Source organism: Gymnogyps californianus, chromosome 1, assembly GCF_018139145.2.
Source record: "Gymnogyps californianus isolate 813 chromosome 1, ASM1813914v2, whole genome shotgun sequence".
Taxonomy (NCBI): Eukaryota; Metazoa; Chordata; class Aves; order Accipitriformes; family Cathartidae; genus Gymnogyps; species Gymnogyps californianus.
The window spans coordinates 72,633,214-72,773,579 of NC_059471.1; the positions used below are offsets into that span (position 1 = coordinate 72,633,214).

Here is a 140,366-nt window from a genome sequence, read left to right on the forward strand (position 1 = left end):
GCACCTTAAAGGGACCGATAAATCATATCTAAAAATAGTATAGTTCTTGTTCAGACCTATACAAGAACAGTGTTACAAAGGTATGGGCGTAGCATAAACAACAGCTACTATGCCTGATACTTGGAAACTTAACAGTGTAGACATTTTTCCAGCATTTTGCTATCCAGCAAATTTTCGAGTGGGTGGCACTGTGTAACCCTGAAAACAATTTCTAATTCTCCACTGCTATACAAAGCCATGCTGCTCAGAAGCCAGGTTTCATCTGCAGTGAAGTTTCTGTTAATATAGGCCCTATGCACAGTAGAGTTTGGCCTGAAGGCTACCACTGCCGAGTGGATTCATGCGCGCACAAGTTCAGAAAATACCAGAACAGAATTACAGCGGACAGATCTTGAAAAAAGCAGTATTTATTTTAAAGTACAACCCAAAGTTGTATCCATAAGAAATGCACAAGGTATCTTGTTTCTTCCACAAGTCTTGGCTGTGTGCATTTCCGTTCAACTTAAAAATGCATTCATCAGGTTTACAAATGTACAAACAGCACAGAAAGTGTATTACAGTCTCAATAGAATGCTCTTACATTCAGCCATTTTGCTCTTAAGGTTTTGTGTTGGTTTTGTTGGGGTTTTTTTGTTGATTTTTTTTTCTTTTTTACATTCTTAGAACCTGTGTTAACAAAGACAGCCTTGTTTTAAAAAAATACTCTGCATTTTAGCACAAAGTGCCTTTTGATTTTAAATTAGAACTTGGAGGATAATACTGGAAAAGATTTAAAAACCCAAACTGGTACTTTTCATGAAAGTAGTGCATGCCAGGACCATTTTATAGTTCAAATTGTTTCCTAAATAAAGATGGCAGATGGTAAAATATGAAACCAGTGAAATTGTTCAGATTTACAGGCTTCAGCTGTAGTTGGGATTTGTGACCACACCCAGACTTTTTCAAGCTTATCTGCAATCTCACACTACCATATTGCAGGACAGACTTTAAAAAGGAGCAAGTGATGAAAGCATGACTGGCGGGGGGGTGGGGGTGGGAAGCAATGACCAGCAACAGCCTGAAAATGATGTTTCAAAAATTTGCATTCAGAATTGTATCATGACCTGGATCAGAGTTCTTTCCTTTTGCTTAGCTTCAGTTTTCGTGAGGATAGTGTGAATTAGACCACGGATCTGAACTTCTTCTTCCAATTGTTGGGCTCCAAATTCTCCAAGGATTGTAGGTCTGTCCCATGTCTTCAGCAGGATTGGCAACGGTGGCAGCAGCGGGCGGAGGAGGAGCAGCGGAGGAGTTTTCACTACCCATGAGATCAATGCCTGACAACGCGTTTGTGGGAGTGGTGAAGGGAAGGCTGCTGTTGAGATTACTTGACCAAATGGAACTGCTGAATGGAGTGGTGGACCACAGGCCACTTGGGTTGCCAAGGATCGACTGCAGTAAAGACAGAGCCAGGTAAGTAGCGGTTCGGTAACCTCTATTTTCACCTTGTTTACAGCCCCCCTGAAAGAAAAGTATCTAAGCAGCAGCAAGCCTGCTGTGGGACCCCTTCCGTCTTCACTGCAACATGGGAGTTTTGAACTCCCTTTACTAGAGCTTGCACAGAGGAACCACAGTACTAACGGTCACCGAATGCATCTGGTAGCTGAATGGGCTGCAGACTGCAATTACATTACAGGCTTTTAAGCTATTTTCATTGGAGCTTATACATCCCCATACCATTACTAATTTAAGCACTACTAGTATTCAAGCTTTAACACACAAGGGCCAAAAAGCTCAAGCTTAATTAAACTAGTTAGAATGAGGTAGATAAACATGGTTCAAGTCTTGAAAAAACAACAAAATTCAAGTTGTAATGGAAGGTAGCAGCGAAGTCTATTCTTTGATCCTTTTTTGGCTGTTTGCAAACTTATCTCCTTGTATTCAGACATATCTGTTATAAATTGTACATTTGGATGAACCTACCTGTGTTCAGCCCCACTGTACCTCCCCATATTCCCAGTATATACTTTTTCCCCCCATCCAAAATTTCTCCAGATGAAGGGGGAGTGGACTGGAGAACTGGCCACTTGTCATGGAGTTCCAGTAAGTCTGTCCTGGCTCAAGACATCTGGAAGTCTCTGACAAATGGTCATGGTGCAGATGCAGGTGTGCTGCAAGACATGTCACAAATGCATTTGGGATGCATAGGACAGGTACAGCAAGCCTAGAGAACACATGCAGAAAGGAACAAGGCCCAGGTTTTGTCAAATGTTTTATTAAAGCCCAAACAGCAGCAAGCAACAAGCAGAGGAATCTAACCCATGGTGTGGTGGAAAGTGATACCCGGAAGCAGCCAAAGATGGAGATGAGAAAGGTTAGCATAACTTCCATGCTAATATTAGTACAGAACCTGCTACATGTAGGCTTAACGCACTACATACCTCAGCGCCAATAGATTTAATGTACATATGCTGTAAATTCAATTTGCAAATATACAGTAAACTTGATACATCCAAAAGGCAGTGGACTTGTTGAGTATGTGCTGTAAGGTACAAACATCCTTATGTTTGGATTTACTGGGTGGAGATAGGGCATCCCTTCCCAAGATCTCAGCCCTCAGATAGTGCACACTAAAGGTTAACCAGTATCAGTGTACTCTGCATCTGAAGATTAAAATAAAAATCCCTTTAGAAAAGTAAACAAGGTAAACTCTGAAAATGTCTTCATTTCAGGGTTTTATTTTCTGCCCTGGAATGAAGAAGATACGCTCAGTCTAATTATACCTGAAATTGGTTGGACACTAACACATTACCAAAGGGTCCTCAAAGAATTTGATACCGAGGGTTGGACAGGAGTTTTGAGCACACTCAGGGGTTAACCAGGCCAACGTCATTAGGACTCTCCAATGTCACTGAGAAGTTGAGCCAACTAGGGTCACAGTTTATAACTGTTATATAACTAAATGGTTATATTTAAGCTATACAAGCATTAGACTACTAAGCCTACAGCAGGAAACACTTTCTACTGGTCAGACACCAACCCTAATGCACCAAAAGTCCACTCTATTTCCTCCTGTGGGCAAGAGCCAGGATCTATTCCTACGTGTCCCAAAAGTGTTTGGGAGAGCCTGATAGAAAGGCAATTGCTGATAAAGTAGAAGCAACCAGGAAAGGAGTGGCAGAGAAGAGTACCTTAGATTAGACTGCTACTCCCTTTCAAGGCTGGTGGAGGGGGTACAAAGTGGTCGGCAGACAACTACACGCAGGGAAAATGGAGGAAAGAGGAGTAAGGGACCATGGTTAGAAAGAAACTTGGGAAGAAGTATACCAGCAGTGCAGCAAGGCCTGAGGGGAGACGGGACCCAGAAGTCAAATGCTATTTAGTACAGAAGCAGAGTTATGCATAATATGGGAAAGCAAGAGGAATAAGGAAGGAAGATGATGAAAATCAACTCCCCAGAAACCTTCCTAGAAAAGAGGGTAACACAGAAGCCACTATATAAGCACTGCTTGCAAGAATGGCTTTGGCTCTAGTGCCAGGAAGAAGAAAAGGACAGGGCCCTGGCCTGGTACCTGCTCTCTTATCTAGCACTTAGAGCAAGGAGGTTCAGTAACAGGAATAGCCAAGTTTTCCTGTTCTGGCTCACCATAAGCACCTGAAAAAAAATCAGTTTGCTGCTTCTTGTTTATTAAGTGATCTCCTCCTTGAATAAGCTCCTAAAATGCTTCTCCTCCCCCACCCCCCAAATCAAAGTATTTAAAGGGAGAGACTGACAATTCTTCTATACCATCTGTCTGGCTTCCATCTCGATGCTTCCTGAAGCACACTTCCAAATATTTTTCAGAAGCGGCCAGAAAACAGGTTAGGAGCTAGGAGCTAGAGAGACTTTTCTAGTTGTCCTCAATCCCTCCTTCTATCAAATGCTGAGAAATCTGCCCTCCATATGACCAAAAAGCAACAATCTCTCCTTACATAGTTTTAGTGAGGTTACAGTTACGGTTGTAACCACATGACAAGGGCGGGATCAGTGAGTGCATGTCTATAAGAAGCTGTGTGACCTTCTTCGGCTTCCCCTGCCCCCCACTTTCCCCCACTCCATCTGAACTGCTACCAGGTGAAGTAAACACTGCCTCTTACTCACTACAAAAACATTTTCAGAAGACAAGATGAAGAACGATTTCAGCTGGCACTGAAGACAGCTGTTGCGGTGTAAGTTTTATTCTGACAGACAGAGAGGCACAAGGATGAGAGCAGTGCTACAATCTGTGTAAAAGTTGGTTTTTTTTCTTCTTCTTTGGCTATACTCAAGATCTCCATCAAAATTAGTAGTCAGTTTAAAGGCTTCACCTTATGCTCAGTCCTTTAGTGTTTTTTCTAAGCTGAAAAGAATACATTTGAGGTCTTTTAGATAAGGTTTTTTTGACCTTTTGTTAATTTACAAGTAGGTGCAACACTGGATTCAGGAAGCAGAATCAAAGTCTGAAAGTTACCATATTGGCTATTTTGCAACTGTCCATCAAACAGGAAGTGACAGAGGCAGTGTCCAGCCATGGCACAGGAGCAGAACAGCTCTTTCCACAATCCTGAAGCACGTGGGAATGGAACACACGTTTGTAAGTGCTGCAAGATGCTCTCGTGAGCAGTATTTTTATGTGAAGCACTTTATGTGGATTCATCATCCGCAAGTGAGCGGGATTTGTCCAACAACCATGTCAACTTAACTACCCAGAAAGATGAATATGTCTAACTTCCCTTTTTCTTTATTCTTCAGTTGATTTTTTTCACCCAAATTTAAAAATCCTCTCAATGAAATTACATGGCAGATACAGAACAGGTTGGTAACAGTAATAAAACGCTGTATTTGGACTGAATACTTACTGCAGTTGTATGAGTCGGGGAACTCGAGCTTGTTGGCCAGGAGGGTACAGAATCTGTAGCTGAAGGATCCCAGATGGATGATGGAACATTACTGAATTCACTCCAGTTTCTCTGAACATCCTGCCCATAAGCAGATCGAGCTAAACCAAGTTTGCTAAAAACCTCTAAAAATAAAATGAAATAAAACTGAGTACATTACTCTTCCTCTTTTTCCAAGAGCCACAGCAGACTAATACTCTTGTTATTTCCCATATTTTTCTAGCAGGTCCTGCTGCAGTGCAAGAACTGAGATTAGAAAAGGTCACACAGTAATACAGATCTCATCTCACGTGCCCTACATCAGACAGTGGCTACAAAGTTAGAATCGGGGGGGAAGAGTTATACGCTTACTGTGTATATTTCAGTATCAGCCCATGGGATTTGTGGTTCCTGGTATTATTTACCCGAAAGCAGTCAGGGAAGCAGGCAGAAGCACAGCAATACGGAGAGTCCTGGCAGTTCCTCGTAACAAGTTAACTGCAGGTGGAGTAAGGGACCGGGCTGAAGGAGCCTCTTGTAATCGCAGCACTCATTTGCCTTGCAGCGCTCCCTTCCCAGGTAACTCCTGGTACAGGAGGCGGCACTGGCTGTGCCCCAGCCCAGACCCCATCTCTGCTATGAGAAGGGGAGGGCAGCACCAGCGCTCATGGTTCGCCTGGTCCCCACGCACAGAACTGATCCCAGGCATCTTACTGCCGTCCCTCAGGGTCGCCGGTGCCAAGTGTCACCGATGAAAGAACACCAGAGCAGCAGCTGCTATCGATTGCAGACCCCCGGCATTTTGCAGTAGACATACGAATTTTTCAGTAGACATACAATCCATTTTGCAAATGCCACATACAAAGTTTGCTCTCCTTATCATCTTTTGCAGACACCTTGAAAAATACCATGCATCCCCAAACACAGTATGCGAATCTACGTAAGTGCACAGAGCATCCATGCCCTACAATATAGCCTGCCTGCATCAAGGCCCATCTCAATAGTCACGTATGGGAAGTTTAGCTAAATATTTAAATACAGGAACTAATTGCTGGGTTTAGTATGCAACAGTTCATCATGCAGCTATACAAACACTAGAGGAAAACATAAGAGGAAAGCACACAAGGGATGTGCCATTGCCTCATTTATAGAGCAATGGTTTTATGCGGGCATAAAGTGCTCAGGAAACCACAGGCCTAGTGGCACACTTTTGAGACCTACAGTAAAGCTTCAGGGGGAGGGATGGAGGGGAGGAAGACTAAGGAAAAAACAAACATCAAGAAATTCTACTGAAACCGAGAAAATTAAAAAATAAGTATTTCCAGCCCAACAAGCACTCTAAGAGTTTCCACTAACTCTCTGTGGGCTGAAACACAGAATACACCACCAAATTTTTAACATGCTTTCCTACGTAGTCATCCTTTTTGGGGGCAGGGATGGGAACACTGTCTGTACTTAGACCAGTGGAATGGAGACATACCATTTCTTTACCTGTATTTGAATATGGAAAAATATTTGAAAACAAAAAAACTCACCTCCAGTTAAGTTAAAAGAATGTCCAAATGCAGAGAATGAGTTGAGAGGCGTGAAGTCGGGACTGCTGGGATTGCTGATAGGACTCCACAAACCCGAACTAAATATTATGGAGTAATGGGGAAGCAATACAGAACTTATTAACACAGTACTACCAACAATATTAACTTACTGATTTATATACAAATGTGTGTGTGTGTGTGTGTATATTTAACTATATATATATTTAATGGTGATCAGGAGTTAGGAAATCAGCTTATTTTTGTTTTAACAAAAGATTTCAGTGAAATACCATTTTCCTGTGTATATACCCACCTTGGAGCAACACACTGCTATAGACATAATGCTCTTCAATCTGGAGACTGAGCTCCAACACAAACCTGAGAGTAGCTCTTTTGATCAGTTTTTCACAAAACTTATAGGGTCTAAGACACAGCGCAGTTTTTTCAACAAGCAGATAAAATTTAGAGCCACTCAGAAGGGATACACATGCTCAGACTCTAGCTTGTGGGCAAGCCTCTTGAAAATACAGCTGAGTTAACTGGAACCAGTGATAAACATTTACAAAACCAAACCAAAACCCCACCCACAAACTTTGCTCAGAAAAGCAATTCCTTTGCGTATTGAAACTTGAATTCAAGTCTCTTTCCTATTCCAGAAAGGTTACCAGATGCTCACTGCTTTTTACAACTGAGACAGACGCGCACTGCCAAAACATGTCAGAAAAGACAGCGTGCCTTGGGGAACATGACTGAGCGCAGCTGCATTCTGCTCCTACCCATAATGCAAAGCCCAGTGATAGTTCTGGTCTCCGTGTTAAAACTGGGAGTGAAAGATATTGCTGTACAGCAAGATATTCTGCCTGTAAACTACTTCAAGTGACCTTGGTACACACTCCTCAGTACTGAAAGAGCCAAGCTGTTTTCTCATTGTTTGGACACCTGGGGAACACAAGATTGTTGAGTTACTTGGAATGAGAGGGGGGAAAGTCCCCATCACATCCAGAACATCCTTCTCTCTACTTTTGAGTAACTTGTAAGTTCTAAATTTTTTTGCAAGGTGAGAGATGCTGTGCCCAGACTTTTAAAAAGTCTTTAAAAAAAAAAAAAAAAAAGGCACCAGAATGAATTCTGTCACTACCTTTAAAATGCCATTAACAACTTAAAATCTTCTTTTCTAGGGGCCTAGGTATTTGCCTAGAGAATATAAAAATTACCTGTCAGAGCCATCACTGTCAACAACTGTGTGGGAAATGTTGATATTGCTATTGCTGGAAACATCCATCTTGCTTGGAGAAACCTTTGGTAAACCACTGCCACCTGCAAGAATATATATATATAAAATGAGTAAAATAAAAAATAACAAAATAACAGAATATTCAGGAAATAGTCAGAAATATTTAGAACTCCAAACTGGTTCTAGTACCTGGGCTCTTGTCATAACCTGCAGCTACAGCAGCAAAAGTGGGGTTACCATTCCTGCCTGGAAGAGAAGCTGCCTTTGCCAGCTTATGTTTGGTACCATTAGGCTGCTTGCTTTTCGTTTCACTTAAAGGAGAGGAAAAAAAAAAAAAAAAAAGGGAAAAAAAAAAAAAGAGTAAGGTTTTGGACTTCAGCAGTTTGATAAAAAAAGCAGCAATTTAAGCTAGCATTCATGAAAATGTTAACAACAGCTCAACAGTTCATGTAATTGCACATTTTTCCAATCTACCAAGTCGTAAAAAACCCCCGGAAAATATAAATAGCATGGTAAGATATGCACAGTAATATCTGCAAAAAAGCAGTTTCCATGGGAAGAGGAAATGGGTCTGAGAGAAGGGAGATGCACCGTATGAAGCACATGGGTTCCACAAGTGCCCTGCGCTTGGGAAATCAGTAGGAGGTGGAGATTTGGACTCACTTGCTGCAGCTGCTGTTCACAATGCTGCTGTAAGTGCCTCCTCGAGGCCCAAAAGCAAACGATGCGGGAGGAGGAGGAGGAGATGGAGAGGCGGGTGTCGGCGAGGGCTGTCGCTGTTTCAGGAAAGCATCTGCGTTCAGGGTTTGCAGAGAGAGTTTATAAAGGTTGTCCGTAGCTATAAAGAGAAATGCAAAACATCTTCTTGTAGTATTTACATTACAACAAAGGCTTCTCAAACTTCTGCTATCCTTTCTGTTCAAATTGAGGAATTATGACAAAGGCTGTTCCCAGTGATCGAAGAAGTAGCTCCTTCTCTATATTCACCTATCATTATTCAGGTTTACTACCTATTTTCAGAGAGATTTTATTGCAATAAAAGCACCAAGATAAGCTGATTTGTACGGAAGAAAGAACCTTTCTAAGCGAGCACTGTGGAGAGGGACGACTTTATGTTTGCATGCAACCAAGAGGAAGGTGATTCGGTTCCCACACAAGGGACTTAGAATGCAACCAAAAAGCTTATAATAGTGTCCCACGCTAACCACTGCATTAAGGCGTTTTCAGTGTTCCCTCTCAAGGACAAATCATTTAATTAGTTTCAACTTCGGCTGCAGCAGACTTGACCACGCAAAACCCCATCTGCTGTAGAAAATACATTTTGTTTTCAAGCGGTAATTCTCATTTCCTCAATTTCCCCAGCAGCTTCTGAATCCTGTCCATCACTGAAGAACTGCGGAATGGCCCATGTTCTGCCCACACAGTGTTCAAACTTCCCAAGTCATACCAGATACTATCAATATGAGGCCTACAGCAGAAAACGGGAGCACAACTATGCAGTGAAAAAAAAGACAGGAAGATCTATAAACAGACCAAGCCTACGGCTATTCATTGCAGAAGACGAATTCTGTCATCCTCTAGCGACTACTTACAGCTGCCAGCTTTGTGAAGAGGCACAGAGTCCCACTCTGGTGGTGGAGAATCCTTTTCCCCTTCTGAGCTGCTGGTGTTTCCTAGCTCCTGTCCAGAACCACTGGGGAGAAATTTTGCTAATACTGATGGCCTGCTCTCCATTAACTTACTGTTTGGACCTATTAAAACAAAAGAAGAAAAGCAAGTCCGCGGATAGTAAACTGAACAGCTTTCTTCGCACACCAGACTTAGAATGAAGCACTCAAGAGGGGTGACAAACAACCGAATAAAACTCCTGAGGTATTTATAAAAAATAGCCTCACACTACCTCTCGTTTTGGGGAGGTTTCTTGATTTAGACCCATTCGTCAAAAGGTGCTGTGTAGATATCTTGGATGGAAAGGTTTTGCGCTGCTTGTTTTCCAGTGGGGGAGTATAAGACAATTCCAAGGAACTAAATGAAAACAGAGATCCATTTATTTTTAAGCTCTCTGAAGTGCTGAAGAGGAGATTTTTTATATATATATATGTGTGTGTGTGTATATATATATATATGCATGCCATACGGTCTTACAAAAGCCTGGTCTCCTGTGGCTTTCTTACGTCAAACTTGTGCTCATCTTCAAAGCTATTCATAAGCAGAGTTTTGTATTTCTCCTACATGCAACTCCACCCTTCCTAGCCCTGGCTCATTTTCTACCCACACTGCTTCACACGTTTATTAGGGCTCACTCACCTTCCAGGAGAAGCTTTCATCCCGGAGCGCCAGGATTACAAAACCTGCTTGATTATACAGAGGCAACAAGAGAAGGCAACTGCCGTTTTTCTACTCTGCCCCCACACACTCTTGTTAGATCACATCCTCCTGACATGCTATTGCCCTGACTGTACAGGATCATCTTTTAGTCGACGACATAAAACTATTCAAAGCCACCACCAAATTCATTTCGCTATATATTGTTCTTTTTCTCCAGCTATTTATGTCTCTCAAACTTTCTATGGAGGAACTATTTTACCCACTTCTTGCAGAAGAATTCCAAACCAGCTCATTGTGGCCTTTGAATACTGTCACATGTAATGAACTTGTGATTTATATGATAAAGGAAAGTAGATCATGGTAAGAATAAATAAGGAGGAGACTTTACCAGGCAATGTTTTCAGAAATATTTTGAAGAAAATTAATTTATACTAACTACTAATCCCAGTTAGTCTAGTATTAATTACAGCAACAGAGAAAACACCAGCCAATATACCATGCCTCAGTTTGGTAAAGTTTACTTTTGTGGCACTTGGATACCGATCTGATTTCAGAATACTATTTCAGAATGAACTAGATATTGTAAGACTAAGGTTCTTCATTTTTCCCCTTTCTGTCATCTGCAATCAACCACCTGCCAGTAAGGGAAAGGGACTGGCGGCAGCAGCAGCCGCCTCCTTTAATAACATACCCAAGACTCTGATCTTACTCTAGGATACAAAAAAGGAAATTGCATGGCTGTAATTTCACCAAGGGCAACTAAAGGCACTCACGTTAGCGCCGGCTTACTGTGCTGCCACTAGAAGCTCCTGCAGAAACATTAACCCTATTTTGTGTATGTGATACCGGTTACAAAAACCTTAACATTGCTTGACCTGATTTTCTTCTCTGGATTTAGTTCTCATTTATGCACTGTATTCCCAGTAAATAATTTATTATTGACAAGCTTCAGATATTCCTTGATATCAGGAAGGAAGAGGAAGCTGCTTAAAGGTATCTGCTGCTGGCATTAGCCAGACTGGCAGCCACAACAGTCAAATACACAGACTTTTATCAATCCATCTTCCCTTCAAGCACGATGCCTTCCCTACTAGAAACCCTTTGTTATGCTTACCTGGTTTTCACATCTACCGGGATTTCTTTCTTGATACTTGTTAGCAGTTTTTTAGTTTTCTGTTTTACTTGGACTATTTCATTTTCAGGTTTTTCTGGTATAACTTTTCCCTTTTGTTTTTCAGGTTCCTATAAAAGATATTATAATAACATGTTAATATTCATGAAAAGTAAAGTCCCTCTTGCATCACAGCATACACAGTATAAATAGGGCTGAGGAAAGAATGCTATTTGAAAACATGAGCATTTTTGCAGCACAGAAGGTATCTTTTTACTACTTTGAGTATACCTATAAAACGTGGTATCTATTTTTTCCTATTTGGAGAAGTAAAAATTGAAATATCTAGGAAATGAATGTGCTTCAAGCAGATCTGATGTTTGCAAATACACAGCTCCTCAGGCCACGGCCTCTGAGTCTACTTAAAAAGATGCTAGCTCTGTACTGAGACCTATACTGCATCTGCTGTATGCAGTCCCAGCCGTCTAAAACAGACTCTTCGACAAAATAAAGAATATGAGCAACTTCACCATTCTATTTATTATTAACCACACTTCTAAGACTTTCTGGATACAAGTATACTGTCAAATAGCCATCCTGAAAAATCAAAGGTGATTTTCAAATGAAAACTTACTAAACCGTAACTTTTAAAATGTATTGGATGGATTTCTTTTCTTTTTTTTTCCCCCCAGCTAGAATCCCTATCTTTTCTAAAGTTCAAATTTAAGACACGTCAAAATTTAGGCTTGGTTTTCTTCTCTTTGCGATTACCTTTGCTTTGTTTGGTTCCCTAGCACATGCTTTAGGACAAAATATTTATGACAACCTGACCATTACACAAATTGTTAGAGCTTTTGTTTATTACCTAGAAGCATGTAAGCCAAATGAGTAAAATAAAGGTAGGGGTATTGTCAAAGGTAATTAAGTTAACTACCTGCTGACAAATTACCACCAGTGAACTGACCCTTTGTAACTGATGAAATGCATGGTTTTAGCATACACCTTAATTATCGAGTAAAATTAGTGTCCATACTTTGGTGTTTTATTCTGCAAACAGAATAGGCTAGGAGCGTGCAGAGAGGCAATTTCCACAACGCTGCCGATAACTGGTGGCTTATTCAAGCCACAGGCACTTTCAGTCCTGAGACTACATGATTCAAGCGTGTTCACACTCAGAGAGGAGCAAATTTTATAGAGAAGAAGTGAAGGCAAGGTTTGGGAAAGATGTTTTTTAATCAACATTCTTCCTTTGTTAGGTATTATAGTATATGAGAGCTGGGGGTGGGGTGAAGAGTGTATTCCTGCTCTAACAGGTGACCCACCAGCTACACAGCAGCCTCCTTTTATCAGCAGTGCCGTACCTCTTTGAGAAGTGGTTCTGTATCTGGGTTGGAGGTTTCAGTTGTGGTTGAAGAACTGTCATCATCTGCCAAGGAATCCTTCAGTTCATCCTCCTGTTGCTTTCCTTTCCCTCTTCTATCCTTTTCTTCCCGCTTCTTCTGTGGCTTAGCCTTGCGCTGAAGTGTTTTCCCTTTCCCTAGGGAGATAAGGACGCTTCAGATTCTCAGCGGTAGTACTCCGAGATGGGCTAGTTCACTTCATTTTAGAGGCTAACCCACATGATTAAGCCTCTGAAGTTTGCCATCTGTTATGATACACCAATCATTTACAGCCACTTCACACCAAATGTGAGCAATAGTGTCAAACCTGTGGAACCCTCATCTCCACCATCGCATTTATGCTCCTGAGCCCTACCTCCACTGCCTCTCTGCAGACGGTGGGCACCTGGATACCTATAGTTCTTCTCTGCTCTGTTCCTGTCATTCCTTTTAAACACCTTAGAACCCAGTTTCACAGTTTAAGCATGTAAGACTAGATTTAAACTTGAACTTCAGAAGTTGGTACAAGCTTTATCATCCGAACAAACGAAGAACAGAAATGATTAGCGTGCTTGTCAGTTAAAAAACAAACAAACCAAAAAAACCACAACTTGCACTAAGACTAGAATGGATGAGAAAAAAAATCACTAATAGTATTTGTCTAGCAAAGATGTAAAAAAACCCAACCCTCCCAAACCTGAAATCTCACACCCAAGTGTACTTTCTCCCCTTTACATATTTTATTCTTTCAGAGTGTACTATTCTAAGAGGTATGACTAAGCTGACTGTAAAATAGTTTGGCTTGACACATTAAAGTGTTACTGCATCTCAAAGTAGGGAAAACAATGTGTTAAACACTCCAGGGGGTGTTTAATCAATTTTCTTGAAGCAATCCACATACAAATAAATAATGCTACTCGAACAATTGATTACGCTTTCCTTGTAATTTCTACAGGCTAACTGAAATGTAGCATAGTATAAGTTCAAAACGTAGAGGTTTAAGAACCTTCAAAGTCAAGTCAGAGGTCCTGGCTTGCAAAATAGGCAGGATTAGGCTCCTGGGGAGCAAAAAATTATCAAAAAAAGCAACAATACAGAGAAACCGTGCGTGCGTGTGTGTGGAGTCATCATTATCTTACCATCGCCTCTTGTTACTCTCTTACAGGATGAGAGCATTCACAATATTCTTATGTCTTTCATTAGATGTAACACACGCCTTTACCAACAAGATCTTTCTTAGATACTGCCCTTCAGACTAAGCATTCTCATTTATAAGCTGCACAGTGCCTGCATACAGCTTCCAGGATGGAAGTAATTGTTCACTCAAGTAAAGACTCAATTAACCTGTGCTGAATCAGTGGATTCAGCCCCTACTGGGATTTGTACCAGCTCAAGTCAGAATTGAGTCTGGAAGCACAATGATAGCTGTCTCATTTCATTTGGCAAAACGTTCCTCAGGGAAAGTTTGTACCAAAACATGAATTTGCCTTCAGTGTTTTGGCAAATACCGGATACATATCAAAAGGCAGTGCCTTCAAACTTCAGGTTTTTTTCAGACTTACTGTTTTCAGTATCAAGAACAACAAAAATATTGGAGATAAAATATTCTTTTTAGTGTGAATGCATATAAAAGCGTAAATACAAGTAGATCTTTGGAAATTTTCTAAAAGTCGGCTTCCAGCTTATTGGGGTTATTCTGGTTTTGCCTCAGAAGGCCTCGTTCTAAGATTTGCTTCAAATTTAGTCTACATTCAGGATTGCTAAACAGTTTAATGTTCATCATTAGAAAATCTATTTAAAATGTTATCATGACATAAAAATACAATGTAAAGCAGCTGTTTAATAAAAATCTGACGTAGCCTCCACAGCAGTCTGCTAGGACCCAAGTATTAGGAAGCTGAAACAGAAGGCTATAAAGACAGGAATCCCGCACAGGATATTATGCCAGCCAGTTTTAGTCCAGAAGCTGCTGCTTCTGCAGAAGTTTGTGACTAGCTCTAGCTATTTATCTAAAGACAAATATCAGTGTGGGTATGTAGATCCAGATAGATAATGGAACTTCCCCTATGGTTTTACATTTTTAAAGAGGGCAAATGGAAACGGGCAAGTTTTATTTGATGCGCTGAGCTTTTGTGAGTCAAGTTACAGTTTACAGATAATGTTGGGTTTTGGTTTTTCTTAATAAAGCTTGTCAAAAAAGAAGTCTACATGCATAAATCTGATTTATTGATCTGAGACGATGAGGAGGTCAAGAAAACTATCTGGCTTGCAAAATATAACATTCGTAATATATTTTGCAATACAGAACATGTTTAAATATTCAGTATACCACCATGCCAAAGCACAAATGATGCAAAGCCTCTGTAGCAGGAGGAAAAACGTGAATTTATCTGAATGAATTTGTAATCAGGAGGAAGTTACAAAACAGGAAAGTAATGCCAAAAAATGGAACCCATGTAAATGATTAGGAACTAAGTATTTTATCACTGTTTAAACAGCTTTTGAAATTGATAGACAAATCAACACAAGCACCCGTCTCAAGAAAATGCATTTAAATACAGTTGAAAAAATGTAATCAAAGGTCTGTCAACACTTAGGAGCAGCTATTTGCTAAGACAAGCTCCCAATACCTAGACTGCTAGAAATTACTATTGGTACAAAAATGTTACCATAGGTACACCACATTATTTGGATCAGGAATATGCTTTTGAAACCAGACTCAATGGTCCCCACATGCTGTGTAGCAGCTGCACCGTACAGTCGGACTGGAGTGCAAGAGCTGGTTTCTTTTTAGGTTGAACTACAAATGGAAGATGCACTCCAGAAGCGCTCCCAGCCCTTTCAGGCATTCAGCACACGGACTGGATCAGTTCACTGTAAATCCACTCAGACACACCCCACGAGGACGTTGCACCCTCGCTACCGGCCATTTTGCTTTCCAGAGCTCCAATGCCGTAATATTTGCTAACATAGACGCTGCCTGTGTTACCTACCTACAGTCATGTCATTTGCTGGAGTACTATTTAGGCTTTATGAAATGAATAACTGACAAACTGGTCATAAATTCCCTTAAGATTAATTCCCCCAACCACACCCCCTTGTCTAAACTAAAAACAAAAAAGCCCAGAAATCAAGTAGCATATTTCAGCAGGATCCCAAAACCTCTTATCACTTTAGAGTTTCCACTTTGTAAGTCCAGATGCATCATCACATCCATTCTGAACTAATTAAGAACTTCCTGCTCATCGCTACTTAACAGAGTGAAGCTTTCCTCTTTGGTGGCGCGTGTTCATACAGATGTTTCAGGGTTTGTTTGTCTTCCCACCATTCATTTTCTTAACTTTATCTCTAATAAGCAACACAGTATCAGTACTGTTTATGTACAACAGTGTTGTTAGAAAAAAGTGAAAAATCATTTAGAAATCAACACATTAAGATTAAATTTATAACCACATAACTCTGGGACACAACTGAAATGGCTAATACAAAAAACATGATTAGAAGTTCTAATCTAGCAAAGATTTTATAAGAAGGAAAATAACTGACATGTAATTTCAAAAGCCTGAATGCATCTAATGTATGAAATCCAGTAAGTTATTTTAAGCATTAGACAATCGAAAAGATGCATAAACAATTCAAACTCAACTCTAACCTCATGCAAAGATGAATGCAACTTATAAACACAGGTGCCATATATTAATTTGCTGACCACCTGACATCAGGGATTTTCTACAACTGCAAGTCTGGGCATGAAGAATTCCATTCCCAAACAATACCACAGGGGTTTACCCATCTCTCTCTCTCTCCCCCTCCTCCCTTTCTCCCCGTCTCAGTTTTCATAATACACTAGCACAACTTCCTTTTCCTTTCCTCAGCCCCCAGCCCCAAGTACAAATGATGGAGGCGGGAGGGATGGATGCTAGCCCAGAGGCACAGGAGTAGCAACCAGAAGCATCTTTCTTCTTCAGAGGGTCAGATGTCTAAGTATTCACACCTGCTTTCATCAAAACGTTCCAAAAATTTTGCAGGAAGAATCACAACCTTGCATTACATGGAGAACCTCACTACCATAAAACGAATAAAGGAAGTGTTCAAGACACAGGCACATACAGCAGGGTAGGGAACAGCTGAGAAGCTATCGCTTTCCACGCTATGAAAACATGACCTTTACAGTTGATTAAATCTTGTTCTGTGGCTTACATAATGAATCATCCTGTTAAAAAAAGCAGAATTGTATTACCTTTGTTTTTTGCTAGTGGAGATGGGGGCTGCTCTGTAAACACATCTGGGGAAGGGGATTCTGGGTGGTCAAAGTCTTTCTCCATAGTTTCTATGAGCCCAGTGAGATCTGAATCCTCCGAGCTGTGCCTTCTGCTGCTGGCACATTCGCCATGAGGCGGGCTGAGAAGCGGTAGCTGTGGCAAAGCACTGTCAGTCTGTTGCTCTTGCTGCTGGGGCCCGGATGCTGGGGGTTGCTGGAGGGGCTGCTCTGCCAAAGCTGGTGCCTGCTGCTGCGTCGGCTGCTGGTTCTGCCTCGTCCCCTTGGCTCTTTTGCTCGCAGCATGAGTCTGAGCTGTGGCACCCGAATCCAAGGTGAAGGGGCCCGCTCTGTTCACCGACTGCACGGAAGCTGCTTGTGCTGAAGTCCTATTAGGTATGCTTGAACTGGTTTTGGATTTGATGTTTTCAACATCAGGTGCATTTCTATTGCTGTGAAGGTGTGCTGTTGCATTGCATTGTTTGTGATTCCCTGCACTGGATCGCGAAGATGAACTGCCTGTTCCATAGATCCCTCTGGATGAACTGTGATTAGAATCTGATCCAAGCACGTTCAAGCTGGAAGAACAAGTGTTTAAATATACTCTACAATGTTTCCATTCTTCCACATGAGAAAAGAATCACTATGTCCAAAAGAATCCTTGAACTACACTGTTCTTGGCATATAACCAACAAAAGTGCCTAAAACTTGTTTGACAAGTCAGTAGCCTTTACCATTTCCTGTTCACTTGCTTGCTGTACATATGAACAAAAACACAGTAAAGTGACAGTCAATATATATGTTGGAGGGAACACTGAAAGGAGAAGAGTTTTTTTAACTGAAGACACCAAAGGTAGGAACTTCTGGCCTGCAATTTTTCTGCAGTCTATACCTTTCATTTTTGAGAACGTTAACAGGAAACTTGACAGGCTTTGGTTTTGGTTGGGTTTTTTTTCTTTCTTTCTTTTTTTCCCAAAAGATGAATATTCCTCACAATCACAAAATCCATCCTTTTATCCAAGCCATCTTTTTATAAGTAACTGGGAGGATCTTTATTCATTAACCTGTTCTAAAGAGCACTATTACTTTCTTACTGGCCTTATAACTAAAGAGGAAAAAAAGGGGAAAACATCCCACAAAAACCCCAAACATATACTTACTTTCCGTCAGATGAAATTCCAACTATTCTCCTGAGATCAAGTGGCCTTCCCATATCAAAGGGAGGGTTTGAGGCCTCAAAGGACAAGCGTCTCCTAAATGGCTCCCAAATTCCTTGAGCTTCTAGATAGGCTGTTCCAATTACCAAGAGAAAGAGCACACTGCAGAGAAGAGAGGCAGTCATCTAAGTATTTCTTAGTTTTGAGCATTTTAAGGTTAATGAATCTAATCACACAAGACAAAAAGTTTGTATCTTCTACTGAAAAGCTGAAAATTGCATCCAAACCACAACTTTGTCTGATAGAAACATAAAATACACAAGTCTAGCATGATATACACATCACTAACACTGAGCATGGAAGCTAGATGCAAGTCTGACACGCAGTTGCCAAGAATATTAACCCAAAAGGAAAAAAAAGGAGATATAATTAAAATATTAAAATGGCATCCAAGTGGTCAGCAGCTCCCTCAGGTCGTTGGTGCAATTCCATTTTAAAAGCAGAGACCCTCTGCAGAGAATTGTACTGCTGCTCAGAGAAGTAAAATCTAAGAGCATTGTTTCAAGTTTTACAACTAACTGCATCTGCTGCAATACCGTGTTTAGGAGTTCTCCACTTACATAACGCACTGCAGTGAACTATATTTTTGAATGAAGCAATAAAACCACTGCAGAGACCTTCATCGCACTGCTATCGATTTCATCTTCTAACAGGTGGGAGTTTCGGGGGGAGGAGACACGATGACTAAAGCTTGCCTTGCCTATTACCCTAGAAAGTTTATGAGAAAAGAACTTTAAATTAGCAACTTCAGTTTCTGTTCTCCCCCCTGTTCCGACTGCCAGTTTTTCTAAGCCGAATGTATGAAAACCAGCATCAATTCACACAAAAGGATGAGATACCTCTTGCTTAATTTTAGCTAAAAGAATCTAGTCTAGTTATCTTTCAACTATCACCAAAAATACAAGCAACTCTGCAGGCCAAGTCAGCTGTTGATAGCTGGTTATCAGTGCTTTTTTCCCTGCCCCAGGGATTAAAAAGGATTCTAGATGCATAACCAGATGGCAGGAAAGATAATTTTCATCCAAGATGTTAACAAGCAACAGAAAAGTTAAAGAAATAGGGAAATTTTTCAGACAAGCTTACACAAACTGTTACGCAAAAGAGTAACACTTGCCTTGGGTGCCATGCCATCAAAAATCGAATTACCTTTGGGATGTAAGGAATAAAGTATAATCTCTTTCACCTGTTAATTGTAATCCATGATGCTATTTGAAAGTTTCACAAGACTGATACCAACAGGAGCATCACATCTCTACCACCATGGTGCTACACAAACTTGGGATGGAGTGCACTGGGTTTTGGTGGGCTGGGTGGCACTCTTCCCCCTCAACCCCACAGCACTCCCCGCACGGTATCAATGCTGGGCTCCGCAGAGGTTGTACAGGGGAGGCTGCAGCAAAAGGTCACCCTGAGGGCTTCTCCTCCTCTGCCACTCTCTGGGTAAGGACTGTGCTCCCTCTACGTAAGCCAACTTTGGTGTTTTCATAAACGAATACCAGCTTTGAAATGAAAAACAGAACAAATCTTGTTTTGTGGTCTTTTTAACTGCACTTTCTGGTTTTGGTGTGGTGGTGGTGGGAGCAGTGGTGGTTTGGGTTTTTCGCTTTTTAAAAAAATTATTATTTAAAAAAAGAGAAAAATATAACTAGCTTAAAGCAGTCATGTCATTTAAATTACAAAACAAGTTAGTGTGAGGAACACCACGCAGTGGGGAGTAACACGGTCTAGACACCCGAGAATGATCTTGGTACATCCCTCTTTCCCCTCACGGTTTTATCCTGGAGCACACATATGCCTAGTTGGTAAGTTCTTCATAAAAAGGCCTGGCTCCTTTGTCACATTGGTACATATCCTGTCAAGTTGGACTTCAAAAAACTTGGAGCCACAAGTATGGGAACAATCCAAACCAACAGTGATTTAGGGAAGGCAACAATAAACACCACCTTATCAAATTAAAAACATGAACTAGACAAACTCCTAGAGTTGTTCATTCCTAGAAATTAAGGATAGCTTTGCAACAATATGGAAGTATTGTTTTAGTGACAACTAGCAAATCCCTACGTGGTGGCATCCTAAAATTCAGAGGCTGTCTGTGCACAGGATCCTTGGAATATTATGAAATGGTTACATTAGGACTCTTCTTAGTTTGCTGCTAAGAAGGGTGTTTTGTACTTGTAGGAAAAAGACATAGTGAGGGAAAGGATTAGTATTCTGTATTCTTTTGTAAAGTCTAATTAACAAATACAGCACATATAGAATTATCCACGCAAACTACACTTATGAGCTGACAAGCATTATTCACTTTGTCAATAAACTAAAGAGAAACTAAGCTTATAAATTTCTAGCAAACATACAGAAGAAAACCACCTAAGTACTTACTCAGCACTTTCCTAAGTAATGCAGTATTTGGAAACAAAATTTCCTGAGTAACAGAAATTCTCCTGTTACTCAGGAAAATGCAGTTTCCTAAGTAACACTGCATTATTTAGGAAAGTGCTGAAGAGTCAAAAAAGAAAATGAAGCAGGCTCTAACTTTATCTTCTCTACTTCTTTTATCAATCCCTAGAAGGAAAGACAGCCTAACCGAATATTTATGCAATATAGTACAGCAAAATGGAAGAGCTAGTATCTTAATATGAAAAAAAAATGCAGGAATATTACATATCTGTGATAATGCTTTGGATTTGCAGCACACAGAAAGACCACTTTTTCATCACAGGCACCTACAGCAGCAATCCATCTCACACTAAGATGTAAGCTTAGCACTAATGAAAAAGGAAAACAGCAGTTGTTGTTACTGATAAGTAACAACCTATACTGATAAGTTTCTGTGCCAGGGTTTTCTCTGGATAAAGGCAGTGGGGGAGTGTCTCACATCCAAGAGATGAGCAGGGATACATTGTCTATAACCTCAGATTTCAAATAAATAAAGATAGGTAGAGGTTAGACTAGGAAAACGCAGTGGAATTTTCAACTCATATTTCAACCAGTCATAGCTAACACACATCTGTTTGCTGAGAAAAAAGCGCATTAATATGCTACTGCGTAACCTCTGAGTGTGCAGCGTTGCAAACAATGCCCTTCAGGTTCTCAGAAATCCCATTATTAGTATCACCAGTTGTCTGTCACATACAAGTGGCAGCAAAGTTAAATTCATCCAAGGCATCTGCTAAGCTCATTACAGTCACTGCCTCATATCTCTCTAAAGCACAATACTCCAGAAGGATGCCTACGGGAATTCAGGTATTAAAGCACTGCTAACCATAATTTGATTCAAGTTAGGCTTAATTATTTATCAAAAAACTACACATTACTAGGGTTAACAGGAGTATGTATCTCACTTAAGGAAATACACCCAAGCAAGAAGTATATTATTTTGTCCCCAGTTTGAGCAGAAAGTCAGTATTCCCCAGTCTTAAACTGTTCACACTCAATCCATAGTAGCATTTATTCATTTTTTCTCCTTTTTCACCGCACCCTATTTTATTTTACACCAATTACAGCATGTACTGAATACATATACACTTCTCTGTAACCTGTATTCAAGCAGTGGTAGTTCGTGCACATATACTGATAAGAACAAACATATACACTCTACCTCATTATTCCTGAGATGATTATGTACAGTGCCAATTCCCAGTTGGGCCTGGGTAGCGCTTCTGCACACGTTGCTAACATGTGATATGGAAGGGATGCATTCAAGATAAATATGAATTCAGAGCCTCCCGCAGTGATGAATTTTAATTCACGTATGACTCTGGAAGCAGTGAAATCAGGTGTAAACCTGAAAACAAAAGTTAAGCACGTTAGAACTTTTCATATGAACAGCACAAAAGTTTGAGATAATTTATATTATTCATAAATTTAAAAAAAAAAAACAAAACCAAAACCTCCACCAATTACTGCCATGACTGGCATCCCAATCAAACATTTATAACAAATAGCCCTAGTAGTACAACTAATAATCATCCATGCAATTAGCCTAAAAATACTCATGAGTATCTTTCAAATATCTCAAGATGTGTTTGACTAAGTTCATAAACACCTATGCTTAATAAATTCGATACTAGATTACCCCTGATACACCATATAAAGATATAATAACTGAAATTAAGTTTTGACCAAATCTGTTAAAAGAAAGCTACGAAGGCAGTAAAAAATTAACAGCAGCTGTAAGTAAGCAATGGAAGCGACCATTACATGAGCTATAAAGTTTTTAAACGCTTCACCTTTAAGTCACAACTGCACGCCTTTTCAAAAACATCACCACTATGTTCCCGTCTCATCACAAACTAAGATTGTTGCAGAAATACTAGTGAAGTTGCACTGCCTGCAATATCTCGTACACCCTCTTACAGAACAGAAACATCTTCTGAACTTTTTAGATACCATATTCTGAATAGTTAACTTTACATCCAAGCCGTGTTAAAAGATGAGGTTTTGGTGCAGAGATATTTTACAATAAAAATTGACAGAATTAAACAATCATTATCATTAAGGCAACAGACAAAATGTTCAAGACTAAAATGCTGTGCATCATGATAATAAACCTTAGTCTAAAGGCTGTTTTCTACATACTGCAATGCACCAAAAACATATGTAAATCTAGATCTCATGTGCATTCACAACCCAAATGAAGGAAGTGTATAAAAAACCATATAGTAACACTATTCCAACTCAGTAAGTTATACTTACTGGATAGTAATAAAAGTAATAATATAGTCAATCATGAAAACTTGAAGTTATTTCAAAATCAAATAGTGTTTGCAAGAAGAGCAAAAAATTTCATGTTTTAAGTTGTATTAAAAAAACCCCAACACACTCAAAGCTTAAGTAAAAAACATCAGAATTTAACCAACAGAGTTTTCCTCCGAAACAGAATTAGGTGTACAGAATTCCTAATGTAAGACTCCTTTTAGATGTAAGAAAAAACCACTTACAATATGACAATGTCTTTAGAGGCATTGGCACTTAGCGCAAACTCATGACAGTTAACTACTTTAAATCCATATCCTTCACACGTGTAGCCACTGATTTCCATAGTTTTCACATTAATCTGCAGCTGCCCTGTATTTTCCACTTTAAATGTTCTTCTCAGTGTGAAATTCGGTTCTTTGTATTTCATCTCTAGAAACAAACAGCAGAAAGCGGTTAGTGTTATGCTAAACAGCTATCCTTTGCTATATTCATATTCTACAGTAGAAGAGAGTTCTGTCAGTATTATAGCAGGAAAGGGGACTAGCGAGGCTCACTGAAATCTTTACGTAACCTGCAGAAACAGATCTCTGAAGCCAGATTCTCATCGCTGTCAAGGTAGGGCACTTGTACAATTCCAGAGCACTCTAACTCATCAGGGAAAAACCACAACCCCCCAAACCTCTGATAGCACTGCTGCCTCACAAAAAATCACCTAAGCTGTAAAGTTCTTTGACATGCTGCTTAGTGTTGTGGTATTCTGTGAAAAGTCCCAGCATGAGGACAATTAAAGATTACTTTTTGTGTCTTAAAAATAAAATCTGTGGCTGAGCTACACATATCTTATTAGCAAAAAAACCCCCTGAACGACAACATGTAAGAGGTAATGACTAAGCTTTACTTGAAGTTTTCTTACTCATCCCTCAAAAAAAGCAGAATAATCTCAGATAATAATTAACATGGCACCTTACAAATACGTCTGGAAATCTGCAAAGGTAACAAAGCAGATTTTAATACCAGATACAACTAAACCTCTTTTACCAGTTCCTTTGGTAATACAGGTACTCTTAGCTCTCCTCTCAGAAGCAAGCCTGGGGCCACAGAGCAGAAAACCTCTGACCCCAGAGCAGAATCTGGCTGGGATTTAATTTTCATCAAGGAACATACCCTACCTTTTTCCCTGTTGTCTATGTGCATACAGATTTTCCCCTCTGAAGGAGGTGAAGAAAAAAAAAAAAACCAAACCAAAAAAACCCAACAGAAAGTTTCATCTGTGATCCAATTTGACTTAAATATAGGAATTAGAGATTATCCTAGTAAATGTACTAGGATCTTCACCTCCTCTATCTTGAATTTTAGTGGATGAAGGGCTTTTGTTTCATCTTTCCTAATTTTCACATTAAAATGAAAAAGGTAAAATATTTCATTCTCTGCCTAAATGAAGAAGCAATTTTAATGCATTTAAAGGAATTAAACTTCTGGAGCACTAGAGTAGGGGAAAAAATATTTCCACACATTTCAAGTTGTACACGAAAAGATGTAATTTCTTTTCTGTTCAGCATAGTAACTCATGAAGTACTCACTTTCTGAACAGTCTTTTAATAATGCCTCTGTGATTTTAAAGCGTAAAGAACTTCCTTGACCAGGAGGTTTGCCTGCAACCTTCAAGTTCTCAGTCGTTCCTTGGCCTTGTACCATTATGGCATCTATTACAGTCAAATTATTTCTGTGTACAAAGAAAAAGGGGAAACATTCATAAAAGGGCTATGCAGTCTGTTGTTCCTGAAAGCTTCTCTAGAGACTATGAAGTTATATCCCAAATCTGGAGGACAGAAATATAAGCAGTTCCACAGATAACTCCCCACAATATGGAAGTAAATAGTGGGAGTCTCAAACATAGTGTTTGCAAGACAAAAACCTAAGAAATCACAACGTAGCGTACAAATAAAAACCCCAATGAGGTACTAGTTCAAGTTTATATTTTTTCATCATCATATTAATGTATCACACCTGATACAAAAGTGAAATAGTTATTCAAACAGAGCTCTTTACTAGAAAGATCGAATTTACATTGCAGCTTGATCTTGCAAATGGCATCTATAACTAGAGTCCCTACTTTCAAGATAGCGTAGTATGTATTTAAGAATTCAAGTCTCCACGTATAACAGTGGATTATGTATTTATATTAGAAGTATGTACTGAATACAGTTTAACTACTGTAAAACATACCACAACTACATTAAATTAAATCTTTCTCCAGAGACATACGATTCTACAATTATTCTTGTAAAAGCAATAGTTTCTTATTGGCAGCTGATCACAAGTATGGTATTATATATAAATAAAAAACGTCAGAAAAAACTCACACTCGTTTTGGAAATACATATCATACCTGATAACAATTAATGATGAGACAGTTTTATTAAGAACTGGAGTGAACTTTACTTTGACAGACTTTCTCTCACCAGGTTTTAATATTAGGCTTAAAACTGAATGACGAGCCAGGCCCTTTGTAAGTCCTACAGTGCTCTGTAGTGGCTGGACCTTAAGAGAGTGGGAAAACCAAAGTAACACTTTTAAAAATTGGAAATTTTTACATATTTGATAGAAATGATATTATTTTAGCTAGAAAATTGGTCTTGTCGTAAAGAAGTGTACTACCCAATGATATATACTGGTTTTTTAACCAGAAAGTCTGAAAGCACAAGAATTTCCCTACTTATTAGTAAACCATCTGTGTTTATTAAGAAGCAGAAAAACACAGCAAGACAGAACTAAGCTAAACTATACACATGTGGATTCATAAAGCTCTAGTAGAAGAAAGAGTTCAGAAGTTTTTTAAATGTATATTTTAAACACTAAATTAGCATTAAGCCATTATGTAACATTTTCTACCCTCAAAATGTTCCATTGTTAAAACATTTTTAGAATATCGTTTTTCCTAAGTAAAGGAAAAAAGGGGAAAAAGCAAACTTAAAATAGAAGAACTACTGAAAAAAGTGTATTTTGCTAAGTTTGCCTTTAGATACTGTGCAAGGATCAAATTGCTAATCTAAAACTAACTGCAAATGGAGAGGAAAAGGCATATATATTGGATGAGAAAAGGAAGTGTTCAGGATGTGGCATGCTCTATATGAAAAAGCACACACTTAAAGATGTCCACAAAACTCAAATCATTTAAAATAAAGAACAAAGCAATGGAAAACTCAATATTTTGCTAATTTTAGAACTACCAACCACTATACCGAAGGAAATAATCCTGTATCAGTAACAGAATGAATAAATGCAGTTTTCCTGTAACTTCCACAATCCTATTATATCATAAGCATACAGAAAAAGTGACATTTTAACTGTTACATTTGAAGAAATACTACTTTTCCCAATTCCCTGAAAATATCCAATAGAAGCATCGCATTTTTCACACATACTAATACCTAAACTTGAAGACATGTACAACTAAACTCCTAATAAAACATTAAAATATCTAAATTTAAAAATCTAAAGAACGTATTGAAATACTTACGCAATTTCTGAAGACCTGGAACTCGAGGGTCCTCAGATTGAAATTAGGTGGCTTACTCAAATTAAACCTGAAACAGACATGCAATTTTTTTTCCCCAGATCAGGGAAGACAATGACATACGGGCACTTAAGGATTTTAGCACAAATCAAGAACTCATGGTAGAACTCAAACAATATGCAGCTGAAAGGATCATTCGATTTTTCTTATTGCTCCCCCTTACACTTCAAGTTAAGGAAGAAATGTAAACATCATTTTAGCTTAGCAAAAAATACAGATGTGCGTTCAACGGCAATCAGCCTAGATTCAGTTCTCAACTGGCCTAATGATTCAAATTCTAGAAGTGGCCAAAACTGTAACTACCAACACAGCTGCCAAATACTGCATACATTTTTTGTAAAATGCATTTTGCTGTAGAGTGAGAATGGTATAACTACTCAAAAAAAATACTTACTGTTCTAACATTTTATCAACGAAGGTGGATGGGTTAGAATACAGAGCTACAGGAAGGAACTGAACATACACAGGAACGTCAGCTGGATTTTCTAGAAAAATTTCTTCTTCCTATTCAGAAACACAATTTTTGTAAAGTTTACATTGGGTTTAATGTAATTGGAAATAGTTATTAAAAATGCAGTCCCTACAAAATGATACTATCAACAAAATAACTTACTGATGAACTGTTTGTGTTGGTAAGAGGGAAGCTTAGATGGCGTGGTGAACTAAGTATGGAAGGCCAGGCCATTTCTGCTGTAATTTTCAACTGGACATCCTTCTGAAGATCTGTGTCTACTTCAAATACAGCATTCAGTCTGGAGAAATAGTTATAAAACTTACTTTACAGGAGTAAAATAGGAAAAGCCTGAAAAAAGCAGAGTGCTTAAAAGCTCCCTGAAAACAACATTAGTTTGAGAAATAGAACAGTACATTACATTTACATGCAATTAAAAAACCCCATTGAGGTCTGCCCATATGTACTGCTATTAAAAAGTGCAACAGAAACCACGAAAACATGCTATATGAGACCAACCCAAAGATTCTAAAGATGTTCTCTATTTAAGTATTGTTGCCAACATCCATCCATTCCAAGTTGTGTTATGGCCTATTTACGGATAAAGGTGAGCAGAAAATGTGGTAGGACTTATGCAATGCATCACAAATCTTTTAATACTTGCATTTCTCTTAAATCACTGCTCTCTGGACAGACACACACAAATTTTACCCTTCATTAGGAAGTGCCTAGCCCTTACTTTGCAGAAACAAATTTTGAGAGTATAACTGAGATCCAGATCAGTAAGAAAAATAACCCAAAATATATTTGATGATTTGCAAAGGTATAAACAGTAGAAAGGAAAAACAAGAGAGTCCTGCTACAGTCTGTTTCCAATACAACATTCAGACATCCACTATCCAGAAAACGTATTGTGCCTGCACATGTGTAATGTACAGTAAATCTGTATGTGTACTCGAGCTGCAATGGATACACAGAGTATGTGCCTATACTCGTGTCTAACAAATCTAAAGCAAATCTGAACTAGTCACACTTGAGGCCAGCTACTGTTGCCATCAGTGAATGAAGTTCTTCGCTATTAACCAACCTCTGCAACAGACTTGATTCCTGTTCTCCTACAAGCTCACCACCTGACCTAAGCTGAAACAAGACTAACAGTATTGAGTTCTCCAGTCAGCAAAACAGATGAAACGCTAGACTTCAAACCTAGAGAAGTATTTTGGAGAGACTCCAAATGCTCAAGTCAGAACCCCTCTGTACTCAGAAGGAGCAGTCTCTCCTTTGCTGAATGCTACCTTGGATAACTGGTTAATTTTAACTCTCTTTAAAAGCATTACATATTCTAGATTATATATTATATTAAATAATATTAAAGCATTGTATATTCTAGCTAGAACTGCTACTTATTCAGAAGTAGTTTTTAACAGAACTTTCCTTTGCTGTCCTCTTACTGTAGGTGATAGAACATTCTTGAAAGTTACCAGTGTGGCTAAATAGAGGATTCTGTTCAGATCAAATTTGTTCAAGAGTTATTAATCTATCAGCATTATAACAAAAAAGTGATAAAGGAGGTATGCTTTTGTTACTCTATTTAGCTACATACAGTCATTTTGTTTCTCCACAAATATGCATACCTTGTTTGAAATGGTAGTCTGGATGCTATCATCACACAAGACATATGCACTTGCTGTTAATGCTAACTTATGTCTCTTGGAGATTAAATCACTTTATGTATGAGAAGGCAGATGTTTAAAAGGTATATAGCAGCCTACAGAGTTCGACTTTTTCTAAAGATTAAATAGCAATCATTAATCACCTTCTATTTAGCAAATCTCAAGGAAAAATACCAGACAACTTGATATTTCAGTGAAATGCAATAATCTCAGAACAGTAGCACTATAAAACCTTATGAAATCTTAGAGGAATACTTGAGGTTACTACTTTAAAACAGATTAAGCAGGGAAACTGCACAAACAGTATAATCTATTTTCGGAAATTTCTGCAGAGTAGAGACTGCCTTGCTGTTGCCATCTTTTCAAGAACTGCAGCATACTCCAGTGAATACTAACTTTGAGTATTGTGTTTGACTTGGGGAAATTATTACTGGTTTTTAACTTTCAAAATGTTCTCTTTTAAGGTTTTGCAGAGAAGGCCAAGTAACTCCTCCCTGGCCCCCTCTCAAAGAGCACTGCAATATTAAGAAACCTTGTATTTTATAAGAGCACACATAACACAGAATTATCTAGTGATTTAAGGCCTGAGAAAGTAACAAGGATAAAATACTTACCTATGGCTTGAGTTCTCTTTTATTTCTGTCCATTCTTTGAATAAGTTCTCATGCAAATCCCAGTCAGAATCCCATGCATCTTCTTGCATTGCTATGCTGTGCTGAACTTTAGATTCCGCTTTAAGAAATAATGTGGTTTTTAAACTCTCCATGTAAAATCATTGCTTAAGGAGAAAATTTTTTTCTTTTAAAAAAGATTTTCATTATAAAGTTGAACGTTACTTACATTTAGATAGAAAAGGCAATCCTACATAACAATGATCTCCACATTGTAAACCAGGATCAAAATAAATATTTGCAATCTGCAAAACAGATAAGAGCAGATCAATTAAGAAACAATGTTGTAAATGTAATGACCAAAGAAAAAAAGAAATATTTCTGATGACCACAGAAACTTAACATATGCTATATATAAGAGAGAACTTGTAAACATGTAGAAATAAGGCATAAGCAAACCTTTGATTTTTTTCCTGGCTCTAAATCTTCTTTATTACTTCTTAGCCTCTTATAGTAAAACCTTACATCTTCCGACAGAGAGCGTATGTGTTGTATTTTCACTTTCTGAGAAAAGGAGTTCATAATGTTCAGGCTCTGGTGAACTACTTTCCCCTAAAGAAAAGAGAGGATGAAAAAAGTCTGCAGGATATGCATCTTCCCTAGCATATGTATTTATTTATGCAGGTTGACAAAGACCACAGCAGCGCTGAAATGTTAAATTGAGATTTTTAACTATGCTATCTTAAAAAATTGCCACTTGTAACACTTCAAGGTAAGTTTCTGTGAAGTTGTATTCCTTCCTCCATCTGCTTCCACAGTTCATCCCTCTTTCAAAATTAAGTACACCTTAAGTGTCTTGAAGAGCTAGGACAACAGTTCTGCTTAATCAAATCATGTTAAAAAAGTACTAGAGGTGGAAAGGCAAGAGAAAACTTCAGCTTTCTGAGCTTCCTATTACAAAAGGGAAACAAGCTTCTTGTAAGAGATCTAGTACATAGTTGCTAGTAATTAGAAATAACCTGAAAGGAACAGTAGAGTGAAGCTGCAGATTACAAACACTACAGGTGACAGAGGGCATTTAAAAACATAGGTATAACCCTCCTTCCCGCTCCCAATGAAATTAAGACACCAGGCACTAAAATTTCAACATTTATAAAGAAAACAGTGCAAGTTCTTTCCCCACACCTTTACACCCTGCCTCCTCTTCTGAGCCAAACATTATTTTACCTTTTAAGTATAGAACATGTAGTTTGTTTGTCACAATCGGAATCATTACAATGCTCAAGCTCTCCCCCTGCTCTCACTTGTAAATCAATGACTCCGTGGCCATGTTTTTCACCTTATCTCAAAACCCAACCCTGACAAGTATAGAGTAAATGATAAACAAACCCCAAAACAAACAAACAAAACCGCACAACTCGCGACCGGTGACAAGATTTCAGATTTATATTAAAAAAAAAAAAAAAAATACAAGCAAATTTAAATACCCAAGACTATCTTCTAATGAAGATGACTAGGATTTTTCATGTTCCCCTTAAATCAATACTTTCAGCTTTTTAAAAATTTCTGTAAGGTAAGGACCAAAGTGGAGAGATGGGAGAGATGCACTTTTGTAGGCTCAAAATTTGACTGTGGCCTCAAGGAAATTGTCACATACTATAACAGTCTCAATAGTAGCACCTGCAGAGGGAAAGAAACTACAAGAATAAATCTCTAAACAGTATAGTCCTGTTAAACTGCACAGGAGGTATGTCTGAGCTTCATCTACGGAACCCTATGAGTAACAAACTGTCATCAATTGGGCAAGATAAAGGTTTGTTAAACTCTGTAGAACAAATGAACAGTATTTTACTAAGACCCTTACATAGCATTTAGACATGAAACAGATAAGGGAAGAAGACTTTGCCTATCAGCAATAAGAAAAACAGAACAATGCTATTTAGCATACAGGTCCTCAAAGATGAGCTTTGATCAGGGAAGAGTTGAGAGGTGGCACTGTGAGCTAAAAATGCCATTATGAAGCAGAAGTCAACACAGCTGAGATCTGTTTATATCAAGACACTGATCTTTACAAGGCCTGTATACACTGTGAGTGTATTGCTGACAAACTTGGACAGAATACCAGAAATCAGACTTAGGTGGAAATACACTAAAACTATAAACAGAGACAGACAGCACTGGGAACCGGGCAGCTGCAGGAGAATTAGATCCTAGGTATGAACTGAAAAGCAAGTGTTACTAAAATTGTAGTGCCTAGTTATTCCTGGATGTTATAGCTGTCAAATTTCTCTACCAGACACTGAACCAAGAAGAACTGATGTTATTTTAGGCTTATTTTCATAAGTAATGGAGGCATTACAGAACAACTAGATGCAAGAGTATCATGAATTCAGTGATCACAAGTTTAGTTTGAAATGAATCCAAGAAAAAGGAAAAGTAAGTCTGCTGTCAATGTTCTCAAATATCAAGAGAGCTAAGTGATCGACTAACAGTAGTAGTAAGTGAAGCTGACTGCTCTGAAAAGCTTCAGGCTTGAACACAGAAAACAGTCTAGAATCTTGTCAAAGGTGATAATTCTATCTGAATCTATACTCTCAAACAAAATGCAGGAGTCCAAAGGTCCCTGAATGAATAATTATGTGAAAACATTACTAGAAAAGAGCATGAAGTCAATAAAAATCACAGCAGTCTGGGGATGAGAAAGAATGATGACAGCAAAGAAGTCAGCCTTAGAGGCTGAGAAACACAGGTGCTACAAGAAGTAGTACCTGCCAAAACAAAACAAAAGCAAACAAGGAAAAAAAAAGAAAAAAAAATATCAAGCTGACCAAGACCTTGGGCGAATACTAAGATACATCGAGAAGCTCTTTAGCCATTCCAGTTAGAAAAAAATAAAGGGAGATTAAAAAAATTTACTTCTTTATGGCCCAAAACGGAACAAAATATTTTAATGTGGCATTCAAGAGGGACAATGATCTTGCCAGGAATTAGGATATATAAATTAGGATACAGAATATAGAAATTGCTTTATCTTTGGTGAAAGAAAGGGAAACGGACCTTTAAGTTATTTCAGTTTATCAAAGGCTTATGGAGCAGTTCATAGATGAAGTTACAGATACAGTAGTCAGTGTAATAAATACCCATATAATGGTGAGGCCATATAGTCAAATAGGAAATATAGATCCTAAAGATAAAAAATAACAAGTGATCTTTGCAACTGTAGGCATGACCGTTTGACCTCAAGAGTAGCAAAAGACTTCAGAACACTTTGTGAAGTAGGAGATCAGAAGGGAGACAATGGGGCAAATGTAGCAATGACTTACTGAAGTCCTGCTGACTTCCTATCTTCCTCCAATGAGACTTATTGCATTACTTTTTCAGAAAAATTATCATTTATCTACTAGACATGAGGTAAAACATTTGATAAAGTGCCAGTGAAAAATTACTACTTAAGAGCACACAAATTGTAAGATAAGCAGGAGATACTAAGTAGCTATTGGAAGAGGAGGTGAGAACAGGCAGTGCTTTATGACAGATTGAGACTATGCAGGACAGACAAGGAAATAAAAACCATTTCCACCAACATGCATGGAGTTAGTTTTATCATTTCAGAAAACTGCCATCTCTATCTTGTTTTGCTACTTTTTTCCCCCAGTTTTCAATCTCTCTCCCTGTGATTTTCCATCATATTACATTCCTCGCTCATCAGAAAGTCACATTAAGTTCAGACTTCAGTGAAATACCAATATGCATTGACTGCCCATGCTTCTATGGTTATGCTGAATGCCCATTGAGAAGAAAGTATTATCTGGTTAATAGCTTGCTGCTTGAGTCTGTAGCCCTGAGCAAAGAAGCTGCTTTCAGCACTCACTGCATAAACACTACTGCAGGAGCAAGGATGAAAACAGCCATTACATACTTTTGTAGAGAGTTGTAGACCCACACAGCTTTCTTGCTTTTTACGCACTCCACCACGTACCCTCAAGAAGATCTACTTTCAGTATGGAAACAGTACAATAATGCTTCTACAGAGATCAAGACGTTCTTATACTAAAACGTCAGTGTATTAGCTGACTTTGTTGTTTTTCATATTACACTTCAGGAATTTGAAAAATGCATTTGTGTAATTTCGTGTCTCTCACTCTTGGTGCTAACACATGAATTGGTAGTAACCAAGTGACCACAGCTACGTTAGAATGAAGCTGCAAAGAATCATGTTTGGGATCATATCAGTATTCCAAGATCCCATTCAAGCGGGCAGTAGGGGAGATGTAGGGATAACTCATGCTTGGGACATGTCAGGGAAAAAAAAACCCAAAACAGCGACAAAGCGAATCATAACAGTTCAGTAGCACAATCTCTCCAGGGATTTGACATGCCACAATTCAAGACAGTGGTTTCTCTTGAAAAGGACAGATAAATAAAAAACACAGCAAGAAAACATTTAATGCTATGACTCAACTCTCTTACCGGAAAAGAAGGCGGAAGGAAAACATGTTTTGGGGAGCAGGTCAGCGAGCCTACAGCAATCACTGCCTTCACTGGTACCGTTAAAATCTGGAAAAAAAGGACAAGAAAAGTTTAGGAAAAAATACTTAAATTTCAGCCTTTAAATATCTCTTCCACTTTTAAATTGCATAGAACAACACCACCCTGAAATTCTACAATTAATGTAGTCTAGGTTTATATACACATTTAAGACATGGAGACATGAATTAAGATTTCAACACCATCATATTCAGAACAGTCACTCCATATTGTCAGGAAGCACACCTTTGCTCAGTCATACTTAGCACCATTCTACATGGAACACAAAAGCACAGTTAAAATACAAGCTCTCCAATGGGGCATTATATAGGTCTCACTTGAATGGGGCTTACTTTGTTGGAAAACAGGAGGATAACATCTTTAAAGTAAATGAGTATGAGGGAAGAGGATATACTGAACTTCTCAAAAAACATTACAAGTCATGGTAAGACCTCGAGATAGACATAGACTTAGAAAAAGGAGTGTGGAAGGGATGGCAATGAGGTCCTTTCTGTGTATTATTAAGGCTACCAATACAAGTAGAGTAACTTGTAAGAACAAGCAAGAAAATAAAACGCTTCAGAGTCTATAACTGAAGGGTCATGTACATGTACGGATGTATTAAAAAAAGCTTAAAATCTCAGATAACTAGCAGAAATTAGGAATTTCCCATTTTCTGTAGCTTCATCAGAGCCACCCAATAAGCGATATAATTTCCCGACTTCATATGCACAGTATGTCACATTGATTTTTTTTTCCCCTACATATATCACCCAAAGATATTAAATACAGATTCCATTATGTATTAGAATCTCTTCTGCAAAATAATTTATTAACAGGACAGGCATATGAAGTTGAGAATTAACTGCTTGTTCTTCTCTCCCTTACTAATCTTACTGTAAGAACTCTGTTTCTTCAACTGTCAACAAACTGCAATTTCTCCAAAACAACTTTCACACTGGGTTTTGACAAAAAACCCTCTGAAATTATAGCTCAATTTCAGTAACTGATAATGTATCAAAAAGCACATTGTCAGCGTGCGTTATGCCAAAAGATCCATGCATTGATGCTTTGAGGATATGTCAAGTCATTGAAGAACCCATACCTCAAAGCATTAGGTCAGATTTAAATGGATATTTCTGAAAGCCAGACGAAAATCATAATGAAAGTCATTCTTCATTCCTTCAGAGAAGACACAGCGTAAGTAGCATTACTGTTGTTTGATGCAGGGTTAACTTGCAGAGACAACTTGACCTCCAGAGGTCCCTTCCAACCTCAACTTCTCCCTGATCTTGCAATCTGTCCACTAATACAACTCTTAAAACTTCACGCTTAAAAATTTAACGTATTGTTTGGGCAACACCCATGAATATAGAATAAATATACCTCATAATCTGTCGTGATTTGTACAGCTCCATCATGAATTCCTTCAAGTTCTTTCGCTATTAGTTTTACTCTAAACACAGCATAATAACCTGATGCTAGTATCACCTGTAAATGGTTGAAAAAGAGTCATCCATTGTATTCCATTAAATGGAAAGAAATTTCACTAAAAACATACCCAACATCCTCTTATTTCTTTAAACTGAATCAAAATCCATTTGAAACAACTGTCAGTGGTAAAAAGAAAATTTCAAATGCAGAAGTTACTAACACAAGAATTATCTATTCCTTGAGGTGATAAATTCCACTTTTCCCAGATAAATGATGAGCATCATCTGAGGGCATGGAAGTTACTGTTTCTGAAGTTTCCCCTTTCAAAATCTAACCAATCTGAACATAATACTGCTTCTTAAAATAAATTTTAAAAATTCTACATGCTTTATCATATTCAAATTCAGACAAAAATTAAGAATTCTTATCTTCCCTCCCCCCTGCTAAAATGAAACTGCAAGAAGTTGCACAGATTTGTCTCTTTTTCCCCTCCTAAATCTAGCTTTAAGAATGGATTCAAAGGATTACTTACTGAAGACTGATCGGATGCACTAGCATTTTGTAGTTCGTGGTGGTTTGCAATTATCGTTGTTCTGTTTCCCTTTTCAGTCGTTAGAAGTTCTATGGCCAAACCATCCCCTATAATATGCCAACTTTTTATAGCCAGCTTAAAAAGAACAAAAGGTACTGTTTTCAGTAACAACACTGACGTAAATTTTTTAAAAGGCAAACTAAAAATAAATCCATCCTTACCTCTATCGGATTGCTGTTGATGACTGCAAATAAAATGCTGGTAGCTTCTGTTGCACTCAATATGCCAAAATCTATAAATCGTTCCTCAGTTTTTGGAGGCAGTACAAAGTACTAGAAAGAATGATAAAGGTATTTTAGCATAAGTTAAATATAAAACATGCTCAAACTCTAAGCTCATTAACAAATGCATTAATAAGTCTAATACAGCAGTACCGTGACAATCTCAAAATTCTATGCATTTTCTATGTAAAACTAAAGGGAACAAAAATTTTGCACAGTAACCAAAGCTGTTTAAGGAAAGAACTGGTAAAATAATTTTGAAATTAAAAAAGCCATCCTCCCATAGAAGTAGAATAAAGAATTAAAAACAGTCCTATGAAGTCTGCCTCTAATTAGACTGAAGTAGCTAAAAAAAAGGAAAATACTTACATCTAAAAATCCTGTGTATGCTCGGACAGGTAGGTGAAATTTAGAAGCATTGGTGATAAGTAAAATATTATTATCTATATGAACAGATGACGTGGAAGGAATAAAATGAAGTGTAAAAATATATCTGGATTCATTAGGCGGAATTAAGACTGGTTTACTGAAGTTCTGGACCTAGATCAGTGAACAATGAAGATCAATGTTACAATTTAACGAAGTGCAGCACATTTAAACATTTACTATTAGGTAAAAACGTTCACTGAAATGGTGCTTACTTTAAACATTGGTTTTGCTTCTTCTGGTAACACAACATCATGTATAAGGACTGCAAAACTGAATGTGTTTGTTAGATAGATCAGTCTTTCCACAGAATCAGCAGCACTGTCACGGATGTGAAACAGTGTGGCAGCATGATCAAATCCTAAATATCTATTAGAAGAAAAAAGTATGAGAAAAATAAAGACTTTCCTCAAACATAAAGTGTTTTTCTTATACAAAAGACTAGAATTCATTCAATCCAACAGCAAAAAAATGTACATATCCCGTTGTATGCTGAAACTATATTATTAGCACCACAGGGACACTGATAATTAAGTAATTCAAACGAGATAAGAAAATATGTGAATCAGCATATCAGGAGGACTAAAAGGAAGTGTTCAAGTATTAAGATAGTTTGCAAATCATGCATATTCCTTCTTAACCAAATCAGGCATCTGCAGCACAAAAGTTCTGACAGGTAAGGTATAGTTTGTTTGCCTTTAAAATACTCTGTCAGTTCTGTTGATAAAGTAGCATCTCATTTCAACAATAATTTTAAAGTCAACTTAGCCATACTTTGTAAATAAATAACAACAAATAAGGAAGCACTGACAGTTCTTCCAAAATTTTGCTTAAAACCAAAAATATTTTCTCTACCCTTACTTCATGTAGTGATAGAACAGCAAACGCAAAACCGGAAAAATTTCCAGTACTGCCTTTTTTAAAATGTCTCACCTGCAGCCTTCAACTGCTCTGAAAAACAACTCACTAAGGTCACTTTGAATCCAAGCCTTGAAACCAGCTTATGCATTACTAAGACTACCTCATCTACTAGTGTAAAAACAGAAAAATTCACACGGTATCACCTCTTTATATCCCCTCTCCCCCTAAAAAGGCTAAATTCCCTGCTACATCAGCTAATTTACAGAATTTAGTTTTTGAACTATGTTCAATTACTGTAAGCTTACCCATCCAACACTTCCGCTTGATAAGGTATTTCAAGTTTGGAGTAGCTCTTCTCTTTCGCTTTAACAGTTATTTTCCCAGAAGATTGTGACGCTTTTTTTGCTTTTGATGCTGGACACACAAGAATATAAGAAGTTTGTTAAAGCGGACAAAAAAAATGGTCCATTAGGTTAGACTAGCATGAGTGGAAGAATAAAAGCATAGAGCTAGCCCAGAAATGAAGTATCACAGAAGAGAAAAATGGATCTTAAGGAAATTTCAATAAGCAACTGACATGGACAAGTCTAGGAAGTAAGAGATCTGAGTTCTGAATTCCTCCTCCTTAACACCAGTTAGTTGACCTGCCTGAGTTAGTAAGCTTATCTACGATAGGGAAGCCTGGTTGTTCTTGTCAAATAAGTAACTTGGACATGTCCAGAGGATAATTCAAATCCCAGGTGAGCTGAATTCCCCACTTAAGAGTACGGAATACACCTGTCGCTCCACTAACAGTACAGAAACTTGAGACGGCTGGGCTCCTCACTTAGAACTACCGGTCAAGCAGGACTTTGGGCCAGGAATGCAGCAACATTTTAATAATGAAGAAATCAAAGACATGCTAAACTTCACAGAAATAGAGTCAGAATCCATGTAAGAACCCAAACTACACAAGCACCAAGAATGATGCTCACAGTCTGCTCCAAGATGACAGAACAAGCAATGTTAGCCTGGTAGCAATATCGCCAGAAAAGTCAAGGGATTCAAATACTAGTTAGGAGAAACCACCAGCTGCTAAAGCCCCTACATGTATTAGGACAGCTGAAATAGCAAATACTTAGGGCTGGCTGCTTCACTGAAAAGAATTCACCAAGTCAATCCCTTAAACACATTAAGCAGTTTGAGCGGCTGTTTTTCCCCAACTACTATTCCTTCCAAGATCTACCGCATGTTAGTCACTAGGTCCTCATATAACAATTCCCTCCAGCTTCAAAATCTGAACATATTACCACCTCAGGTCGACAGAGTTCAGCTATTTCAGAATTTATTCATAGGCTAAAAACATACTTCGCTCATCCTACAAACCGTAAGCTATTAAATATCTAAAGTGCTAATCAATAAATAACAATAATAAAAATCAATCCTCTCCTCTCTATCCATGCAACTTCTAAAATTACATCTACCCGAAATAAAAAACATTGCATCTATAAACTTCTATTTTTAAGCAATCCAGGCAGAAAGACTTACAGCACCAACTAGTATCTTAAAGCAGTAACATCTGAGTAGGTCAACAGCATTCTGACAGTTGATTAAAATCTCAGTAAAAATGGAGGTGCCTTTCTACAAAATGTCAGCATAGTATTTACAGTCACACTATGTAGGAGGAAAATGACCCAACACTCCTTTCATAAAGATATAAATGAAAGTCAGTATCAGCATACGTAACATATCTTTGTAGGAAAGGTACCAGTAAAAGGTGTTTCCACCTTCACCTCCCTTTTCCTTTAATATGAATTCAAGATAGCAAAATAAAATAAGCCAACTTTCATAGTAAGGTTCTCAAGAGCATGACAGAGCCCTATTTCCATGGGCATTCGAACAAAAAAAAAAAAAGTAACTTTTTTAGAAAAAGATTTTGGATTCTTTTTTAAACTTTGGAAGGATCAAAGGGCAATCCAAGGGATGTACTCTCCTCTGATATACATTACTGTGAGGAACACGTCCTGGTTTGTTAGGATTTCTCAAAAACAAACACCTACTTAGACTTACATTTTAAATAATCAGTGTCTTAACATAAGAATAATGCTTATGTTTAATAGAAGAATTAAGAATTCCTTCTCTTCTCACCAGTATTTACCAGTCTAAGTTACTTGCTGATTATCATCAGAGACAATCCGTTCAGAAACAATCCCTTCAGAAATAACTGAAGTTAGAAGAACTGTAAGCCTTTTCCAGTTAGGAAATTTCCATTTCCTTCTCAAAATTACAAATACCATTTTGTTAAGAGAGTGAAAATAATTCATGAAGTTTCAGAAAAGTTTTAAGAAGCACTTGACAAGTTCTAAGAAGAGAGGAGCAGTACTTACCATCAAAGCTAATACTTGCAACTTTGGTATATTTACTTTCAGAGGCTTTTAACGTAACTGGCTTGAAATGTACTGTTATAGCTTCATTCTGTGGTGTAGGTCTAACACTCTGCAAACAATCAAAATATGAAGCACCTGTAAATTTATCTTTGTTAACACACTGTGCAGCCTTCACGTATCCTTCAAAGTGATACAACTGCAACTAGTTTTGGCTGAGTTCTTACAGGTCTGTCTTTCCTATAACAAAGCAGCATTATAAGAGGCTTTAGAATTTTTTTCAGGTCCTGCAAATTACTCAGTCAGTATATGCAGGAAAGTGGGCAACAGACAGTTCTCCTTGGGAATGTTGGATAAAGTCACAGTATGGCCAGAAACATGTTAATAAAATAGAAAACAAGCTTTATTTAAATTAAGATTTATTTTTTATTCTTAATGCTGCAGGGTTACAATAGCTAGACTATTTGTTTCTGGTGCACTCATTAACAAAGCTGTTAACTGACTTGTGTAATTACTGGTGATGATACAGTCATCTACCTTGTCTCTGACCCCATGCTAAGTCTGCAGAGCTACCACAGGAAAAAAAAAATTAACTGTATAGAGAACGGTTTTGTAAATCTGAGATGACACTCATTCTATACCAACATTTTACAAGATCACCTTTTGTATCTGAGGATTACTGTTCTAAACTAAATGGAAAAGGTAAATTGGGCATTACTGGAATAGCAATTGTGTCAGTTATTAGCCAGAGCTGATTTGTAGAGATACTCATTGCTATGCAGCAGGATTATGGATTCCATGTCATCATCTGAAGACTCTATAAAGATTGCTAGCAAACCCTTTATCTAGATTCCATGGAGAGAAACCGGGCGTGGAGCATTTAAATGCTCTTATTCTTGTTTTGCTTAAAATTAGGATGGCTGCCATGATTCCTCCTCCCCAGCTGTCTTCTCCTGCTGTAAGAACGGCTCAGCTGCTCATGTAGCAGCTGTTAAGCTACTGCAAATTACAGGACACTGTATTAAGGAAACTGAAATGAGTGCTGGTTTACCTTATGCTGGGCTGCAGAGGTTTAGCACCTGCTTCATAAGCAGCTGAGCCTTTCTTGGTCATAGAGGAGCAAGGCAGACAGCTAATGGTACAAACCAATTACAGTTCTTCCAAGCTAAGCTGTCCTTGATTGTAAATTAAAGCCATAAAATCGCGTATGCATAACTAAGTTCTGCAGACCACGTGAACCTTAGAGGAAACAAGCAGCACTGCTCCTGCAGCTAATGAATAATCTCTGTTAACTCAACTAGAAGTTTTGTATTTTGGATTTATAGTACTGACCTTTGTCAACTATCTGAATACATGTGCTGCAGATATTTGCTATTTCTCTTCAGGAGTCAATTCATAATGATCACAATTTTCTTCTAATGAAATCCATATTACAAAACTGAGATCCTGAGGTGTCTTTAAAAAAGAACCTCTTAAAGCAGACAAAACCAAAGCTGTAATCAAGTTCACAACTTTTGCATGGCAGAAAGGATAACCACTTCTAGTAGCTCTTTTCATGCAAAAGGCTGGTTTTTAATTATTGAAGTTTGAAATTATGCTGATTTCATTTAGTAGATCAAATCGGAAATATTTAAAAGGACAGTCTGTTACCAGAAAAATGGCACGTTTCAGAAGCGCATCTCTTAAACCACAAGTGTAACAAACCTAGATGTATTTAAGCAAAATGTCTACAGCTAATGAATTTAGTTAAGGAAGGAATTTACACTGTTTTGTTGAAAATTTCTTAACTACATCATGCACATTTCTCGTTTGTTGCTTGATTACATGCTATAGAAAGAAATACAGAATTAAGACAACTAAAGGAAAAACAAACATCCTTCAGAATCCTTTCAACTTCACTTTCCTTAAATTTTAACCTATTTCAAATAAAGCCCAAGCAGAACTTGTCTTGAGATGTGCCTTAAGAATCATCAAATATGGACAGGTCATGAGAATACATGCAAAACAAGTTCCATCAAGAATCTAATACCACCAATTTTCTCAGAAAATCTCCTAACAGCAAATTCTGTGGGGAAGAAGAATTTAAAATAGACATACTTCAGTAACACACGGCTCTCCCATGGAGTGCCCCAGTCAAGATTCTTGACCCTGCTGTATGAAGATACATTCAATATTTAGCATAAGAGCAGAAGCGTAAGAGCAGAAAATGAGGACCTTAAATGTTCTAGAGAACACAGAGAAGGGAGAAAGCTTTGTGCTATTGCAGCAGTTATTGGGAAAGACTTCGAAGGCTTAAGGACTTTTAGACTACACCTATTCTAATAAACTAAAGAGGAGAAGAGTATGGGTTGAAACACTGACACACGTTCATCCACACTGCTTACCTGTCAGCAGGCTCCCAAACATAGTTTTGTCTTGTCCACCTAGCGTATTGCTCTAAAGACTGAGCAGGCTGTAGACTTTTGCTTACAGATAATAAAGACACGGCTACCCTGCTGCAAGAGGAAAAAGCCCTGTGGCTACAGGCAGCAGTCTAAGGCTGGTTCCATTAGTGTTAGAACCACCTCTGTACTGTTTTATTCACTTTTACAGATAGAATTATTTTGTCAGTAATAACTTGGCCTTCAGTTTAAAGAGGGACACACCTAACTAACTAAAGTTCACTTTCACCATAAAGCACCATCCAGAAGAGCCATGGAATAAACTACTGCTAGATTTTAATCCTTTAAGGTAACTTTCCCTTGGTAACTTTGACATGCGTGCACTCAAATGTGCAGACTGAAAACATAACGCAGAAGTAAACTACTTCTCGCAGGTTGATAAGAGAAAAAAAAATCTACTCTAAAGTATGTGAATTGTGACAGAAGTAAGTAAATACTTCCTTATACAAACACTTTTATTTTCTAACTGATAGAACTCAGCTTCAATATACGGCTGTCCTGAAGTTCCTGGTTCTTTATGCATCAAACATGATCAGGAGCTCAAATTTTAAAGTGTGCCTTTGCTTTTAGCACTCAAATGGGCTTAAACCGCCTTAAGGAAACACAAAATTTTCATTCTAGAGAAGGGATAAAAGAAAGTGTTCAACAATCTACATTTACTAGATTTTTAACAGCATGGCTTAATTGTTGCAGCATGACAACAGTTCATCCAGTCACGAAATAAACATAATTCTCCCTAATAATGGAGAAAACCCTACACAATGTAATTAAGGAAGTTTTTATAAAGAGTTTTAGAACTCAAAAAGAAAGTCAAGTGACTCGCTCTTACTTTCCTCAACCAATTTGTTGGACCACAGCATGACTAAGTACTTAAAGGCAGAACAACTACAACTCTGGCAACAGTAATAACGGTCTCTCATACACAGATGACCTGAAGATATTTAGTTCCTCCAGCACCCGGCTTAAATATATGCTAAATATAGCCTTGGCCTTTTCTTCTGACATTAAGATGAAATTTGTCACAGAGCTCTGTCTCACTGCTTTTAAACCCTAGCTCTAAAGGGTCAGAAATCCATTTCTCAAGCTTTCCTAGAAGTAAGCTATTCACCAGGTTCCTTCCAAAAAGTCTTTACTCTTGCTTACCACTTTGAAATTCCTTGATTGGCACAGCAGCAGAAATTCACACAGTGCTTCAAATGCTAGAAAGGTTACAAACTTCACAACAAAGCTGTGCCTTAATGAGAAGAACAATTGACTTGATGTGCCATACGTGACACACTGAAAAATACATCATATCTGGACTTGTGGTAACTTTATCATTGCGAAAGCGAGTCCTAAAAGCTTTAAGACCACCAAATTTACTGCTTTGATACACTGTAAAAGAATAATTCATCTGGAAAAGTTCTGTCATGACATGTATAATGGTTATCAAATGATAGCCTTCCATTAGACTGCAGTCTACAGTCCATAGTCTATGGTCCAAAGACCATAGCTTAAAAAAAAAAAAAAAAAAAGGGTAGCTTTTTTTTTTTTTTTTTAAATGGAGGAGTATGAATGAGGTACTACATTACCAGATATTAGAAGGGATACTGATGGTTTGAATATATGGTTATTTGCATTGTACTCAGGAAGTATATTACACACTTAAAAAAAAAACCAAAACAAAACACAAAAAACTGTCCCTATGCCAAAAACCTGGCAAATCTAAGATGGACATGATATAAGACAGCAGACATAGCTGGAAAAATAATTTAATAAATTTACCAACCTTCTGATTGTAAAAATCATATACAGGTATTTTTTTAAATAAAAACCCTCCATGGAAGCTCGTTCATAGCTTACAAGGCCAGGAGAGACCTTACAGGATCAGCTGACCTCATTAATGCAATAAGCATCAGGACTTTGATGAATTAAATTCTGTTTGCACTATACTGCTAGTTTCTCTCAACTTGAAAATTATTAGTGAACAACTTAGCAAGCATTGCAATGGACTATTATCACAGCGGAAAGTTATCCTCGTTACTAAAAATGTGTCCTGTTTCTAGTTTAAATTCATCTAGCTTTAGTTTCCAGTATCTTAAGTTTTTGTTAGACCTCTACTATTAAAATACTATTTCCTACAGTTACAGCTATAAGCTTTAAAAACAGAAATTTTCTCGAAGAGCCTAGTAAGAAACCTTTGCCAGTCCTGCAGTCATTCTTCTGGCTCCTCTGGTTTCTTTTCAACACTTCAACACTTTTTGAAGTGCACTGGGACAAGGTATAGCTAGCTATACAACTAAATCTGGAAAACAAGGAAGACAGGAAGGGGAGAAGGAAGAAGTGAGAAAAATAGTGGGCAATGAGAAAAATTACACAGGGAAAAAGTATGAATGAACAAAGGCAGACTACCAGACTAGAGCCAACATTCTGTAATAAAAATAGAAAGTAGAAAATCCAAAACCTAGAATTCTGAAGCTGGCTGCACTTTACGTGCAGCTGCAGTGATCTCACTGGAAAGGGCTCTCGAGTGTTTGCAGGCTTTTTTCTTATTTCAAGCTACAAAGCAGATAACCTCAAGAAAACAAGGGTCATTTTACAGTCTGCTCTTGAAAGCTACTCTTTGCTCATCTTAAAAGATTATGTTGGGCAACCACTTTATACACTCTCATGGAGTGTGTGATGAGGACAAAGAATCCCACAGACTGCATTAATCTCTTGTTCATCGAACAGCAGTTACTGTTCTCAAGTATAAAAGCTTCCAGAGGCTCAGATATTGCAGGCGCAGCCTATAAATGCTGAAACAGCCATTCAAAGGCGGCTATGAAGCAAATGAATTTTACCATGCATATAGATTATTTGTCTTACTATTAAGTTACGTTTTCAGTCACACATCACCTAGCTTCCAATTCTGAACACTACATGGTGAACCTGTGAATGATCAATTTTTATGAGAGAAAGTAAATCCAAGTAGAAAGTTTCAAATTGAAAGAAAATAAAACTTACTGTAATTGGCACATCTTTTGTTCCTGAATTTAATAAATGCAGATTTAAAATTTTTGGCAGATCTGTTAAAGAACAAAAAACACACCTGGCTATTAGGCTATTTTAACATAAGAACCTTATACAAAGTCATCTGCACTAGCTGGTTTCTCATATAAATCCACTGTTGTTCAGTGTTAAAAAGTTAGACTAACATGACAGTACAGCCAATCAAAATAGCTAGTCCCTAGAATGTGATATACTTAAAAGCTGCATTTTTGTGTATTAGTAGGTATTACATGCTTCAGCTAACCACTTGTATTGCTAACACATTAAGAAATGAACAGGCTAAAAATACTACAATGAATGATTTTGCCAGATGCACCAATATTCAGCAGAAACTAATCTTATTTTAAAATCTTTAAATATTAAGTAAGTTGCAAGGAAAAGTACTTCAGAAGCTACCTTCTTTTAGGTGAAAGAAGATATATACTGTTTTTCTTCAGTAATGAGTCCCTTTTACAGTTTCAAAAGATACCTTCAGTTTTACTACTTTCTGCCATATATATATTTTTTTTATTTCACTAAACAATATTCATTTACAATGTAAAGTGTTAGGCATAAATGTGTAAGTGGCACTTTAAAAAAAAAAGATCTTATCATAAGTAACAAATTTGAGTTTGCACACTTTCATTATTCCCTGTGTCCAAAAATTATTAAAACTTACGCAGATGTAAAGCAATCTTTCAAAACAAGTTCACAAATTAAGTAAACTCACAATGGTTTTTCAGACTAAGCCATGTGCAACTGTGTAAGACTAATGTTATTACTAGACTTATAACTGGATGTGCAAACTACTGTTTGCTTGTACACATCTCAAGTATACTTGCAGGTGAATACATTTGTGCACTGTTGTAACACATTGTTATCCTGCTTTTGAAACTCTGGCTTTTAAAAAGCATCATTCCACAAGCAACCCTGAAGAGTACAAAGATAACTGGGCTTTCCCCTCCCCACCCTACTCCCCATAAATACTTTGAGATGTGAAATATAGTTTACCTTGCGTTCGTAGTGTACCAAAATCTAGCATTTCTGTTGATGAATAGATTCCTGGCGCTTTAAGAAAAATAAAAAGAAAAGTTACCATTTTCTTATTATACTAGAAGTTAATTAAGCTGAATAACTAAAAAAAAAAAAAAAACAACAAACCAAAACCAACCAACCACTTTTCTACAAACCTGTTGTAACTTCTACTTCAACAGGGAGAATGATAAATTCTGTGTTGTCTGAGGCATTTGTTTTTATTCTAATGAAGGCTGTATGATTATCTGCTTCTCTTGAAGAAAAGCTGGCTCTCATCACTCCTTTTGTTTCATAGGGAGGTATTTCCTGATAAATAATCAAAGCACATCTATAAGAGTGCAGTAATTACAAAAAAGGTGCCACACCAAAAAATTACAATAGAAGCATTGAGTATAATTGTAGTAAGAGAAGAAGCTGCAATAGCAGTAAGAGATAGGCTGCATGTTATTAAAATTGCCATTACATTTAGTAAGGATAGTTGTAATCATCTGATATGACACTGATTAAAAATAGGTATATGCAAGAGGACTTTCACATCCCATTTGATTAAGTTTTATGTATTAAAATTGTGGTAAAAAGACAGTAGACTAAATTGACAGAATCTAACAATAAACAAAATCTATTCATAAAAATGTTAGAATGCAGTAACATCAAATATTGGTTTTGCATATTCTAATTGTTTTTTCTCCAAAGCAGACACAAGGCATACAGTTTCAATGCTAAACACAAATTGAAATAGTGCAGAACTGCAAGTAGCCAGAAGCTTGTGGAGCTGCACATTTATTAGTCACCAAGCAATTTACAGCAACTCAAAATGTGTTTTAGTTTCTGTACCAAGCCTATTCCATCAGTTCCAATCTGCACTCAGGGTTTGAAAGACAACTCTTTCTGTATTTGCTGGACACAGCTGCAGCATCACAGCTGAATTACTAACATCGCATTGCATATTCCTCCCCATCACATTACAGAGGGGCTGGGGAACTGGATCTTTTTCTTTTTTCTTTTTTTTTTTTTTTTTAGATAGAAGATGAAAACCTTGATTTGAAATTTGGAGCTTCTTCCACTTTAAATGCAAATAAATACAGGAGAAAATAGGAATTTTTGATGAGCAGTCCTTGCATCAACTGATGTTGTTTCAGTTGACAGCTTCTTTCTTTCGTGTTTTTGATGAAGGAAACGGGACAGGACATAATCCATATAGGTGCTGATTGTCTTACACATCTTCTGTGCTTTCTGTAGTACAACCTCATACCAATCCATTCTGGAGGTCAAGCCATATCTTCCATGGCACAATGACTGTAGATGTATTCTTTGAAAACTGTTGAATATCAAAGTAACTCGTTTCAACTGCTACTACTTGGTGAGTCCCTAAATCAGGAAGCCTTCAAGTTCTGTTTTCGCACTTATTCACAGACCTATCATAATGCAGCCATTCATTAATGTTTCAAAGGATGTGATTTGACTTTTCCATATGTGTAACCAGGAATCCAAGGTTTGTCAGATCCCTGAAGTAACTCTGAGCAGTGATTACAAAAATACTCCTGCATATGCAGACTGCTTCAATCATCCAAACATTTGGCATCAAAACAAATTTAGACAACGATGTACATCCATATGTCGAAGTATCATCACCATAGTTCAAATAGTATCTTCTACTTTGCAGCTTTTTCTAACTGCAGTGCAGCTCTTGATGTAGCCAATACAGTGATATATCCGAGTGTTTCCTCCTACTGGTTTAATTTCTTCTAGTTGCCTTATTGTTTTGAAATACCAATGGTTGATACGAAGATCAAGAGGATTAGTGCTGACTAGTATTAACCAAACTGCCTTTCCATGCAATACACTGGAAGCTTTCACATGCACGTCATCATTGCTTTAACTGGCAATCTGGCCTAGAGAAGGTGAAAAGCTACATGCTCTGAAAAGCTACATGCTCAAGAAACAGAACTAGCAATAAACTAGACATTTAAAAATCTTCTATTCTTTTGTTTGTGGCTCTAACATGTTTATTACATACCTACTAATGGCTACAGAATTCAACAATCCCCTTGAGTTCCTCCAACAACAAGGAAGGGGCTATCTTTAGAAGCAATGCCATTTCACTAAAACGGTGTGTCCTGGTTTCGGCTAGGATAAAGTTAATTTTCTTCTTAGTAGCTGGTACACTGCTGTGTTTTTTAGCATGAGAATAATGTTGATAACATGCTGATGTTTTAGTTGTTGCTAAGTAGCGCTTATCTTAAGCCAAGGACTTTTCAGTTTCCCATGCTCTGCCAGCAAGCAGGTGTGCAAGAAGCTGGGAGGGAGCACAGCTGGGGCAGCTGACCTGAACTAGCCAAAGGGGTATTCCATACCATGGAACGTCATGCCCAGTATATAAATGGGGGGCAGTTGGCTGGGAGGGGCAGATCACTGCTCAGACATCGGACGGTGAGCAACTGCATTGTGCATCACTTGTCTTTTTTTGGGTATTATTTCTCTCTCTTTTTTAAATTATATTCCTTTTCATTACAATTATTATTATTATATTTTTATTATTATTAGTTAGTATTATATTTTATTTTACTGTAGTTATTAAACTGTTCTTATCTCAACCACGAGTTTTACTTTTTTTTTCCCGATCCTCCTCCCCATCCCACTGGGAGGAGGGAGGGGGGGCAGCTGCGTGGTGCTTAGTTGCTGGCTAGGGTCAAACCACGACACGGTATCAAAACATTAGGACCTTCATTTTTTAAAAATCCATTTTAATGTTTACATCTAACCCTCAGCATTTGTTTATTCTTTCCTCTGCATTTTTTAAAATGCTTGTGATCTGTATTCATACTCACTTGTTTGCAACTTTTGGATCTAAAACTAAGATACTGCCATTCTCATGGACTTTCTCCAGAAAAGCCAGGAACTAAGTTTTATGATCATCCTTCTTAGCTCACTTGGAAATATCCTGGATTTACTCATTACAACAGATGTAACAGTCAGTGACAGTAATGATACACTTGAGCAAGAGACAAGTTTTGGAGCCCAGCGACTTTAAAGTCTCTCCCAGACAAAAAACAGTCATCAAAAAAAGGAATAATTCTAATTAAAGAGGAAAATAGGTTTTGTATCTAGATGGACATTACCAACAGTGTGATATACAACACAGAGCCAATACTTTGCCTTCAGGACACTTCTAAAATTTATTTCACTTAAAGATATCAGTATGTTTTACTTCAAAACTACATTAAGGGAAGAACACAACAAAACAGATTTAATGGGCCAAGACTGCGAGTCCATCCAACGCACTACCCCGTCTCCAGCAGCAGACATGAAGAGTAAAGAGTAACTGCAGGGCATGCATGTAGGAATATTTTCCAGAACAGTTTCCAGCTACTCTCAACTCACGATCTAGGGATTTATTGCAGCTAGACACACTGCTGTTTAATTTAGAAGTCCTTAATAGATTCTTCTACCCTGAGTTTGTTCAGCTGCTTTTTCAACCCAGCTATGCATTCACAGTGATTTGCAGGAAGGACTTTCTCAGTTAAAAAAAGAAAAAAAGAAAAAAAAAAAAAGGTAAAAAACATTCTGTATATTTTTCCTGTGGGTTAGATCCAGCTCACAGGTCATCAGAAGGACTACAGTGTCCTGAATGCTTAGGTAGGTATAATTCATTCTACTGGGAATCATCTTATTCGTCCCATTTCAAAAAAGCACAGCTCAATACAGATGGCTTCTTTTAATTAAACCTTTCCTTCAATTCCTATTGCCACACAATTAACAGACCCAGCTACCATTTCAATTTTTATGGGGTATTTTTAACGATTACATGACAAGAAAGAAAGTTGGTAAAAACCCCCAAAACCTAAAAACGTATCAAAATAAAACCTCCCCAAACAAGTACAATGAATGCTGCAAGACGTGACTACTCACCCATAGCTTCCTTGTACCTCCTTGCTGACCTGTTGGAAGCTCTAAATGGAGATCACCTCCACTGGAATACATTTCTACCACCTGAGGTTGATAACAGGAAAATGTTACGACTCAACCTTAAAGGGATCCTGTTTTAGTTATCAGGTATTCTAATGTGCAATGGCATGAGTTAGCAACTATTTGACCATTGGAGTATCTTATAAATTCACTTTTAATGATGATACAGCCATTTGCCAGCGCTACACTTTATGTGCTTTCTGTAGCATTTCACAGTTTGTGGATTGCTTACTAAACAGAATCAGATCACGTTTATCAGTGGACTATTCATTTACTTGTTTGGTTAGGTACAGACATCAATCCTGCCTTAACATAAGAATGCTTGCCAACGTTGCATACTGGGGTACACCATAAAGACACCTTACGCTGTACAAAACAAGCAGAAGGAAGCTAAGAGGCATGCCTGGATTAAAAGCACAAGATCTATTTTACTTTCTTTGCTTCAGTATTTTTCTTAATTACCAGTGAAGTTTAATTCTTTATTTTGCAGTAATTATGACCATTTTAAAAATGGAAATTTCACAGTAAAACCTCAATTTAGCAAATTAAGAGATCTGTGAGCATAATCTACAATTTCTAGAACAACTGATTTGCATTTAAACAGAACAACATTTATATAATATGAAAGATGTGGCCTCAAATAGCTTTACAGTTCAAACAGAATTTTAAGTACCACCAAAATAAACAAAATTTCAGTTTAATATCATAAACAAGCATTTAATGGTTCTCTCTTAGGCTCACCTGCAAAGGTTCACTGTGAGGGTTATGTATATTTATTATAGGAGAAAAACTGCTATTTACAGGAACTCGTGCCCCAATGAATGGGCGCAATCGATACGGGTTCGGTACTCCAATGCCAAACACCTGGTTCAGAAAAAGAAAAACAAGCATAAGCAGCTGTATGTAATTGTTGCAGAGCCTAACATATGTGCGCCAATTTTAGTAATCTACCAAGTACTCTTTTTGATTAATTTTATAGTATACTTTTAACCAAACATTTAAAACCAGTATCATGCTAAAGCACTGAAATAAACAAACTGGTTTAGTTTGCAGCTAACAGGTATTTCTCATAGCTACTACTTACTTACACTGCCATATTTAGAACACAGGAAGTCAAAATACCATCTTGTTTTCTCATACTCTGAAACATTAGATACCAGCTAAAGGTTAAAAAGACGTGAAATATCCTTTAATTATACCATTATGGAACAGACTATCCATATGGGAAGCGTTTTTGTTGTTGTTTTCAAAACATTGCCATTGTAAGAGTCATTTTCTTTCAACAAGAGGATTTCTCCCACTTTTCAGACATTTCAGACTCTCTCATCTGTCTGGTTTATCTTTCTGAATCTCAAGTGAGTAATTTTTTGTCAGCTTAGTGAATAACATTGTCTTGTCACTGGATCAGATGAGTACAGAGCTAAAGAATGAGCTAGATCACTGCAATAAGCCACTAAAATAACACACACAAAAAGGTTGTTGGGAGGATTTAAAACCCTACATAATTTCATCAATCTGGCTTACAGTACTGCCCTACAGATATTTACAATGGTATACCTCTGTGTTACAACAAGAAGCAGGGATGGAAACTTCTTCAACTGGGCTGATAAAAAACTAACCACTATTGTGCAAATATCCTTGGATGGTTAAGCATGCCATAATAGATACCGCTCTGGTTGATTCACACTTCACAACTTTTTCTGCAAGAGTGTAATTCTCTTACCTGATAAGTAAATACCCCATGATTAGAAGTGTTAATAAATAAAGTGTTCTCTACATTTCCCACTACTCTTGCGAGGAAAACTACATCAAAGGACGTATTCCCTCCTGGAAGAATTTTCTGGAAAAAATAAAAGCAAGCAAGCAGAGGAATAAGCAAAACCGTTTATTGAAGACATTCCACCCTGCAGATGAACAACAGTTTTTGTGCTACAGAAGATCTCCATGTGTTCAGTTTTCCATAAAGAAGTTAGAAAGTCTACTGCAGATTTAGAAAAAAATAGTAGAAGTTTTAGACAAATAAAAATGTGTAACAAAATAATAAAAATACCAATATTTCACAACTATTATCTAGTGCAGGATCATATTTAATTGAATTTTTATGTTGAATTCTGAACTTAGAGTTCAGCTTATCACAAAAATATTTTGGACTGACAGTTTACAGAACATTTGGAGAAAGGCAATTACTGCAAGACTTCTGTAAGTGAGAAAGGTTGCTTATAGAAAGGTTTTCTGAAGTTTTTAGTGTTTACACGGCCCCTGCTAAGCCACAGGCCCTGCAGACAAAACTGAAACTGGAGGACTATATCTGACAGCAATGTGGTTAAGAGTTAACCCTGCTGACACCATGCTTTTTAACTTGCAAGTTCCTGTAAAATGATTGCAGTAGTTGTAAGTGCATTGGAGTGACTGCTTCACACTAACACCACTTTACTGGACTTACAATTTTCAGAAAAATTATAACAACAGCTTGTTCCTGTATGTGCTCTAAGGCAATGTACACTTAGTCACTTAGGCAACAAAGGAGATCTGCTGTTAAACTGTCAGTTACAGTATACAATTCCAATGTAGTCAGAACTCCTATGCAATATCTCATTCCTTCTCTTCTAGTAGGGTTTGTGTGTGTTTCCGTGCTCAGTTCAAATTTGCTTGGTAACTGATATGAGATCAAGAACTGCAGTATCCTAATACTTTTATGTATGTAATTACTGCAGTAAGTAGCTCATTTAAAGAAGGGAAGGAAATCAAGCTCTCATTCGGGGCGGGGAGGGGGAAGGAAAAACTCATTTTGAGAAAGCAGAATAACTTACCCTATTTTGAAAAAATGATGCATGAAAATGTGATGTTGTAGCAGATATTGATACTAATGTAATTGTTTCTTCTGAGCTAGGGTTATGTAGGTAAACTTTTTCCATTTTTGGCATTCCAACTGGCCTGTCGAAACAGAAAATTTGTCCCATTAAACCAGATAGGAACATAACAGAGATGAACACTGACAACAGAATTTTGCATTAAATGTTTTTTCAAGTAACATACATAAATTCTACCTTGAAGAATTACTTAACATCTCTTCCGTTATTTTATTGATTACTTTTCCTGAAGGCTTACCTAACATCGTATCATCCTCTAAAATGATACCTATCCAAAAATGAAATTCTATTTTTCAGGTTTTTACTTCAGAATCAGAAGATTCTGTGCTAGAACCTCTAAATAATTATCTTAAGAAAGATTGCACACAGCAACTTAAAATAAACAGAACACAGTCTAGACAAAAGTCTAAGCACAATGTTTTTCCTGATAGATTGTACGTTTTTCCTGATAGATTGTAAGTAGCCTTACCCAGAACTCAGAATTTTTCTGGTATTATATTTTATAATATGCTCAACAGAATTAAGTACACAGACATGTGCAGCAACAACTATTTTATTTGGATACTGCATTTGAATTCATACCTTAAGAAAAAAAATAAGAAAAGCTTGAGATAAATTCTAGAATTTAAGAAGTCTAAAACACAGAAGTCAAACAGTTAAACAACAGCACACTTTTTCAGTAACAAGACATGCTAACAATTTATTCCACACAAGCTTTAGGCTTGTTCCTTTTTGCTTACAACAACTGACGTGACAATAAATGCTTCAGTTTCACCAATTATTTTTCAGACTTCGGTACCTCTTCAGAATTTTTTTCATGCCTTTTAACACATACGTGTTAAGCATCAGCACCAAAGCACTAATAAAGTGTGTGGATTACAATTTGCTCCAAATTAAATTTTGGAATTCAAAATAGTTAACTCCTAACTTTCAGGCTACATGTATTCCATGTAGCACTCCCTCCCATGTCACCTGCTCCAAACATAGCAAGAACCGCAAAACTATTGATAAGAATTACTACCTGTAATACCTGAAGTGATGATGACCAATAACAGGCAGTTGTTCCGCCATCCTCAGTTAACGTTAACAGGCCAAACTAATAAGCGCTATTGTAGTTGCACAGTGTGTCAACTTGGGGGGGGAGGGTGTGTCTCAATAGATAGAGCAACATAAGTTTGCTGTAAATTAAAGGTTGCATTGACTGGAGGATTTAGTGACAGTAATCAAACTATACCACAATTTACAAAGTGACTGCGGTAACAGACAGAACCTCCTACTTGTGAAACATGAGCTAACCAGATAGATGCTAGAGACCATGATATTAATTCAAAGACACAATTATTAACCTTCAATAAACTGCATCATCATTAACAGTAGAATATATGTGCATGCTACTACCGTAAATCTCTTTGCTTCGCTTGCTGAGTCCTCCTAATTTCATGTCTCCATCAGCAAACACTTGTTCTTGATTCCTCTTTCACTGTCAAAAAATCTCATTTTGACTCCTCTAACGTAACTAGTAATGAAGATGACAATTTGTCTCCCCACCTTTTAAAATCCATACCAAACCTAAATCCAGGTTAAGCCATAACATAAAAGTATTCGTATCTGTTGCCAGTATACATGGGGATATTAGAAAGAAATGGTTTATCAGCTGTGATGTTTTGCATCAACTGCTGTAACTGCTACACTGTTGATCAATGGAATCAAACAGTAAACCCATACACTGTTCTCCGTTTGCTGGGGAAAAGCTTATCAGACCAGAGGAATCTGAATGAGAGCCAGCCCTCCAAAGTTCCCCATCTGTACCCCCAGGGGAAGAAAAAAAAACCAAACCAAACCAAACCAACCAAACAAAAAAAACCCCAAAACACCCACACCCACAAAAGCACAACTGAGAAGCGTGTCTGCTGATACCGAGTCACCCAGCACCGCCTGAATTCTGAACCCACTGCTTCAAACACTCCTTCACTGACATCAGTACAGATGTGCTTGAGCATTTTATCTGCTTGGAAACTGTGAAAGGCATAACCAAGCTTTTATAACAGTCAGCAATTTCACAGTGAATTTGCTGTTTAGAGAAAGTGGTCATGCCTTAAACAAGTACCCTCTTGATTCTACCAACGCCAAAAAAAAAAAAAACCAGACAGACAGACAGACAGACAGACAGAAAGTAGTCTAACTCCTCCAACATTGAAAAGCTCTTTCAGTATCTCCTGAGGATCAGCTGTCTGTTCCCTAGTTCTCACTGCAATTTCTCCTTCTCCTCAGTGGAAGACATGCTCCCAGCACCTTGTTGCAACTCTTTTGCTTGCCACAGTGCAGTTTCTGGATACTTCTCTTCCCCAGAGCACATTCAGTAGCTCCCCAAGAAGGGGAAACCATCCTCCTCCTCTATTACAATGCACTCCAACCAGTCTTCATAAGAGGAGCATAAGAGCTGAAAACAAGAATCAAGCAGAACAGTTCCCACCAACCATAACAGCAGGAAGTGAGACACGATGAGGTAGATTTTAAGCACTGTGTTACATGTGAGCAAATGACATAACTAGCATATCATCTGTGGTCTCTACAGAGAACCAGCTGTGTACTGAAAACCTAAGATCAGAGCTGACTTAAGTGACACTTTTTATGATGCATAATGTGTGAAACACCACAAAGCCAAGAACACTATGTTGAATGAACCGGTAATACTGAAGTGCCAGCCTGTTCCTGTCAGAAAGGTAGTTTGGAAGTAAAACTCATTATCCCACGAAATGTTTCAAATGTTAACAATCTTTTAAGGTCTTCACGCTTTTCCAGTTCTGAAAAGAGGGGAATATAAGACAGTATATTTGAGAGGCTAAAAGCCTATAAAAACAGTGAGTAGGGAAGCAGCCATGACAGACATCACAGTTCACTAACTTCAGATTCCAGACTAAACCACCACAGTATAATTATAGGTGATAAAGGCAGAAGTCACTAAAAAGGAATTCTGTTGCTAGGACTACGTTTTATTTTACTATTTTGTTGACCATTCTGATTTTGAAACAATGAGTCCAGTATTATGTTTTGCTGAGATACAGCTTTCCTCATATTCTTTAAGCTCGATGTTAGCCAAAACTACAGAAATAAGACAAACCTCACTTGGTTTTTCTGCCATCAGACACGGTAAAATCCAGGTAAAGCAGTGTGCACCAGACACCTTTAATGAACCTACATCCCAAGCAATAATGACATAAGGAATGCTCTCCAGGCTGCGGATTATCAAGCCACAATGATCTGAACAAGTATAGTGTTACCTAGTGCCAAATTTTACAGCAGAATTTCCTGGAGCAGTCACAGCTAGCACTTTTCTTTGCAAGAAGCTGGTACAGACACACACCTTCAGGCAAACATGAACTGTCGAAGCACTTAAGATTTTGCTCCTGATCTTTTGTCCCTGCATAATCCTAGGTCCACCTACACTGATAAAAATCAGATACCACAACCTAGATGAGAAGATGGTAATTAACAAGGGTGAGGTGCCTGTTCAAATGGGTACAGAAGCCTATGTTCATGTTCTTTACTGCTGCAACTCAACTCTTTGCAAAGTCCGAGTTAGTATCTGCAGTGTATCATAAGCATGTCCTTGCAATGAAATTTGTTGCTGCTCTAGGTATCAAGAGGTAGATTCTTTTAACAAAGGAAACCAGCTCCTGCAAAAAGTTGGGGAGATGAGTCCTTGAGTTATTGGCTCAAACTTAACTTGCAAAAATATCTAGCTACTCCCTGTGAAGCAAATATGGATTGAGAAAATGCCCTTTTAAAAGGGTAATTACATTTTTCTTTCTGCATATAGACACCTCTGTAAAATGTTTGTTTGATTGCTGAAAACTGATACAAATCTATTACAGAAAAGCAAAGGATATAAATTCAGCAGATACATTCTTCCTCTTCCATCTCCCATTCTTTCTAATGAGACCGGAGAGAACTGAAATCAACCAAAAGCTTCCCACTTAGATTTTGGAATGCTGGGAATATATATAAATATACTCAAGATTAAATTCAGGTAAATTCCTCATGAATTTGAGAGTTCAACAAATATGTTTTCCCCTAAGTATTTTTTTCTTTTAGCGTCTTTGGCAACTGCTGAAACAATTGTAAGACCAGTTGTCGCACAGCATATCAAAAGTTTCACATGGGTTAAATCAGTATCCTGTGTCAGACAGGAGAGAATAGCAGATGCGTAGAAGGCAAAAGTGTAATAATGTGGAAAGCATACAAAGTCAGGTGCCCAGAAAACTCTCCTAGCCTCTAAATATACGCAGCTTGGGAACTTCCTGAACCAATGCAGATGGTTCTCCACTCAGAACATCAGAGAGAGTGAGCTCCAACAATAAGAACTTGGGTGTTGACTTGTAACGTATCCAGCTACTTTTAACGAAATGAAATGAGCTGGTCGTACAAGGTTACCTCTAGAGACTGACAGGGAATGCCTTTTGTACCCCATTCTGAAGAAAACGCTAGCTCCTTACGTGAAGGAAGCCTGCACGAGGTACAAGACTAGAGAATTAGCAACTAGAGCATTCTTCCTGTTTCACATGAAACTGTATGCGTCACTGGTTGAGTGACACAGGCAAGTTGCTTCTTTAACTGAAGTTAGAGTAACCGAAGCACATAAGTTTGAGAATGCAAATGCATTTCTAACTCAGAAAAGCAAAAGAAAACAGAAGGGTTTTGTTTCTGTATATGTACTAGCCTACAGACCAATCGTTTCTCAGCTTCCACAGTTCACTGGCTTTTAACAAATCAAAAAAGTTATTTTATATTACACTTGACAAAAAGTTAGTGTCCATGTAACATACTAAACGGAGCCAATTCCCCATTTCATGTTAGGAATCTAACTTAGATCCCATACAACAAATCATACCTTTTCCAAACAGTTAGCAAAACCCCATATACAAAACACCAGTAGCAGAGTCTTATCCAATCATGTCACCAACTGTGATTTGAATGAATCTAAGAGTGTAATAAACTATTATTTGCTTTGGCAGCATTTTGCAGTCTAGCATGATAAACGAACAAAAACAGAGGTAGATCTGGACTAAATGTCAATGTAATGTTAACAAACTCAAAGGGAAATGAAAATTTCATTTTGCAACATTTTTTAAAAATTCCAACAATCTCAAACTCTCACACATTAGAAGTGTATCAAATGTACTGTGTAAACATTTGGCTGCACATCACAGTTACCTTATTGGTCCTTTCACCACTTGTAAATATACCTGTTTAAAATGTAAGAAAACTAGCAATTTGGATAAACTCTCTAGTTGCTAAAATACTTGAAGTAACGTAAGGTCTCAAGATCTGCAAGAAGGTCTCAAATATTTGAACATTACCAGGCAATTGCTTTCAAGGCCAGCTCAAGCTTTCATAGAATATCCTGCCAAATACTTGAGCTCATAAACAAGAAACATGAAAACGTTACAAAAATCCCCTAAGGAAAACATTTCAAAGGAAATGCAAAGTGAGATTCTTTATCAACAGAAAACCAAAAGACAGATTTTCAGAATACTGTCCTACCAAGAATGGTACCTTGCTCAAATTGAGTGAAGCAAGAACCTCCATTCACCACAAAAGCATATGTTGATCAAGGATTAAAATATTACTTCTGCTAAAATTATCATTCCATACATTAACAATCATTTCTATGAAGCAGGGGTAAGATGTCAACTTCATCTTTGAAATAATTCCACTTTTTAAAATTTTGATGGTAAGCAGTTCTAGCTTATATTGTGTTAGTATCCTAAAATACTCAATACCCAAGTGCTCCATGACCAAAAGTTACTTCTACCAAAAATTTTTGAAGAACTTACAAACTTTACTTTTGAGATAGCCAGAGTTGAATTAACACAGATGAAGGCAATGTATCAAGATCTATGAAGATTCAAGTTCTCCCACAAAGCAGGTGCAGGAACTGAATATAAACTGCCCTGCAACAGTATCCTTCAGTCTTCACCCAGATGGGCCACCTGCAAGAGCTCTAATACGAACATTTGTCTCAAGCACAGAAAGCCATATAGGTGATGACTGTTCTGCCAAAATAGCCTCTGAGCAACCAACTCCCAAAGCTGTGGAAGACGATGTAATGGTGACCGTTTGTACGTTAGAACACCTCAATTAGTCCATTCCCATTTAACAACATGGGAGAGTAACAGATTAAAAGAGAGATTACAAGGAACAGAATGTAGCTAAGAATAAAGGCAGCTAGTTGTGGAGTTGGTTTTGGGTGGAGGTTTTTTTGCTTGTTTGTTTTCTTCAAAGCCCTGAATCTCCGATATCCAACATGTTGCAGAATTTGTTCCAGAGGAAGACTGGTGTTGCTTCAGAAACACAAGAAGGAGGTTTTCACATTAAATAACCAAATGAGTATTCCACTTAGTCCAAGCAGTCCCCTGGAGCAGTGATACGGGAGAACCTGCCTCAGTTCCACTCCATTCCCAGAGGCTTAATGTATACAGAGAACATTTGGGATCTCTTCAAGTGAGCTAAAGATTTGCATATCCTAACATACAGCATATATTTCCTTTGATAAATGTGAGATTACCTGGACTGCCTTCAAAGTGGTAGAATATGGTAGTGTTTATTTTATATTAAAACAGCATTAAAACTCCCCCAACTGTTATAAAACAGAAGTATAAGGCCATTGTAATCTCATCTCCAGGTGGAACACAGGAAGTGTGTCTACAGCACCTATTTATCAACTTAATACTGACTTTGATTTTCTGAGATCTCTAGATAAAATAACTTTTAATAAATATTATTCCTGCTCAAGTTGGCATCTTTTTGAAACATCTAATTAAACCCACACACTCTTAGCAGACCAAAACTGTCACAGGAAGAATGGGTTCGCTTACAACTGAAATTAAATATTGCAACTTTCTTTAGCGTAGGAATGATATATGTCGATAGCTCAGCACAAACATGAACTTTGAACAAGCTTGCTCTACCAAATGCTACATGCTACCTATTAACAAAACACCATTTAGGTACAATACTTATTCAGAAACTAAATACGCATTTTATGCCTTTCCTAAAATCCATTATTAACAAAGAAAGAAAAGCCAGAATTTGAATGTGAAAACCCTGTCTATTTTAAAAGGCAAAAAAGCCAAAAGCTTAAATCTGCATTATTTGACTTCCAAGGTGCTTGGCACCCGCAGTTTGTTCCCACCATAAGGTTGAGTTACTCAGCATTTCTCAGAGTTAGTTCACTTTTATTTAAATGCCTAAATACAGATTTTAAACTGAACTTTGGGGTTCCATATCTAAACCTTTTCTAAAACTGTTTTTGACATCTTACTGAAGTTTCAATAAATCAGAATACAATTTCTGCCTGAAATTATGACCTAAACTACAACAGATAAATTAATTATCATACACTGTTAGAAAAAAAATAAACACATAATGAACCAAGATCTAACACACAGGTTCCCTATTTTAACTGATAGAACGCAGTGATCCCCCAGTGCAGTTCCGCATTTATTGTACAAAGCCCTTCTTAAGTAAGAGATTTGCACTACTTTAACAGTGTACTAGATCTACACTATTTCCTCAATGCTTTCAGCTCTGACAAGAATAGCTTACATAAAAAGCCAAAATATAATGAAGAACAGCTTAAAGTATTTATGATACTGTCTGGGATCTATTTTTCGTAAGGAAAAAAAAAAAGCATCTTTGGAAATTCACAAAGCAAAAAAGCACATGTAGCTTTCTTCAGACAAGCATGCAAACTATAGATGACCTTTAAAAACAAGATATTTCAGAGCATATCAATAAAACACTTTATTCATATTAGAAAAAGGTGTATAAAATACACTTCAAATGTCAAATTCTGTAATTACTACGAACTGAAAAGTTTTACAATTTTAAGAGAAAATCACTTAAAACCAAATCAATAGGGAAGCTTACAGTAACTCTAACAAAGAGCAAACGGCTCTACAAGTTTGAGTTTGTACTGCACTCACCAGTATAATTTGTTAACTATAACCTAATTTTGTTACAGCAGAGATGCAGTAGAGCAGGGCTTACCACTAGGTATTTTACTATTCAATTTAGAAGCTCAATATCCTCTTACCTAGGACGAGTTACTGACATTACAAAAAACAAAGCAAAAACACACACATCAAAAGCTAGAGACTGTGAAATTCTGAAGGAATAAGGAAGAGGGGACAGAGTGATTTATTATGTCTTTACTCAGAAGTAAAACTTACAATTTTGTTAGACCGAGCACAAATAAATTCTGTAAAATGAGGCATTTTCATATAGCTTTGCTATTTAGTGGCATTATGTTTGGTTTTTTTGTATAAAGGTTATTTCTGGAAAACTACTCTGTGCAAACAATACACAGTTACAGCCTCTCTTTCAGAAACACAGAAGTATACACCATGTCAATACACAGGAGCTTCCTTGCACATCTCTGTAGTCACTACACTGTACAATGGTCTTTCCTACAGACAAGGGGTACTACATTTTTATTAATAATCTGTGGCTTATGTGTAAATAAAGCAGTCTTTCATCCAGCAGCAGTGCTGGCTGAGGATGGGGGAAGCAATACTGCGCTAGCTAAGGCACACCTGGGCTATTTTCTTTCTTCCAGGTTGAACTGTTAACAAAATGTTTGAAGTGTCCTCACTGCAGTTTACATTGTGTCAAAGTATCAATCATGCACAGAGGCCGCATCCACATACACCAACTCCAGAACTGATTTTGACTGTTAACAAGAAGAATGATTGTAGCTACCTATACACAGCAACCAGTTACTGGTAAGAAAAGTTAAGACTGAAGTAGTTCTCAGAGCGACTTAAAACAAACAGGTACATTGTTGAAATTGTTAAACTTCCTTCCTTCTCCCTTTCTTTTATCTTTTAGAGAAGTCACAGGTAAGTTTGCTGGAAACCATTACATTCATCCACTGAGAATTGAAACTGCAACCAGGTGCAAGGTGGAGCATGGAGCTAGGTTCCTGGAGGCTGTTTATTCTCCTTGAGGCTGTATTTTCACAACTCTCCATTACTGTTCTAGTAACTGCAGATCCACTGACAAAGTTTTTTTTTGCCACCAAAGCAATAGTAAAACGGACATGCTAGAGTAGATGCTCTCTGACGTGGGTTATATACAAGCAGAAAGGTAATCTCATCTCAGTACATTAAGTTCTAGACGTAAAACTGTTTCTACTCTGCAGAGCAGCTGTACAAGTACCTAAAAAGCAAGTACAAGTACCTACACTACCAAAACCGTAGCAGCTGATAGGTCGCTACATGATGTTTGAGACCAAGTACACCAGCTCTCTGGAACAAGGAGGCCAACTACACTTACGGAGAATCTATCGACGTAAACCTTCTGCATCAGTTTTAAATGCTTTTGAGTTTGGGGTTTTCTTTTTCCTATTTGTCTAACTAAACAGATCAAAAGACTTTTCAACTTACTGTTCATGGAAATCCAACATTGGTGGCTCAAACCGGAGAGGTCGGCAATTTCCCCGATACAGGGATACACTGCAAGAAAAATTGAAATGCTGTAAAAAATACTGTTAAATGATACATTTTTGCTCCCTTCCCATCTCAAATTGCCCTTTCTTAGCAAAGTGTTTATTAATACTAATAATAGAGCAACTAATTCAAAGGAAGAAACAGCCTGACAAACTTGTCCAGTCAGAATACCATAATTTTACCAGCCACTTACATATTATGGGGTGTCTCCAAGATAGATTACTCAAGAGTACATATCTTGGAAATGGACATAATTGAAGTGTTAGTTTTCCTCTATATAGTGATGGCTAAGTGAAACAGTAAGCTAAATAGGTTTATATCAACTTTCATAGCAATATCCAAACATCTTCCTCAATGTATAACAGTAATTTACATACACATCATGAGTTTCTCTAGCTACATCTATACTAGTACATAAACAATCTTGGACCCATTTGATGCTACTGAGACCACATGGGAGAAAACAGCCCATGTCTATACTGTTAAAAACTCATAATCTCCAGAAGACAGCGTCTCTACTCTAGAAACTTCCCTTAGCTTTGCCTATACTAACCTCCCACTGGGAACTCTTTAGGAGAGTGCTAGTAGATGAAGACTAAAACTTAAATACCACCCAAACAATCCAACAGTGAAGACAACGAAGTATCTGGAAACATTTTCTACTACTGCTTATTTTACCAGTACAGTTAAATAGAGCACAATCAATAACCCACAACATAAGTTACAAGAAAAAACACAAAGCAGTTTTGTTCACTGAAACATTTTCTTATTCAGAATGATGTGATTGTGACCACACTTAAGTATCTCTGTAATTTAGTAACACTTTATTTTGGGCTGAGTAAAAATCATATTCATACAATAAAACATAAGACAGGGAGACAATAACGTAAAAGAAATAAGCTGGAAAGGCTAAAGAATGGCTCAAGATCAGTGGCTCCTGAACAGCTCAAGACCAATGGCTTTCTTTTTTCTTTAAATGCTTTTGTTACTGATATTAAAATAGCAGTCATTTTAGATCCTTGTTTTCTGACTTTGTATCAATCCTAGACGCCCAAAGACAGAGCTGCAGCCACGTGTCCTGGGTAAGCAAAGCTGCTCCACAAACCCAGACAGGGCAGCAGAACCACCCAGTTCTGCCTCAACAGAGGGACAAGCCAGGAGATGGAAGATGCCCTTGGACAAGCACATGTGGCTCACCTTATGAAAGCTGAGGCCTTGAACTCAATCAATCTAATTCCATCCAGCATACTTCCAGGAAAACTAATTATTGATCAAATAACTTTCCATACTCCAGAACCACTTCAACAAGGAAGCTATTTACAGGAGTAAAAATTTATGAACAGGGAATGAAATCTTAACTGTATTCTCCAATAGCACAGATCTGGGCAATGACAACAGTATAACAAATCAACAGCTTTTTTAATAAAAATACAATGTCTCAATGATTCACTCCAGTACTTCACAACTGAGTCTTCACACTTCAAGTGTAATACATGTGTAATAGGGAGATCTGTTCATGCTGATCGATTTACAGCTCTCTAAGTTTGGATGTCAAAGTGTCTTCAATACTACTTAGAGCTTAGTTGTTAAAAATAGCTTTATCCACGTAATAAAAGCAAAACACTATTGGGGCGAGAGTAGGCATAGTACAGTCAGCTTTAGTGTATACTTATATACGCGTGTGTGTGCACACACACATGCATGTGTATACTGGTGTGTATATATAGATCACAAAACAATATAAGTGAAGGTGTAAGACCCACTAATAGGAAGAACTGCATTCAGATCTACAGAAAATTACAATTCTTGCTACTATTGAGTGCTGCTGTGACTCATTACGGTTGTCAAATAAGAGAGAGCTTGGGTATACCTTCTCAGGCTAAAATCAAACCTCATGGAACAAGTGCTCAACAAAATAAAGTTTACAGAGACACTGGACATAAGAGAATAAAGTTGGAAAATTACATTAGCAGTGATATTTTGAAAGGATAAATCAAGTTGATAGTAAGACTTCAAAGTGATCATCTCACTTTTCAAAGTTTATGGTCCAATTTTAAAAAACTTTTAGAGTGCATTTTTAAACTAGAAAGGACAAATAGCTCATGTACCTCCATTGTCAAGATAATACTAAACAGAAACTACTCTTCTTCAATAATGATTTTTAAAATAGTTCTGTCAATTTCTTCCAATTTCAAAACTCTGAACAGTCAGCCAGCACCTCTTTTTTTATTGGTAATTATTGGTAAAAGGACATACAATTCCTTTTATGGAAAAGTTATCATAAATATTTACAGTATTTACAAACACAATAATGAAGATCTTCATTTCAAATGCATTGAAAATACAGTCAAGAGTAACTTGACCTAACTTGAACAATCAGGACATACACAATTCTCCACATACATGAAAAGTTTAAGCAAAATTTTCCCAGGCTGCGTAGCTATATTATCCTGGATAGCCATTTAGACAACAAAGAATTTTTAAATGGCTCAAGTTTGGTAAAGGCAGCTACATCATAATGAATGCCAACTATTATAATAAAAGTAACAACTGTAATAAGATTCAAATGGGAACAAGCAATATTGGAATTCCCAACTTTGCCTACTGAAAGGCCCAACATGAGTCAACTTGCAGCAGACTTACAAAATGATGATAATGTCTGCTCTGCTGGGCGCTTGCTCACTGAAGGCTGGCTACACCCATGGGTAGGGCAACTTTACAGCATAATGACATTTAAGTTAATTGCTATTGTATGCATGTAGAGCTATGGCTCCCGGTCTTATATCAGAATTTAAACATTTTTCTTTCCCTACCCCTCCAAGTTTTCTAACTTTTAAAGTCAAGAAGAAGAACATGAAAAGGAAAAGATGCATCTGAAAGAGAGGACTACTGACATCTGCCAACAAGCTCCAGCAGACCAAGAACTGGCCAGGAGTCATCTGAACCTATGAAGTTTCAGGAATAACTAGTTCCTGGCAATGATTTAAGATAGTCCCAACACTTTTTCCCTTCTGCAAGAATTTTGATTCTAAAAATGAGACTTGAGAGTGAACTACACACAGTCCCTGACGCGACCATTACCCTCGCCATACCATCCACTCTGTCATCCAAGTGAGAGGGCATTTACCTCAACTACTAACTACTGTACTGCTACTACCCAGAAGCAACCTACTACCAGTTGCAATTCACTGAAGTGCAACTTCACATCTCAATAAGGTTAGTCACAGATGCAGTTATAAAGATGGCCAAAATATCAATGCCTGGAAAGACTGTAGGTGATATGGATGTCCATCTGTGCTGAGAAACAATTTTCTTCTAAGGACATTTTGCAGCACTTCTATAATGTTTTGCTATCATCACAGAGTACTAAGCACTCAAAATATTAAATAATCCGTGCACATCTCTGCATTTGGAGATGAAGAAAATGCTTGTCAAATATAGTATTTAAAGATTTCTGCAAAGTTGGGCAGTAACTGTTTCTCTGTATCCTCACTTTACCTTTCTAGCTGTTCTGGGATTTCTGGAAGAGGTCTGTGCTCTGTGGAATCTTATCTGTACCATCTTTAATTGCGACTGTGGAAAATTCAAATCTAAGCATTATTCTACATGTATTTTTCCCACATTACTTTACCAGTTGTTTAGAGGGTTTTATTTCCTCTCCTGTGCCATAAATCGTCAAGAAATAAACACAACGGCATTAAACCATCAAATAGCAAGAGATCTCACAATTTAGCAACTCAAACTCTTAGAAAGCCACTACTTTTTTATTTATTACCACAAAATAAAATGAAAGTGTGTCCAAAAATAACCATGTGAATTTTTAAAATGACAAACAGGCAAATACCTCACAGTGTGTACTTTTTGTACCAGAACATTCTTGAAAGAGGCACCTCAAAGACACAACATTTTTGGCTAAAAAAGTAAGTAATTAATCATATTTCCCCGAGTGCATCCATGACTTGTTAATATTTAAAAATAAGGCTGAGCTGCATATATCAGAAAATGTATTTAAATTTTTACAGTTAAAATTATTTTAGAAATATGGGTATTAAACACAGCCTCAGTGAGAAAGTGAACTCCCACAAAACATTTGACAACTTCGGTATCTGGCAGTAGCCACTGCTGTAAGTGCAGATTAATAAAAAGACTAGCAACAAAAGTTTTTCATAAACTACACCCAGCTACTGGTTGGCTGTTATGCCAACATTAACCCTGTATCGGGAAAACATACTCATGATATCAGATGTTAAACTTCAAAGCTAACACTTCCTGAGGGGGTTGTCTGGGGGAAGGGTGGGGAAAGAACAGGGAGAAGCTTGAATAGATGCACTGTAACCTGACCATGAGCAAGAACAAAACAAATTAAATGGCTAGTTCATTTCCCTCCTTCCAATTAGGGTTAAAAAGCAGATCAAAGAACTAGATAGGGAAGAAATATCTGCAAGCTATGCCAAGAAGGAGATATCATAATCTCTAATAAGGACAATGAAAGACAAGTCATCTAGAGAAGTTAAGCATGTGGACTAGAAACAGAGTTTTTAGCAATGCCATTGAAAAAAATCACCTAGAAAAATACTTGAAAGAAAGATCCATGTAAAAACAGTAACAACACAGAGAGAAATAAACAGACAGACAGCAAATTGGGTATTTACTTTGTAATATGGCATCAAAGAGTTTGCAATGCAGATCTTTATCACACTGTGATTGAACCCCAAATAGGCCAGTGCTCTGAAGTGGAATGGACTATTTCTCCTGGCAAACCTGGAGGTTTTTCAAATTTGTAAACCGGTGTTTTATTAGAACACACTCTAGAACGTTGAAATTTCAAACACAGAAAGCAATCTTCTTAGATGAGAAATTAAAATAAAAAATCCTGGGAGCATATCTAATCCATGGCCTCAGTCTCATTCTCAAGGACCACCAAATTCAGTTGTTTCCTGGGAGACAAAAAAATTGCACATAATCCCTCAGTCCCAATAAAGGCACCTTCTTTCTGCCATTGAGACTCAATGATTTAAACAAGATACTATCCCATTTAAACTATCTCCATAAAGTCTGACTCTACCCAAGACATAAAATACACTAATCATGGTTCTCAGAAGTTCAATTGTCATTCCTAAATTCATGTTTTTGTACTTGCAATCTGACTGACATACTGCAGCGCATAGCTACAGCTGCTTAAGTTCCTGTCCACAGCTGTGTCCCCTACCATTTTGCAATCCCCTAACAGCTTGTGGAAGAATGCGACAAATACCCACAGCACAACAGCTCCAGTTCACCATCCATGTACAAACCCATCATCGCTGGCAGGGTAAAATAAGTCACTGGACCATGAACTGCAGCAGCTGAGCCACAGGCACACATACTCGCTTTCTCTGTCACAGGAGAGAGAATCCTTGGCCGGAAGGACAGGTAAACAACAACTGGGGTACTAGCTTCTTAAACCACTCATGTTGTTTGTCAGTTATGAATGACCAGAAGTCCAGTTGATTTAATATTACAAACCATCACAGGGAAGAACACGATGATCACTTAGCTTAAGCTACCTGGCTTACGGAAATGGAAGTTTTGGAAGTTAATACTAGTTATAACGCTCTGTAACCTATTTGCTTTGATTGTGTTCTTCCAGAAGCATTAAGGATCATCTTATTTATCTTTCAACATAGAAGACAAGTTCAATAATGAAATTTAAGAGATTCTTTTACTGCTGTGCAAACTCTGAGTCCACTACAGGGTAATGAGCACAGGGCTTTACACAAGCAGTTTAAGATAGCAAAATGGGGAAAACCTAGTAAACAAATTATTTAAAGTGCATCACTTCGGTTTGATCTTTAAAAAACTATTTGTATTTTATCTTGACCAAAATGTTATGATTTGTATGATTACAGCCACCAGGAAAATTAAATTCAAGTAACTCTAAATGCATGGTAACTTTACATGTGGTAATTCATTCTCCTATCACAGTACAGTTACACACACAGAGGTGTATATACAGTATATGTAAGTGGTTAACAGAGAAACCAGTACTGAATACATCTTTGGAAGTGATTATTTATGGGAGCAGTTTAGTGAAATGCATATTCTGCTTGCTTAATCCAATGTTAACAGGCAAACAGAAATCAAATAGTTTAGTAAAAGCACCAGGTGGAAAGTTTAATTTGAGGGACTTCATAGATAAGAAATAAATGGGCAGAAGACCTGAAGGGCAAAGAGAAGCCTCCATGGCTGGGGAAGGGGAAAGATGACAGATTCAGGGAATGTACAGCACCACAAAGTTTCAAGTTCTACGCAGAACGACTAAGCTAAAAACTTTTTTAATTAAAAAGCAACTGAGAAGTTTGTATAACACAAGTTTGACAAAATTCACATTACCATAATACACAAATTGCCTCAAGCTTCAGATCAAAATATGAAGTAACTGCCTTATTTCAATACATAATATTAACTCTTCTCTATTACATTATCACAATAAAGATAATGTGAATTTATGTTTTAATTTCACCTGGAGTGAAAGACCTGCCACATCCTCATAAGATTCTTCAGCACCTTCATGTTCACTCTTTCCCCCTGAAACCCTGAATTCCAAGTATACTTAGAAACCTAGTACTAGGTAAGCCGAAGTCTACAGTATTTTCATACAATTCAGGAGATTTACATTGCAAGATTTAGGTCCGTATCTAATCAGAAGGCAGCAGAGACTGGTGGCAAGTGATACAAATAGGAACAAGGCTCTTAAGTGTAAAATGAAAAACGTTGCTTTTTTCAGAGATTTTTTTCAAAACTTGTTGCAAAGAGAATGTAACGGACAGATGGGGGGTGGGGAAGAATCTATCCAAAGTAACATCATAAAGTTTTTCTTCAAAAGGACACCAAGAACTTTTGAAGCAGGTAAACAAAACCACTCCTTTCCCAATAAAACTTCAGTAAAATGATAAAATAATCTACAGAGTCTCAGTTTACCCCCTCTTTATCTACACAGAATTACTCTGTGGTATACATTACAAAGTGAATTAAACAGTTCTTCCATTTCTTATTCCATATGTGAAGTGATTTAGCTGCCCAATATTAAAAATTGGTTTACATTTTAGTTTTTCTTTGTATGAGACAAATAATTGAAAAATTACACAATTTGTATTTGATCTTGTTTACACTAAAACTTTATTATTCTTATGAAAAATATCACAAATCTCACAATAGGATGGCTGTATTAAACTTCTAGAAAATCATGCTTACCTCTTCTGTTGATATGAACTGAGGCCTATAGTTGTCTCAGTCTGTAAAAGAAAAAAATAATTTTAAATTTAAGACACTGACAGCATTATACTTCCTGTGGGGAAAAAAAACCCCGCAACTGTAACAAGTTAGTAGATCAGATCTTGAAAGACAAAAGGAGAAGTTCTGATCTGGAGCAGAAAATGCAAATTGGTTTTTTCCACTTACTTAAAGAAATTAAGCCTCTACCGAAAGACTGTTTGGCCCTGGACAAGAACTGCAGTCAGTTCCAGTGGTAGGAAATCCTACAAACTGTAACACAAGCAGCAACTTAACAACTTAAAAATTGAGAGGCGGAAAAAAGTCCAGGAAATTATAACATTGTAGGGAGCAAAAGAAAAACCTAGCATATATGTCAGAAACAAATTACAAAGAAAAGCATATAAAACAATTAACAGTCAAGCAGTTATCTCACCGGTGTAATTTAACGAACTAGAAAACAAAAAACACTATAATCTCCATTTGTTTAGGAAACTTCATCTCCTTCCCTGCTAATGATCTTCTAGCCTCTGTTATTCATACCTTTACTACCACTCTGCTGGACATTACAGTTAATTACCTGAAAACAAGGAGGTTAGGTTGTCTAGGAAATTCCAACTAGTTTACTCTTGTCTAAGAAATCCCAACTGGTTTAGAAGGCTGCGTATGGAATGTCCTCCTGATGCAGTTAACGTTAAAACATACGTGATTTCGAAAACTTCTGTCTTCCCACAGGATTTGGGGATCAAACTGAGGATTTCAGTCCTTCTCTTAAAGGCATTTCATGGCCAAGATGAGTATTTATCTTCTGGGAGTGGGAAGAAAGCTTACAGGTCTGATAAAGTCTATGGTGCACCTTGGCGCATCTGACACAGCTCATCTCTAGTATAAGGATGCCGTTTGTTTGCAAGGGGAATGTGAATTTTTCATATCTCAGTTCAGAATTAAAATCAAGTCCCATGGTTGGGCACTTCACCGATTTTTATTTCACCTACAAATTACACTTTCTTTCCTTGTTTTTCCTAAGATAAAAGTATTTTTCTTAAAATAATTCTTTAAAAATTACCTTTACTTAAAAATTCCTCTAATAAAAGACTCTATATTTTATTTTGCTTTTTGGAGACACTTCTTTGAAATTTTATAATTACTACTATTAAATCACTTAATCCACAAACATTAATGTTTGATTCATGTCAAGGATCAATTCTGGACTGTAAATCTAAGTAATGTTTCAGATTTAAAATGAAATTATTTGGTTTATTGACCCTCCAATTTGTATCAAACTAAAGAAAGCTGAAAGTGTATTATTTACCATTGTAAAACAAAGCCGTTTCTAACTTGAGGATTTATTTGCAATTTTAAATGTCTAGGCAGAGCATCAATTAGCTTTTTTGTTTTAAAACCTCTGAAATAGAGGGGCAGACTGCCTTGCTAAAGGGACATTGCAAGAGGAACGCAAGAATTACGCTTTGCAGTACAGCATGATCAGTGCAGTTTTTCCTCACTGAACAGAATGCTAAGAGACAAGGTAAGTTGTTTTATATTGCCAATTTTATTATAATTTAAAAATTAGCAAGTTTTCATTTAAACTCAGCAGGCTTTCATTTAAAAACTTACGTATTACATTTGCACTGTAATTAAGAAAACAGGGCATTTCTTATTTTTCATTAAAATACACTGGCTTGCAAATGTTTCCATTAAGTTTTCCTAGCTAAGGTATACTACTCACATACTGATAAGCTTTTAGTTCAGCTTCTTAATTTCTGATGTCACCCTCCATTTTCTATTTCCAGTAAGAAGTAAGTAAATACTTACAACCTGTAGTGAATTGTTTCAGAACAGTAAGAGAAATTCAATTAAAATGAAGGAAGAAGAAATTTAACATCAGTTTTAGTTAATTGATGAATGCTTAAGATACAAAATGTTTTGTATCTAAAACTTCCTAGGAAGTACTGCCTAACAAGTTAATTGATTAGCTCTGAAATCTAAAGAATTTAATCAGAAAAAACAGATCTCTACCTTCCATACCTTATTTTTTCCTCAGACTGGGAAGGTGAGAGCAAACCTTCCAGTTTTAAACTGCCACCCATTAATTTCTCAACTTAAAAAATAGGTAAGAAACTGAATCAAAGTGAATCAGCTGAAAATATGTTCTCTCCATCCAAAAAGGACTTGTGGTGTCAAAAGCTGGTTTAACACTTCATACAAGCACTTGTTCAAAACATTAAGCCAGTGATTTCCTCTAGTTCACAACAGCATGATTTTATAAGCTCTGCAGAAAATATGTATTGCTTGAGTATTTTAAAAATGGTTTTAATAAGCTTCAAACAGCTACTTATAATTACATATGCTTATTCTTATTATCTACTTTTCTATCATAAATCTGACAACCACGAATCACTGTCTGCCTTTCCAATTTTTTTTCTCTTTTTTTATTTTTTATTTTAAACTATGTAACTATTGCCTACAGCTTGCAGATGTACCCATTCTCTCTAAAAGCACATCAGACTACACCTGGCTCTGAGGGCTCTGCAAGAGATGCTGCACAGCCTACTCAGTAGAAACAGACTAGCACTTGCTTATAAGGACTAAACAGCCTCAGTTATTTGACTGCAGCTGAGAGGCACACCGATCTTCACCACAGCCAGCTACCACTGATCTAGGCTAACAGACAAATTGCTCTATAAGTCTCAGCATTTATGAGCTTTGTGCACATCTCTGATGCGTGTAGTACGTGGTATGCTCCAAGTGTTGATAATGAGGAAGTTTTGGATCTGAAGATCTATGCAATACAATCAGTAATGCAGATGTACCCAGAAATGACCCAAATCCATTTTGAATGTTTTCTCTACTAACTGAAATCAGCTGCTATTCCTCCCTATCAAACAACTGCGTATATCCCTCTCTTTTTTACTACAGCACAGTCATTTAAAGCCATTCTTCTCTTGATTTCACCAGATCCATTCTTCCATGCCGTGCATTCACACCACTGACTTTCCTGCCTACTGGAGGGAGACAACGAAAAATTGCTGAGACACTGTTCCTGTGAAATATTGTTATACAACTGTACTGGTTTGGGCTGGGATACAGTTAATTTTCTCCATAGTAGCTAGTATGGGGCTGTGTTTTGGATTTGTGCTGGAAACAGTGTTGATTATTCAGGGATGTTTTCGTTATTGCTGAGCAGTGCTTGCACAGAGTCAAGGCCTTTTCTGCTTCTCACACCACCCCACCAGCGAGCAGGCTGGGGGCGTGAGGCGACACAGCCAGGACAGCTGACCCCAACTGACCAAAGGGATATTCCATACCATATGACATCATGCTCAGCATATAAAGCTGGGGGAAGAAGGAGGAAGGGGGCGGCGTTGGGAGTGATGGCATTTGTCTTCCCAAGTAACCGTTACATGTGATGGAGCCCTGCTTTCCTGGAAATGGCTGAACACCTGCCTGCCGATGGGAAGTGGTGAATGAATTCCTTGTTTTGCTTTGCTTGCATGCACGGCTTTTGCTTTACCTGTTTAACTGTCTTTATCTCAACCCATGAGTTTTCTCACTTTTACCCTTCCGATTCTCTCCCCCATCCCATGGTGGGGTGAGTGAGTGAGCGGCTGGGTGGGGCTGAGCTGCCGGCTGGGGTTAAACCATGACAACCACCAAACTTACTCTATGAAGTTAACAGATGTATAAACACCCTGTATTCCTTACCAATGTCCTTGAAAGTGCATTATTCACTACAATTAAATACAACCTTCCTTTCAGTAGTTGATTTTTCTTTAGGAACATAACTAAAGCACATAATTAAATTACCAGCAGTTACCTGACAGTCAGATGATGGAGCTAACAGGTTCAGATCCTACAACAGGGCAATCAAAATAGTCATTACTAACACTGTCCCATCCTTGACAACTAGCTTTGGCTCTAACAAGACAGCATGTTTTATTAAGTTTTAGAGAAGGTTGTTTGTTAACTACGCTTTTAAGCATCATAACTGGCAGTCAATACCCCTAATACTAGTCTTAGTCTAAGACCCCACCCAGGCCAACTTTTAGACAGAGGGCAGTGGAGATCAAATTTAACTCCAGAAAAATACAGAAACAAATGGAAATACACATCATTGACAACAGCTGAACTACTATGTAGCCATGGCTGTAGTTAACTGTTGGGAGTTAAATTCTCTGGCTGATCATATACTCAAGTTTTCCCTCCTATGTTCTGAAATTACAGATTTGCTATGAAAATATTAGTCTAATATCTGTACATAAAGTTTAAAATCACAAATCACTTTGGTAGGACATCATAGGTCTGAAATATATTTAAGAGCAAAAATCCATCAAAGATTCACGCTTATAAGGACAAGCCTGGTTTTTGCTTTCAGTTGTCTGTTAAATACAAGCAAAATGACAAATTAATTTCAATGACACTTCTTGTGTTTTGAGCAGGGGGTTGTTTGCTTTTTGGTTTGTTTGGGGGTTTTTTGTGGGTATTTTGTTGTGTGGGTTTTGTTTTGGTTTTTTTAGGTTGTTTGGTTGGTTTTTTTTAAAATCAGGGTCGACCAAGAGCAAAGAAATAGCATACCAACTTCAGCAGCTCATCAACCATAGCATCATGGAACTAAACCAAAAATAAATCTCATGTGGCAGTTTCTATAATTACCACTCATTTTTATTACACGTCAATCTTTAGAGTCGTGCAGTAAACAAAAACATACAAATGTGTTCAGTTACATGTTCTAAATACTTTTTTTTAAATTTGATCTTCAAGTAAAATTGTGGACCTACTGTGCTGCATTCTGGCATGCTATTTTTCCTGTGTGACTGCACAAAACTGTCAAACATAAATGCCAAGTACTAAAACCATGCACCAGATCAAGCCACTATTTAAAGTGTAGGTTTTGTTGAATACTGCCGGTTTATCACATAAAGAGAAATAAAATTATGCTCTTTAATAAATACAGTTTATTTTTTTCTCCTGTAAAGGATACATCTGTAATAGAGCAGCATTAGCAAAATATGATTTATAGGAAAAATTTATTAAATCTTATCTGTATGGGAGAAGTATTACAAATAACAAAATACTACCTTGCAATGTACAGATCACGCAGAAGGCTGCACGTGCACACTATTAATATTTCAAGAGATATAATAAGCTAAGTTACAGCAAAAAAAAATTCAGTTGGATTAGTTTCCTGATCCAACTGACTGCCTAACAACAAAAACTAAGGTTAGCACAAAAGAAACAGTAGAAATATACAACTGAGTGGGAAAAAGAAGCGGGAGAGGGAAAAATCACCCTTTTTACCAGTACTGGGGGTTTACAATCCTTCCATGCAAAAGGCTGTATTCAAGTCTTGGAGATAGATTATTTTATTTATTTATGTATTTATTTTAATTTAAAGACAGCATATGCATTTAGGCTGTTGCTACTAATAGTTGCATGCCTTAATTTATCTCATATATAACCTTAGAAGGATTAAACTATAAATCAAAGGGATTTCAGAATAAAGATCTTGAGACAACTTGCACACAGTGAGTTAGAAAATTTGAAGGCAGTCAGCCAGCACCGGTTTCAGGACTTACAACAACTTCTCTTCAGAGGCTCATATCCTCAAGAAAGATTTCACAGAGAATCTGTACCTAAAAGCACACCTTACAGACTCAGTACTATTGTGGAACAATACCAGACAACAATCTTGAGCACCCGGAGAATCAAAAATCACACCTTACAGTCCGAAGGCTGTCTCTAAAGATATATCCGTGGTTGTTAACTTTAGCCAGAAAACAAAAACAAAAAAATCCTGCCAAAAAACCAATCAACAACCAAAAAAAAGGTTAATTTTAATGTCTCACCAGTTTGTTATAATAACTATTCTTCACTTCTTGGTAAGAGGTCATATTACCTAGCACTATATTCAGTCATCTAAACATAGGCATCTGCTGCCACTTGAGATTAATGTCCTAGGGCAACCTGCCTGGTCTCAGACTGACATCCAGAAGGGCACACAGTTTCTCCTATGCCCTGTGCCATATCTGCCAGGTCCACGTAAGTGTCCGGGACAGCCCCAACATTTAACGTTACCAAACTTCTCAACAACCAAAGCTTTCTGTATTCCTACACAAGACCATCCACACTAATTTAAAAGACTCTTTCAGAACATTTTACATATTGTTATTTTATAGTAAGGCTGGTTCCTTCTTGTAGAAAAGCTACGTGCCACTTGCAACTAAATGTTGAGAGACAGCTACAAAACTGATACGTAGATGGCAGCTTAACTCTTCATTGCTGCATTCATGAGCTGTATGCTAACAAGTAGGATAATTAAAAGAAACACAATTAATGATGAATATCTTGCTTAAGGTAATGAAAAAAATGGATGCTGTAATCTGAAAGGTAGCTGAAAGTGGACTGAACTGAGTCATTCTTGCCATGCTCTTTCATGACCCACACTCACATTAGGAAACAAAAACATCAGTTGACTTCAGCTGATGCAACACATGCTATTGACGTTGGCTTTGCAACAGTCACTTACTCCTGGGCATCAATTAATTATTTTTAAACTAAAGCCTGGGGATGGCAATTCTTCCTGTACAAGAAGAAGAAACTGCAATTTTTTTCTGAGCAGCAGAAGGACTTCAGCTGCTCACAAGCAATGGCAATGAACTGAGATGGCTTTTATTCTTTTATAAAAATCACACACATTGGAAGAAAGCTCCAGAGGCCATCTAGTCAATCCTTGCTCATGTGAGGTCTAGTTAGTGCAGGTCGCTCAAAGCTTTGGGCCACCAAGTTCCAGATATCTCCAAAGACAGAAATTCTACAACTTCTTTGAGTAACCTGGTCCAGTGCTTGATCACCCTCAAGTTTAAAAGTTTTTTTTTTTTTCTTACATGGGTTTGGAACGTCTCATGCTGAAATTTGTGTCCAAAGCCTCTTATCCTTCCACTGCGCATAATGAAAAATCTGGCTCTTGTCAACTCTACGCTGCCCACAGCAATTAGTTTCCCCTTGGTCTTCTCTTCTAAAGGCTGACAAAACACCACCTAACATGAGAGGCATTCCAGCCCTTTGATCATCCTGGTATCCCTCTGTGGTGCTTGCTCCAGTATGTCAGTGCCTTCCTTGTACTGGGTAGCCCAGACTGGACACAGTACTCTAACTGCAGCCCCACAAGTGCTTAAGTGGGGGGGAAATCACACCCCTTATCTTCTGGCTCTGCATTTGTTCATACAGTTCAGTAGGCTGGCAGCCTTCTTTGCTACAAGGGCACATGGCTAACTTATGTTCAACTTGTTGACTACCAGGACCCCCCAGGTCTTTTCTGCAGTGCTGCTGTCTAGCCAGTCAAATGTATAAAAAAAATACATTTAAACTTTACACCCTGAAAACACTATCACTGATACACCAGAACTGAATGGTTGCCACTTCTGTTAAGATACTTCTTTACTGTGCCATACAGAATGAAGTACAGATCATGCAGAAAATACTAAAATTCTTCCAGTAAGAGATAAGCATTGCTGATTCCCATGCATGTAACTCAGTCCCGTAGCTTCCTCGTTGCAAAGCCACTGCAAATCATCTTAAGGTTCCGTCTATTTGACATTTAGGACCATTGTAATTCTCATTACCACCTTTTGTGACTAGCAGTTTACAGCAGTTTATGAACAAAGACAGCAAATACGCATTAAGTATATATAACCACACAGGTTGTCTTTTTCCCTTATTTTAGCTATTCTGCAAACCCGTAGTATCAGTAAAACAATTTCTAGGCATTTGCCTGTAAAAAGGCATTTCATACACTTAAGATTATTGCAGCAAGGGTAAGTGTAGTGATTTACGTTAAGAGAATTTGACTGAAGAGTCTTACCATTTTTCTTTTTCATCGTCGGAATAAGCCACTTTAAGAGTACTACTGCATAACCAGAAGTACTTTCCAAACACTTAGTCTGAACAGAAGATCACTCACTCTGGAAAATAGTGGTCCCACCAACATTGTGCAGGAAAACATTAGATACCCAAGGCAAGAGCTCTCACAATAAATAGAATGACCTGGGAAATAGTCCTTTATGAACTAAAAGCAAATGAAAACTTTGCTCTGAAAAATAAATTTTACTTTACTGTTCATTTTTCAAAATAAAGTCCTCAAAAAGTGAGACAGTATGTTGGCTTAACATGAAAGGACAAATTATTAAAAGCAACAGTTGTAGTTTATTTCAGCACTCCTAATATTTGCAGATGACATCATTGTCAAGGGCTTGAAGCATCTGTCAGGTCTGGACAAGGGTTCAAATAATCAGGACACACGGAGGAGACGGCCTGACACTGACAAGGCGAAGTTCAGCTGAAGGAGAGCTCAAATCTAAAACTGGGAATAACCGACTAAGCGGTAGTACACTAAAGAAAAGAATGTGTCTGGACAGCATAGTGAAATACAAACTATATGAGCAAACAAAATGCTGACAAAAATTAACAAGTCATTTTGGAATTACTAAAACAAGTGTTATTACACAGGGAAGCAACTACTCTGCCCTTTCTCAAAGCCTCAGAATACTAATGTCCCCATTAAATGCTACGCTTTAAGTAGCATGTAGATAAATAAAAATCCAGTAAAGAAAGTTACAGTGTGTTTTTAAAAATTTGCATGAAGAAGCTATAGGTGTCTTTTAGTACAAAATTATCATTATGAAGAGGGCAAAAAACCCTAACAAAACCCCATCTGAATATATATTGGAGAAAAAAGCAGCAGCAAAACCAGCTTAGGCATGAAACAAATATGTACTTAAGGAAACTTGTGGAAGTTACTTCTCTAGAGGTTTTAAGAACAGAAGAGTCAAGCATCTGCCAAGGGTAGTCCACCTACACACAACACTACTTAAAGAAAGTACTAGGTGATCTCCTGAGGTCCATTCCAACCAAACAAATCTATGACTCTGAAGTGCCAACCAATAATATAGACATCTGCAAATTGCCTGTTATTGAAGAAAAAAACCCAAACCCTATATTACATTGAGCAATGGACAATTTACATTAATACAATTCTTACCCTACATTCAGGATCTAAATAAACTACTTGAAGAGTTCAAAAAGCTGTTGAGTCCTTAACGGGACTGATTGATGTGAAGAATAGACAGAATTAGGAAATTCTCTCATTATTGTAATTTAATCCATAGGCAGAAGTAGCATAAATTTATTCAGACATAAACCTTTAATCTAAACATGTATGCTAAAGAATAAAATTCTCACTTTTGCTCTCTTAAGACAGAGGGCAAAGCTACATGGTGTAGCACTTTCTAATCCACATACCAGAAGTCCACACCCAAAAAGTTCAGTCTCTACTTCACTACTGTTATCCACTAGCATGAAATAATGAAATTTCCATTGCCAGTTTATTTTTACTAAATGTAAGGGTTTTTTACTTAAATATTTAAAGATTTATGCTCTTTCAATAAATAACTGTTTTAAGTCAGTCTGGTCAAACCCAATTTTCCAACACATTTCATTTACTTTTTACAACAAAAGTCCTAAAATGTGATTGAAACACATAAGGAGTGTTTCACCAAAAGTATGTAGTCCAAATAAGTACAAAAAGCAGTACCACGAGGATATACTCTAACTGGAGGGAGGTGGCAGGAATCCCTAATGATTAAATTATCTAAGACTCGGCATTTGATTTGCCTTACTTGGAAAGCAACTCCTTCAAACAAGAAAAGGGCTTGCTTCCACTGTAAAGATATCAAATTCTCTGAGGGGGGAAAAATAAACCAAGACTGGAGATGGCTTTGACACTTCACTGATTATTAATCACTTTATGCACCGAACTGGTTATTTTTTATACTAAAAAAAAAAAAAAAAAAAAAATCACCTGAAGGTGACATAACATTAGACAATACTGAGTTACTACTACATCATCGTATTTGTGCTGTAATGATGGATGACCTACAATCAACAAACATTTGCGAAAACTTACAGAGAGCCTGAAAGAGAAACATTGAATGACACTACAGTAGGTTTAAAACTTTAGTAACTGCTGTTCACAAGATGTAAATCTGTTTTTACAATGTATTTGCTTTGGTTTTATTTTTTAATTGCAGTAAGTAGTCACAAGAGGTCACCATATTAAAATCTACAGGAAAAAAACCAAATAAATTGTAAGCTAGAGAAAACATGCTGTATCATTCTGATTAAAAGGAACTGGTTTCACTTATGTAGGTATTTTTGGCTTAAGAGCCACAACCGTAATATAAAACATATAAACCATTTATTAGAAATTTTGTCTCTCTTGCTTTGTTTTAAATAAATATTCAGCAGTGTACTAGGATAAGTGGCAGCCAAATGCAATTCAAAGCACTGCAAAGTTTACAGTGCAACACCCAAAACTGCTTGACTTTGTCCCACCATAATATTTAAACTAATTTTCCTGTCTGTTGCATCTTGCAATAAAGTTGGAATGATTAACAATCCATTTTACTTTTCCATCTTTATATGAATTATTGAGGTGGTTCACAGCAGCACCATTACTTTCTAGTCCTGAGAACTATAGTGATTAATAGAGTGCTAAAATAAATAAATAATCTCAGATTTGTAAGATTAATTTTAATTAGTTGGGGGGGGAAATCCTGGGGAAAAAAAAAAAAACACCTAAAATGTACGTAAGTGAATTTGACTACACCATTTTTATCTTAAAAATTGGGCTAACACCTGTCTGTCATTTTTATTAAACCACTCTTGTCGAACAAAATATATTCTAACAGAGTATGTAAAAGAAAAGAAACTAAGCCAAGTGATTTTTTTCTCTTATATTTATATTGATATATGGTATTTCCATGCAAGTTGAAGAAATATTCTGAGTCAAAAACTGCAATAATTGAGACTGTAACCACTACACTGAAAACTTCCACCATTCTACTCTACATGTCCAAAAATAAGCCTACATAGATATCTATTATGAGAATGTGTTTAGCACATGACATCAAAACAACTATTTAAAGAGTAACCTGGGGCTTTTTTGTTTGCTTGTTTGGTGGGTTGCTTGTTTTTGGGGGGGGGAGGTTGTTGGGGTTTTTTGTTTGTTTTTAACTGCAAGCTTTTCTGTCACCAGTTTAGATAATTTTCAAGGATGTTATCCTTGTACATTATAATCTTAAAAATCTATACTAAGTTATTCTTGATTTACATTAAGGACCAAGCAATGGAAGAAGGAAAAAAAAAAAAAAACCCTAAACAGCCAAACAAAAAACCCAAACAACTTAGGTGGGTGGGGGAAAAAAGAAAAAACACCTTCATAAATCTGAAACAAATAATATTATCAGAAGCCCAGAACTATACAGCTTTTACATTTGTTGACTCTTCTAGACTAGATAGGAGGTAGGAATTTTAAATCAAGCACTGCACTGGTAACCAATGAAGTTAAACACAGTCATATGCCATGTGTTCTAATCATTTAAACAATCAATTGCTTGCTTTCTCCTCTCCTCCCTCTCAACTATCAGTACTAACATCATCAAGGAATTTTAACAAAAGATATTCTCAACATAAATACAATCCACAAAATATATGTGTATGAAATTCTAGTCAACAGAACTTTAGAACTACATAGCTCTAAAGTATCAAAACCATGTTGCTATGTATTTCATCCCAACTACTACCACCATCTCAAAATATCAGCACATATTCTTTAAAGTTAACTTTTCATCTGTTTTGACTCACGCCAAAAGAAAGCTGACAAGAATGGCAACATTATACCTGAAAAGTCCGTATTTGCAACAGCAATTACCTCACTGCAGTAATTTGAACTTTCTTTAAACCCAGTGGTGACTTGGTCCCAAGGGCTGCCTTTACATTTCACAATCTTGCAACACTTGCCAGTTCCTCTAGCTGCGCTATCCAATTGCATCCCAACTCTACATCAAGATGAGTCTTAAACACAAAGCATCTCCCAGCTTTTCTGAGGAAAAAAAAAAACAACTGGGCAAACAGGTCAAACAGAACCTGTGGTAAACTCCACCAGTTTCCCAACACAAAAGATGAGGGAACGAGAACCTCAGGACACACCAAGGCATACTGTTGAAAATAACTCTAGAAGGTCCAAAAGTTTTTTGGACTTAAGTTTGATGCTTGCTTATTTTCAAAAATCCACTCACCCATGAGTTTCAAAAAGCAGCTATCAAAAAGATGATGAAACATTGCTAGTTCAGATTATTTACTCAGACTACATACCTGCAATAGGTCTCCTTCATCAAAACGTAGCATTTCTATTATGCCATCCGACTGAATGAAAGCTGCAAAGAAAAACAAAAAACTAAGTAACTTAACAGAAAAACATTTTGTTATTAAATGAAAAAGAGCAACTTAAACATCTAAAATCTGCTGTACCTCGTTTTGTAGATAGAGCTATGACAAACCAAAATAACAATGCAGAGTCTAACAAAATACCAAACACAAATCTGTGATATTAATTTTCCTTTGAGAGCTCCAATTCCAAGCTGTTCATATTACTAAGTACCACACTTTGCAAATCAGTCTTTTGGCACAAAAATGTTTAACTCCAAAGTGAACAACTTCTTCTAGGTTCCCTAACAAAACTGGCTGTGCCAAGCTAACTCAGTACTTCAACCAATATGACTGACTGGGTACCTAAACAACTGAGTTTAATACATCTAAGCGCACAAAGAATTCCAACACTTACAAACGGAATTTCAGTTTCATTTATACACCTAAAATCTTAACTGTACTTCTGGAAAGCCCTGTTCACACTTGTTCCCTAATCCTCAGCGTGGCAACAACTCTCTCCATCTTCACAGTAACATAATAAAATTTGAAACAGTTTAGAAGTGTTTGCACCATATGACTAAACTCAATGAAAAGTTCATGCCTCAGTCACATATAGGATCCTCAAATTAAGCTCTCCTCCTCCACTCATTTCCTCTAAATGTTTGGTCAGGCAATTGTTCTTCAATTCCTCTCAAAATGTAGGGAATGTTACTTTCTTTTAAAGACAAAGAAATAAGGGCATTGCCCTTGCTGTAAAATATAATAATCTGTACAAGAATGAACATGAGTTAAAGAGGAAAGAAAAGTTCAGAGAGGTCTAAATTTTACTCCCCAAAAGACTATTCACACACACACACAAATGCAGGTCTTCAGGATAAAATACAGTAACAACCTCAAACCAGAAAATTGTATCCAAAAAAAAAAAAAAAAAAATCCCTATAAATAACTCCTCCCCTACCCTACGATCTTTTTCCATGACTGCCTTTACCATTCAGCTAGATGAAGTTGAGAGGGTGATAACACACCCCTCTTTCCACAAAGAGGAACAACTTCAACAGGAAGAAGTTAGAGATTTCCCAGCACACAGAAGTATAGTGTGCGCTTCTGCAAGATGGAATCTGAATCCCAGTCTGAACAAGGAGATTTAAACCTTCATCTCCCACTTTGAAGGTCAGTGTTCTAGCAAGAACAATTATTATAAGGTCACCAACATTGCCACTTGTCTCTATGACGTTTTAAAAAAAAAAAAAAGTGACATTACCTTCAGAAAGCAAAAATAAGAAAAAAGCACTCTTGGCAGACAGGAGTAAAGGCACCTACCACACAGAGAAACACTATTTTTGACACATATTTTTCCCAAGCATTTCCTCACTGGCTGCTTTAGTGACACCTCACTCAGCACCCAAAATTCAATCTGCTACTTAACATATCACTGTTTGCACATCCCATTCTGCATCCCTGACTCCCCTCATGTTTTGGTACCTTCTCCTAAAAGGTACAAACTCCACAACCTTGCTTTCATATGACCAAAAGTAAAAGTTAACATAAAACAAAGATTGCTGCTGTCATCTCCAAAAGTCTCTTTTGGTATGCAAAAACCCCAAACAAATAAACAAAACCCCCAAACAACAAAATTGTTTACAATTACTTTCCAAGCTACCATACCTCAGAATTCTAACGTTTAGTCACACAGGCTGAGAAAGCAGCCCAGCTCATGTGGAAGTGTGAAAATCACCACAGAAGGGAAGGGGAGGCTCAGGTTAGAAACAATATGCATGTCCTGCAATATTAACAGTGGCATGAGTGGTACTAGTCAGTCATGTCAAGAATATTTTTTTTTTTGTGTATTTATTGTTATGATTTCCAAAACAAACAAAAGTCATCTTTAATCCAAGAATTGGGGGTTTGGTCAATCATTTATATTGAAGAACTATACAGAACATAGGGCAAGAGAATAAAAAAACCAAAACAAAACCAAAACAGCATTTAAACAGCTGTTACGAGATCAAGTCCTATAGCTTATGAAGATTTGGGCTTTTAAAACTTAAATTACTGGATTAGGGCTATCATTTTGAAGTTTAATCCTAGAAACAAAGAACAAGTGGATTCTTGTCAATTTAACTGGCAATACATATGTAAGACATATCAAGTCTTAATTTTGTCTTTAAAACTACTCAAAAAATCTGTAAGTGAATTGCAGCGCAAGACATAAGAAAATGAACCTTTGACATGTTAGGTTAAAAAGCAAAGTATGACAGTTAATCACAATTTCATAGAAATGTCATGCCTATCCTCTGTGCAAAAAAAAAAAAAATTAAATTACAGATTAGCTGATATGGAGGGGAAAGTCTCAAATTTTAACTTAGGGAGAAATCCAGAATGAAATTACATTTTCTCATGTATTTGATTTATTGCAAGTTTAACAGTCACAACTTAATAAAAGAATTTATCAATACGAGCACACCTTCCTAATAGTCAAAAGGAATTGCACCGCTGAGGCTGGGCTTTTTGGCGTCCTTTCGTTTTCTAGCTTTCTGCTTTGGAAACAAAGAATACACAGCACTTGACTGTGACATCAGGCACAAACAAAAAATTCATTAGAAAACAGCTTTTTATATTCATAATCTATCAACAACCAGTAAAACATAAAAGGGTATTTCATCAAATTACAAATTCTTAGCATTTTCCTGAGGCTTTTTTCCCTGTTTTAAATATGACACCCTGTCGGTACAAAGAGCAGAAAGTAGCAACAATTCTTCCACAAGGATAACACACACAGAAGCTCACAGAAACTAGCCAAAGCTTTCCACCCAAGCAGCTTGAATGCAGGCAGCCATTCTGTAAACCCCAAACACTTTCTCAGCCACTCTTCAGTTATTTCATCTTTGTTGCAACTTATGAACAAAGCAACAGATGTTACAGAACATTTTGAGTGGATGACACTGTTAAATAGAAGTGCCATTCATCATTATATCATTTAAGAAATGTTTTCAGAGAGCAGATGACAGTTAGTGCCAGGTGATGTCAGATGCACTGCAAAGCTTGGCTGCTGGCCATTTCGCAGCAGTCGCATCTCAACTGAGACTGTGATGAAGTTTCTGTGGTTATACTTTTTACTTTGTTTTAGACTAACTTTCAAGCCTTTGTTTCTACTTTATCGGTTATTTCATCAAAGCAAGGAAATGACAAGTAAATACCTACACCTTCATGAGATGAAAGCTTGTTTTTGCAACTGACTTCTCAGACTCTCAATTCAGGATGAAGCAACGAGTCACCTCATTCAAATGAGGCAAAGCCAATTACATTTTAAAAAAGCTCCACTGATGAGTCATAAAGAATCACCCAAATCCCTGTAAAAGCAGCTCTCAAACTGTCCAATATGGACCACAGAGAGGACAAAGGCTTCTTCAAAGTGAAATGCAGATGGTGCCCGAAGAGCAGAATGCTTCCTTCTGGGTATTTGCCCATTCCAAAATTAGAAGCAGTTGCTCACTATTTGCACTTGTACTACCTGAGCTAAGTAAGTTCACAAGCTTCTGCAGTGCAAGTCCAAAAATAGTCTTTTCTGTCCCTTTACACAAAATATGTATGTCACCACTAGAGAACAGGTTATTACCAATGCCAAAAGACTCTGCAAGCAATTAAGTATGAGATCACTTAGGCATGCTGTATTAGGTGAACCATTCCCCATGCTACAGAGGAAGATGACTGTTTCTGCAAAGTTCCTAACAATTTCTCCTGGAAAAACTTCTTCCCAAAGTCCAGGCTGATACCATCATGCTCCATTATCAGTCTAATACTGTAGCCAACACTTTAATACTCTGGAATAGTAAACTGCAGCAAATTAAAAACTGCTGACTGTGGCATTTCGGTCACCCCTGCCACATGACTGGCAACTGCTACAAGAGGGGCACAACAAAACATTTGGGGTAGGAAGCATTTCAGCTGTCACAGTGTGATCTGCTACTGCACAAATCAGCAGCCAAGAAGCCAAATTACACATTAGGAAAATAATTTCTTCCTGACCCTACAGGCAATTGAAGCCCTGAAGGTTGATTATAATAGTTACTAGTCAAACTTTAAATGTTATTAGCATGTTCAAAGCCCAAAGAAGGAAAAGGATGAAGATTCATATCCACAGATTTCAAGGCCGGAAGAATCAGTCTCCTCTCCTCCTCACCTATGCTAAACAGAATATTTTCTTCTAAGAGGTATACACAGATTCCTCTCAGCAGAAAACCTTTATCCTTTCAAGCACCCACAAGAAGCAAATTTACCAGATTCATGAGAATCTGTGACAATTTCAGTCATTCTCACGCCTAGGATATTAAGTGATTTCAGGGTCAAATTTTTCCAGCTTCTAGCTTGCGTATCCTGGTTTCCTCTTTTCAGACAGTAGGTCACTATCAACAGAAGTGATATAAGCAACAGCAAATGCTAAAAATACTTTAAGTTTCACTTTCTGTTTGTTTTCAATTTACAGCCTTTAAAATGCAACTTCTTTGCTTAAGTCAGCTTTTCTATGAAAAGCCCATAAAAGGTATCAAAAAAAAGACTATGAATGTAGGTCTTTCCACTTGCTCCAAAACACCTTTTTCTACAGAGAGCATTTTCTAAGCTTTTCCAAACTCTTTAAAAAATGGCAAAACAAAAATCACCACCACAGCCGTAACCTCTGCCCCCCAAACCACAGCTTTCTGGAACAGTGAAAACACTATCTAGTCATTATTACCAGTAGATTTCTGAATGCTTTCCCCTGCCCTTTCCAACAACATCACAGTGTTTGATGGTAAACACCTAAAGTAATAAAAATGGAAACAAGTGGCCTAAAGAGATACTGAATTCACTTATATTCCTCAAAGCTCAAGCAGCATCTTCTCACAAGTTTACATAGCTAGCAGCCAAATTTTGCTCAAACACATTCCTATTTTAATTCTCTTGTCCAAGGCTTTTTATATTTTAGCTTAAAATAAGAAAAGTACAGACCTATAAAGCATCAAGTAACAAGAAGAAACTTTTAAAATCCTACACTTCTCCAAAGTAAACCGGAACTTAATATCAAAATCACTTTAGCCAACACCAGTCTTTAGATGTGCCTGAATTACACATAACAGAATAAATTTGCATGTAATGCAAGACCACTGAATATGCCAAGACTCTTGGTATGCAACGATAAAAAAAATTCTCCGTGGTTCACAGGTTGAGGCATACTCTGACTGAGATCTGGTTTTTAAGGTGGCTTTGCAAATTTTTCTTTCATTTAGCCACTGTCAATTTCTTCATTTCAATAGGAATGTATATTCTGGCATATATACTTACAAAAACCACTACTTTGAAATATTAGTTAGTTCTGGAACAGCTACTCCGTAACACAGTGCTTTCATTTATCTTTATGTTAATCATCATTACATATCCTCTTACATGCTTGTAAGAACTGTTTTCTCCCTTAACTCTTGTCTAAACCAATTTTCTAATTTTCTTACAAGCTGTATTTATACAAGCCGGTATCATCTAGTCTATGAATTTTCTCCGAATTCTGAAAATAGTGTCCCAACTTACTAAAAAATAGGGCCAGATCGATTATTTAAATATCTCCTAATTTACACTAAGTTTTTTTAAAAGTCCAGTTTCTAACCCTTTGTCTTAATGACTAAGCTCACTTCAAGGTAGCTATAACCACATGAGCCAATTACAATGCGCTAAATGTCATTCACTTCTGTCTATGTAATTGTAATTACAACATTTGTATCACTACCGGTTAAGCAGCACAACTAAAACTGGATGAGTTGGTTTTAAAGCTTTGACTATGAATTAACTGCTTATGCGCAATCACACAATTTCAATCATCCTGAACAGTGGAAAACTGAGCAGCATGTGAAATACCGGCAGGTGGACACAGAATGATAAAATAACATTCTTATGAAAGGAAAATTACATTGTAAAAAATTAAATACCACACAGATAAAGAAAAACAGTAGTATGCTGTAATGCAAGCAACCATTTTTATCGGCTTCAAGAATACAAAAGTCTGGTGAGCCTCAAGAAACATGTCCCAGTTCAGTGTTCAACACAATAAAAGCTGTTTAAAGAAAGGCCTATTCTCCAAGACAGAAGAGTCGGTGTAGCTATCAGCTTGAATTTCTGCCTACGTCCCAACAGGTGACTGTTCACTGGAAATGTAAAAGATCATTCTCTTACAAGCCAGTGAATCTCAGGCAAGAGGCGCCAAGAGAGAATCACCAGCCAGCAGGCTTCCTTTCCAGCTAAATCCTCTTGCACTTACATAGCCAATTTGCTTGTTTCTTTACCAGTAGTCCATAACAAAGGCAAATCAATAATTTTTCCAACAGACCTCAGGAAGAGCCATCACAGCCAAGACAGTAAATACACACAAAGTAGTAAAGACCACATGCAAAAATAAGTCACTTTGAAGTTTTTTTACATAGAAACATATTCATTCTTTTTTCTTTATTAAAACCCCTAATTACCATCCATCAAAAAGCCAACTTGCCAAATTTTTATTTTCTGTTTACATATTAGAGTTGAAACAGAAACATTCCTAGATAATGCAGTTTAATCATCATGTGAAACGAAAAAGCAATATACTAAGCTAAATAACAAAGATAGAATTTTCACTAAAAACCTCATTTTGTACTACTGATTATAAAAAATTATTTTTATGACTTTACACAACACATACTCAAATAAGTTCATATGCACCAACCTATGCCCAAGTTAATAAAAGCTAAACAGAGACAGTAGATCACTTGCACTGCAATACCTGAGCGCACAACTCACTATTCCACAGTGAGGGGGAAAAAAGGTCAAATAATTTGTGTTTTACAGCACACAACAGCACAAATTTGAGTGTATACACTGTTACCCAACTAAGTCTGCATATAATCTTTTGCTAACTTACTCGTGTCATTTCTGACTTTAGATACAAGACAAGCTTCTTTACACAGCAAGGCCCTTTCCTAGTAAGGAGAGCTGTCACATTGCGTTCATCCACTCATCTCTTCCCCTTAGTTAAGGCTGATGGAGATTTTTAGGAATTCAGTGATCAATTCAGTTTTTAAAGCCAGCCACAAAACAGAAAGTGACAGCAACAATTCTGATTCAGAACACAGGCCCCAGACAGACAATGAAGCTACCGCTTAGTCTGAGAAAGGAAGAAAGCCAGTCTCTGTCCTAAAGACACAGTTCACACATCTGGCTCATGACATTTGTTTCACACTTCAGAAGATGGTGCCGCTGCTTGAAGGTTTCTTTTACAGAGTTTGCACTGATTGGATGTGTTGTGTAATAGATATATCCTTGCAATAAAACTACAGAAACATACCGAGAAACAAAAAAGCTCACTGAAAGAAACACGTACTACACCTAGCAGTCTGCTTTTATTTAGTTATTTTTCTAAGAAAATTACTTCAGATGATTTTAGATGGTCAGAAAAAAAGAATCACACATTATTCAAATACCTTTATTCTCAGATGCTTATTCTGTACTCAGCCTGTATTTCTACCTTACAGAAATTTGCATTTTCATCCACTTCAGCTAGAGCAATTTTTATTTTAATCTGGCTTTTTTGTAATAAGTTTAAGAAGTTTAAAAAGTTATCTGCCATTGACCAAAATGGTCTTTTTCAGATAGTAGCAACAAATATAATAAAATTTCACTTAAAAAAAAAAATCAAATACTACTTTAAAAGTTGCTAGACACTCTAAAATACCTACTAAAAACATTTACTTTAAGTTGGTGCTTTACTTTTAAACATTTCAATAATTTCATTTATTCCTCCAAAAACATCTACTTGCTGGCTCCAAAATGCTTCTCAGGAAATAATATCCAACTCTGTTTTTTCATGAAGATTTCATAGGGGGGTATGAATGAGAACATTCATTTTTAAATAAATTAAAAAAAAAAAAAAAGAAAGGAGAAATAATTCTCTCATCTGGAGAAAGACTTTAGCGCACATTATTTTTAAGCCAAAGAGGACAATACTTCTGACACTCACGGAAACTTCTCATACATCATTTAAGAGAGGGAAAAATTTAAAAGGAAGTTAAAGAGAAACCCAACATCTGCAAATAGCATCCTTTTTTCTGGCTTTGGGCCATATAAATTACAGCTTTTTATTCTTTCTAATGATGGCGATTTTAAATATTTTAAAATTTCAATATGCTAAATTAGGTTATACCTCTATAAATTCGTCATTATTGAGCTTGTACAGACAAAAAATAATTGGAACTAGCCTCAAAAATAAGATAACTTGTCCTGCAATGAGAGAGGGGGAAAGCAGCAGCTCCTCCAAACTATTCTTAAATCTTCATCACACTTCACTTCTCAAATTTTAGATCAGAAACTTCTAATTGTGGCAATAAGTGCTACTCATGTAGCACTGCAAATTGATGTGTGCACAGATAACATGGACTTATGGGAATTCTAACCTTCTCAGCATATAGAAACATTTAATATGTAGTTTACAAGAAATTACAGTCAGTTCATAGATTCTGCAGCCTCAGGAGAACAATGCATTAACTGACAACAATTGTAACTATTACCATTAATGTCAGCCTTCCAGACGCGCACTCTTATGAAATTAGCCACTGAACAGACCCACAAAACCCACTTACTCAAAAAAATGGATTGTGTCAACACAGTGCAAAGACCTACTTAAAAGGTATATCCAGGCTGATTAATGACCTTGATAAACTTACACAGAGAGCAAGAATTGTTCTCTACACTGTAGAAAAGAGGAAGGAGGATGGGATTTTCAGAGTTTCCAAAAAACCCCACAGAACAGGAAGACGACAGCACCAGACAAATACTTCCCAACACCTAAGTGTCTTGCTGGCAATGTGAATGCAATCAGGTAAAAGCTACAGCTTATGCTCTGCGGACAATGCTCAGTTTTCAATTCCTACTCCTACCTTGCTACCTGCTACAGAGGATGCTTTGTATCCCTCATCTTAACCAATGTTACAACACAGAAACAGTGGCCTACTGAGTGACAGGGTTCTGCTCCCCTCCCTGCCCTGATCCTCCTTCCCCCCCCTTTTTTTTGTCACTTATCAGGGTGGAACTGCATGAATTTGCAGAACAACAAGGGAACTTGGACAACACATCAATTTAGATTTTGCTCCATAACACTTGCAGCTTGTTTAAGACTAAATTACAACTGGAGAGAAGAATCATTGGGAGGGAGGAGCACAGCATCTCCACCCTCTTGGTGTTCATGTGGCAACTGTTACTCAAGTGTCCACTGGAAACAGCTATTAAGCCTGGAGGACAAGTAAAAGAGCAGCAAGATAATGCTTAATCAGCTGCCATACGAAGTCTATAAATACAATGATCGAAGGTCAAGAAAAGGTAGGAAAAGCCTAATGTTAAAGCCCTAGTGTTAATGATGTAGCAGTAATGCTATTTACTGATTGTTTAGCAAAGCGGTTTGCTGACTTGCCATGTGGGAACACAGACCAGCAGGAAAAAGCTGCCCGCAATGTCTGATAAAGCCAGAAAAGAAATGGGTGGAGAAGAACAACTGCAGCAAGTTTTGAAAGAAGATAAAATATAGGGCAAGAAGAGTGTAACAACATAAGAGAATTCCAGTTTTGGGGAAAAAATCTGAAAACGTTAATAAAAAATTAAAGGTGCAAGTAGGCATATGGAAATGAAATGCTTAAGTATGTTTAACTGCAGGAATTCAATTCACCTACCCAAAGTACCTTGGAAGCAGTTACCCCTCAGAAGTAAATAATCTCTTCTGGTCAGACTTTCAGAAACTGCTATGATGACCTACGTTGACAACCTGAGCAACACAGATTGCAATTTCACCCAATAATTCCAAACCCTTAGGCTTAGTTACAGAATATGTTTTGAAGAAACATCTAATTCTGCTTTAAAGATTGCAAATAACCCACAACTCTAAGTTGCCCCTTAACTAAGGTAACAGTCAATTATCGTCACTCAAAAATATCTCTCGTTTCTACTGCCTAGCACCAAGTTTCAACCTAAATATGCACACCTTTGCTAGATTAAATGGTCCTTCAGCATTAGAATTTCTTTTTCCCAGTACAGGTACTTTTAAAGCACAATTAAATCATGCTAAATAAATAAATTTTTAATTCAATTTGTGAGTTCCTTACTCTAATGTCTTTTTCCCTAGAGAAATTCAATTTAATCAAAGGAAGAATTCATGGGACTCATCAAGTACTGGAACTCTGATCAAATTTTCCCTGATGAACTGGAAGTTTCAGGCTTTTCTCCATCAGATAATGACATTCAGTAGTACTAATTGGCAGAGTAACTTCACCTGTAAAGATTCAGTCTCTGTCAATGAAAACAATCTTTCCTTCAGCATCAGACATAACCAGGTTTCCCCAAAACCAAGGAATTTATTAATCTTTTCATTATTTCGGAAGATACAGTTTAGCCAAAGCTATTTGGGTAGATCATGACCTAGTTAAGCTATATGGAAGGCAACTGACAAGCTATATGATAATAGAAAAGCAGCTATATCATAATATAAAAGTTCACCACACACCTTCCTTATTATCTTATATTTAGGAGCAACAATTTAGAGGGCAAGAAGTGTCTCAGTGCCTTCTATCACCACATTAAGTAGCAAGATGCCTGGGGGCAAGGGTCTCACTAGATAATGGTCATTTATGCCCATTGATGGCTCCCCAGACTGAAGTTACACACAGGTCCAGAACACCAAAGCAAACATACAAGAAGGAAATGGTTTCCAATGAGGATCAAATACTCCATGTCCCCTGATGCAAGAAAGGAACAGCCAAACTTGGCAACATTCAATATCCAGATCTCTCAGTATTTTCTCAGATATACAAGTTGAACAGATTGTTATGTATTACTTTAATACATCTTGTATATTAACTTGTCAACCACAATCCAATTTATTGTCATATTACCAGCAGCTAGCAAAGATGGAAACTAATGGCTATATTATCCTTTGCATGAAAGGTGGCATACAAATATTCCTGTTGAAACAAATTTTTCAAGAGAAAGAATGAAAACTAGGGGATAAATAAAGCCTATGTGATGCATGAATATAGAAACAAGGAATGGCCGACAGGGTCTTTTTTTTATTCTATGATCACATTTCTTTAGTGATGCAGTGACACATGAAACTTCCTTGATCCAATTACAACTCCACTTCTATCTAAATTACATCTAAATTACTATTACCTTAGCACTGATTTCACCATGGAGTTACACAGAAACCCAGAATTCTCCTGTCTTATGGATATTCCCATCAGTCGCGACAAAGTTATTGCAACTTCCAACCAAGTTTTTAAGATCACGAGGGAGACACAAAACACAGAGACAGAGCAATTCAGGGTGGAATGGACCTTAAGAAGTCATCTAGCTCAACCTTCTCCTGAAGCACGGTGCATGCCGAATTTGGATGATGTTGCTTAGGCTTTTGTTTAGCTGGGCTTTGAAAACCTCCACGGTCAGAGATTACACAACCTCTCCAGGGAATCTGTTTCAATGCCTGACTATCCTCATGGTGAAATATGTTCTCATTATGTCAAGCCAGAACATTGTAGTGATCCTGACCAGAAGACCATAATACATCGAGGAGTTAGTGATCCACACAAGAGCTAAGCTGAGTAGGCCCATGCCTGTGCTGTGCTGCCTGTACAGGCTGGCTTTCAGGCCCCTGCTGTGCTGCACATACCCCCTGGCTGCAGGATGAGCTCAGCCAGCTCACTGTAACACAGGAGCCTGCAGGGAGCTCCCACTTGGTATCGGCAATTATGCCACCTGGGTGGCCTTGCTTTTATCTAAAAGTGCAACTAGAAGTTCTCATGTGAGCATCCTCTCTGCTTGGCAGTTGAAATTACGAATAGAGTTGTTTTCTTGTAAGGAAATCCAACAACAGCTCAAAGGACCAACAGGGGGTAACCCTTTCTATGGGTCTGCACAGCATGTTGCACACAGACTGGAGGCCTGTTTGATGCTGCACAATTCAGGGTTCCCAGCATCAAAACAGATGTAAGATTATCTATATTATTCTCTCTTTATAGTGTTAGCTCTAATAAATAGCATTTTCAATGATATTTTACAGTGTCTGAGTGCCTTTCTTACTCGGATCATCACAGACCAGCACCTCCTGGTGCAAAACAAACTTCCCCTGTTTCACTTTATGACCATTGTCTCTCAGGCTCCTGCCATGCATCTCTGAGGAGTCTGACTCCATTTTCTTCATAACCTCTACTTTGATATTGGCAGGCTGCCATGAGGTCCCTCCAAAGCCTCATCTCCATGCAGCTTTGGGTCCCTCAGCCTCTCTTCATAGGTCATGCGTCCACCGACCATCTTTGCGGCCTTCCAGTGGGACAGTAGAGAGCAAAATTGGATGCAGTGGTTTAGGTGTGGTCTATTAAGTGCTGAGTAAACAGGAATAATCACTTTGTTCAGTCTAGTGGCTACGCTCCTGTGTGCTGCCAGGGTACATTGCTCACTCATGTACAGCATTTCCAGCTTGTATCCCCTGCAAGTGGTTATTCTGTCCCATATGAAGGACTTTCCATCTGTCTTTTTTGCATTTCACGAAGGTCCTGTCAGCTCATTGCTCTGTCCTGTTTAGATCTCTCTGAAGTGCAGCCCTGCCCTTGAGCATACTGACTGCTCCCCAGATTTGGTACACTCCAACTCCAGATCAGTGACAAAGATATTAAGCAGAACAGGTCCCAGAATAGAGCCAGGAGGAATTCCTTGTAACCAGCCTCCAAGGTAGAGCACAAACCACAGCTGGGAATAAACCAAAACCAAACACCCTGCAGTTTATCTAGCTGCCTGGATAGTTTTTATCATTAACTACAAATTCCACCTGCAAATATTTGTACAGTATTTTGGTGTAAATCACCGATTCATTAAGACTTGTTCTGTATTGCTAGATGATTTCATATTTACAAGCTTCAGGTAACCAATTTTTAAATTAATTTAACATACTATTTCAACATCTCAAATGGGGGACCCAAAAATCCCTTAGTGAAAGCAGATGTCATGAAAAATAGCTGATTTCTTTATCTCAATATCAGTATCTTCTATCATTTTCAATCTGAGCCAGACATTTTCAGGCTGCAGCTTATCTATTACAAAAATAAATAAATTTCATAAGCCAGTCACATCAAACTATACTGAAGCTATCCAATTTCACAGTGAGGAAACTACCTTGAGATGTTTCCAACAGAGTATGCCTGTAAGGAAATGAGAAAGCTTTCCATTTTCAAAAGCTAAAATTCCCTCTTTAAAAACCTCCTCTTTGAGGACTTTTCTCAGCCACTTTCTTCTTCACTACCACCCTTCTCTACAAGGACCCCATTCTACTGCAGATCTATGGATCTAAAAAGTCAAGTTCATGAACAATGGGTATATGAGGTTTAGTGGAAACAAGTGTTTCAAATTATTTCAGTCAGTACCATACTTGTCTACAACTTCGTCTCCTACTATATCATCACTCCCTCAAATGGTGATTTAATCTGTTTAACACCACTATTAGGTGTACTTCCTGACTTGAACAACTTTAAAAAAACCCTATAGCCAAGGGTTGTTTGGGATTTTTTTAAGTATAAGTAACTTTAAAAGGTCTGTGCACATTCTATTACACCAAAACTGTACAGTCCAACATAGATCTAGATGTTCAACTGAAAAAACCCTCAGATAAGCCTTAAGACACCACTGTTAAGACAGATTGCTTTATGAAGCATAGTTAATGGATACATTGATCAAATAACTTTAAAAACCTCAGCATGTTGTATTAGAATCACGTAAACAGTTCTATCAAATAACATTTTGTAACTTCATACAGTACGTAGACAGAAGGAGCTGTTAGGTACATCGTTTCATTTCCTGTACACCTCCTTCCATTAAATTTCATTCAGGTATCCTTAAAACCAGTTCAATAAATACCATAAAACTCCAGTTGTTCTCGGTTGGTTCTCTACTGCTATGCATGCCAGGCAGTAGGAGGAGAGGTATTAAAAATGCCTCTATGATAGTCTTAGTGAGAAGATAGATCTGGTAAGTGTAGCAGGAAAATCTCAAACTAGTGTAAAACTCAATTTTTTTCTCCTTTTCAGAGAGTGGAATTCATTGCAATCCTTCAGCTCTTTGCTATTTCCCCATTACATCCAAGGTTTTTAAAACGAGAGAGAGGGTGCAAGTGTGCACGATCCTGGTTTAGTCCTTTTAATATTCCAAAGCACAAGTTATTCAAGCCTGCTTATCAGAAAATGTTAAAAACAGATTTAAAAAGCATTAAATGCAGATGCTGCATCACATCCTTGCTACAGTCAGTAAATCACTAATTATTCCATGTAGACAGTTCAGAAAACAGAAATACCCAACATTCCTGCATCGCATGTTAAAATTTTACCAGCTGCCTCTAACAAACCCACATCTGACACAGGATTATTCTTTGCCTGTACTTATGACTAGAAAGAGAAATACCTCCCCTTTAACTCTCATGTTCATTGGTTCCTTTGGTTTCTTAAATCAGGCATCTACATTTTCAGTTTACAAGCTTTACGAAATGGAAAAAGGGAAGCTGGCAGCAAGAATTACTGCCTCCGTATCCAGGCTGTTTGTTAACAATTACTCCATCTAAGAAAGGTGGGCAACAGTGAGCAAACTAAGTTGAACTATGTTCCTATTTCCAAATTAACAAGCTAGATTACTAATGCTAAATAAGTCAATCACAAAATAAAGACCATTCCAGCAATGCACTGATATACTCCCTATGCAAGAAGAAATTCTGCATCCTCTACCTTGGCATTAATAATTAAAAATGCTGAAATACTAACACAAATTTTTAGAAAAAACAGAAAGGATTTTTAAAATAACTGTAGTTTAAACTCAAATTTGGTGACTACCACAGGTGAATGGATCGAATCAGTTGCTTCCCTAATAAGCACCCAGCACACTCACCTACAGGGTAGGTGGCACTACAGGGTAATGCAGGCTGGAAGTGACCCCACAGGCCTCCAGCCCAGCCACCTGGTCAGAGCAGGTCCAGCTAGAGCAGGCTGCTCAAGGTATTACCCAGTCCAGTTCTGAGTACCTCCACTTATTCCATGAAGAGTGTAGATTTACTTCAAATACTGTCTTTTAGAGTAAAAAAAAGACACCTTCTTGCAGCTCCTGTTACACCCAGATAAGTTCACGCTGTAGACTGACAAAGTCAGAGGCACCACACTGGATAGCAGTTACTAGCAAGAGAAATCAAACGGATCTTTACTGACTTTTGTTCTTGCCGAACCCACAAACACAGGAACAAACCAAACTGGTTCTAGCTTGCACTTCAGTCACACAATTTTTACTGCTGGTTATGCATGAACCACAACATCCACCATTCACTGTCAAACTCCCAGGTGATTTACCAAGGTTACAGTTTGAAAGATTCTTTATACTTATAAACTTAGTAAATCACACCACGGAATCATAACACGTACCGCTTTAAGCAGAGCAAAACTGGGTAGGTTTTGAAACAGTGACACACAGCAAATGTCCAAGCTTTACTGCAAACAGCTGAAATTTTAACATGCACAAATGTATCCAAATGACTCAACCCATATTGCAATACTGGCAATCAATCACAAAAATCACAACTGAAAGCTTTATTTAAAGTAATGCCTCTAGACTTCTGCAAACTTTGGAGGGGCTTCATCATGTTAGGCACTATACAAATACAAAGCAAGTTCCTTAAGGAGTTTACAATCCAAGGCCCTGAACTGCAGCACACTATCCTTCAATCGACCTCTATAGGTGAGGGTACCTCAGTCTGCCTCACATGTGCAATATAACTGGACACTGGTGAGGGAGAAAGAGATGCAGAGGAGGGAACAGCAACCATTTCAAGATTACACAGAAGGTCATGGAGAACACGGGGTCTCAACTTCCTGTCCATTGCGTTACAATTTTTCCTTATATTTAATTTAGCCCAAAGATTCTGCAGACAAGTATGAGACCTTTCAATCCAAGCACATGGTTAATATTTATCGTTCATGAGAGCAAAGACATAGCGCAAACCTAATCAGTTCTCCCATACTTAAGTTTCAAAACCACAGTGAGACAGCATGGTCAATTTTTATTCACTGTGTTTTCCTGACACTGTTCATGATTTCGATGTGCTACTTCAGCTGTTAGAGTGTTTTCAGTTTGATTGAGGTCATTCTTTCTGGATCACATTTTGATTTAACTCAGGGTCAAAACATTAGCATTAAAATAAATGGTAGCATGCTATATATTAGTTCTGACAGCAGGATATGACAAACAAGCAGTAAATGTGAAGAGGTTTTTTTATAATGTTATTTTATAAGCTTTCTCCCACATCACTTTCCAGCATTAGTCTACTTTCAATACTCATATGAAGTATCCTGGATTGCCATTTTGGATACTGGCAAAAAGCAAAAAGGAAAAGCTACTTGCCTGAGATTAGACAGAATGACAAAAATGGAACCAGAACTCCAGCATCCCAGTGCACTGTTCTAATGACAACACCTCCCTACCACTCTTCTGTGATTATTTTATCTATCATTTACACTCAGTAACTATCTTAGTTTCTAGGATGCTAGCAGAGAATATGTCAAGCTTCAGAAAAAAAAAGAACATTTCACATTTTCACTGACCTATCTGGTATCAGTTCTTAGGTGTTTAAATAGAAATTTTTCCCAGATCCAGCACTAAGATGTAACTTCAAAAGTTACAGTTAGGGATCGAACCTAGCCTAAATATCAACCTTGCTCTAAGTGCACCAATCTCGTGAGCAGGTGGGTAGGTAAGAGAACTATCAAAATAGTCTAAACAGGCTTTCAGTCAGCTGGCCAAATAAAAAGTGATTTAAAAAAAAAATTTAAAAATCGCTGTTGTATAAAATGAAGGTTTTCTTTTTTAATATAAATTAATATAAATTAATATAAATAAAGGAACAAACACGAAACAATTTTCAGGTAAAAAAGCATGCTGATGTTAGACATTTGTCTTCAAAACATTTTACTGACCATGGGTTTTATGGCATTACTATGGCTTCCTTCAACCTGAAACCCAGAAGGCTGTTGTGTGTCCCCCCCAAAAGCACAACAACTAGAAAATAGAAACGAACCCCAAAACAAATAAACGAAACCGAAAACAAAAACCGCACACACTCAAATATAAACCGAAAGTTGTCCTCAATCCATGTGGCAATACAGAACGTGATAATTACACTAGGAAAGGATGAGCCTACAAAAAGCCTGAAAATCATATGTATTTGCAAAAGAAACACTTAAGTTATTTTTGCCCCTCCTAAATGGCAAGAGGCTCTTTGAGACTGAATGCAGAATTTTTTTCTTGCCATGTCATTCTTTTACTATGGGTTCACAGATTTCCTAAGTGAAAAAAACCAAACAAAAAATTTTACAACCTTCTCAGTCTTACTCATTCCTCAGCAATAACTGGGCACTGAGGACCCAGCTAGACAAAAAAGAAAAGAGAAAAGTCACACATCAGTGTTTAGTCTGAAATTGACATTTAAGTTTTTTTGGCTGGTCCACATGCAGTTTTCTCTGCTCTCATATTTGTTCAGATACCAGATATCTTCCACAAGTTCTATTTCTCTAGCACAGAGAGAGTGTACAGCAATATCACTGTTCCCCATGAGTTTGATTTACAGCTTGTATACACAGAGGATTTCAGTTCTGCTTTTTGCTTTTAGACAAATGGCAAAGCTGTTTATGTTACATTTTTACCCCCAAACTCTTTAACTAAGATTGGGGACTAGAAGCAGTCATGTCAATCTGGAATACTCCAGCATCAATCTTCTTCCTACTTGTGACAGCTCCATAAAGAACTGCTTGCTGCTCCTTCTCCAGAGAAGGATGAAGCCAGCATACTCTTCTGTGCATCAGCTCCATCCTTCCCCCAGTTTCTCCTCGTGTACATGCAAGGTAAGAGGAAAATAGTGTCCTCCACCTCTATTTTTCACTTTATTTTGTGATATGCTGATCTATTCTTCTCTCACTCCTATCATTCATCTGAGCACCTGCTTCTATCAATTTTTTTTCCAGAGCAACCTCCCTGGAATATATACTGCACTGTGTCTTACTACAGCCACCTTCGACTCAGCAGTGTAGAAATAGTACAGGAGCAAGAATGCACAACCTCAGTTCTAATCCCTCTCCACAGCTTCCTTCCTGTAGCGAAACACGTATGTCCACATTTGGGAGACAGAAAGGATATTCCTAGCTATTTCCCTAGTTCCACTTTTTTTTTTTTAAACTGTGTCTTACTCTGTTTAACTTGACAAAACCTGGCAGAGGCTAAGGCACTGAAGAACAGAGCCTGAAACACCCTCCCCTCTTTTCTTCTGAACTACTGTTTCATTTTGAGCTCCTACCTTGGTCTAAATGCCCACTGTCCAAGCTGGTCCTCCTTCTCCTATGCTCATTTACTGCCCCTTGCAGACCGGCACTTAGATTGTAGTTTAAGATCAGTGGGACCGGATCTCACAAGTCACTTTCGACTTTGTCTTGCTTTAAAACTCCACTTTCTTTTATCCAGGGTATAAACGGGCATTGCACTCAGCAAAAGGAAAAGACTCCAAGACAACAGTTTTCAACGGTGACCCACAAATGCAGATCGTCAAGGAATTCTTTTACGGAGTCCATAAAAGATGAATTTAAAAAAACCCAACAAAAACCCAAAACAGCAAACCAAGACTTGTTAGTGAGCTTAAATGTACCACTCACAGACTACACTCAAGCAGCAGAAAACTTGGGAAGAAAAATGAGTGTCAGAAATCAGAAAAGACTGAAAAAAAATCTATGTTCTGTACGAGAATCAAATTCACTTTTTGAAAATGACAGAAGTGTTGCTGGGATAAGTTTCAAGTAATAGACTGTATCAATAGAAGGAAATGGTATCAGTACAAACTATTCCTTGAAGGACATCAATCATATCCATTCAAAATCTGTGAATCTAAACCCGCCTTTGTTTATCTAGGAATGCCAAGGAAGTCCATAGAGAAAAAACAGTATCTCCTTCACAAATGAACAAAGCCAGACCATGGCCCCAACTGTCACAACTGTTAGGGCATGAATCAATTCCACCATACCAGTATATGACATCACTAATAAAGCTTATAAACTCACATAAGCTATTACTTGTAAAGGAATGCAATCAAAATCAGAGTTAAAAATAGGTATTTCTGAAGCATTTGAACTTTTCTAGTCCCTCCAGACACTACAGACTGAACTGACAGCCTTACAAATTCTCATCACTCTAAGGATACTGTATCTTCTTCACAGTGTCTTCTAAATGTTAAATTCTCCGAAGACAAAGTCAAGTGAACAAGAGTGGCTGTGATGCAAAACTGATTTTTTTTATCACCTTAATATCAACATCATCATATTTGTAAAAACAAGTTACCAGGAAATTACTCAAATTGAGCCCTTCGTGAGAAAATGAAGGGCATATCTACATTTATTCTGATACATGCATTATTAGGACGCATTTCTTCCCTCAGGTCTGGTCTAGAGACATGACTAAAACCTCCTTGCTAAACTCCTGTTCCATACCCTTCTTACTCTTTTTTATTCTTGTTCTGTTTCATCCTCTCAGACCTCATCTGGCCTGATACATTTCAATCTCCTTCCAATATACCCTCCTCCAGTGCAGCAACTTGCTTGAAAAGTAAATTCTACTGTCAGCTGAAGTAAATCTGTTTCACCTACTTGTCTAATGCATTACATTTATCTGCTGCTTTTTAACACCGCCACACAGCCACACTTTTAAGTAGACCATGAGTCTGCACCTTGGAAATGCTTGAAAGCCGTTCTCAGCAATGCTACAGAATATGCTTAGGTGTTTCGCTCGGGGCTTTTTTTCCTTGTTAAACCACAATGAAAAGACAATGTGCCAAAATCAAAGCCACTAGAAGTTAAAAAGTCCCCGTCTGACTTTCACTAAAGTTTGGAGACAACGCCATCGACCTCGCGAAGGTGTCAGACACCTGTCAAAAGTTCGGGGAGGCGAAGGGGGTCTCGCTGTCACTTCCGAGCGTGCATTTTTGCCCTTTCTCAGGCAGGTTTGCCCATCTGTTTGGCTTGGCTTGGTCTCCTGCTGGAAGCCTGCCGCAGGGAAACCAGCTCAACGCGAGAAAGCCTTCCCCCCCCCCCTTTCCCCTCTCTCCTTTTTAAAGGGCAGCTCCAGCTCCATCCCCGCCGCTGTCAGGGAGGAAAAACCCCACCAAGTTCGCCCCAACGGCAGCGACTCCCCCCCGCCACCACACAGACACACACCCGCAGACCCGCCGGCGCACCTCGGCAGCCGCGGCGGGGGGGGGGGGCAGCGCCAGCGACTCCCCGCGCGGCGGCCACACGGCGGGCAGCCGGCCCCGGCGGCCCCGCCGAGGGGGAAAGGGCGGCGAGGCCGGGAGCCTCACCAGCCGCCCCCCGGCAGGCACCCGCGCCGGGACCCCTCCCCCCCGCCGCAACCGCCGCCGGGCAGCGCGCGGGCCGCGGCCCCGCAACCGCCGCCGGAGGAAGAGGAGGAGGAGGAGGAGAAGGACAAGAAAGGAAGGGAAATCTGGGTCTCACCTTCCTTCTCGGCCCGGGCCGTGTGGAGGAGCACCGCCAGGGCGAAGCGCAGCGCCGCGCCCCGCCAGGCAGCCGCCCAGCTGCCGGCGCGAGGGAAGGGGGAGCCGGGGCAGCCGGGCGCCGCCGCCGCCGCCTCCCGCCGCGCCGTCATCGCGCTGCCGCAGCCGGTGCGGGTCCGCCGTGTCTCCGGCCGGGCCGCGGCGCGCGCGCGGAGGAGCTCGGGGAGGGGCGGGGGAGGGGGCGGGGCGGGGCCGGGGAGGGGAGGGCACCCCGCAGCGCGCTGCGTCTCCTGACGCGTGTGTCACGGGCGGGCGGGGCGGGAAGGGAAAAGGAGGGGGAGGGGGAGGTGGCTGGCCAGCGCCGCGCGCGCGCCCGCGGAGACACGCACACAGAGGCGCATACCTGCTGCCGCGCCGCCCCGCCCCCTGCCTGAGGGGGCGGGGTTAGCGGGGGAGGGCGGAAGCAGGTGCCATTTTAAGTGCGGGCAAGCCGCCCCTTTCCCCCATCCAGGGCAGAGAGTTCGGGGAGTGGGTTGTTTTGGTTTGGTTTGGTTTGGTTTGGTTTTTTTTAAATGTGACTTCAGGTCTTCTGCAGGTGCTGACTGTTCGTGGTGGGGTCATCCCGCCTCTTTAGTGCTCTCTCCTCCCCCTCTCTTGAAGGGGTGGGGTTGTCGCTCTTACTGTTTCCCTACGGAGGGCACCGGGGCTTCTCCTGCCCACATTCAAGATGGTGGCGGGAGGGTGACTGCGCGTAGGGCTGCGGCGCGCTGGCCAGCCGCGGCGGTGGGAGGTCCGTTTCCTATGGTGCGCGGGGCGGCCTGTGCGCGGCGCCCTGCGGCCTCGCTGGCGGGGCGGGGGCGGCCCCCCTCCCCCCCCCCCCCCCCCCCCCCCCCAGGGGGGGCAACGGCATCTCGGCGGGGACGTTTTTCTCCGGTGTTTATGTCCTTTTCCCGTGCCTTACCTTCCCGCCCCGCGGCCGCGCTGCTGGAGGCCCGGGATGTCGCGGGGCAGGGATGTCGCTAGCCCTTGTCAGTGAGGGAATCCGCCCCGTCGCTGCCGGGCCGGGCCTGGCCGCGCAGCACTCTCGCCAGCAATAAAATCAGAGGACAGCGAGGTATTGCACGCCTGAGGCGTAGTGTGAGGCTCTGTGCTAGAGCAAGGGCGTGATACCGCGCGTCTGCCGCCGTTGAGGAAAGACGCGTACCTGTCACCGTCCGTTTCAGCGACACGGGTGGCCATAGGGCCTTTGCGAAATGCATGAAGTGAATTTGCAGTGGGGGAGAAGGCACGTTGTTACAAGTACGAGGTTGGTATCTGTCAAGCGGGTGCAACATTTGCACTGGCAAATGGGTACGTTTCACCAATGCTGAAAGGAGCTGTGATACCAGGCGTGCGGTGTAGCGAGGCTGCCAGTAAGAGATGGGAACCGCAGCCATAGCTTGCTCTGGGTATTCGCTGTCCAAGATCAAGACTGATACTGCCAAAGTAATCTTGGATAAAGCAGCAGAGGGAAAAGTCTGTAGTACAAATAGTCTCTGTTCACTGATGAACTGGCTTAGCTTTTTAGAGTAAAAAGCTGTATGCACCCATGCTCCATTCCTTAATCATTCATTTCCCTATGTGTGTGATCAACATGTTACATTGGGTTTGAAGTGCTTGAACACGTGGTTGAATTTCAGCTGTCACAACAGCATAATAGATTTGGATAGTGTAATAGATGCAGAGTCTCTAAGGGACTGACTAATGCACAGCCTAACTAAAAATAGTAACATTTGTTATGGCTCTTGCACAATCATAACATACATGGTTCTTTATTCTCAAACACCCGAAAGATACCTTGAAATTGTGGATACTGTTGTTTTGTTGAACTATGGCCACAGCATCAACTAGGTTTATTTTCAAGGGAGAAATGGGAAGTTAGAAACATTGGGTCGAAGCCTTCCCCAGCAACAGCGATCATTTCTAGAAGATGCATAAGGAATCAAGTTAAAGGCTTCTGTGTAATTACTAATCTTTCAAACTTGCATGATCTTTTGACCGCTGCATTGAAAAAGGATGTACATGAATCAGTGACTTAGGAGCATGAGTCTCTGTTCACAGTTCTCAGAACCGCCCAAACCACAGTAAATATAAAGCCTGATCTGGGAGCAGAAGCCTACATGTTGATGTCTGGGGGGGATAGGTATGTACATTAAAGAGCACAATCAAATCTAAGTAAAGAGCTCAAAGACAAATGGCAGTTAGTGCTGCTTCTTTATTACAGTGGACCCTGTATGGTCTTGATTTTACCTTTTTAACTAGGCTTCTGCTGTATGCGCATTACTTTTCTGGAAAAAGAAGTCAACTATTTTCTATTTCTTGTATTTGAAATCCAGTGTTGCACAACGGAGCAGCCAGACTTTCTCACTGTAATTCATGCTGTAGAGCATCCTACCCACTAAAATGAATGGGAACTCTAATGAAACTAAGATGTAAGGATGGCAAAATCTGCCTCGGAGTAAAAATGGAAATGCCAACTGTGCTATTAAAAAAAAAAAAAAGGCCGTGGTATAAATGAGAGAACAACTGTAAGTCCTACCATTATGGTATGGTATGAATCTTAAACCTTACAGCATTAAAATATGGGCAGTTTTTAATTGTTCTATATACAGAATGTCTTTTTCAGAAGATATTATTAGATGTGTAGAAAACAAATAGCTTGCAGTACACATTCTCCCTTTCATCTTTGTCCAGAACTCCCACTGTTTTCTGTGCAGGAAAAACAATACAATATGGTTCAATGTCTGTAAATGATAAAGCAAAAAGCATTCTGTTAATTTATTTCTGAATTAATCTGGGTTATATTATTTCATACATGTTTGAGGCTCTTCAAGTTGCTTGGTTTATGCATGCAGTGCATATAAATATTAACATTTGGATATTGCAGTATTGCTTGAGCCTATTGAACAGTTTTTTCAAAAACAGTTCCTTTACTAAAAAAAAAACTTATAAGAAACTATGACGAGACATAGAATATAGTTCTTATGGAAATGTACTTGTGTTGATAAACAGAAATTGCACGAATACTTAGACACTAAAGTTCAACAGCTGACTCATCAGGTGAAGAAATGCCCTGTTCTACTGGAGAACACATCAGAAATGGGGAGCCGTATTCTGAATTCTGCAGCCATTGTCAGCTTTGTTAGCTTGATTGCTAAAACAGAGTAACTTTAACACCAGAAGAGGTATGGTTGGTCTACCTTCAGTCTTGCCTACCTTCAGTGGGAAGGTGTGTACTTAAAGACTGCAACATTTACCGAGCTATGGTAGTTTAAAGTATTCCTCCTAAACACACCCAAGTGTCAGCATCCAACTGTCATGGAAGTTACTTTCGTTGATAGTTTATACTCTTTTTCTGGGCAAGGAACCAGAACTGCTAAAATACAGATGTGTGGTTTCTGTCCTGCCACCTTTGCTGTGGAGGCAGAAACTTCTGGGGGAGTGGCAGAGCGGTTAGTTAGAAGCTGTCACCTCTTCAACTGCTGGTACTCATTAGACGTTATCTGCCTGACAGACTCCCAAAGCAATAATCCAATGTTTGAACTGCCTTGTCTCTCCTGCAGGGGGTTACCTCTTCTGTGGGACATGGATCAAATCCAGGTGATGTTGCACTTGAATAAATGAGAAATGTTCGTGGGGTCCCTTTCTCAGGTTCTGCTGGGAGAACAGGAACTCACAGTTGGAAATACAGTCTCTTAAATTGGCATTCTGTTGTGAATGTGCCCCAGGTTACTTTCTCTTTGCTTTTACCAAATGTTCTACATTGTCAATTGGTTGAAAATAAACCAAGCAAAGAAAGAAATGGGGAGAGGAGGCCGTTGGGTCATCCAGTCAACTTTTCTGCTAGTACAGACTTACTCCTGGTAGCTTGTTTATTAGTATTTTTCAAATTCTTTTTTAAGTAACTTAAAGAATTCCCACCACTTCCCCTGAAAAGTTTGTACAAGCTCTGCTTTTCACTGCCAACAAGATTTTCTGATATTCAGTCTTTTCCCACCCTCTTTTCATTTACTCCTACTTGTTCCCATATGTATAAGCCCAAGTATTTCCTCCCCATCCTTAAGGTTTGCATTACTTAAGTATTTGCTGGCTGGAGACATGCCTCCATCTACCTCTGCTTTAACAAAACTAGATGTATTAAGCTCTTTTAACCTTTCTCTATAAAACCACTCTTCCAGATAATTCTTGCTGCTGTTCCTTAAACTGCCTCATTTGCCTTGACGTTATGATGGATTACACAGAAACAATGCACATACCAGCATTGAGTCTGCTAGGGAAAAGTTGTCCTTTTAGAAATGTTTCAATAAGCTTGAGCTGCCAAAATGAGTTTGCATCACTTCAGCGCTTTCATCACTTGGTTACATTTTTGAGCACCCTAAAACTGGGTTTACCACCCTCTGGATCTGTGGTGTGTCTTTTACTTGCCGATACTTTGCACCTCTGGTACTCGGCTGGACCTGTGTGCTGAAGGCGACCCTGCAGTGAGGACAAATGGCTGAGGGCTCCCCCCCCACTTCATTGTCTGTGCCAGCTTCAAGTCATTGGAGGGCTTTGTTTCCAACATTTCATTTATGGCATTGTGAAACTTGTGCATGAAGAAAACAGAGTAGATATAATATGTTGGGGTTTTAATATTCAAGATTGTCTATAACATTTATTTTCAGTGAACCCTTGTTACTTTTTACTTAATGACTTTATTTTCTAGATAAACAGTGGTAAATTTGCCTTTTTATTATTTGTTTTACTTCTATTTTCTGTTCACTTAATCACTCATGTGATCATACACCTAAATTAAAATCCAAGATATGTCATATAATTTTTCCTAACCCATTGAGAAAAATATCCTTCATTTCTTTAAGAATTCTACATTTTATGAACTAAATGTAACGATCCAGAAGTTACTTTCTCAGAGAAAGGGGTGATCACCACCTGATCAGGCTCGTCATTTATGATACACACTTGCCCAATGAGAGCCTGCTTTCAGCTTTGCCATGATAAAAACCATGACACACTGTGATTTTGGTTTACCGGTTTCCTCTAATGAAAGAAATTATGCAGTATTTTGCTGGCAATAGTGCTAGCTGTAGTATCACTATTGTGAACTACGACATGAACTGTTGCTGTGGACACGTACCTGGAAAGTTGCATGCAATAAGTATTAGCCTTGTTCATTTGACCGCCATTTCATGTTTCCCTACTGCTACATCAGTGTCATGCAATTGCCATATCATAGCCCCTCTCTCCTACTGTGATCTTGGCACCAGACAGAGTGGGCTGGTCTGATCTGGGATGACCTAATTAGTTGTGTCTGGCATACAGGTTTGATATATAAAAAAGGTGAAGGCACCCAGAGGCGGCTGGCTAGAAATGGGTGTTGTACGGCTGTAGCATAGTGATACGAGCTCTCCGTGCTGAGTGACAGACCGCTGTTACTTGACCTAATGCACTATCAGTGTCCTCATGCCCTGTCCCGTGTGGTGCTATGCACTGGGACATAGCGAACTTGGGAGATACAGCACGAAGGGCTCAGTCCCCCCGCAAAGTCCAACATGGCAGAAGACTTCAACACCAGGTTAGTTCTGTGCATAAGAGTACTGTCAGTGAAGGGAACGGCTCCTGTTCGACCATGTGTTTGTTAGATGCCTTGCTAGTATGCTCCAGACTTTCCAGATTCATTCCCCAAGGGTACAGCAATACAGCCCCCTTTTGCTGCCAGCACAGTAGTATTGCCTCCTCAGTGTCTGGCAACCTGGTAAAATTTCTGCTGTAGCTGATAGGTATTTTGGTGTGACAGCAAGATGTGTGATATTTATTCCCCCTGTACTCCACACTGATTCAGCAACGCTGGAACTTTGTGACACAGGACTCCTCTCAATGATAGTCTGGTAGAAAACCAAGACTGCTGACATGGTATCGTAGTGTGGTACCCTCAGAATCATGCTAGATAGCTGCTAATTGTGTTGTAAATTCCGTATGTTGATTTTTCTGCTGGAAGAGGAGGCATCTGGTGCAAAAACACCCTTGTCTGCAGAAGCTATCCACTGATGCATTAGAAAGCAGAGAAAAGAGGAAGAAATGGAAAATGAATGGGCCCGAACAGGGTGCTGACCAACCAAATACCCTGTTCAGCCCAAAGATACACAGACTACATTCTTAAGTTCGTAAAGCTTTTCTGAGTGTTGAAACTTCATTGTAAACGTTCTTTCAGTTAAATGGGATTCTGCCAAAATGGTGATATACTCAGCTATGTGTATCTTTTCTGATGAGCACATCCAACAACATTGCAATAATGTGCCAGTGCCAAAGGCTATCCATGCCTGGGTGAAAAGATGTTAGTTAATACTCAGACTGGTGAAGTACGAGTGATTTTCATGGCAATTTGAAAATGATCAGCATGCTTGATCATTTATCCAGTTGTCTCCATGCAGATTTAGAAGCCCAGCCACAGACACCTCCATCTGAAATTCTTGGCCAGAGTTTATTCAGTCCCAGGTTACCTGCCAATGCACGTGGAACCCAGATATCCCTATGGCATAGGAAGGCATTTTTGTGAGGTGCTGTTGATTTCAACTCACGAGCTGAACAGAGCAATAGATGAAGCATGCAAAGAGGGCACACGTCAGGGGCTGTGGATTCCAGTTGCTGCCTGGGGCCCTGATCCTCAAAGAAGGAGACCGAAGTCAGAGACATCTGCACACAGAGATCAACTTGCGAGATGAGGCAGGATGAAATTCTGATGGTAGAATTCGATTAAATGCCTTAAAATTTGAAAGTAGCTCCATCCGTTTCTTCCTGCTCTATGTGCTTGTGGTGTGTCGTCTTCTCCAACTTTTAAAAATCTCTCTTCTGGAGAAGCTTGAATAGTTTGATGATTAGCTTCTTCTCTTTGCCCTTCAGACAGCTCTAGATATTTTCTCCATTTTAACTGAGACATATGCTACATGATATGAAGACTGTGTAGGTGGATGTCTGGATTTTCCTGTCCTTTCAGGTAGCCTATCTTATCATTAGCACTGGCATTCTGGGTACAGGCTCTCGGGTGTGCACTTCTTCTTTTTTGGTCGTCTTCTGTCTCTTTCATTTCTGTTTCTGGGTTGGATTGTATAAATGATGGCTCTTCACTGTTGTCCGACTTCCCCTTTGCTGCTGTGGGTAAGCATCTCTTTCGGTTCTGCATGTTAAAATAGAAAAAAAAAAAAGATGAGACCAAAAGCTAGGGTAGACTCTCATGGTGCAGCTTTGTAGCTTTGCAAAGACCTTCCCTGGTATTTTATTGCTGTGGACTGATTGACATCACTTTAACATGTCTCCAAGTGCTTATTATCTCATCTCTCACACTGGGAAATAAAGGCTCCCAAGAAGCAATACAGAGATATTTACGGGTAAGGGTTAGCCCCAAGGTCTATAGACTGTATTAGTATAATTGTTCAAGGCTCTGTTCCCTCAGCTTCCATGTTTATTTGTGACCTCCCCACCTTTTAAAATGTGCTGTGCTGTCCTTTTTTGTGCTATAGGCTCTGGGGGAAAGAGCGGGGTCTGCAGAGCTGAGGTACGGAGCTCATGAGTGTTGTCTCCTCCCTTTCACTCTTCAGAGGAGATACCAGATCTGTCAGGGCAGAAAAAAAGAGAAGTGGCACCAGCTGAGTGGGACAGGAGTAACACAGCTCCTGCAAGAGGCTTCAGTAACAGCGTGAGGCTGAGAAGTCCCACAAATGGGATATAGCCGGTGCTTCAGGAATTGGCTGCAGCTCCCAATGCCGGCTTATCCTAACGGTGCTAGCATGTCTTACTGTCCTGCAAAATTGTATCTAGTGTCTATCAAATCCCAGTCTGCATATGGCTGAGTGTGAGACATCCCAGTCTTTTGTTACACACCAGAGTACAAAAAGATTCAAAGGATGAAGCGCTGCCTTGGATGAGGAGCTGCGGTAGGTTGGAGGGCCAAGGAAGCCTGAGCTGAGGCTCCTGAATAAGTAGTTGATTTTCTTGAAGAAGTTTGTTTCTAATAAGAACCAGCTGCTCTTTTTCCAGGTGCTGCTCTCCCTCAGCGACACAAGAGCTATCAGCCTTGCCTGTCCAAACTGAGGTATAGATTTCTGGGCACGCATCAGGATGGAGGTGGAATTCCATCTAACAGAAAGAACAGGGGGGAGAATTGAGAACCCAGAGAAGACAGAGCATTTGGGAACTGATGCCCTGTCTGGAATATTAAAAGACCTTATACATACCTCAAGGGTTATGTCTACATGGATGGGTGTGGAGAGTTGCTTGCCTACTCTTACACTTTGAGCTGCCAGGATGCAGGCCGGCTCTGATATGAAAACTGAAACCGCAGCAGTGTGACGCTGTGCTCATGCTTACCATAACCACTCTCTCTGCAGGACTTACCAACACAGCTCTGAGCTTTTGGTTAATGCAGCTACCTGATATCCAGACCAGTCTGGCTTACATCCAGATAGCTCAGACCACAAGCAACTGCATGCACCACTCTGCACAGACACTTTTAGTTGCAGTAGTCAGCTCTCTCAATGGCTTCTGCAGCAGTTGTAAACAGATACAGAGCGAATTGCCAGTCATCGCACAGTGGAAGCAAACTGTTCTTGTGACAACAACATTCTTAGTATATAATTTCATATTTCATAGTATATAATCCCTTTGGATTGTTCAAGAACATGTAAAAATGACAATATATTGAAACCAAAGAAAAAAAATAAAACCAGAGCAGCTCTAAATTGACATACTTAAAATTACTCTGAAATGAAATTAAGCTTTTCGAAGACAAATGTGTTTCTTGTGGCTCCAAAACAAACAGTAAGCAACAAAATCCAGACTTACTTGCGCAGAAATGATTTAGGTGGTGAATGGGGAGGAGGTGGTCATAGAGGGCTGAGCTGAATAAAGTAGATTTGCAAGTTCTTGAAAAACCCACGTGGGAGGGAGTCCCGCGGAAAATCTGTAAACTGACTATGACTCAACTTGATCCAGATAAGGTTTTCATAGGGGGATAAAAGACAAAACCTCTGATCTTGGTTGCTGTGATGGAAAATTGAGTAATAAACAACGGTTCTGTTAATGTCTTAATCATAGCTTACACAGGATTTTCTCTTGCCAACATTCTTCTGCTTCTCATTGTACTTTGACACAGCGTGATTGCATCAGTGTCTCAAGTGAACTCAATAGCTCTTCCAGGAGGAGGCCTCACTCCTTGTAGGCCACCAAAGCTGGACGTGTCAGAAGAAAGGGACTGGATGAGAAGCAGCCAAGGGGACTTCCTGGCTGGGGATTGTGCAGCCAGCCATCAGCCTGCTTTCATGGAAACACTGGTAACAGAAACATCCCCAGAGAACCATTTGGGCAAACAACGACGACAGATGGATCTGGGGAGTCCAGCTTCTCCCTCAAGCAACATCTGCTGGTGTTGGAAGTATGCAGAAAGCCACACCACACTTAAAAATGAAACAAATAAATCTGCAAGAAGAAGAACAAACCAAGATAAATTAGCTGCCAAAGTACATACTTGCCGTGATAACCTGCATTTTAACAATAAAGCTGCATGAAAATGTTGCATAGCAGCAGTCATGCCAGATAGAGAGCAAAGATCATTCAGTATCGTAATCAAGAGTCTGAGCCCAACAAGGGCTGGTCATGTCCAGAACTTGCTGGTATTAAACTCTCGATCCTGCTTGAAACATGGTTATTTACTATCCCTTCTGGTTTACCTGCACATCACTCCTAAAATATGGGGAAGGCAAAACACTTAAAAATATTGGTAAGTGAAGCTTTGTTAGATTCTTATCTGGTTCGTAAGTCTTGTGATCTGTTTAAAGTCAGAAAACTGAGATACAACATGGGTGGACTGACTGAAAGGCAGAAAGAGGGAACACCAAGGCTTTGAATAGAAAAACTATATAAGAAAAGAGATGAGAAAGCATATTTTTGAAACTACTGTCCCTAATAAAAAAAACCAACAACAACAACCACCTAGGGCTACAGTGACATTCTGTGAAATTCTCAAACTTGTTACTGCATTTGGTCATTGATAAATAAGTTGGTACCCCGGTGGCTACTTATATAGAAAGCTGTGCAAATTTCTGGAGCACGAGTGAAAACTGAGTTATTTATAGTTTAACATTTCATTTCTTTTCATGCTTCATATCTTTGAAACCAGTGTCATTTTTAGCTCTTCAAAATACAGGGGCACCAGTTTCGTTTTTGCAAACCTACGTATTTAAAGGAGGGTGTTTAAACAGTGCTGGCAACTTTGTATTTCTAAATGTTAGTGTTCTGGTTTTCAGCTAAATAAAGCAAGCAGGATTTGCAGTTGAAAATTAAGTTTGTAAGCTCAAAAAACATGGTTAGAAAAAATATGTGGAAATACAAAAATGCCAATTAAAAATATCTGTGTTAAAATTGGACCGTAACACCTGCTGCAATGTTACTGTTACCGATGAAGTTGCTGTAGAAAGCAGAGTACTGGGACCAGGTACAGAAGCACAGGAATTAACTTTTAGCCACTCCAGCAGGGCAGAGCCCTGTGAATCACACTAGGAAGCACAGATCAAATCCTCTTACGTAAACATCATACGGGGCTGGCACTAATCCTCTGTGCACCCTAGGAGGACTGCTGATGTGGCATTCCCCAAGCACACATTTGCTTTGTGTAATTGTGGGCAGTCGTTCTCAGGCGCAGGAGGCCTAAGTGTAAGCCTTTGTATCTTCTGCTCGGGGTGAGCAAAACTAGATGGGCAAAAGCAAACTCTGAACATTGCCATGGGCTCCCAGGGCCACCTCATACACCTTTCGTGGTCACTGCCCTCCCCAGAGATAGGATATCTTCCCCGCAGCACACTGATGTCCCACGCCTGGGTCCAAGCCCATGGAGACCCAGGTGGCCTGTCCCGGTCCCAGGTCCCACTGGATCTCCAGAGCCATGTCACTGGCGTCCCCTCGGGTTTCCCAGCAGTTTTCCACTTCAGTGCAGAGTGCTGAGGACCCATCTGCTGTTTCACACCAATGTTTAACTTGCTGAATCAGGACTCCATAAACTGATTCAGTCCTGGTTTCTGGTGACTAATGTCAGGCACACCCTTCCTCCTAGGCAGCGGTAGCTCCTCAGTGCTCCTAAGCCCTGCTTAGCCAGGCAGCTACAGGACTGGAGACCAGATGTGCTGCTTTCCCTCACTGAACAAGTGGTGACAGATAAGGCCTTATTTCAGGTGGCTGTTTATTTATACAAGTGTCAATTTGTAGTCTGAACTTTTTTTTTTTTTTAAAATCTGTGTAGTTATACGATCATAAAGTATAATCTCTGCACGCACACATCCTATAGTTTACAGGACTGATCTTCCTGAAGAGAGTCTGGGTGCAGTACTGTGAAATTCCTGTTGTTGCTCTTCTCAGTCAGCTGGGATCAGATGTGGAATAAAGCAAGTATCTTAGGAATATTTTTAGTATTGAAGACTTTATGATAGGTATAGTTTTATCTATGTAAAGCTGTTTTCTACCAGGTTGTTTTATCATTCACATGTAGAAGCCTAAGACTTAGAGGAGCACTCTGAGTAAAAGCTCTGGCCCAACTTCCATTTGCCTCTCCTCACCCATCAAACACAAAAAGCATACTATAATACAAACACAGCAATTTCCCACTAAGACAACCATACAGCATCACTGCCAGGCGCTCTCTGCAACTTCTCCCTATTTTGTTTAGCAAGAATTTGAAAGCATTAACAGTTTGATCACTGCTGTGATCTCCATGGTTGCGAGAAGCCCACCAGTCCTTGCAGGCTCCAGCATGAGACTGCCTGCTCAAGTCTGGAGGATACCCCACATTTTCATTCTAGATTATCAGTGAGACAGAAGTGTTTGTTCTGCCGACCACGCCCATCCATTGCGTGCAATTTGTCTCTTGAAGGCTTCAGTGCAGAAGCCAATGACATCCCTAGCGAGTTAAACCTTCTTAACTGATCTTCCAAAAAAGCTTCAGAGATCTTTTGGCCTGGGCTGGATCTTCCTCCTGTGGGTTTTCTTGGGTGTCTTCAGTTTTCATATGTTGAGTTAGGTAATTTCTCATCCTCTGAAATATCTCTGGCGTATGCATGAATATGAAAGGTACTCGGCAGAACTTGCAGTGATTTGTGCTCTGTCTTAATTTGTCAGTGTCAATGTAATTGGATGACCCAGACTCCCAGTCAAAACCAATAAGACATTCTGCTCTTGACTGCAGAAAAGTGTGCCGCTATTTTGAATCGCGTTTCTTGTAGTTATTGCAAAGTTTTGACTCAGTTGTTGGGGAAGTCGTTGAGGGTTTTTTTTTCTTTAATAGTTGCAGTATGAGAAGTTCAAGATGATATACACACGGTCAGGCCATTTTCCACCCCCCAATGTAATCCCTCACAGTTATCCACTGCGACAAGAAAAAAAAAGATGCAAGGGCACATTGTGGTATGTCATGTCACCTGATACTACACCCAGTTGCATTGCTCAAATCCTTGCAAATTTAAGGAAAATGGGTTGTATTAGAGCATTAGCTTCTATTCTTTGTCTTCCGTGAATGTTTCTCTAATTTCTAGATAAAGTGGGATGTTTCACACTTCTTTGCCATAACATGCTGTGAAACATTTGGCTATTGTCCTTAGCGTCCGGTAACGTCAATCACATTTTTTATTCTTACTTAGAGCTCAACTTTTGATGCCATGTGAGGCAGTGTCCTGACAAGGAGAAAACCTGATGGCACAGCTGTAGTTTCAAATACTCCAACAGGTACCTTTAGGCATTGTCCTGGTTTCAGCTGGGATAGAGTTAATTTTCTTCCTAGTAGCTGGTATAGTGCAGCGTTTTGGATTTAGTAGGAAAATAATGTTGATAACACACTGATGTTTTTAGTTGTTGCTAAGTAGTGTTTATACCAAGTCAAGGATTTTTCAGCTTCTCATGCCCAGCCAGCAAGAAGGCTGGAGGGGCACAAGAAGTTGGGAGGGGACACAGCCAGGACAGCTGACCCAAACTGGCCAAAGGAATATTCCATAACATATGACGTCATGCCCAGTATATAAACTGGGGAGAGTTGGTTTGGAGGGGTGGACTGCTGCTCAGGAACTAACTGGGCATCGGTCGGCGAGTGGTGAGCATTGCATTGTGCATTACTTGTTTTGTATATTCTAATTCTTTTAGTATTATTATTATAATTTTATTATTATCATTATAATTATTTTCCTTCCTTTCTGTCCTATTAAACTGTCTTTATCTCAACCCACAAGGTTTTTTTTTCGATTCTCTCCCCCATCCCACCGGGTGGGGGGGGAGTGAGCGAGCGGCTGCGTGGTGCTTAGTTGCTGGCTGGGGTTAAACCACGACAGGTGTATTATTGCACAATGACCTAGTTTAGAGCTATCACGGGGAGCAATTAATCTTTGTCACTCCATACTCATTCTAGAAGCACCTGAAGCCTGGAGAACTCCCTGGAGTCACATCTCTTCCTGCCAGCTTTCTGTGGAGGGGTTCAGTTCTGCTCCAGAGCACGCTTACTCGCTTCAGTAGCCCAGAACCCCTACAGGGTCCCTAGACGAAGGCAAGTCTCAGTACAATAGCAATAGAAATACTGATCACACTACATAATCCACTGAGTTTTCACACACACCAAATTTGATGGGAGATTAATTTCTTTCGGTATCTGCATCAGCCGGTCATTAGTAGCTCCCAGTGTTATTCCGGCGGTACGTTTTCTTCCCCTTCAGCTCCTAAGTATTTTTCATGGATTATATTTTCACCAAATCACAACCCTTTTCAGCTGTTGATTTCTGCAGAAAGCAGCAGGTGCCTGGACAGCTCTTCACACGTGTTGCTCCAGTCATTGTGTGCCGACATCTCTGCAGCTCCTGCTTTCCTGGATGAGGCTTCCCTCCGTTTGGGCAACTCCACCTCCTTTGGCCTTTGTCTCTACATCATCGGCAAATACCATCTGGCCTGGGGCCCCCTTAAGAAACAGCTTCTTTCATCTGACCCATGGGATGCCTATGAATGCATTGCACTTGGGCCTCCTCCAACTCTTCAGTCACTTCACTAGAAATGATTCCTTGAAATGCTGCATCTGGTCTAAATGATTCACCCTGAGGCTGGGAATTCACAGCTGATGATACCTTTAAAAAAACACCCTAAATTTCTGTCTCAGTGTTTATAGCTCGATTGTAGCCTGTCCATGGCATTATCAGTGACGTTATCTTCCTCAGCTAACAAACTATGAGTTGCCTTTGTGCAAACTATTTTCAAAGTAAATGTTAATACAAGAGTTTCTGATGGCCTGCCCCTAGGCACGCAGTCTCCCTGTATTAGTCATTCCGAATTCAATACACTAAAAGTTCTGCCTCACTTAAACCATCTTCTGACCAAAAGTAGAGGGAAACCCCCAGCAAAAGCTTCCTCAATGCAAATAACCGCCTCTGTGGAGGTTGTCCTATTGCTGCTTTGTGGTTTGCTGTTTATTTGGCATTTCCAAGGAGCCACATTTCTGCTTTTTTCCTTCCTGCACTTCAAGAAAAGTTATATAAGGCTCTGCTTTGCAAGATGCACAGCCTACATATTAAAAATTGTGGGAAAAGGCTCTGGCCTTGCCATCCAGAAGCACTGTCAAGATGCTGGCCTGCTTTCCCTTTACCCTCAGAGAATATTAACTCAGTGACTGGAAAGCCCTCCTACTCAAGGCTAACAGATTTCTTCTTAGAAGAAATGGTTTTTCTGTTTTGAGCCCACTGCCATGGGTGCAAAGTACTCAAAGGCTACCAGGGAAAGGCAGTAACGTGCCCAGCGTGGAGAGCAGCATTGCCTTCCTTTACTGCTGCTGGCTCAGAGGCAGCAATTACAGTATAAAGCTGTAGAGTGTGTTATTAATAAAATACAGCACCATCTTTTGGAGGAGGTGCTGTCTGGCCTAATAATTTTAAACTACATATTCTCTCACCTATCTGGGAGACAGCAGGGACTGGGGTCTGCAACCTAGAGGCAACTGAGCTGCCAGAAAGGTAATGCTTGAATTAAAGCCATGCACAGTTTTTGTGCAGAGGAAGGCTTAAGTCAAGTCAAGGCAACGACGAGAGACTCACAAGACTCTTCTGAGCCTGAATCTGGCTCTTGAACTGGGAGCTAGACCTGCAGTGTCCTGCTTTTAAGTGACCAGGCTTGCTGCTAATATACTTTTCGGTAAACGAACAGCAACTGAGGCAGTTTGCCAAACTGTCTTGTCCTCATTGACCCATACCTCTGCCAGTTTGGTTTATGGTTGCTGTGTGGTCAAAGATTAGTAGAGTGATCTAAGGCACAGATCCAGGTGGGTTACCAATACCTTTGCAATAAAACATTTAAGACTTTGTCTCAAGTAAAATAGATGTTCTTATAAAGATTAACATTAGAATCGTATGTAATGGTTTTTTGTTATCTTTTTTTTACTTCTTCACAGAAGAGAAAGGCCTAGAATAATTTCTTACTGTGGCAGTACAATCTCATTTAACTTTATAAGCTCTGTAATATAGAATGAGTTTCATATAGCACAAAAGCTGATGTTTAAAGATAAACAGCATTATTTTATTATTTCTGTGACTCACTTGACATCAGTCTACATTTATTCATACTTTGAGGAGCATATTGATGGGTAGGGAAATTTGTTTTAGTTACCAAGCAAATGAATATTTTAGTTCATTTTATTTATGGTGTATATCTACCACTGTAATAAAATGAAGACATTTAGGGCAAAAGTCCTTTCTGAGGCCCGTGGCTTGTGATCTCAGATTTGTAGGCAGCAGACAGCTTTTTTATTCATATATGTCTGTGGGGGAACTAGAGTTAGTAATGCTGGTAAAATAACAGCTGCTGAATGTTATTTCCATACGATCTAGCAATTATAGCACGTGCCGTCATCAGATAACTTAGTTGTTCTCTTGTACAGTCCTCACTCTGATGGTTTCAGATACTTGAATTCTTTCTCCTTCTCCCAGGGTATCAGATGGCTCTAAACAATGAGTGTGGTCTAACAGGCTCTATGCTGAAGGCTCTGCCTTTTTTCTTTCCCTGAAGGGGAAATTGCTTAGTAAGCAGGGCCTTCTGGGCTCATGAACAGAAATACTGGACACGTGGCTGAGACCCCTGTATCTGTGCCTGTCTCCTTCTGGCTGAAGGAAGGCCGATTTTCTTAATTTTTTTCCATCATTCTGACCATGACAGTTATTGATCCACCGTTGCCAAAGATATCTGAGATCTGCCTAGCCATCTGCTGTTCCTCTGGGACTGTGATGCTGTGCCTCTTGTCTCTGCGGCGTGACTCCAGTGCTTTCCTTTCGCAGAGGAAGGAGATGGTCCTTTGGCAGCCTCCAGCTCTGGTCCCATCATACCTGGTAATCTGACTGCCTTCCGCTTACCTAGCATACTGTAAACTTTTTCTTATCAGTAAAAGTCTCTGATGAAAGAGGAACCCAGCAGGTTATATGAAGAAAAAAAAGACCCAACTATAAAAGCACTTATTTTCTAAGGTGATCAAGAGATCAGTCATAGACTGTTCCTCTTACTCATTCTTCCAGCTACTCGACACTTCTGCGAGTACTATATAAAACCAATGAGCAGCTAAATGCTTCATGTTGCTGAAGAATTGATATGTGCATGTTTCAGTTCTTCAATCTGTTCCATCCCTATGAAGCCAGGAATGAAGAACAAAACCACCTATATTTTTAAAATGCTAAAAGAAATCACTTAAATACAACTATTTGAAGTGGAGGAAAGGATACTAGCTACAACAGGGAGATCGACTTTTTCTGAGTGTTCACAAAGTTGTGCTTTCTGCTTGTCTTCCTCTGATGATTTTCTGTATCTCTATTGTCCCACCGCTTTTTGTGCTTGACTGCTGAACAGCTTTTGGTCATGGGCTTCTTTGGACTGAGCAGATACAGCTGAAGTTTTCATGCTGCCTGAATTCTTGAGTTGGAAAAGACTCAAGACAAATATGAGAGGCCACCAGATCCCTTCCTGCCATCTGTAAATAATTTTCAAAGACTACAGAGAATGTTGTGGACATGTCAAGTTTTCAGTAATCTCAGAAGGAGAAAAGGAAGATCCTAATGTAAATAGCAAGTAGTATAAGTTATCTGTCCTGGGAGGCCAACATGCCAATCAAACTGAAAATATGCTCTTCAGTAGAAAACTGCCTGCAGCTTTAATCAGCTTTAGCTGATTTTTTTGCGGAGCACCATATTTACCAAAGTGTAGGGCAACCTTGAATGTAAGGCGACCTCTCACTGTCTGTTTTAGTAGGAAAAAAAAAAATCAAATATCATCGTGTGCTGAAAATTCCCTGAATTATCATTGCAACCCAGAATGATCCTACGTCTACAAGCCACCCCTAATGCCTGATGGAGACAAGAGAATGAATGTGGAGCAGGAAGTATGCTGGTTGTAAGGGCTGGGCTTGTTCTTAGACGAGACAGTTGCTGGTTCCACGTGAAGTCAAGAAAAAGCCAGCAAATAAAAGTTGTACCTCTTTAAATCTTGAAGGGTATTTCCAGGAGAATTTCTGGAAAGAAGTGTACAGAAATGACAGTAAAGACTTCTTCAGTAAAGAGCATGTGATTTTGTGCCTATGATACATGGATAATGACATGAATGCTACCTGTAGGCAATTACGTAGTTTATGGGATTCTACAACATAAGCCATACACTGGTGGAAATAATTATATCTGTAATTAAAGGTATACCTTATGTCTAGATCCTAGGATCAACAACTGTAGGAAACCACAGTAGGTTCAGTATTGGGTTTGGTAACCAGACTGTAAAAGAAGGAACCATGAGCTACAGATATTCCTTGCTAGCAGCAGTGCCTTCAGCTGGCATTTCAGGATGCTATAATAAGCAGTACTACCCTTAGAGATCTTTTTGAAACATTTGATAAAGTCACAAAAGTAATTACATTTTTGTCTAACTTTATCCAGGAAATAAGGCACCTGGAGACAGTCATGCCTTTCCTGTATGCAGCCAGCCAGATCCCATGCCGAAGAGCTGCCTTCTGTTTCTGAGCGCTGCTTTGCAATCTGTGCAATTTGTGATTGCAACGGTGAGATTGAATTTGTGGCACAACAGCTCAAACAGAAAAAGTGCACATTAATTCCAGAGATTGGCTAAAAGTCCTAAACATGGTACATCCATCCCAAACTCTACACAGACTGAACGTTTCAGCACTGGAATTTCTTATGAAAATGATTTCATTTACTTTAGTTGATTTATGATTTAGGCTACAATTTCTTTGGGAATCAGATTAATGCTAGTAAAAGTCTAAATGCCCAAGTTTCCAACGAGAAGTCCTCTCTCTCCCTCCTTCCCCCGCCCCTGGTTCCAAAATCTGGAAGAAAAGCCCCCAAATCATTAAAGTTTTATAGATTTATTTAGCTAGAAACAATTTTACTGTATGTAATAACAGGTTTGAACAGAAAGAGTACTCAGTTTTTAAAAATTTTGCAATTCTTGTGACAGATCCAACCTTCCCGGAAACTGCTGAAGACATCCTTCAGATGTATGGTCCTGATTACGCTCATAATCATGTGATTGCCCAGATTTAGCTGTAGCATTCAGACTTCCAGCTTACAAGAAGTTTGTTGGGGGTGATTCCCAAACATTTCCATTCACTCAGCCAAGCAGGACATAAGCTATCCTCTAAAAACAGGAAAGCTGATATAAAATTATTTTGTTTGGACCTGTATCCCAACGTTGCTCATAGTTAAAGTGCTCAGAGCCACATGAAAACATGGCTTTGAACCACAGGAGAAAAGTCATGGCTCAAGGATGTATTACACATACGTGAGGACTACACAGATGACTTGACAGCTTACAGATGCTGGGGAGGAATACATTTCAGGAAGGCCAGGGCCGCAGATCATTGCCTGGCATCTCTTCAGCTCTGTAAGCCGTTCTCTCCAGGATCAGGTTTCAGAAAGGAATGCCGTCACGGGAGATTTTACACTATGACTAAAACTGCTGACTTTCCAGCAGGAAGTTTAACCTCCCATTCCAGGCTCGGCGCTTGCTTTATTTACTAATGCAGCCCCTAGTTGTTATGTGGCGGAAGAGTGGGGGTAAATGCTCTGCCTTGGGAGCATATGTGTGAGCGAAGAAAGTACCACTCGTCTCCCCAGCATCGTAGTCTCTCCTCCGAAACAGCAGCAAGAGCCCTCATCTGCAGTAAGGGAGCTATTAGAAGGAAAGAGCATGAAAAGGAATTGGAGTTCACTGTCAGCTTTGATCCTAGCAGAAAAATTATCTATAGAATAGAGCTTCCCAGGCTGCAATATATCTTCTGTTACGTTCTCTGTGCTGGGAGGGAGGATCTGGACAGGGTCAACTGCAAAGGCAACAGCTGCAGGGAGGTTTTATGGCCATGTGGTTCTACTAGAGACGCGTCCCTCTGGTGTCAGAAGATATTGACTTGGGACAACTCCTACAAAACATACCTTTTGCTGTACAGCAACAAACCACCAGCCAGGGGTCAAACCTTTACCTGCAATAGCACCAAAATATTATTTTCAGTGAAATAGTGGGTAGTTAATTATTACTCTGAAAGATCAATAATACTTAAATGATGACAGTTTCTTAATGTCACAGAAATACCAAGTTTCTTATTAGCTGCTCTTTTGTAGTAGCAAAAATATACCTCAAAATACAAAAGTTCAAAATGGGAAACCATGTAAGCATTGCTGACTTGTGCTGTGGGCTTGGTTCAGTTGCTGCCAATGTTCACAGGTTCTTTTTGAGTGACAAGGTTTTATCTTGAATCCCAGCTTCATGAGTCATGGGATTTTGTGAGATTCTTGCCTCTTGTCCTTCCCCTCCTGTCAAAGGATGATGTTGGCAGCCATCATGGAAGTATTTGAAACTGCAGGCTTCCTGAAGCCTGAAAAAAGAGAAAGCAAACAAGCCCACCTTTAATGTGTATATACATACACATGTATACACGCATAGATATATGTATATATGGTATGGATGAGTGCATCAATGTTTATCTGTCTGTATGGAAGGAGGGAGGGAGAAAGAGACATAAACATCTCATGATCTTTGTGAAGGCAAGGATTTCAGTTTTTGGAAGGCAGTCACTGGCAATGCCAACCCTCTAAAAAAAACATTAATGAAAGTTTGGATGTACATAGCCAGTTTGGAGAAGACTCAGCACACTGCCAGACTAGGCCCTTTAGGAGACAGCACACTTATGGCTGGGTCTTGCAAGCACTTGATCCACTTGAGCAGCCTTTCACGTGGATGGAGGTGGTAGTCAGCGGGGAGCAGGAGCTACCCATGAAGAAGCACAAGAGCTCTGTCTCTTCCAGCAAGAGATTCCAGCACCCTGATACTGCACTTAGTTTTCGCACTCGTGGTAGTGAAGTTTGCATCATGCTTGGTGAGGTCAGAAGCTAAGGATCCAAAAATTACATTCTTCCTCATGAGTAAGCTTTAGCATGATCTGGAATGACTCATCAGGTTAAAGGGTTGTAAGGGCAAGCATTCATGAAAATACGCTTTTACGTATTGGCTGAGTTTTCTGAGGGGAAATTTTGTATAAAAAGCATGAAGAATTGCATCCAGTAGGTACTAAATATTTAAATACATTTTTTGTCAAGATTTGTAATTCTATATGCTGTAGACTTTCTTATTTGTCTCTTTTTTCTGTATGCCAAAATAAATGCAAAAAACTAATACATAAATGCCAGCAAATATTCTTACCACCCAGTATATTCAGACTTATTTAATTAACTTCTCAGGCTTGGTTTTTACCAAGCTCTTTCTGTGGCTATGACAAATTATATCTTCCAGATCTGATTATTCATTAAATGTCTACTGTGAATTTCAGGCTCCCTCATGCTTAAAATACAGTGCATGTTTAATAAATCGTTAATTTTAATAAATTGTTAATTTTAATTGTTAATTAAAAAGTTTCTTCATTTTATTTAATTTATGACTTAAAATTACAGAATTTAAATTCTAAGGACGCTACAGAACACATCAATTAACCGTACTGAGCTAATTAACTTTTATAATAATTTTTTTGACTGCAGCACGTATATTTTCAGACCTGAAAGAAATGACTGGACTGTTTATTACTGAGATTAGCTTAAAAGCTTTGTTTTGATTTCAGTGGTAGGAACATTTTAATGCACTTTTGGAGTAAATAATGAATGACTGAATCCTCATTGCATTCATCAGAAAGATTCAATGATAAAATTAAGCATTATTTTAGAGTATTTTTTCCCACTGTTTCTTGAGTTGCATAATAAGGTCTTGGGAAGCTTGTTGCAGGACTTTGAAGACATGAACATCTCACTGCTGTGCTGTAATAAACTACAGAAATTTTGCTCTCCTTCGGTACGGGAGCAGGATTAGAGTTGAGGTTCTCAGTAGCTGTTGCTCAGAAACCCCCAAGCCTGGCCCAGTGCACACTGATGGCTACAGGGAGGTTCCCACAGATTCCTATAGATTGTGGATTAGACGGATTAGAGCTGTGTTGCACAAATTGCAGTTAGTACATTATTTTCATATGCCTGTTTCTCTGGACAAAGTTATTTTATCCTTTTCGTCATGAAGATGACATATCACTATTTTTTTTTTTTTTTTAAATGAACTGTTTTCCCTGTATGGCTGACTTTATTTTCTCCATTCAGGGCTATAAGAGAACCTTAAGCACAACCTTGGGTAAAATTTGCATAAGAAATTATTTGTAGCACGCAGCTAACCACCACTTCATTATACTCACAGGAAACCCCCTCCCCTCTCAACAAAGCAAAAATTTAAAAACAGGACTCTGTATGCAGAGCCTGATGTTATCGCTGCTGTCTTCAGTTGCAGTCCTGTCATTTATGACAGTTGCATAGTTCGTGCAGCACAGGTGTTTACAGGCTGAGAATACGCAGAAAGAAATGCAATGTTTATGAAAACGCCATTAGAGTAATAAGTAAGGAGGAGGACACGGCGTGAAAAACAACTTTAAAGGACAACACAAGCTTCCCAGAGTTGTCCTGATAGATTTTTTAAACTGTCTTAACTGGGAAGGAAAATAACACCTGGACAATTTGCCAAAGATTGCTTCTCCTTCACAAGTAACTTCAAAATCCAAATGAAAGACTTTTCCAAGAGATATTTTCTGCTTCAGCTACAGCTACTGGGCTGGGGAATGCATTAATTCGAGTAAGTTTTACAGCTTGTGTTAAGAAGACCTCACCAACTCTAAACTGAACTGAAAATCAACAAATGTTCGTGTCTTACTAGGCAAACACCCGTCAGAAAGACCAAGATGTAATGTCAATAGATTACATTTCTTGCAGCCCTTTTATCTGTGATGTCTGTGATGATACCTTATTCTCTCCTTTCCCTGCATAACACGTTCCTCCGTGGCATCCTCTTCTGTATGGAAGAAGCCCCCTGAGGTCATCTCATCTTCCTGTAATGCCTTTTCAAGTCCCTCTTCGGCTGTGGTGCCTGTAAGAAAACAGCTGCTGTTTAACAGCTTGAGGGAGGCACTTGTAAAACAGGAGCTACATTAAAAGCATAAGAAACTGTGATACAGGTTTTTGTTACATTTGTCAGTCTCCCCCTCTCCAAAACGGGTATGCAGCTTGTTCTCTTAGAGTCTCTTCTACGAAGGGCAACTCAAGTGCAGCATGGAGCATTAAGAACCTGTGCGAAGTTCTTATAAACATTAATTAAATATTTAAAAATAATAATATGTACACCCAGCCCCAGTTGACTGAGGGTGGTTACATAAGCAGCCATTTTGCTGCTGGTGGACTTTCTTCGCTGCTTGGCAAAAATAGCTGGAAAATAGGTTTTTCTGATTTGTAAAACTATCTTGTGCCACTGCCAGTTTTAGATAGTCAAATGAATCCAGTTTTACAATCTGAGATGGAAAGCCTGGTTGAAGCCATAGTAGGCAACAAGCCCTGACTGGCAATAAAATAATCCTCAAATGCTAGATGTTCCTCAGTGTTGGATTGAAGGGGCTGCGTTTAAGGCACTGCCTGGCATTCACGATGTTCAGGGCAAATTTTGCCATTCAGTTTTTGAGGAAAGAAATGGGGTCTGCAGTTAGGGGTGATTTTAATAGAGAAAAATTAGGATAAGGCAAAAAATCAGCTATTTCTGTATTCTCTCTCTGGCACTGCCCTGGTGACTCCACGTGTGGCTACACAAGTCATTTGACTTTGGGCAGAAGGAGTTAACACCTACCTCCCCACCTTCATGTTTGTAAAACACTTTGGCAAGATTAGGAGCTAAGTGTTATTTGGGAGCCCTATGCTCCTGCCTTAACATCCAGGGCTTCGCAGGCGGCAGAGGCGCCCGGTGCAAGCTGGCGGCAGAGGGACGCGAGCAGCCTCCGCCGTAGCTGCTCTTCCACCCATATTAACATAGGAAGCCACCTTTGTGAGGCTATGCTGTGCTTTAATTATGACTTAATTTGCTCTGCCTGTCATTTTTAATATGCAGCTGTATATATTTTGTTGTCTTTGCTTGGTTCTGTGCTTATACTTATATTGAGCGGGATTATCTTTTGAGCAGAGGTGCAGATCAGTGGGAATAAGAAAACATGTTAGAAGTAGAAAAGCAGGATTGTTTTACACTTAGTGTCATTTCTCAGACGTTTTACTTGCCCGCCTCTGCTTCTTTGGGAAATGGGAAGCATCCTTTCTCTTTTTTTCTAAGCATCTATGCATTTTCCTGCGCTTGTGGGAAAGGCAACTGGGCAATGACCTAATTCGATGCAAATGAAAGGGATTTCCTAGCAAAGGATGGTAATTTGCGCAGCGCTGCAGGTATGTGAAAGCACTGAATGGTAACCTGGGAGTACTGTGAGGGGAAGACCTCTGCCATAACGCAGCTATAATCACCTCGCACTTTCACTAATTGCCAAGAGCTGGAGCTCTTAAGTGCCATGCTATTTTTTATATAAAATCTATTAAATTGCTACATCTTGGCCATTTTCTCCAGCTGTTTCTATCAGCTGTCATGATCTCCTGCCCTCAGTAGGGAGTCTCAGAAATGAATGCAGTTCCTACAGCCCTCCATTCATGAAACTGATGGTGGTAGAGGACAAACCCTCTGTAAAGAATAAAGAAGGGTGAGCTGCTCATAACAATATAATGAAATGGGCTGTGGACCCAGCTTCCCCTCTCAAAATTAAACCAGGAATCATCCTCCAAACACAATGCCTTACCTCAGAGCAGACTCTTACATATCTTACCGCTGTTATTGCATGTCATGGGGATGCTGGCAGTCACTCCTGTTTACATTTTCATGTTTTTCAGCAGACTGATCAATTAGGCAGGTTTTCAGGAATAGATAATATGTGTTGTGTGTTTGTAATAGTTAGGTTCTTCATTCTCAGATGTTAATCTCTTCTAAAGCTTTCTTTTATCACTTCTGTAGGTCTGATAGATTGAGTGTGCATCATTAAAAAAAATCAAAAGGGACAGCAGCAAAGAGCACACAAGTGAATTTTAGCTAGCTTAAAAATATAATAACATCTTAATAATAATATCTCGGAAGTTCCTTAGGTATTTGCTAAATGAACCTATTACTGTGCTCCTTAAAGTTTTGCCTGAGAAGTGTTTTTGTGGGCTTAGTTATCAGTGTTAATTCCCAGAGCTGTGTATTTTTATGTTAGTTTTACTGAGTATATGGAGATGAGAGAGAGCAATAGCATAAGAAAACCATTAACATTAACACCAATGGAAAAGGAAATAATAAAAAATAAGACATGGGTTTTTTACATTTCTACAAAAATATAACAAAAGAGAACATGCAGGTCTATACCATTGTAATTAATAATCATTTAATTATAAATGTATGATTTGATGAGTAGTTTTCAAAAAGGCTGCCACAGATGTGGCAATGAATAAATAAGACTATTCCACAGGTCCCTAGTCTAGCATATTCCATTTTACTGTGCTTTGCAAATATTAACTGGAGAGTAAACCTGACATCAGCCTGAGATGAATGTAAGTGTGTTTCATTCCGTGTTAGTGAGAGGGATTGAGAAACACAGAGGGATTGGGTGATCTGCATAGAAATGTCCTCATGCTCTTTCTTTTCCTTTCTATGTGGTGTTAACAATGAGCTGAAAAATAATGTCTGAATGGCACCTGCATGTACATCACGTGTTTGTCTGTGCACTGGTTTTTTCTGAACGTTAGCACCAGTCAAGCTATACACCAGGCCATGCATATAATGTTATTTTTATATATGCAGAAGTATGAAGTAATAGCCTGCTTTTCTGTTATATTTCAAACTACAGCATGTTTATATATTTACCAAACATATCTGTGAGAAAGGAAAACATGCAATGAAAAAGATAACAATTACTCAAATTTTGATTTGAGTAATCAAATCAAAATTATAATAAAAATTAAATCAAATCAAAATTATTTAAATGCTATATATATATGACTGTCACAACAACGATACTTTCTTCTTACAGAGCAAAATAATCTTTAGCTTCAGGAAAAGTAAAGCAGATGTTCATATAGAGGAATAGCTGCTGAGCTTTATTTTGCATGTCTTCAAAAGTCTGAAAGCTATTTCTCTCAGGGAAGAAAGCGCTTATGACTGAGTTAATCTTCAACCAGAAAAATAATACACTCTCTTTCAGTAAAAGATTGGATCCTTTTTGCATACCTAGACTGAATGCTCGTACTTAGCAGTTGACCCCCCAAAAGGTAAATTCGGAAAAGTGAAAGGGTCAACTTTCATCTTTTATTAGCAACTAAATTACAAAGTTGATTGTTTATCACTACTATATATTGACCAGTTAAACATTTACACCTCTGTAGTGTAGATAAGACACCGGGATTTGACTCTAAAAGGAACAGAGTGTGAAAAACACAGTGGAGAAAGTCTGAGTTCCTTTTGGAGACAGGGAAATCCTTATCGTCATTCCAGGTTGTATTTTCAGACTACCTAAATTTCATGTACAGAATTACAGTGACTTTTCCTTGCTTTCACAGACCTGTTTAAGAAAAGTCCATCTCTATTTGGAAAGTTTTTACATATGTGCTCAAGGGATTCATGTATACTCTTAGTGAAGCATATGCTGAGGACCTTTTTTGTTATTACAAGAATATTTTACTGAATAACAAGCAACAACAGGGAGGAAGAAATGAAGTGTGCCCTTTTCTCCTGAAGATGCTAATAAGCTGTGCTGACTTCTGCATTTTTCTGTCTGTCAAAAACATTAGCCCTCCTCAGCCAGCTGCCTCAATCTCTTCCTTTCCCAGAAAATTCCAATGATATAGTTGTGTATTCCAAGTATGAATTTCTTCAGAGTGATGGAAATCACAGGACAAGCTAAAACAAAGCAAATGTAGTATCAAAATAAGCAAAAGAGAAGACTGTGTTGGAGCAGTGCAAAATAATTCTGTTTTACTTGCTACACATGCAGATCCATCCAAGTATGTGGGCTGCAGAGGGGGTGAAACGTGCTTCTGTCTTGCTCTGGGCTCATGGGCTGTTCTCATTCAGCCCATCAGTTGTGATCCCTCAGTTCAACGTGTTTAACCGAGGCTAAAGACTGGGTCATCCTGGCTTCTGGTTTCCAGGATGCTGATAATACTTTTCAAAACCAGATACTTTTGGGCAAGATTCTGGTGCTGCTTGTGTCCACTTTGCGTCCAAAAGTGTTACGGCAGTGAGATTTGTTCTGTTTCTTCGAAGTCTGCTCCGAGAGGACCTGAAAGGGGAAGGCTGATGGAGTCTCTGGGAGGAGTCTTTACCAAGAAGTCAAAAGAGGGAGAGCAGAGCTTTCTGTAGCAGCTTACTCAAAAAGTTCCTTGTTTGCTGTTCCAGGCAACAGCATTTGCTATGTTTACCATTGTCACATGATGACAAACAATATCAGAAACACAAAGCTACTCAAAAGTTGTTGTGTATCTGTCACCATGTGCTTGTTTAAATACTTGTAAAAGTAAATGATTTAGTAAAAAGAATATGAACTGTAAATGCCAACACCCTTTTGCTAGTTGGCTACATCTTAAACTGCTTTTTGTGCTTGCTTTTGTGGCTAAACTCAAAACTTAAAACCTTCTTTGGTGTTGAGACCCTTTATTTTGCTGGCACAGACCACAAACTGTGGAGACACAGTGTGCAATCACAGCTTTATATAAATATTCATTGCAAGACCACTGCAAGACAGACAGAATTTAAGTGCATCTGAAGCCAGTGTAGGTAGCTGCAGGAAATGGAGTCTGATGTGATTATTGCTTGCAAACGTCCTGGGCACACCGGGGAACACTTGATGGCAGAGGTTTTCTTGTTGAAGCAGATCTTTGGTACAGGATTCACAGCTTTTAGGTGCAAAATGGTGGAAGGGCTTGTTACAGTATTTCCTTAAGCTAAGTAGAATAAAAAGCAAAATATACTAACTCTCTGTAGAAAAATAAGCATCCTGGGCTTCAGCACAGTCTTTCAGATAGATTGTCTCCTCCTTATTTCTCTCCTGAATAGTGCTTGGATAGTATTTGAGGAAGGATGAGGAAGGGTAATGATAAATTGATGATAAACTTCTATGAATTAAGAAACAGGACATAAAGTTATTAATTTTATGGATGAGTAACAGCTGAATCACAACTGAGACTTGAATTGGCAGACTCTTTGAATCTCTATTCCAAGTGAAATTCCAAAATAAGAAGTCATTCCAAAACAAAGAAAAAACTTTGAGATTTCCCATGGAAGGAGATTTTTGGATATTTTTCCGGGACAGCATTCTGAATGACATATTTGTTTGTGCTTTACAAATTCTTCCTCAAGGTCTTTGAACAGCTAATAGCTCTGGCTCTTTACCATGCAGTGACGTGGGAAGCTCAGGAGTGAGGAAACTGAAAAAGCCCGATTTCCTCAGATTTTTGGACTGCTGAGAAGCCCAGCTCTTGGAAATCCTGGATAAACCTTCACATGAGCATCTGTTTTGCAACCTGGAGTTGGGTTATTGTGGGATAATTTATACGACGACATAGACTAATCATGAGGGCCTTGTCATTTAAACGCTCCAATTACTTTTTCTCTGCAATAGCTTCTGCTCTTCTCCACCTCCCACAATGCATTCCAGGGTGGCTATGTTAATTGGAAGTATATTCCTGTGTGTGAAGTGGACTTTAATTAGCACCTAAGGGGCACATTCTGGTGTCCTGACTCATGTGGCACGGAGGCATACCTCAGAGTCACTCCACGGCAGCCTGTGGGACTGCTCATGAAGAAAGGAGCTTCCTGGCCCAGACAAAGGCTGGTTGGGATGCTCCGAGCCACCCAGATGGGACAAGAGGCTCCACTGACTCTCCAGCATGCAATGCCATGGCCCGGGGCCCTATAAAACAATAGTTACACTAACGCTTCCAATTATTTTTCTCGACTAATGAGTAATATGAGTGGCTCCAGATTTTAAGTCTGTGAGCAATGTAGGAACACTGTAAAAATTGGGATTGCAGGCAGTCTTGTAATAAATTAATAACTTTGACTATTACGTGAGTCATCTGTAAAATGGGCCTTGAGTTATGAAGACACATATCAACTGTGGGGGGTATTACGGGAAATTAAAATTAATGTGACATAATACTACTTCAATTACAATAAAAGTACTGCAGCTGGAAGTGATGGGGAAAGTGGGAGGGGCATAACTCCACTGATTAGCATAATTACATCCATGCATCTGGTTTCCAAAAGTAGGGTGCGAATTGGTTTCAGCTCGGTATCAGCACCTCCTGCCAGCCATGCAGTGAGACAGCCGTGAGCAGACATCCTGGCTCCTGCTCCGCAGGATGAAGCTGGCAGCCAGGGTGGAAGGAAACAAAAGGCACTGATTAAAACAAAAAGCCTAGTCAGCAGGTTCTGCGATCAGTACATAATAAGTATTTTTTTTTTTTGCCTTAATGCTATTAATTGCCTTTCAAAGCCCTTACAAAATGCACTTCCCTGATGATATAAAACATCCCCTCCAGCATTGGTTCTCTGGCTCCTTCCTCGTTCTAAACCCATGTGCACTCGAAATCCTCACCTGGAGGACTGTGGGTGCAGATGTCACTAAATACAGCTTCTTTGGTGGTTACTACAGAATGATGTGTGTCACTGCCCTTTTCATGGACGTCATATGACAATCCCAGCAGGAGGAACCAGGGCCAAGTTATAAATCACCTGGGCAGCGTCCCAAGTGCGCTGTCTCTAAGAGGCATGTCCTGCCTATAGTAACAACTTGGGATTAAAATGTCAGCAAGTACTTTGTGAAAGTTGTTATCTATGAATTATTTCATAACTCCGTGTTTATGAAAATATGCTGTAAAGAGTTATTCAGACTTGAGAATTACTATCTTAATCGTGCTTAGACTGGAAAAATAATTACAATGCACTGAGGTTACTAATCTCTTCTGAATGAGCTCAGTGGTAGTAAAATATTTAAAAATGCTTTAAAGTGAGGAGAGAGCTGAAGTTATTTAAACACAAAGTCCTGACTAAAAGTATTCTAAGCAACATGTCCATCACAAATGTAATATGGAAATATATGAAAACTAAAAGGTGAAAAACATGTCTTAATTGCTTAACACATTTCTTTTCCTGTATTATCAAAATGTTGCGCAGGATTTTATCAACACCAAATCTATTTTACATTGTTAAAAGACAGTAAAATGTTTTAAAATATAGCATTAATAGGTTTAATGTCTCCTGTAGAACCTGATGTAACTCATATAATGTGAAAAGACTGTGAAAAGACTCTTCATCTGCCAATGAAGAGAAAGCCAATCCTTAAATATTCTTCTACATTTTGCAAATTATACACTAGATATTTTTTCTATATGAAATAACTGTCCAGTGTACATCCTGCTGGGTGAAAAATTGTCATCTATGATTTATTTCTTTTGGCCAAATAACCCTTAGCATGAATGAATGTAGAGTAATGCATTTATTGTTCAAAACACAGGTCTTGGTATAAACACAGCGGGTATAAATGTTGCTTTCAGGATCGATATTTGTCATCTCTCAGTGACTGTTGTTGGACTGATGCCGCATTTACAAATGCAAACAAAGGGTTACCCCTTTTTAATGGCCAGCCTTGCAATGTCAGCTTAAGATTTAGGAGTCAGCTTTGAGACCTTTGCTTTTGGCACATAACCCCCAGCAGCTCGGGCTCGGGAGAGCTGCAAGGCCCTCACCCACACTCTCGGTCCTGTCTGCCCTGCTGCCTTATGGAGGGTTGGTACAGATGTGAACGGTGGGAGCGTGGCAAACAGCGAGCTCTCTGCTGCCGGAGCACAGACCGCTGCATCTGAAAGCAGGCTCCTCTCTCACTGAGACACACAAAGGTGCGTCTGTCTCGGCCACTCGCACAGGTTGGAGCCCGCTGGCGGGACCACACCTGCCCATCATTCACATCATTTCTAAAGTTGGAGAGACCGTGAATGTTTCCTACTTGGCAGAGGTGCAAGCTGGCATGCTCAGCCTGGGCAGCCAGAGCGTACGTGGGTATGGGGAGATGGCTACCCATGTTTCTCCACTGGCTCGTCAAGCAGGGCAGGAGACTAGCGTTGATTAATCACCCATTTCATAGATGACTGAAGTCACATGAGGCAAATCCCTTTCTGTGGGCCTAAGTGACCAGCAGCATGCCACCTGCAATTCTCATCTCCAGTTATCCCTTTTGATAACACCACGATACTATACTCTACATGAAAGAAAGTAATACTATTTAACTTAAATAATTTTTCAAGCTGATGTACTGCCCTTTGCTGTATGTTTAATGGTTGAAGAGCGGATTAGTCCAGATCAACTTTACCTAAAATGGAAAAAGCTGCTTTCACAGTTGTCCACAGTAAAATACCCAACCTGGTCTATACTGGAGCAGCTTACTGATGTAGGCTTTTTATTTGTACATTAAACTGTTGAATTTATTGTTACGTAATACTATATACCTTGCAGAACACTAGCGGGATATTTTGGGGCAGCTCCCGTTCCTCTGGATTCCTCTCCTCTGTCTCCTGCTGTGCTTGCTTTCATCTGTAGCTGCCTCCTGCTTACCCTCACGCCGCCTCCACCTGCAGCAGCCATCGCTTCAGGGACTTGGACCTATTTTCCTCAGTTGGTGCCTCTCTTACCCCACCTTTGCTATAGTTTTGGCAGTAATACAATAATATGACAATATCTCTTGTCTAGGCTTGATTAGAAATCTTAACATACCCACTTTGATTTGCTGTTGCAGTGAAGTTCCTCTGTTATCTGCTATACAAGATGGGCAACTTCTTAAAAAAATATTTATTTTTAACAATTAGTGGTCTTTTTTCTGGCATTCCCAACATTCCCTGCTCTCATAGGCTTAGTCACTGTAACAAGGATTTCTAGTGAATGCACATTTCTCTATAGAAGGCAGACAACATGACAGAAATACATGTAACACCCTGGCAAGCACTTCAGAAAATAAAATGCAATGACAGAACTCCTTGTGCATGCATTGATGGTTTGATTTGAGTATGAACAGTAGGGTCACAGCACAGCTAGATTACTGTGGATGCAGTGTGGCCTTAGATATTTATAAATAAAACAACCTGACTTTCATAAAGGCTGTTTTCATTATAAATTAATGTCCTTTGAGTTGGATTCAGCCTCTAGATACTATCAAAAAATTGCCTCCAACCTGGCTGGAATCCCAGGGAGTCTGATGTATCTTGATGACTTTGTCATACATGATCTCTCTCTACCCTTTCACACCAGCTGCTGCCAGAAAGATTTCAGTGTTTTTGATGATACTCACTTCATTTCCACAATTGTCATTTATTACTGAACGAACACTGAATCTGTTGGTTTCCACAAACCACTGCATGACTTACCGCTGTTGCTCCCTAGTGCTTATGATAAGCCAAACCTTCCCTTACTGGAGGAAACTGTTCATTCTCCATCCTGCCTTGGAAGAATGAACTTTTAGCTTTGGCTTATCCTAGTGTATTCAGCTTGCTAAGTTATTTACTTTTAAATGTTTCTGCAGAATATTTGTTAGATTTTTGAACTCTTCTGGCACCCAAACAATCAAAGCATCTTCAGTATAAACTTCTGTCATTATGTGTATATGAGGTGTGCCCCAAATGTCTCTCCACATTCAGTGTTTTTATGATGGTGTAAAATGAGTGTTTGAACCCAAAGCAAATTTTAATAAATGTTTTACTTGGTCTTATTTCAAATACTCCATTGAAAATTTCCCCTCCAGTGCAAATTAATCTACTCATTCATTCCTTCTCTCACTCCTCCTCTCTCTCCATTTATGCCTCTTTATCCTCTTTCATTTTATATCTTGCATTTAGCATTTTTGTATTCCTACTCCTAAGAACAGATGAATGGGCAGGACCTTCTTGGTCACTTTGTATATTAACCTCTATTTTTTAAGCTGTTTGTGTCCCACCAATACTCCAGCTTTAAGTCTGTTCCAGGTCCTCACTGTTCTCACATTTAAGAACTTTGTTCTGTTTTCTAAACTAGAATTATTAATGGCTAGCTTAGTCTCCTTCGTTTGCCTGTTGTACCAGCATTGGAAAAAAACCCCACCGCTTACTTTCTCACTTTTGCTCTATATGGTTCCCAGCCTCTTCACCTGTTCTGGCTTTCCTCATTTCTCACTAAACTATTTCTAGACTACCAGTGCCTATGATGTACAAAGCACTTTCCGTATCTTCCAGGGTGGATATGTCCTGTCCTGGGGGTTCACAGCCCAAAGGATATTAGTGGGCAGATGTTAGTGGAAGCAGGCAGGGACTTTCTACTCATGTTAACTAGAATCATCCTGTGACGGCAAGACACGGATGGGAAAACGATGGGGAGAGATACCACAGCAAATAAGACAATTCCTCACTGGAATAAGAAACCAGTTCCCTTCCTTCCACTCCCCTTAAAAAGAACCCCTCAGTTCAAGGACAAGCTGTAAACAAGAGAGACTTCCAGAAAGGGGAAGAAGCACATCATTGGCAGTGGACTTGGGGAAGAACAAGAGCTGTGGGAGCCTCTCCTTTATTTGCTGAGGAGGACAGGCAGCGCTTCCATGCAGCTTATGCCTCATACTCCTCCTTTCAGTATAGTCTCTCCAGTACGGGCACGATGGCCTGCTAGCATGCTTTTGTGCTTGTGCAAGCAGGCTACCTGGAAAGAAATTCATGTGATACAGGTAAGGCAATATCACCCCAGGGCAGTGAGGAATCAGCAGCGTTTCTATCTTTCATCCTCTGTTCCAGAAGACACAAACACCGTGTGGGTACTAGGGAGTGGCAAACCTTGATGTGCAGTGCCTGTCTTCTTAAACACAACGGTCACGGAGCACTGCTATCTTTTTTTTAAATTTTTTATTTTAAATTCTGATCGATCTGTTATGCACTGTTCCAAGTAGCATTGCTTCTTCAGTGACAAGCTCACCTCCGTTAGTACCTGGTCATGCTACATGTGGTAACTGGAAGACAGAAATTTGCAGGGATGGAGAAGTTTCTGTTTGCTCCTGTCAGTTTGGAAACACTTCTAGTTAAGTATAGATCTAAAGAAAAGTAAAAAGAAGAGAAAACAATAAAAGTCACAGAATAGTATGTGCATCTTCAGCAACCATCCTTCTTGCAAGACTGCACATGGCAGATTCGGGAAGCAGCAGAGGATGACTATGTAGAGAAGACATGCACAACTCAAAAACACGGGTGGGCTATTGAAGACAACCAGTTGCTGGCTTCTGTTGGAAACATGACTCTCTTTCCTCAAGGCCTGAAACTAGATTTTTCAACATGGGCCCTAGACATTCACAGGAGGTGCCCAGCTTTTTATTATTATTCTATGGCTAACAGTGTAGTCCTACAGCTATTACAGTTTGGTTAGACCTATATGTGCAGTGACATTAGCCTCCTACTCCCATGCCTTCCTCCTCCAGTCCAGTGCTCCTACAGCATGGGACTCACAGTTTATCCAGTGCATCCAGTTTGTTATGCAGATTGTGGGGCAAGGGGTAGAAAGCCCCTACACACATCACTTCCACCATGCCAGTCCAGCCCTTCCTCATTTTCCTATTACGTGTATCCATGTCTTTAATGTGGATCCCACTTCTGCAGCTTGAATTCTTGCTTCTCCCTGCCATCGCACATCAGTCACATACCCCTTAGTTCCCCTCCTGTCTCTAGCTTTTCCCCTAAAGTTTTAGTTTATCCCCATTTGCCCTTTCCCATGCCTCCCTTCATCCTCCACTCTCCCACTACACTTATTTTTTCATTTTATGCCACCTCCCTACAATGTCCTCACCCAAAAATGTGATTACTTCTTTCTGAGTTCACGTTAGACAGACTAAGGTGCCCATGGGCTCTAAGTCAGTCATAGGCTGTAGGCTGCACAGTTCTGACATGCAGAACTTAAGGAATATCTTAAAAAACTGAAGGAACAATTTAAGGAATGTCTAGAAACTTAAAATGCTTCTATTTGGGTAACTGTACAGTGCAATGCCATACAGATATGACTGAGCCTGCTCTAAATCCAGCTCTTCTGCCCAATGCTCTGTCCTGCCTTGTTGCCTGCCTTCTAGGCGGGAACAGGCGAAATCCCACACTCATGTTGCTCTACCACCACTGATACCAGGATCAGCTCTTCTACGGCTAGCTCATTTACCTCTGACTTTTGCAGACATACTATGAAGAAATTTTTGTACGAGGCTCTTGAAGGGTGAGCACAACATACACATGAAAGGAGTATTTAAAATATTTCACTTCTTTGACTTGCTTTTTATGCTTTTTTAGGCGTATGCATTTTTTTTGTAGACAATCACTGTAAACAATGTGTCTAGTAAGGACAGCATTAACTCAGCTTCAATCCAGCTTGCTTTTGTATTTTTCCTTACCCCTTGCAACCGATTCCTGTCTCTCTGAGAGGGAGTCAACAGGAAGCATGACACTGCGGGGCAGGATGTGTGACAGCATTAAACTTCCTGGTGAAGCTCCATTCTTTGTACTGTCATAGCCATAAGCATCAGTGCCATAAGTATCCTTACTTACTGATCCCGTGTATCACTATAAGAGACTGTCTCTTTCTTAAAACAATAGCAGGTAGATTAGATGCACCATGCACAATGCTCTGCATGGATAAAGAAATTTTGCAAATTTATGTTAAATGTGGTTTTAATTATCTAAAAAAAAAAAATGCTAAAAAGTTGTATTTTTTTAAAATGGAAGACAGAAAAAGAGTGGATTATGTTTTTATTTTGCTTGAAAAAGAATCATCATAAAAACCAAGCCAACGGTTTCATGTTGTAAGCACCAATATAGAGGAAATGCTGACAATGCTGAATTTTAGCCATCAGAAAAAGTGATCAAATATATTTATTGATAGGTGAAATATTCTAGAGTCCGGACAAAGTCATGCTTGCTAATCCAATCTCAGTCCTGTGTTACAATACATTCTCTAATGAATGACATAATTACATGCTTTCCACCCATAAATATCACTTCGTCATTCAGTCTAAAGGTCAGATGACAGAATGGCTCAAGATTTATTTTTATCATCCCTGTACAAGGAGTGAATTCCCACTTCCCAGTTACTTGGATCCCCGCCTCCTTTATTAGTCAGCCTTGCCTCATTCAGCAGGCAGCATCTGGAGAGTACATTCCTCGTTTTCCACGCGAGTTGCAGGGCGGGCAGTGTCCAAGGCAGGCCTTCCATGTGAGCAAGGAACAATGTTTATTTGATGTGCAGAGAGCATTTTATTTTCCTAAGAACTTTACCGAAGAGATGACAGCCAGTTGATCATGAAGCCTGTGGGAGCTAGAAGCAGCTTTGCATTTGCCAGCCTTTGCCCCTGGGCTTGTCAGGCGGTTGTACAAGCCCTGCAATTCAAAGCATTGTAAGGAATGTTTTCTTGCAACACTTTTTGTTTAGCATAGCCAAGCCTAGAGTGAAGGTTTCTGGCAGACTCTATGCATAGAAAGTTACAGCACATATAATCACTTTTCTTTTGAACTTGTAATTACTACATTTGCAGACATTGAGGCACGAGAATAGATGGACTCTTCTGTATAGTGCAGAAAAATCTACCTGAGTGAGGCATTTTGGGTGTTTGATAAAAAAATTCTGTTGCTGGAAGCAGCAAAACAAATCAAGAGATTGACTAGTTTGATTTTTGGGCATCTACTTATAAATCCATTGCACTTGCACTTTCAAGAGAAATGTTAAAAGCCCCCCCCAAAATATGGGTCTCTAAAGAAGCTTGGGCTATGGCAGTTGTGATGTCTGAAAGGATCCAGAGAACATTCAGTACCTACTATTTTTAATGATATGATGGGAAACTGTTTCATGCCTGAGAAATAAATGCCTTTTCTATACCTCAGGGGAAGAGTTGTGCAATCCCGAATGACTTGCCATGCCTAGGCTAGTCTTTAAACCCTTGGTTCCAACTGTACAAGAAGCTGGAGCTCCAGAAAGCCACGTTCCCATCCCAACCGCATGCCTTATAAGGAACTTTTCTTTCCTATCGCTGTTTACCAAACCATCTTGGAGAGCTGAAGCCAATGCTTTGGCGTGCCGCAGCACGGCCCGGTCTGTGCCTGTGGGTGTGTATTTCCATCTGAACATCAATATGTAGATAAGACTGATCCGCTGATCCTGTAATGCAACCGATCTTTTATTACTTGTGATTGCGTAGTAAACCAAAGCAAAACAGAGAAAGTGCAGAGCTCAGCACTATCTGTCTCTTAGCTGGAAACTATGCTTACATTTACAGCCCAAATACTGCAAATACAAACCTGGGTTTCTGGCTGTCTGACATCAACGGGAGCTTTTTAATATCAAGTTCAGGTTTATGATGCACATCTTTTTGTATATTTTACTACACTAGAGTAATTTTTAGGTAGGCTTCTCCAGCAGCATGGCAATTCCCCAGCAGCGTGTATTGTTCCTCTGACTTACACAAAGGACACGCGGCTGCTCTTAGTATAAATATTGTCAATGGCTTAGTCTAAATTAAGAATTAACAAGACGAGAAGACTCGAATCCACTATATATAGATTTCTCCAAGTTGGCCCGTGTATTTTTGGCTCCCAAAGAAACGAATGCACGTCGTTGTTGTGGCGCCTGTTGACAATGAATTTATTCCGCATTTGTTTCCCCGCAGCAGTGGCGCACGGCAGCGCTCCCGCACAGCGCTCCCCGGTAGAAGCCCTCGCCCATCCCCGCGTCCTGCCCATTTGCCGCCCTGGGGCAGCTCTGTCCTCTCGCTTTTCCTCCTCCCACACTTTTTGCTTGGGGCGCGGGCCCGGCGGGGGGGGGTGGGGAGGGGGGGTGGGGCGGTGAGGCCTTGCCGTAGCAACCGGGCGGTCTCCAGGTCAACAGCGGGACGGCGGCGACGCCGCCTCAGGGCGGGCGGGGAGGGCGGCGGCGGCGGCGGCGGCGCGGCCGGAGGCAGGTGAGAGCGGGCGGGGGCCGCCGCCGGCAGGGGGCGCCGCGGGGCGGGGGCGGCTCCGCACCCGTGTTGCTGCGGGGGGAGAGGCAGCGGCGGAGCCCCCAGCGCGGCGGGTCCGCAGGTCCCGCCGCAGGGCAGAGGGCTGCCCAGCCCCGGCGCTGGCGGGCAGGTTCGCGGGGTGTGATGCCGACCTGGAGTCCTTCACCCCAGAGGCCTCGGCTTCCCTTCCCCGCCCGTTTCCATGCGGTGTATCTGGGGACGCGGTCGGTTACCTCAGGTGGCGGCTGTGAGGGTGGCCGCGAGGGCGTCGCGCAGCTACCACTTCACTTGCCAACGCTGGCAAGTGACATGGCCGTGCCTCACCCTGGGTGGCCCCGGTGGCCAGTCAGGCCTTGCCCGGCACTCCCCCTCTTCCTCAGGCCGCGCTGTGGTTTTGCTGTGACACCCTCTGCCCCGTTTGCGCAACAGGCGGCTGCCCGCCTCAGCCCTCCGCACACCTTTCATCTGGGGTTCGGCCCTTCGGGTGGCGTGGGGCGGCTTCTCGGGCTCTAACGCACGTGGGCTTTCCCGA

At 39.1% G+C, this 140,366-nt stretch overlaps 1 protein-coding gene across 1 annotated transcript; it reads right to left on the reverse strand.

Moving 5' to 3' along the window:
* Nucleotides 1–391: 391 nt before the first annotated feature.
* TMEM131 (transmembrane protein 131) lies at nucleotides 392–102,392 on the reverse strand. Its single transcript, XM_050893147.1, is given in 42 exon segments — nucleotides 392–1,157; nucleotides 1,159–1,431; nucleotides 4,858–5,021; nucleotides 6,411–6,508; nucleotides 7,625–7,727; nucleotides 7,834–7,955; nucleotides 8,308–8,482; nucleotides 9,237–9,395; nucleotides 9,545–9,669; nucleotides 11,087–11,214; nucleotides 12,445–12,620; nucleotides 16,703–17,298; nucleotides 17,881–18,039; nucleotides 21,536–21,721; nucleotides 22,878–23,064; nucleotides 24,216–24,358; nucleotides 25,025–25,176; nucleotides 26,156–26,222; nucleotides 26,607–26,716; nucleotides 26,826–26,964; nucleotides 28,951–29,068; nucleotides 29,177–29,252; nucleotides 29,407–29,559; nucleotides 33,418–33,504; nucleotides 34,861–34,965; nucleotides 35,441–35,575; nucleotides 35,662–35,772; nucleotides 36,091–36,261; nucleotides 36,363–36,516; nucleotides 37,314–37,422; nucleotides 39,375–39,483; nucleotides 44,798–44,859; nucleotides 45,833–45,889; nucleotides 46,012–46,162; nucleotides 49,766–49,846; nucleotides 50,564–50,686; nucleotides 51,546–51,662; nucleotides 52,633–52,756; nucleotides 62,142–62,210; nucleotides 69,438–69,478; nucleotides 81,666–81,727; nucleotides 102,323–102,392. Coding segments are annotated over 41 exon segments (5,520 nt in total). The 5' UTR covers nucleotides 81,699–81,727; nucleotides 102,323–102,392; the 3' UTR covers nucleotides 392–1,085.
* Nucleotides 102,393–140,366: the final 37,974 nt, after the last annotated feature.